This window comes from Anomalospiza imberbis, unplaced genomic scaffold (genome assembly GCF_031753505.1).
Source record: "Anomalospiza imberbis isolate Cuckoo-Finch-1a 21T00152 unplaced genomic scaffold, ASM3175350v1 scaffold_77, whole genome shotgun sequence".
Classification (NCBI taxonomy): domain Eukaryota; kingdom Metazoa; phylum Chordata; class Aves; order Passeriformes; family Viduidae; genus Anomalospiza; species Anomalospiza imberbis.
This window is the reverse complement of record NW_027100387.1, coordinates 405,461-528,000: the sequence shown is the minus strand read 5'-3', so window position 1 is coordinate 528,000 and position 122,540 is coordinate 405,461. Positions and strand designations below refer to the sequence as shown.

At 49.0% G+C, this 122,540-nt stretch overlaps 1 protein-coding gene across 1 annotated transcript; it reads right to left on the bottom strand.

Moving 5' to 3' along the window:
* Positions 1-1,097: 1,097 nt before the first annotated feature.
* Positions 1,098-100,826, bottom strand: LOC137467731 (transcription factor 4-like; the record flags this gene model as incomplete). The annotated part of the gene is made up of 10 exons (XM_068179152.1): positions 100,137-100,826; positions 98,587-98,678; positions 96,906-96,978; positions 63,144-63,205; positions 61,179-61,275; positions 40,202-40,266; positions 35,416-35,463; positions 30,934-31,060; positions 28,334-28,383; positions 1,098-1,206 (listed from the first exon to the last, which is right to left on the bottom strand). Coding segments are annotated over exons 2-10 (703 nt in total), but the record flags the coding sequence as incomplete, so codon positions are not given.
* Positions 100,827-122,540: the final 21,714 nt, after the last annotated feature.

Below are 122,540 nucleotides of genomic sequence, written 5' to 3'. Positions count from 1 at the left end.
GATTTTTTTAGTCAATTTTCACCCCAAAATTCTGAATTTTTTGGCAATTTTGACCCCAAAATTCCGAATTTTTTAGCGAATTTTGAGCCCAAAATTCCGATTTTTTCATGGACTTTTTTCCCAAATCTCCCGGATTTTGCCGCCGCCGTTTCCCGGGTTTTGGGGTTTTGGGGTTTTGGGGTTTTGGGGTTTTGGGCTTTGCCGACCTTGCACGAAGAAGGAGCTGGGGAAGGCGCCGGCGGCAAAATTCCGAATTTTTTAGTGAATTTTCACCCCAAAAACTTGTGAAATTTTTTAGGGAATTTTCACCCCAAAATTTGGAATATTTCAGGGCATTTTGACACCAAAATTCAGAAATTTTTAGGGAATTTTTCAGGGAAATTTGACCTCAAAATTCCAAATTTTAAGGGAGCTTTCACCCCAAAATTCCGAATTTTTTTGGAATTTTGACCCAAAAATTCAGAATTTTTTTGGGAATTCTGGCCCCAAAATTCCGATTTTTTTGGGAATTTTGATGCCAAAATTCCGAATTTTTTTAGGGAATTTTCACCACAAAATTCCGATTTTTTTAGGCAATTTTAACCCCAAAATTCTGATTTTTTTTGGGCAATTTTCACTCAAAAATCAGAATTTTTTAAGGGAATTTTGACCCAAATCTCACGAATTTTGCCGCCGCCGTTTCCCGGGTTTTGGGGTTTTGGGGTTTTGGGGTTTTGGGGTTTTGGGGTTTTGGGGTTTTGGGCTTTGCCGACCTTGCACGAAGAAGGAGCTGGGGAAGGCGCCGGCGGCAAAATTCCGAATTTTTCAGGGAATTTTTCAGGGAAATTTGACCCCAAAATTCCGATTTTTTTGGGACTTTTCTCCCCAAAATTCCGAATTTTTCAGGGAATTTTCACCCCAAAATTCAGAATTTTTAGGCAATTTTGACCCCAAAATTCCGAATTTTTTAGCGAATTTTGAGCCCAAAATTCCGATTTTTTCATGGAATTTTTTCCCAAATGTCCCGGATTTTGCCGCCGCCGTTTCCCGTGTTTTGGGGTTTTGGGGTTTTGGGGTTTTGGGGTTTTGGGGGTTTTGGGGTTTTGGGCTTTGCCGACCTTGCACGAAGAAGGAGCTGGGGAAGGCGGCGGCGGCGGCGGCGCCCTTGGCGGGGAATCCGGGCGAGTCGCGGTTGAAGTCGGCCGTGGAGGCCGAGGGAGCGTAGACCTGCGGGGAGGAGAGGCGGAAAAACATCCCCATTTCTGCCCCGAAAATTCCACATTTCACCCCAAAAAAATCCACATTTTATCCCCAAAAATTCCCGATTTTATCCCCAAAAATTCCCAATTTTAACCCCAAAAATTCCACATTTTATCCCCAAAAATTCAACGTTTTAGCCCCGAAAATTCCCGATTTTATCCCAAAAATTCAACATTTTATCCCCGAAAATTCCCGATTTTATCCCCAAAAAATCCCAATTTTATCCCCAAAAATTCCACATTTTAACCCCAAAAATTCAACGTTTTATCCCCGAAAATTCCCAATTTTATCCTCAAAAATTCCACATTTTATACTCAAAAATTCAACGTTTTAGCCCCCAAAATCCAGCGTTGGCACCCAAAAAACATCCCCATTTCTGCCCCGAAAATCCCCAATTTTATCCCAAAAATTCAACGTTTTAACCCCAAAAATTCCCAATTTTATCCCCAAAAATTCCCAATTTTATCCCCAAAAATTCCACATTTTAACCCCAAAAAATCCTAATTTTAACCCCAAAAATCCAGCGTTGGCACCCAAAAAACATCCCCATTTCTGCCCCGAAAATTCCACATTTCACCCCAAAAAATCCACATTTTATCCACAAAAAATCCTAATTTCATCCCCAAAAATTCCACGTTTTATCCCCAAAAAATCCTAATTTTAACCCCAAAAATCCAGCGTTGGCACCCAAAAACCATCCCCATTTCCGCCCCGAAAATTCCACATTTCACCCCAAAAATTCCCAATTGTAACCCCAAAAATTCCCAATTTTATCCACAAAAATTCCACATTTTAACCCCAAAAAATCCTAATTTTAACCCCGAAAATTCCCAATTTTATCCACAAAAATTCCCAATTTTATCCCCAAAAATTCCCAATTTTATCCACAAAAAATCCCAATTTTATCCCCAAAAAATCCTAATTTTAACCCCAAAAATCCAGCGTTGGCACCCAAAAAACATCCCCATTTCTGCCCCGAAAATTCCACATTTTACCCCAAAAATTCAACGTTTTATCCCCGAAAATTCCCGATTTTATCCCCAAAAAAATCCCAATTTTATCCCCAAAAATTCCACATTTTAACCCCAAAAATTCCACATTTTAACCAAAAAAATCCCAGATTTTATCCCCCAAAATTCCCAATTTTATCCTCAAAAATTCCCAATTTTATCCCCAAAAATCCTAATTTTAACCCCAAAAATCCCGATTTTATTCCAATTTTATTTCATTAATTCCTCATTAATTCCTCATGAATTCCTCATTAATTCTTAATTAATTCCTCATTCATTTCCCTTTAATTCCTCATTAATTTCCCTTTAATTTCTCATCAATTTCCATTTAATTCCTCATTAATTTCCCTTTAATTCGTCATTGATTCCTCATTAATCCCAAATTGATTCCTCATTAATTTCTCATTAATCTCTAATTGATTCCTCATTAATTTCTCCTTAATCTCTAATTGACTCCTCATTAATTCCTCATTAATTTCCCTTTAATTCCTCATTAGTTCCTCTTTAATATCTCATTAATTCCTCATTAATTTCCATTTAATTTCCTCATTAATTCCTCATTAATTTCCCTTTAATTCCCATTTAATTTCCCATTTATTTCCTCATTAATTTCCTCATTAATTCCTCATTAATTTCCATTTAATTTCCTCATTAATTCCTCATTAATTTCCCTTTAATTCCCATTTAATTTCCCATTTATTTCCTCATTAATTTCCATTTAATTCCTCATTAATTCCTCATTAATTTCCATTTAATTTCCTCATTAATTTCCATTTAATTTCCTCATTAATTCCTCATTAATTTCCCTTTAATTCCCATTTAATTTCCCAATTATTTCCTCATTAATTCCTCATTAATTCCTCATTAAATCCTCATTAATTTCCCTTTAATTCCCATTTAATTTCCCATTTATTTCCTCATTAATTCCTCATTAATTTCAATTAAATCCCTCATTAATTCCTCATTAATTTCCCTTTAATTCCCATTTAATTTCCCATTTATTTCCTCATTAATTTCCATTTAATTCCTCATTAATTCCTCATTAATTTCCATTTAATTTCCTCATTAATTTCCATTTAATTTCCTCATTAATTCCTCATTAATTTCCCTTTAATTCCCATTTAATTTCCCATTTATTTCCTCATTAATTTCCATTTAATTCTTCATTAATTCCTCATTAATTTCCATTTAATTTCCTCATTAACTTCCATTTAATTTCCTCATTAATTCCTCATTAATTTCCCTTTAATTCCCATTTAATTTCCCATTTATTTCCTCATTAATTTCCTCATTAATTCCTCATTAATTTCCCTTTAATTCCCATTTAATTTCCCATTAATTTCTCATTAATTTCCTCATTAATTCCTCATTAATTTCCATTTAATTCCCATTTAATTTCCCATTTATTTCCTCATTATTTTCCATTTAATTAATTCCTCATTAATTTCCCTTTAATTCCTCATTAATTCCTCATTAATCTCCATTTAATTTCCTCATTAATTCCTCATTAATTTCAATTAAATCCCTCATTAATTCCTCATTAATTTCCCTTTAATTCCCATTTAATTTCCCATTTATTTCCTCATTAATTCCTCATTAATTCCTCATTAATTTCCTCATTAATTCCTCATTAATTTTCCTTTCCCATTTAATTTCCTCATTAATTTCTCATTAATTTCCATTTAATTCCTCATTAATTCCTCATTAATTTCCATTTAATTCCTCATTAATTTCCCTTTAATTCCCATTTAATTTCCTCATTAATTCCTCATTAATTTCAATTTAATTCCTCATTAATTTCCATTTAATTTCCTCATTAATTCCTCATTAATTTTCCTTTCCCATTTAATTTCCTCATTAATTTCTCATTAATTTCCATTTAATTCCTCATTAATTCCTCATTAATTTCCATTTAATTCCTCATTAATTTCCATTTAATTCCCATTTAATTTCCTCATTAATTCCTCATTAATTTCAATTTAATTCCTCATTAATTTCCATTTAATTTCCTCATTAATTCCTCATTAATTTCCCTTTAATTCCCATTTAATTTCCTCATTAATTTCTCATTAATTTCCATTTAATTCCTCATTAATTCCTCATTAATTTCCATTTAATTCCTCATTAATTTCCATTTAAATTCCTCATTAATTCCTCATTAATTTCAATTAAATTCCTCATTAATTCCTCATTAATTTCCCTTTAATTCCCATTTAATTTCCCATTTATTTCCTCATTAATTTCCTCATTAATTCCTCATTAATTTCCATTTAATTTCCTCATTAATTCCTCATTAATTTCCCTTTAATTCCCATTTAATTTCCCATTTATTTCCTCATTAATTTCCATTTAATTCCTCATTAATTCCTCATTAATTTCCATTTAATTTCCTCATTAATTTCCATTTAATTTCCTCATTAATTCCTCATTAATTTCCCTTTAATTCCCATTTAATTTCCCAATTATTTCCTCATTAATTCCTCATTAATTCCTCATTAAATCCTCATTAATTTCCCTTTAATTCCCATTTAATTTCCCATTTATTTCCTCATTAATTCCTCATTAATTTCAATTAAATCCCTCATTAATTCCTCATTAATTTCCCTTTAATTCCCATTTAATTTCCCATTTATTTCCTCATTAATTTCCATTTAATTCCTCATTAATTCCTCATTAATTTCCATTTAATTTCCTCATTAATTTCCATTTAATTTCCTCATTAATTCCTCATTAATTTCCCTTTAATTCCCATTTAATTTCCCATTTATTTCCTCATTAATTTCCATTTAATTCTTCATTAATTCCTCATTAATTTCCATTTAATTTCCTCATTAACTTCCATTTAATTTCCTCATTAATTCCTCATTAATTTCCCTTTAATTCCCATTTAATTTCCCATTTATTTCCTCATTAATTTCCTCATTAATTCCTCATTAATTTCCCTTTAATTCCCATTTAATTTCCCATTAATTTCTCATTAATTTCCTCATTAATTCCTCATTAATTTCCATTTAATTCCCATTTAATTTCCCATTTATTTCCTCATTATTTTCCATTTAATTAATTCCTCATTAATTTCCCTTTAATTCCTCATTAATTCCTCATTAATCTCCATTTAATTTCCTCATTAATTCCTCATTAATTTCAATTAAATCCCTCATTAATTCCTCATTAATTTCCCTTTAATTCCCATTTAATTTCCCATTTATTTCCTCATTAATTCCTCATTAATTCCTCATTAATTTCCTCATTAATTCCTCATTAATTTTCCTTTCCCATTTAATTTCCTCATTAATTTCTCATTAATTTCCATTTAATTCCTCATTAATTCCTCATTAATTTCCATTTAATTCCTCATTAATTTCCCTTTAATTCCCATTTAATTTCCTCATTAATTCCTCATTAATTTCAATTTAATTCCTCATTAATTTCCATTTAATTTCCTCATTAATTCCTCATTAATTTTCCTTTCCCATTTAATTTCCTCATTAATTTCTCATTAATTTCCATTTAATTCCTCATTAATTCCTCATTAATTTCCATTTAATTCCTCATTAATTTCCATTTAATTCCCATTTAATTTCCTCATTAATTCCTCATTAATTTCAATTTAATTCCTCATTAATTTCCATTTAATTTCCTCATTAATTCCTCATTAATTTCCCTTTAATTCCCATTTAATTTCCTCATTAATTTCTCATTAATTTCCATTTAATTCCTCATTAATTCCTCATTAATTTCCATTTAATTCCTCATTAATTTCCATTTAAATTCCTCATTAATTCCTCATTAATTTCAATTAAATTCCTCATTAATTCCTCATTAATTTCCCTTTTATTCCCATTTAATTTCCCATTCATTTCCTCATTATTCCTAATTAGCCCCCGCCTATTTTAATTGCATTTTCCTAATTATTATTAATAATTTACCATTCCTAATGCTTTTAATTAAATTTCCCTTAATTATTTTTAATTAATTTTTATTTATTGCAATTAATTTTCCTGATTATTTCCCTAATTTTTCCTAATTATTCCTAATTTTATTTCATTAATTCCTCATTAATTCCTCATTAACTCCTCAATGATTCCTCATTAATTTCCCTTTAATTTGTCTTTAATTTCCATTTAATTTCTATTAATTTCCCTTAAATTCCTCATTAATTTCTAATTAATTTCTCATTAATTCCTCATTAATTTCCATTTAATTCTTCAATAATTTCTAATTAATTTCCCTTTAATTCCTCATTAATTTCCATTTAATTCCTTATTAATTCCTCATTAATTGCCATTTAATTTCTAATTAATTCCCATTTAATCCCTCATTAATCGCTAATTAATTTCTCATTATTTCCTCATTAATTTCCATTTAATTTCTCATCAATTTCCATTTAATTCCTCATTAATTCTTCATTAATTCCTCATTAATTCCTCATTAATTGCCATTTAATTTCTAATTAATTTCCAATTAATTCCTCATTAATTTCCATAAAATTCCTCATTAATTTCCATTTAATTTCTGATTAATTTCTCATCAATTCCTCATTAATTTCCAATTTAATTCCTCATTAATTTCCATTTAATTCCTCATTATTCCTCATTAATTTCTCATTCATTTCCATTTAATTCCTCATTAATTCCTCATTAATTTCCATTTATTTCCTCATTAATTCCTCATTGATTCCTCATTAATTTCCCTTTAATTTCTCAATAATTTCCATTTAATTCCTCATTAATTTCTCATTAATTCCTCAATGATTCCTCATTAGTTTCCCTTTAATTCCTCATTAATTCATCATTAATTTCCCTTTAATTTCTCATTTATTCCTCATTAATTCCTCATTAATCCCTAATTGATTCCTCATTAATTCCTCATTTGTTTCCATTTAATTTCTCATTAATTCTTCATTAATTCATCATTAATTTCCCTTTAATTTCTCATTAATTCCTCATTAATTCCTCATTAATCCCTAATTGATTCCTCATTAATTCCTCATTTGTTTCCATTTAATTTCTCATTAATTCTTCATTAATTCCTCATTAATTTCCATGTAATTTCTCATTAATTCCCCATTAATTCCTCATTAATTTCCATTTAATATCTCATTAATTCCTCGTTAATTTCCATTTAATTCCTCATTAATTTCCATTTAATTCCTCATTAATTTCCAATTAATATCTCATTAATTCCTCGTTAATTTCCATTAATTCCTCATTAATTTCCATTTATTTCCTCATTAATTCCTCATTAATTTCCATTTAATATCTCATTATTCCTCATTAATTTCCAATTAATATCTCATTAATTCCTCGTTAATTTCCATTAATTCCTCATTAATTTCCATTTATTTCCTCATTAATTCCTCATTAATTTCCATTTAATATCTCATTATTCCTCATTAATTTCCATTTAATTTCTGATTAATTCCACATGAATTTCCATTTAATAGCTCATTAATTCCTCATTAATTTCCATTTAATATCTCATTAATTCCTCAGAATTTCCTCATTAATTCCTAATTAATTCCTCATTAATTTCCCTTTAACTTCTCATTAATTCCCCTTTAATTCCTCATTATTTTCTCATTAATTCCTCGTTAATTTCAATTAAATTCCTCATTAATTTCCATTTAATTTCTGATTAATTTCTCGTCAATTCCTCATTAATTTCCCTTTAATTTCTCATTAATTCCGCATTAATTTCTCATCAATTCCTCATTAATTTCCCTTTTATTTTCTCATTAATTCCTCATTAATTTCTCAATAATTCCTCAACGATTCCTCATTAATTCCTCATTAATTTCAATTTAATTTCTAATTAATTCCTCATTAATTTCAATTTAATTCTTCATTAATTCCTCATTAATTACATTTAATTTTTCATTAATTTCCATTTAATTCCTCATTAATTCCTCATTAATTTCCCTTTAATTCCTCATTAATTTCTCATCAATTCCTCATTAATTTCCATTAAATTCCTCATTAATTTCCATTTAATTTCTCATTAATTCCTCAATGATTCCTCATTAATTTCCATTTAATTTCTCATTAATTCCTCATTAATTTCCATTTATTGCCTCATTAATTTCCATTTAGTATCTCATTAATTCCTCATTAATTTCCATTTAATAGCTCATTAATTCCTCATTAATTTCCAAGTAATTTCTCATTAATTGCTCCGTATTTCCTCATTAATTCCTAATTAAGTCCTCATTAATTTCCCTTTAACTTCTCATTAATCCCCCTTTAATTTCTCATTAATTTCTCATTAATTCCTCATAAATTTCAATTAAATTCCTCAATAATTTCCATTTAATTTCTGATTAAATTCTCATCAATTCTTCATTAATTTCCCTTTAATTTCTCATTAATTCCGCATTAATTTCTCATTAAGTTCTCATTGATTCCTCATTAATTCCTCATTAATTCCTCATTAATTTCTCATTAATTTCTCATTAATTCCTCATTAATTTCAATTTAATTTCTAATTAATTCCTCATTAATTCCCATTTAATTCCTCATTAATTACATTTAAACTTTCATTAATTTCTATTTATTTCCTCATTATCTCCTCATCATTTTCCATTTAAGTCTTCATTAACTCCTCATTAATTACATTTAATTTTTTCATTAATTTCCATTTAATTTCTCATTAATTCCTCATTAATTTCCCTTTAATTTCCAATTAATTTTTCATTATTCCTCATCAATTCCTCATTATTTCCTCATTAATTGCCATTTAATTCCTCATTAATTTCAATTGAATTCCTCATTAATTTCCATTTAATTTCTGATTAATTTCTCATCAATTCCTCATTAATTTCAATTTAATTCCTCATTAATTTATCATTATTTGCCATTGATTCTTAATTAATTTCCATTTAATCCCTCATTAATTCCTCATTAATCCCATTTAATTCCTCATTAATTTCTCATTAATTTCCATTTAATTCCTCATTAATTTCCATTTAATTCCTCATTAATTCCTCATTAATTTCCATTTAATTTCCTCATTAATTCCTCATTAATTTCCATTTAATTCCTCATTAATTCCTCATTAATTTCCATTTAATTTCTCATTAATTCCTCATTAATTTCCATTTAATTTCCTCATTAATTTCTCATTAATTTCCATTTAATTCCTCATTAATTTCCATTTAATTCCTCATTAATTTCCATTTAATTCCTCATTAATTCCTCATTAATTTCAATTTAATTCCTCATTAATTTCTCATTAATTTCCATTTAATTCCTCATTAATTCCTCATTAATTTCCATTTATTTCCTCATTAATTCCTCATTAATTTCCATTTAATTTCCTCATTAATTCCTCATTAATTTCCATTTATTTCCTCATTAATTCCTCATTAATTTCCATTTAATTCCTCATTAATTCCTCATTAATTTCCATTTAATTTCTCATTAATTCCTCATTAATTTCCATTTAATTTCTCATTAATTCCTCATTAATTTCCATTTAATTCCTCATTAATTTCCATTTAATATCTCATTAATTCCTCATTAATTTCCATTTAATTTCCTCATTAATTCCTCATTAATTTCCATTTAATTCCTCATTAATTCCTCATTAATTTCCATTTAATTTCTCATTAATGCCTCATTAATTTTCATTTAATTCCTCATTAATTTCCATTTAATATCTCATTAATTCCTCATTAATTTCCATTTAATATCTCATTAATTCCTCATTAATTTCCATTTATTTCCTCATTAATTCCTCATTAATTTCCATTTAATTTCCTCATTAATTCCTCATTAATTTCCATTTAATTCCTCATTAATTCCTCTTTAATTTCTCATTGATTTCTCATTAATTACTGATTAATTCATCATTATTTTCCATTTAATTAATTCCTCATTAATTTACCTTTAATTCCTCATTAATTTCCATTTAATTCCTCACTAATTCCTCAGTAATTCCTAATTAATTCCTCATTAATTTCCCTTAAATTTCTCATTAATTCCTCATTAATTTCCATTTAATTCCTCATTAATTCCTCATTAATTTCCATTTAATTTCTCATTAATTTCCATTTTACTCCTCATTAATTCCTCATTAATTTCCAGTTATTACCTCATCAATTCTTTATTAATTCCTCATTAATTTCCTCATTAATTACTAATTAATTCCTCATTAATTTCCATTTAATTCCTTATTAATTTCCATTTAATTCCTTATTAATTTCCATTTAATTCCTCATTAATTTCCGATTAATTTCTGATTAATTTCTCATCAAATCCTCATTAATTTCTATTTAATTCCTCATTAATTTCTCATTAATTTCCATTTAATTTCCTCATTAATTTCCATTTAATTGCCTCATTATTTCCTCATTAATTCCTCATTAATTTCCTCATTAATATTTAATATTGATAGCGGATTAATGACGTTAATTGCGATAATTAATGCCATTAATATGCAAATATTGATATCAGATTAATGACGTAGTATTAAGTAGATGAGCTGTAATTAATATTAATTATAAATTACTTTAATACCATATATGCTTATTATTAATTAATTGATTCTATTAATTAGCTCATTAATATTCTATTTTTAGTTGATTAATTTTAATATGTTTATTAATGAACCGGTTTTGCCTAATTAATGGTTCCAGATTAATTAACACTTTGTTTAATCAACTCAGCTCTTAATTATTAATTAAATTCACTTATTAATCATATTAATAATTGTAATTAACGCCCGTAATTAACTCACATTAATTAGCTTCATTAACTAGCCCACGTGTTAATTGGCAATTAATGTAATTAATCGATAAAAGCAATTGGTCATTACTAATGAATTGTGGAATTAATAATTAATAGCGGTGTTAATTAATATCGATATTCCATCGGGATTAATTTAATATTCATCTCATTAATAATTACTAATTAATAGCAGTGTTAATTAATTTCAATATTCCACTGGCATTAATTGAATATTCATCTCATTAATAATTACTAATTACTAATTAATGGCAGTGTTAATTAATTTCAATATTCCATCGGGATTAATGGAATATTCATCTCATTAATAATAATTACTAATTAATAGCAGTGTTAATTAATTTCAATATTCCATCGGGATTGATTTAATATTCATCTCATTAATAATTACTAATTAATAGCGGTGTTAATTAATTTCAATATTCCATCGGGATTAATTGAATCTTCATCTCATTAATAATTAATCATTACTAATTAATAGCGGTGTTAATTAATTTCAGTATTCCATCGGGATTAATTGAATATTCATCTCATTAATGGAGATCGTTCATAAATCATTAATTAATAACTTGGATGTTTCATGGATAATTAATTAATGATCAGTATTTACTTCGTTAATTAGCCCTTCATTAATCTTAATCCATAATTAATATCTGCCTTTAATCGCTGTAATTAATATCTTTATCAGCTAATTAATGCCTTTGACGCAGTAATTGATTAGCTAATTAATTAAATTAATTAATTTAATTAACATTTAAATACACTAATTAATCCCCACGTGCTTAATTAACGCTAATTATGACTTCATTTACATTGACTTGGCGCGCTAATAAATCTCCTATCAATTAATATTTCACATTAATTATTAATTAATATTAGCTAATATTTAATTTAATATTTAATTAACATTTCCTGTATCGCTCCTTATGAATTTTAATTAATCCATGAATATGCAAATTACCCCCAGCTCTATTTATTTCCGCGTTAATTTTAATTAATAGAAGTATTAGGGATTAATTAATTATTAATTAATTAAACCAGAATTGATTAATCAAATATTAATACCCATGATGATTAATTTATTCGTCTGTTAATTTATTCAGGAATTAACGAGTTTATTAATTAATTCCTGTCCTAATTAATGAACGGAGCCCAATTAAAATTGATTAATTTCAGGCGGGCATCGATGATTGATCGATCATCAATTAATTATTAATGGCAGTCGGGAATCGATTAATTAATTCCTGGATTAATTGATTCCTGGATTAATTGATTCTTGGATTAATTGATTCCTGGATTAATTGATTCCTGGGTTAATTGATTCCTGGATTAATTCATTCCTGGATTAATTGATTCCCGGATTAATTGATTCCTGGGTTAATTGATTCCTGGGTTAATTGATACTGGGATTAATTGATTCCTGGATTAATTAATTCCTGGATTAATTGATTCCTGGATTAATTAATTCCGGGATTAATTAATTCCTGGGTTAATTGATTCCTGGATTAATTAATTCCTGGATTAATTGATTCCTGGGTTAATTAATTCCTGGATTAATCGATTCCTGGATTAATTAATTCCCGGATTAATTGAATTCCTGGATTAATTGATTCCTGGATTAATTGATTCCTGGATTAATTAATTCCTAGCTTAATTAATTACTGGATTAATTAATTCCTGGATTAATTGATTCCTGGATTAATTGATTCCTGTGTTAATTAATTCCCGGATTAATTGATTCCTGGATTAATTAATTCCGGGATTAATTAATTCCTGGGTTAATTGATTCCTGTATTAATTAATTCCTGGATTAATTGATTCCCGGGTTAATTAATTCCTGGATTAATTGATTCCTGGATTAATTGATTCCTGGATTAATTGATTCTCGGGTTAATTAATTCCTAGTTTAATTAATTCCTGCATTATTTGATTCCTGTATTAATTAATTCCTGGGTTAATTGATTCCTGTATTAATTAATTCCTGGATTAATTGATTCCTGGATTAATTGATTCCTGTGTTAATTGATTCCCGGATTAATTGATTCCTGGATTAATTGATTCCTGGGTTAATTAATTCCGGGATTAATTGATTCCTGGGTTAATTAATTCCTCGATTAATTGATTCCTGGATTAATTGATTCCTGGGTTAATTGATTCCTGGGTTAATTGATTCCTGTGTTAATTAATTCCTGGATTAATTGATTCCTGGATTAATTGATTCCTGGATTAATTAATTCCTGGATTAATTGATTCCTGGATTAATTGATTCCTGGGTTAATTAATTCCTGGATTAATTGATTCCTGGGTTAATTGATTCCTGAAATAATTAATTCCTGGATTAATTGATTCCTGGATTAATTGATTCCCGGGTTAATTAATTCCTGGATTAATTGATTCCTGGATTAATTGATTCCTGGATTAATTAATTCCTGGATTAATTAATTCCTGGGTTAATTGATTCCCGGATTAATTGATTCCTGGGTTAATTGATTCCTGGATTAATTGATTCCCGGATTAATTGATTCCTGGATTAATTAATTCCTGGATTAATTGATTCCTGGGTTAATTGTTTCTCGGGTTAATTAATTCCTGGATTAATTATTTCCTGGATTAATTAATTCCTGGGTTAATTGATTCCTGGGTTAATTGATTCCCGGGTTAATTAATTCCTGGATTAATTAATTCCTGGATTAATTGATTCCCAGATTAATTGATTCCTGGATTAATTGATTCCTGGATTAATTGATTCCTGGATTAATTAATTCCTGGATTAATTAATTCCTGGGTTAATTGATTCCCGGATTAATTGATTCCTGGATTAATTGATTCCTGGATTAATTGATTCCTGGATTAATTGATTCCCGGATTAATTGATTCCTGGATTAATTAATTCCTGGGTTAATTAATTCCTGGATTAATTGATTCCTGGGTTAATTGATTCCCGGATTAATTGATTCCTGGGTTAATTAATTCCTGGATTAATTGATTCCTGGGTTAATTGATTCCTGGATTAATTAATTCCTGGATTAATTGATTCCTGGATTAATTGATTCCTGGATTAATTGATTCCTGGGTTAATTAATTCCTGGATTAATTGATTCCTGGGTTAATTAAATCCTGGATTAATTGATTCCTGGGTTAATTGATTCCTGGATTAATTGATCCCCGGGTTAATTAATTCCTGGGTTAATTGATTCCTGGATTAATTGATTCCTGGATTAATTGATTCCTGGGTTATTTGATTCCCAGATTAATTGATTCCTGGATTAATTGATTCCTGGGTTAATTAATTCCTGGGTTAATTGATTCCTGGATTAATTGATTCCTGGATTAATTAATTCCTGGATTAATTGATTCCTGGATTAATTTATTCCTGGGTTAATTAATTCCTGGATTAATTGATTCCTGGATTAATTGATTCCTGGATTAATTGATTCCTGTGTTAATTTATTCCGGGATTAATTGATTCCTGGGTTAATGAATTCCTGGATTAATTGATTCCTGGATTAATTGATTCCTGTGTTAATTAATTCCGGGATTAATTGATTCCTGTATTAATTCCGGGATTAATTGATTCCTGGGTTAATTGATTCCCGGATTAATTGATTCCTGGATTAATTGATTCCTGGGTTAATTAATTCCGGGATTAATTGATTCCTGGATTAATTGATTCCCAGATTAATTGATTCCCAGATTAATTGATTCCTGGATTAATTGATTCCTGGATTAATTGATTCCTGGGTTAATTGATTCCTGGGTTAATTGATTCCTGGATTAATTGATTCCCGGATTAATTGATTCCTGGGTTAATTAATTCCTAGTTTAATTAATTCCTGGATTAATTAATTCCTGGGTTAATTGATTCCTGGATTAATTGATTCCTGGGTTAATTGATTCCTGGATTAATTGATTCCCGGGTTAATTAATTCCTGTATTAATTAATTCCTGGATTAATTGATTCCTGGATTAATTGATTCCCGGATTAATTAATTCCTGGATTAATTGATTCCCGGGTTAATTAATTCCTGTATTAATTAATTCCTGGATAATTTAATTCCTGGATTAATTGATTCCCGGATTAATTGATTCTCGGGTTAATTAATTCCTGGATTAATTGATTCCTGGATTAATTGATTCCTGGGTTAATTAATTCCTGGATTAATTGATTCCTGGGTTAATTAAATCCTGGATTAATTAATTCCTGGGTTAATTGATCCCTGGGTTAATTGATTCCTGGGTTAATTGATTCCTGGGTTAATTAATTCCTGGATTAATTGATTCCTGGATTAATTGATTCCTGGGTTAATTAATTCCTGGATTAATTGATTCCTGGGTTAATTAATTCCTGGATTAATTAATTCCTGGATTAATTAATTCCTGGATTAATTGATTCCTGGGTTAATTGATTCCTGGATTAATTGATTCCTGGATTAATTGATTCCTGGATTAATTGATTCCTGGATTAATTGATTCCTGGGTTAATTGATTCCTGGATTAATTGATTCCTGGATTAATTAATTCCTGGGTTAATTGATTCCTGGATTAATTGATTCCTGGATTAATTGATTCCTGGGTTAATTGATTCCTGGGTTAATTAAATCCTGGATTAATTAATTCTCATCCAGCAATCCCGCTGGATTCCAGGCATTGATTGATTGATTGATTGATCGATTGACTGATTTATTGATTTCCAATATCGGCGATTGATTGATTGATTGATTGATTTCAATATCGGCAATTGATTGATTGATTGATCGATTGATTGAGTTCCAATATCGGCAATTGATTGATTGATTGATTGATTGATTGATTTCCAATATCGGCAATTGATTGATTGATTGATTGATTGATTTCCAATATCGGCAATTGATTGATTGATTGATTGATTGATTAAGTTCCAATATTGGCAATCGAGTGATTGATTGATTGATTGATTCCATATTACCAATATTGATGGATTGATTGATTGATTGTTCTCTTATTGATTCCTTATTACCAATATTGATTGATTGATCCCTGTATTGATTGATTGATTCCTTATTACCAATATTGATTGATTGATCCCTGTATTTATTGATTGATTCCTTATTACCAATATTGATTGATTGATCCCTGTATTGATTGATTGATTCCTTATTACCAATATTGATTGATTGATCCCTGTATTTATTAATTGATTCCTTATTACCAATATTGATTGATTGATCCCTGTATTTATTGATTGATTCCTTATTACCAATATTGATTGATTGTTCTCTTATTGATTCCTTATTACCAATATTGATTGATTGATCCCTGTATTTATTGATTGATTCCTTATTACCAATATTGATTGATCCCTGTATTTATTAATTGATTCCTTATTACTAATATTGATTGATTGTTCTCTTATTGATTCCTTATTATCAGTATTGATTGATTGATCCCTGTATTTATTGATTGATTCCTTATTACCAATATTGATTGATTGATCCCTGTATTGATTGATTCCTTATTACCAATATTGATTGATTGTTCTCTTATTGATTCCTTATTACCAATATTGATTGATTGATCCCTGTATTTATTGATTGATTCCCTTATTACCAATATTGATTGATTGATCCCTGTATTTATTAATTGATTCCTTATTACCAATATTGATTGATTGTTCTCTTATTGATTCCTTATTATCAATATTGATTGATTGATCCCTGTATTGATTGATTGATTCCTTATTATCAATATTGATTGATTGATCCCTGTATTTATTGATTGATTCCTTATTACCAATATTGATTGATTGATCCCTGTATTTATTGATTGATTCCTTATTACCAATATTGATTGATTGATCCCTGTATTTATTGATTCCTTATTACCAATATTGATTGATTGATCCCTGTATTTATTGATTGATTCCTTATTACCAATATTGATTGATTGATCCCTGTATTTATTAATTGATTCCTTATTACCAATATTGATTGATTGATCCCTGTATTTATTGATTGATTCCTTATTACCAATATTGATTGATTGATCCCTGTATTGATTGATTGATTCCTTATTACCAATATTGATTGATTGATCCCTGTATTTATTGATTGATTCCTTATTACCAATATTGATTGATTGTTCTCTTATTGATTCCTTATTACCAATATTGATTGATTGATCCCTGTATTGATTGATTGATTCCTTATTACCAATATTGATTGATTGATCCCTGTATTTATTGATTGATTGATTCCTTATTACCAATATTGATTGATTGATCCCTTATTATCAATATTGATTGATTGATCCCTGTATTGATTGATTGATTTCTTATTACCAATATTGATTGATTGATCCCTGTATTGATTGATTGATTCCTTATTACCAATATTGATTGATTGATCCCTGTATTTATTGATTGATTCCTTATTACCAATATTGATTGATTGATCCCTGTATTGATTGATTGATTCCTTATTACCAATATTGATTGATTGATCCCTGTATTTATTGATTGATTCCCTTATTATCAATATTGATTGATTGATCCCTGTATTTATTGATTGATTGATTCCTTATTACCAATATTGATTGATTGATCCCTTATTATCAATATTGATTGATTGATCCCTGTATTGATTGATTGATTTCTTATTACCAATATTGATTGATTGATCCCTGTATTTATTGATTCCTTATTACCAATATTGATTGATTGATCCCTGTATTTATTGATTGATTCCCTTATTATCAATATTGATTGATTGATCCCTGTATTGATTGATTGATTCCATTATTACCAATATTGATTGATTGATCCCTGTATTGATTGATTGATTCCCTTATTACCAATATTGATTGATTGATCCCTGTATTGATTGATTGATTCCTTATTACCAATATTGATTGATTGATCCCTGTATTTATTGATTGATTCCTTATTACCAATATTGATTGATTGATCCCTGTATTTATTGATTGATTCCTTATTACCAATATTGATTGATTGTTCTCTTATTGATTCCTTATTACCAATATTGATTGATTGATCCCTGTATTGATTGATTGATTCCTTATTATCAATATTGATTGATTGATCCCTGTATTTATTGATTGATTCCCTTATTATCAGTATTGATTGATTGATCCCTGTATTTATTGATTCCTTATTACCAATATTGATTGATTGATTGATTGATTGTTCTCTTATTGATTCCCTTATTACCAATATTACCTGACAAATTGATTATTGATTGATTATTTATTTATTTCCTTATGACCGATACCGATTCACCGATTGATTTATTGATTTCTTTTTTTTCCAATACCCAACTCTGATCGATCGATCGATCGATTGATTATTGATCCCCAGTCCCGCAGCGATTCCCGCTGGAAAAATCCCCAAATCCCGAGCCTCGGAGCCCCCTGGAATCCCAGGGATTTATTGATCGATTGATCGATCGATTGATTGATTGATTGAGCCAAATGAAAAAGGTCATTCCCAGGAAATCCCGAGGAGGGGAAAAATGGGGGAAAATGGGGAAAAATTAGGAAAAAATGGGGAAAAAATGGGGAAATTGGGGAAAAAATGGGAAAAAATGGGGGAAAATTGGGGAAAAATGGGAAAAATTGGGGGAAAATGGGAAAAATTGGGAAAAAAATGGGGAAAAAATGGGGAAAAATGGGAAAAATTGGGGGAAAATGGGAAAAATTGGAAAAAAATGGGGGAAAATTGGGGGAAAATGGGAAAAATTGGGGGAAAATTGGGGGAAAAATGGGGGGAAATGGGAAAAATGGGGAAAAATTGGGAAAATTGGGGGAAAAATGGGGGAAAATTGGGAAAAATTGGGGGGAAATTGGGGAGAAATTGGGGGGAAAATGGGGAAAAATGGGAAAATTGGGGGGAAATTGGGGAAAAATTGGGGAAATTGGGGGAAAATTGGGGGAAAATTGGGGAGAAATTGGGGAAAAAATGGGGGGAAAATTGGGGGGGAATTGGGGGAAAATTGAGAAAAAATTGGGAAAAATTTGGGGGGGAAATTGGGGAAAAAATTAGGGAAAATTGGGGGGAAATTGGGGAAAAATTGGGGGAAAATTTAGGGATAATTGGGGAAAATTTGGGAAAAAATTTGGGGGGAAACTGGGGGAAAATTTAGGAAAAATTGGGAAAAAAGGGGAGGGGGAATGGGAAGAGATGGGGGAAAAACCTGGGCTAAAAAGTGGGAAAAAATGGGGGAAAAAAGGGAAATAATGGGAAAAAATGGGGAATGGAGGGGAAAATGGGAATAAAGGAGAAAAATCCCAGGAAAAATCAACTCGCGGCTGGAATTGTGGCCTCGTTTTCCGCTGGCTGGGATTTTCGGGAATGACTCCAGCTTTGTTGTTTGTGCTTTTGATTTCTTCCAGATGCCAAAAAATAAAAAATTAAAAAATAAAAAAAGTGGGGAAAAAGAAAGGCGGAACCGCAGCGGGATTTGGGAATTGCGGCCGCAGAATTCCCGAAAATCCTTGTGCCGTTTCAAGCCCGGCCTCAGGAGCGCCTGAGAATCCCAGCCAAGGGGAAAACCCAAATTTGGGAACGGAGCTCGGGGGAATTTGGGGATTTATTTTTTATTTTTCCCTTTTTATTTTTTTTTTTCTCCCCACATCCTGCCGCGCCTTCTTCCCAAAATATCCCGACCGACCAACTCCAGCTTTTCCCTTCTTGCACCGCTCCTAAATTTGATTTTTTTTTTAATAATTTTCTTTTTTTTCCCCCCCCGCTCCCTCCGCGGGAATAATTCCCGTTTTCCCGCCTCCCTCCAGATGGCGAGCGGACCCTTCCCGTGCGGTTTTATCCCGAAAAAATCCCAAAAAATCAACAAAAAAACCCGAAAAAAAAGCAGGAATCCGCCGCTTCCCTTTCCTCGGACTTCGCTCCTCGCCAACTTTTCCCGCGCGCCGCGGAGCGCGGGAACGAAGCGCGGGAACAGAGCGCGGGAAAAAAAAGCGCGGGAGAAGCAGCGCTTACCGCCTTGCAGCACAGCAGGGAGCCCGCGCCCGCGGGGGACGCGCGGAACATCGCGCACCCGGCCCCGGAGCAGAGAGACCCCGGCCCCGGAGCAGAGAGACCTCGGCCCCGGAGCAGAGAGACCCCGGCCCCGGAGCAGAGAGACCTCGGCCCCGGAGCAGAGAGACCGGCCCCGGAGCAGAGAGACCGGCCCCGGCCCCGGCCCCGGCCCCGGCCCCGGCCCCGGCTCCGCCCCCGCGGAGCGCGGCGGGAAGCGCGCAAAGCCTCTCCGCGCTCTCCGCCGCTCTGTGCGCGCTCGCCGCTGTCCCTTGTGACCCTTTGTGGTCACGCCTTGGCCGGTTCCTGCGCTTCTCCTCGCTCTTTTTTCCGCCTTTCCTCCAACTTTCTCCCCTCTTGCCCTTCATTTTCCCTTGCTGCTTTCTGCATTTCCCCTTCTTTTCCCTCCCCTATCCTCCTCTCTCCCCCCTCTTTTCTTTTTCTTGAATTTTCCCTCTTTTTCTCCCTTTCGCCCCCTTTTCATTCCGCTTTTTCTTTTTTTTCCCTGTTTCGGGGGGCTGACCCCGATTTTCAGGGCTGGGAAAAGGAAAGAGAGAGAGAAGGAGAAAAGGGGGAAGAGAAAAGGGAGAAGGGGAAGGGGAAAAGGGCAAGGGGAAAAGAAGGGGGAGGAGAAAAGGGAAAAAGAGATGGGGAAAGGAGAAGGGAAAAAGAGGAAAGGGAGAAGGGAAAGGAAAGAGGGAAAAGGGAGAAGGAGAAGGGAAAGAGAAAAGGGAGAAGGGAAAAAGAAGAAAAGGGAGAAGAAAAATGAAAGGGAGAAGGGAAAGAGAAAAGGGAGAAGGGAAAGGAAGGAGAGAAAAGGGAGAAGGGGAAGGGGAAAAGAAGGGGGAGGAGAAAAGGAAAAAGGAAAGGGAGAAGGAGAAGGGAAAAAGGAAAGGGAGAAGGGAAAGGAAAGAGGGAAAAGGGAGAAGGGAAAAAGAAGAAAAGGGAGAAGGAGAATGAAAGAGGGAAAAGGGAGAAGGAGAAGGGAAAGAGAAATGGGAGAAGGGAAAGGAAAGAGGGAAAAAGGAAAGAGGGAAAAGGAAGAAGGGAAAAAGAAGAAAAGGGAGAAGGAAAATGAAAGGGAGAAGGGAAAGAGAAAAGGGAGAAGGAAAATGAGAAGGAAGAAATGAAGGAGAGAAAAGGGAGAGGGAACAGGGAGAAAGGAGACGGGAAAAGGGAGAAGGGAAAGAGAAAAGGGAGAAGGAAAAGAGAAAAGGGAGAGGGGAAAGAGAAAAGGGAGAAGGGAAAAGAAAGAGGGAAAAGGGAGAAGGAGAAGGAAAAGAGAAAAGGGAGAAGGAAAAGGAGAAAAGGAGAAGAGAGAAACAAAAGGGGAATGGGAAAGGGGAGAAGGAAAAGGAGAAGAAGAAGGAACGGGGAGAAATAAAAGGGAGAAGGGAAATGGAAAAGGAGAAGAGAAGGAAAAGAGAAAAGGGAGAGGGAGAAGGAAAAGGGAAAGAGAAAAGGGAGAAGAGAAATGGAAAAGGAGAAGGAAAAGAGAAAAGGGAGAAAAGGAAAAGGGAAAGAGAAAAGGGAGAAGGGAAATGGAAAAGGAGAAGGAAAAGAGAAAAGGGAGAAAAGGAAAAGGGAGAGGGAAAAGGGAAAGAGAAAAGGGAGAAGGGAAATGGAAAAGGAGAAGGAAAAGAGAAAAGGGAGAGGGAAAAGGGAGAAAAGGAAAAGGGAAAGAGAAAAGGGAGAAGAGAAATGGAAAAGGAGAAGGAAAATGGAAAAGGAGAAGGAAAAGAGAAAAGGGAGAAAAGGAAAAGGGAGAGGGAAAAGGGAAAGAGAAAAGGGAGAAGAGAAATGGAAAAGGAGAAGGAAAAGAGAAAAGGGAGCAGGAAAAGGAAAGTGGGAGAAGGAAAAGGAAAGGGAGAAAGGAGAAGGGAAAGGGCAATGGGAAATAACCCTAAAAATAACCCTAAAAATAAATAACCCTAAAACTGCCCCAAAAACTGCCCCAAAACAACCCTAAAACTGCCCCCAAAACTGCCCCCAAAACTGCCCTAAAAACCCAGATTTTAACTGAGATAAACCAGCCCTAAGTGATCCCAAAATTATCCTGTAAAATCCTTCAGGCTGTCCCTAAACCCAGGACTGCAATCCCAAAAAAATCCCAAAAATCGGGATGGGATTGAGATCCCAAAACCATCCTGAAAATCGGGATTGTGACCCTAAAACCATCCCGAAAATCGGGATTGAGATCCCAAAACCATCCCGAAAATCGGGACTGAGATCCCAAAACCATCCCGAAAATCGGGACTGAGATCTCAAAACCATCCTGAAAATCGGGATAGGGCTGCAATCCTAAAACCATCCTTTGTAGGGATCCCATTTCCCCTGGAATATTTTAGGGATCCCATTTCCCTGGAATGTTTTAGGGATCCCATTTTTCCCCTGGGATGTTTTTGGGATCTCATTTCCCTGGAATATTTTTGGGATCCCATTTCCCAGGAATGTTTTAGGGATCCCATTTCCCTGGGATATTTTTGGGATCCCATTTCCCTGGGATATTTTTGGGATCCCATTTTTCCTGGAATATTTTAGGGATCCCATTTTTCCTGGAATATTTTTGGGATCCCATTTTTCCCCTGGAATATTTTTGGGATCCCATTTTTCCTGGGATATTTTTGGGATCCCATTTTTCCCCTGGAATATTTTTGGGATCCCATTTCCCTGGAATATTTTAGGGATCCCATTTTTCCCCTGGGATATTTTTGGGATCCCATTTTTCCTGGAATATTTTTGGGATCCCATTTTCCCCCTGGGATGTTTTCGGGATCCCGTTTTCCCCCTGGAACGTTTTTGGGATCGTTTCCGTCAGGGCCCAGAGCCCCGGATCCCCAGCGGGGGGAGGAGGAGCGCGGGCCGAGCGGGCAGGAAGGGGTTAACAGCCATATGCCGCCTAATTAGCAGCTCCGTTAATGAACCCGGGGAGGGAGAGGGGCAGGAACCCCAGGAAAAAAGGGAATTCGGGGTTTTTTTTGGGGGGGGATTGGGGAGAATTCCCGCTCCGAGGATCCCTGGACCTGGGATTCTTCCTCCTCCATCCATCAAAGGAGGTTCTGACAAACGCCAGGCACGGTGAGGAGGCAATTATGGATGCATGATTTCATCTGCAACTCATTAATATGCAAATGCATTCATATGTTAGTTACTAAATTAAAAATGCAAAGCAGCCCTTCTGGTGAGTCTCCAAATTTCTGGGGTTTTTTTTTGTTTTTTTTCCACGAACGTTTGGGAACGGGGGGGAAAAAAAGGGGGAAGTTTTGGGGGAAAACCTTTTTTGGGGAACCTGTTGCACGGGGAAAACCCCAAAGGAATCCCCTAAAATTCCCCCAGATCCCCTAAAATTCCCCTAAAAACGGGGAAAGGGAGCAGAAGGGGGAGGGAGGGAGGGAGGGAAACTCGGGAATTCTGATTATCCGGCCCAGCCTGGGCGGGGTTTTTATGGGATCGGGATCCTTTTGGGATCGGGCCTTGCCAGGCGTGGGGAGCCCTCGGGGACGAGGGGCTGGGATTCCCACCCCAAACAGTTCCAGGGTTCTGGGATTCCCAAAATTCCAGGGTTCTGGGATCCCAAAATTCCAGGGTTCTGGGATTCCAAAAATTCCAGGGTTCTGGGATTCCCATCCCTATAATTCCAGGGTTCTGGGATCCCAAAATTCCAGGATTCTGGGATTCCCATCCCTATAATTCCAGGATTCTGGGATCCCAAAATTCCAGGCTTCTGGGATTCCCATCCCTATAATTCCAGGGTTCTGGGATCCCAAAATTCCAGGATTCTGGGATTCCCATCCCTATAATTCCAGGGTTCTGGGATCCCAAAATTCCAGGCTTCTGGGATTCCCATCCCTATAATTCCAGGGTTCTGGGATCCCAAAATTCCAGGCTTCTGGAATCCCAAAATTCCAGGATTCTGGGATTCCCATCCCTATAATTCCAGGGTTCTGGGATCCCAAAAATTCCAGGCTTCTGGGATTCCCATCCCTATAATTCCAGGACTCTGTGATCCTAATAATTCAAGGAATTTGGGATTCCAACCCCAGTAATTCCAGGTTCTGGGATTCCAACCCCAAGGATGCCGTACCTCGCCGGTGCCCAGGCGGGGCTGAGAGAAATCCCCTGAAGGGAGGCTGCGGGGTCAGCGAGGGACGGGCGTGCTTCCCAAAAACACGCCTCTGCGGGATCCCAAAGGACGAGCCGGGATCCCAAATAACGAACCGGGATCCCAAAGGACAAACCAGGATCCCAAATAATGAACCGGGATCCCAAATAACAAACTGGGATCCCAAATAACAAACTGGGATCCCAAAGAACAAACCGGGATCCCAAAGAACGAACCGGGATCCCAAAGGACAAACCAGGATCCCAAATAATGAACCGGGATCCCAAATAACAAACCGGGATCCCAAAGGACAAACCAGGATCCCAAATAAGGAACCGGAATCCCAAATAACGAACCAAGATCCCAAATAAAAAACCGGGATCCCAAATAAGGAACTGGGATCCCAAAGGAACCGGGATCCCATAGGAACCAGGTTCTGATCCTAATCCTGCTCCTATTCCCAGTCCTGATCCTAATCCTGCTCCTAGTCCTGGGTCAAATCCCGGTTTTGCTCCTAATCCTGCTTCAAATCCCACTTCTGCTCCTGCTCCTAATCCTGATTCTGCTCCTGTTCCTACTCCTGCTCCTAATCCTGGTCCTGCTCCTAATCCTGGTCCTGTTCCTAATCCTGGTCCTGCTCCTAATCCTGGTCCTGTTCCTAATCCTGGTCCTGTTCCTAATCCTGGTTCTGTTCCTAATCCTGGTCCTGTTCCTAATCCTGATTCTATTCCTGGTCCTGTTCCTAATCCTGGTCCTGTTCCTAATCCTGGTCCTGTTCCTAATCCTGCTCCTGCTCCTAATCCTGGTTCTGTTTCTACTCCTGGTTCTGTTCCTAATCCTGGTCCTGCTCCTACTCCTGGTCCTGTTCCTAATCCTGGTTCTGTTCCTAATCCTGGCCCTGTTCCTAATCCTGGTCCTGTTCCTAATCCTGATTCTATTCCTGGTCCTGTTGCTAATCGTGGTCCTGCTCCTAATCCTGATTCTATTCCTGGTCCTGTTGCTAATCGTGGTCCTGCTCCTAATCCTGATTCTATTCCTGCTCCTGCTCCTGCTCCTATTCCTGCTCCTGCTCCTGCTCCTGCTCCTAATCCTGCTCCTGCTCCTGCTCCTGCTCCTAATCCTGATTCTATTCCTGCTCCTAATCCTGCTCCTGTTCCTGCTCCTGCTCCTAATCCTGATTCTATTCCTGCTCCTGCTCCTGCTCCTATTCCTGCTCCTGCTCCTGCTCCTATTCCTGCTCCTGCTCCTGCTCCTGTTCCTGCTCCTGCTCCTAATCCTGATTCTATTCCTGCTCCTGTTCCTGCTCCTAATCCTGATTCTATCCCTGCTCCTGTTCCTGCTCCTGCTCCTGTTCCTGCTCCTGCTCCTAATCCTGATTCAATCCCTGCTCCTGCTCCTGCTCCTGCTCCTGCCCCAGAAGTGGAGGCAAACCCCGCGGGATGAAGGCCGGGCTCCGGCACCGGGCATTCATTGCTGCATTCATTCCCGAAGAATTCCTCGGCGCGGAATTCCCTTCCCGAGGCGGGAGTTCCCCGTCTCGGCGGGCGGGGCCCGTGCACTTCCCGCAGCGCGCTCAAGAGGGAGCCCCGGCCCGGCCCGGCCCGGCCCGGCCCGGCCCGAGCGCAGAGCAGAGCCCGGCGGCGGGGCGCGGCTCGCCCGGGCAGCCCCGGCACGCCGCGCTCCCGGCGCAGCGGGACTCTGCCAGCCCTGGAGCGCCCCGGGCGCTTCCCGGGGGCCCTTCCGCCCGTCGAGTCCCAGACTGCCTTGGAATGCGGATTTCCCGGCCTTTGGGTCATCACTGGCAGCGGCCTGCCCACAGCTCCCTCCCGACATTTCATTCCGAAACCGCCCCTCCGAAATTTCCATCCCGAAATTCCCATCCCGAATTTCCCCTCTGAAATTTCCATCCCGAATTTCCCATCCCGAATTTCCCCTCTGAAATCTCCCCTCTGAAATTTCCATCCCGAAATTCCATCCCGAATTTCCCCTCTGAAATTTCCATCCCGAAATTCCCATCCCGAATTTCCCATCCCGAATTTCCCCTCCAAAATTTCCCCTCCAAATTTTCCATCCCGAAATTTCCATCCCGAAATTTCCATCCCGAATTTTCCATCCCGAATTTCCTGTCCCGAATTTCCCGTCCCGAATTTCCCCTCCAAATTTTCCATCCCAAAATTTCCATCCCGAAATTTCCATCCCGAATTTCCCCTCTGAAATTCCCATCCCGAATTTCCCATCTCGAAATTTCCATCCCGAATTTCCCCTCTGAAATTCCCATCCCGAATTTCCCATCCCGAATTTCCCCTCCAAAATTTCCCCTCCAAATTTTCCATCCCGAAATTTCCATCCCGAATTTCCCCTCTGAAATTTCCATCCCGAAATTTCCATCCCGAATTTCCCCTCTGAAATTCCCATCCCGAATTTCCCATCCCGAATTTCCCCTCCAAAATTTCCCCTCCAAACTTTCCATCCCGAAATTTCCATCCCGAAACTTCCATCCCGAATTTCCATCCCAAAATTTCCATCCCGAAATTCCCATCCCAAATTTCCCGTCCCGAATTTCCCGTCCCGCCTTGGAATGCAGAATTTCCCAGGGAGCGATGGGATACCCACAGCAGAACCATATGCAAATGAGGCACTATCGATACAATAATGATATGCAGATGAGGCTCTATCAATACCAGAATGATATGCAAATGAGGCGCTGTCGATGTCAGAATGATATGGAAATGAGAACGTATCAATACCACAATGATATTCAAATGAGGCTGTACCAATAGCAGAATGTTATGCAAATGCGGCTGTATCAATACTGGAGTGATATGCAAATGAGGTGCATCGACATCACAATTATATGCAAACAAGGCTGTATCAATACTAGAGTGATATGCAAATGAGGCTCTGTCGATATCAGAATGATATGCAAATTAGGCTGTATCAATACCTGAATTCTATGCAAATGAGGTGCACCAACACCAGAATTATATGCAAATGAGGTTATCTCGATATCAGAGTGATATGCAAATGAGACCATATCAATATCAGAATGATATGCAAATGAGACCATATCAATATCAGAATGATATGCAAATGAGGATATATCGATATCAGAATGATATGCAAATGAGACTGTATCAATACCTGAATTGTATGCAAATGAGGTGTACCAACATCAGAATTATATGCAAATGAGGCTATCTCGATATCAGAATGATATGCAAATGAGACCATATCAATATCAGAGTTATATGCAAATGAGGTTCTGTCGATATCAGAGTGATATGCAAATGAGACTGTATCAATACCAGAGTGATATGCAAATGAGGCTGTATCGATATCAGAATGATATGCAAATGAGGTGTACCAACATCAGAATTATATTCAAATGAGGCTGTGTCTATATCAGAATGATATGCAAATGAGACCGTATCAATACCAGAGTTGTATGCAAATGAGGCTCTATCGATATCAGAATTCTATGCAAAGGAGACTATCGATATTAGAATGCTATGCAAATGAGACAGTATCCATACCAGAATGCTATGCAAATGAGGCTGTATCCATACCAGAGTGATAAGCAAATGAAGCACAATCGATAAGTGAATGATATGCAAACGTGGCATTGTCGATATCAATGCGATATGCACATGAGGCATTGTCGATATCAATGTGATATGCAAATGAGGCATTATCGATATCAATGTGATATGCACATGAGGCATTATCGATATCAATGTGATATGCAAATGAGGCAGTATCGATATCAATGTGATATGCAAATGAGGCTGTATCCATACCAGAGTGATAAGCAAATGAAGCACAATCGATAAGTGAATGATATGCAAACGTGGCAATGTCGATATCAATGCGATATGCACATGAGGCAGTATTGATATCAATGTGATATGCACATGAGGCAGTATCGATATCAATGCGATATGCAAATGAGGCAGTATTGATATCAATGCGATATGCAAATGAGGCTGAATCCATTCCCAGTCCCTTTGTGCCCCTGTGGGGTTTATAGGATTTCCCCCAGGCCCCGCTGATCCGCAGTCGGGGAATCCACGGGCTCACGGGAGCGAAGCGAAGCAGCGATTCCTGACGGGACCGAAACCCCACCAAAACCCCAAAAAATGTGGGGAAATTCCCCAAATGTGCCGAGCTTTCCCCCAAAAATCCCAAAATCCCGAAGAGCAGAGCGGGGACTTACGGAGGACGGCAAACCCGGAGGCACCTTCCGAACTTTCTTTGTCTGAACTTCTGGAAAAAAGGGATGAAAAGGGGGATTAGGAACGGGGTTTTGGGATTTTGGGTTTTTGGGGATATATGGGGTTTTTGGGATTTGGGGATTTTAGGGATTTTGGGGTTTTCAGGCGCTGCAGAAAAAGAATGGGAGGGAAGGAGGGGGAATTGTGAGGATAAAGGTTTGGGATGGGATTTTTGGGGGGAAAATGTGGGGGATTTTGGGATGGGATTTATGGGATCACTCACTCATGGAGGGGCTCTGGGTCACTGGGATCACTGGGATCAGGGTGTGATTTCTGGGGTCTCTGGGATTTTGGGGTCACTCAGCCATGGAGGAGCCGTGCAGGGGTCTCTGGGTTACTGGGATCACTGGGATCAGGGTGTGATTTCTGGGGTCTCTGGGATTTTGGGGTCACTCAGCCATGGAGGAGCCGTGCAGGGGTCTCTGGGTTACTGGGATCACTGGGATCAGTGGGATCAGGGTGTGATTTCTGGGGTCTCTGGGATTTTGGGGTCACTCAGCCATGGAGGAGCCGTGCAGGGGTCTCTGGGTTACTGGGATCAGTGGGATCAGGGTGTGATTTCTGGGGTCTCTGGGATTTTGGGGTCACTCAGCCATGGAGGAGCCGTGCAGGGGTCTCTGGGTTACTGGGATCACTGGGATCAGGGTGTGATTTCTGGGGTCTCTGGGATTTTGGGGTCACTCAGCCATGGAGGAGCCGTGCAGGGGTCTCTGGGTTACTGGGATCACTGGGATCAGTGGGATCAGGGTGTGATTTCTGGGGTCTCTGGGATTTTGGGGTCACTCACCCATGGAGGAGCCGTGCAGGGGTCTCTGGGTTACTGGGATCAGTGGGATCAGGGTGTGATTTCTGGGGTCTCTGGGATTTTGGGGTCACTCAGCCATGGAGGAGCCGTGCAGGGGTCTCTGGGTTACTGGGATCAGTGGGATCAGGGTGTGATTTCTGGGGTCTCTGGGATTTTGGGGTCACTCACCCATGGAGGAGCCGTGCAGGGGTCTCTGGGTTACTGGGATCACTGGGATCAGTGGGATCAGGGTGTGATTTCTGGGGTCTCTGGGATTTTGGGGTCACTCAGCCATGGAGGAGCCGTGCAGGGGTCTCTGGGTTACTGGGATCACTGGGATCAGGGTGTGATTTCTGGGGTCTCTGGGATTTTGGGGTCACTCAGCCATGGAGGAGCCGTGCAGGGGTCTCTGGGTTACTGGGATCACTGGGATCACTGGGATCAGGGTGTGATTTCTGGGGTCTCTGGGATTTTGGGGTCACTCAGCCATGGAGGAGCCGTGCAGGGGTCTCTGGGTTACTGGGATCACTGGGATCAGTGGGATCAGGGTGTGATTTCTGGGGTCTCTGGGATTTTGGGGTCACTCAGCCATGGAGGAGCCGTGCAGGGGTCTCTGGGTTACTGGGATCACTGGGATCAGGGTGTGATTTCTGGGGTCTCTGGGATTTTGGGGTCACTCAGCCATGGAGGAGCCGTGCAGGGGTCTCTGGGTTACTGGGATCAGTGGGATCAGTGGGATCAGGGTGTGATTTCTGGGGTCTCTGGGATTTTGGGGTCACTCAGCCATGGAGGAGCCGTGCAGGGGTCTCTGGGTTACTGGGATCACTGGGATCAGTGGGATCAGGGTGTGATTTCTGGGGTCTCTGGGATTTTGGGGTCACTCAGCCATGGAGGAGCCGTGCAGGGGTCTCTGGGTTACTGGGATCACTGGGATCAGGGTGTGATTTCTGGGGTCTCTGGGATTTTGGGGTCACTCAGCCATGGAGGAGCCGTGCAGGGGTCTCTGGGTTACTGGGATCAGTGGGATCAGTGGGATCAGGGTGTGATTTCTGGGGTCTCTGGGATTTTGGGGTCACTCAGCCATGGAGGAGCCGTGCAGGGGTCTCTGGGTTACTGGGATCACTGGGATCAGGGTGTGATTTCTGGGGTCTCTGGGATTTTGGGGTCACTCAGCCATGGAGGAGCCGTGCAGGGGTCTCTGGGTTACTGGGATCACTGGGATCAGTGGGATCAGGGTGTGATTTCTGGGGTCTCTGGGATTTTGGGGTCACTCACCCATGGAGGAGCCGTGCAGGGGTCTCTGGGTTACTGGGATCACTGGGATCAGGGTGTGATTTCTGGGGTCTCTGGGATTTTGGGGTCACTCAGCCATGGAGGAGCCATGCAGGGGTCTCTGGGTTACTGGGATCACTGGGATCAGGGTGTGATTTCTGGGGTCTCTGGGATTTTGGGGTCACTCAGCCATGGAGGAGCCGTGCAGGGGTCTCTGGGTTACTGGGATCACTGGGATCAGTGGGATCAGGGTGTGATTTCTGGGGTCTCTGGGATTTTGGGGTCACTCAGCCATGGAGGAGCCGTGCAGGGGTCTCTGGGTTACTGGGATCACTGGGATCAGGGTGTGATTTCTGGGGTCTCTGGGATTTTGGGGTCACTCAGCCATGGAGGAGCCGTGCAGGGGTCTCTGGGTTACTGGGATCACTGGGATCAGTGGGATCAGGGTGTGATTTCTGGGGTCTCTGGGATTTTGGGGTCACTCACCCATGGAGGAGCCGTGCAGGGGTCTCCGGCGCGCGCTGCCCCCGTACTGGTAGAACTGGGAGCCCGGCTTGCTGGGGGACAGCGCCCCGGGCGTGGCCAGCTCCATGTCCCCTCCGAGCAGGCTCTGCTGCGGGGACACACAGCTCTGGGACCTGACCCCGACCCCGACCCCAATCCCAATCCCGACCCCGATCCCAATCCCGACCCCGATCCCAATCCCAACCCCGATCCCAATCCCGACCCTGATCCCAACCCCAACCCCAACCCTGATCCCAACCCCAATCCTGACTCTGACCCCGATCTCGACCCCGATGCCGACCCCGGTGCCGACCCTTTTGTTGGGATTTGGGGAGGGTAGAATTCGGATTATCCCGTTAAACCCTCTCAGGGACGAGGCGGCTCCGTTGTTGGGGGAAAACGTTTGGGGTGAAATGTCCTGGGGTTTGTATAGGGTAAAACGACTGAAATGTACAGGATAGAACACGTCCTGGGGTTTGTATAGGGTAAAACGACTGAAATGTACAGGATAGAACACGTCCTGGGGTCTGTATAGGGTAAAACGACTGAAATGTACAGGATAGAACACGTCCTGGGGTCTGTATAGGGTAAAACGACTGAAATGTACAGGATAGAACACGTCCTGGGGTCTGTATAGGGTAAAACGACTGAAATGTACAGGATAGAACACGTCCTGGGGTTTGTATAGGGTAAAACGACTGAAATGTACAGGATAGAACACGTCCTGGGGTCTGTATAGGGTAAAACGACTGAAATGTACAGGATAGAACACGTCCTGGGGTTTGTATAGGGTAAAACAACGTGGAACGGTGGGGACCTGTATTTTATATAGCGTGTATCAAATATAGAATGTGTTCATATATGCACTCATACATCACACCTTGGGCAGATAGTGTATTTTATAGGTGTGAAATCTATAGGGTTCACTCGGTATCTAAAGTGTGTTCAGTATGATTTATGATATATTCCATGAATTATTACATCACCTATAGGTGAATAAAGGCTCTGAGTGACCCGTTCCATTGATCACCTATAGGTGAATAAAGGCTCCGAGTGACCCGTTCCATTGATCACCTATAGGTGAATAAAGGCTCCGAGTGACCCGTTCCATACATCACCTATAGGTGAATAAAGGCTCTGAGTGACCCGTTCCATTGATCACCTATAGGTGAATAAAGGCTCCGAGTGACCCGTTCCATTGATCACCTATAGGTGAATAAAGGCTCTGAGTGACCCGTTCCATTGATCACCTATAGGTGAATAAAGGCTCCGAGTGACCCGTTCCATTGATCACCTATAGGTGAATAAAGGCTCCGAGTGACCCGTTCCATTGATCACCTATAGGTGAATAAAGGCTCTGAGTGACCCGTTCCATTGATCACCTATAGGTGAATAAAGGCTCTGAGTGACCCGTTCCATACATCACCTATAGGTGAATAAAGGCTCTGAGTGACCCGTTCCATTGATCACCTATAGGTGAATAAAGGCTCTGAGTGACCCGTTCCATACATCACCTATAGGTGAATAAAGGCTCCGAGTGACCCGTTCCATTGATCACCTATAGGTGACTAAAGGCTCCGAGTGACCCGTTCCATTGATCACCTATAGGTGAATAAAGGCTCTGAGTGACCCGTTCCATTGATCACCTATAGGTGAATAAAGGCTCTGAGTGACCCGTTCCATTGATCACCTATAGGTGAATAAAGGCTCCGAGTGACCCGTTCCATTGATCACCTATAGGTGAATAAAGGCTCCGAGTGACCCGTTCCATTGATCACCTATAGGTGAATAAAGGCTCTGAGTGACCCGTTCCATTGATCACCTATAGGTGAATAAAGGCTCTGAGTGACCCGTTCCATACATCACCTATAGGTGAATAAAGGCTCCGAGTGACCCGTTCCATTGATCACCTATAGGTGACTAAAGGCTCCGAGTGACCCGTTCCATTGATCACCTATAGGTGAATAAAGGCTCTGAGTGACCCGTTCCATTGATCACCTATAGGTGACTAAAGGCTCCGAGTGACCCGTTCCATTGATCACCTATAGGTGAATAAAGGCTCCGAGTGACCCGTTCCATTGATCACCTATAGGTGAATAAAGGCTCCGAGTGACCCGTTCCATTGATCACCTATAGGTGACTAAAGGCTCCGAGTGACCCGTTCCATACATCACCTATAGGTGAAGCCCAGCAGCCCCGGGGATATTCCCGACACCCCAGGCAGTCCCGGCCCCGGGGCTCCGCGGCAAGGGCGCCCCGAGTCCCGGCCCCGGGGCTCCGCGGCAAGGGCGCCCCGAGTCCCGGCCCCGGGGCTCCGCGGGAAGGGCGCCCCGAGTCCCGGCCCCGGAGCTCCGAGGCCGGCGCGACCCGCGCAGCTCCGCGGGAAGGGCGCCCCGAGTCCCGGCCCCGGAGCTCCGCGGGAAGGGCGCCCCGAGTCCCGGCCCCGGAGCTCCGCGGGAAGGGCGCCCCGAGTCCCGGCCCAACTTGGATCCCCCAAACTCCGGTTTCGGGGCGCCGCTAATCAAGCGGCGGCGGGCAATTAGCGCCGCGGCGAAGTGGGGAATGTGTTTGCCCTAATCGAAATTCTAATCACCGTGTCACTCACAACAGACTTAGCGCTGCTTCGCTAGCGCGCCATTCACATGCAAATGAGCCCTAAATAGGCCAATTATGGCTGGGCCCCGCTCGGCTTAACCCGCTGAGCACCGGCCTCAGCACCTGCACAAAGCGCTGCTCGGGCGGCCGCGAGCCGGGAAATGCCCGCTGCGAGCGCGGCAGCGGGCTGGACGCGGCTCGGGGATCCGTCCGTCCGTCCGTCCGTCCGTCCGTCCGCCCGGCATCCCTTCCCCGCCCGGGCAGCCCCCGCTCGGCACCCGCGCCGGCTCGGCCCCGCTCGCTCGGGCCGCCTCGGTTCGCTCACTCGCGGCTCGGACATCCCCGCTCCAGTGGCTGAATCCCGTCCCGTGGAAGAATTCCCGCTGGCCCGCCCCGACCTCTCCATCCTCCCGAAAATCCTCTCTCCACACCCCCAAAAATCCTCTCTCCGTTCTGACATAAATCCCCTCTCCAGCCTCTCTATCCTCCAAAAATTCCCTCTCTATCATCCCAAAAATCCTCTCGACATTCTGAAAAAAATTCCCTCTCCAACCCCCCAAAAACCCCTTCTCCATCCTCCCGATAAATCCCTCTCTATCCTCCAAAAATTCCCTATCATCCCGAAATTCCTCTCTCCATTCTGACGAACATTCCTTCTCCATCCTCCCAAAAATCCTCTCTACATCCTCCCAAAAATCCTCTCTCCATCCTCCCAAAATCCCCTCTCCATCCTCCTAAAACTTCCTTCTTGTCCTCCCAAAAATCCTCTCTCCATTCTCCCAGAAAATTCCTTCTTGTCCTCCCAAAAATCCTCTCTCCATCCTCCCAAAAAATTCCTTCTCATCCTCCCAAAAATCCTCTCTCCATTCTCCCAGAAAATTCCTTCTCGTCCTCCCAAAAATCCTCTCTCCATCCTCCCAAAAACTCCCTCTCCATCCTCCCAAAAAATTCCTTCTCATCCTCCCAAAAATTCCCTTTCCATTCTCACAAAAATTCCCTTTCCATCCTCTCAAAAATCCTCTCTCCATCCTCCCAAAAATTCCCTTTCCATCCTCCCAAAATTCCTTCTCCATCCTCCCAAAAATCCTCCCTCCATCCTCCCAAAAATCCCCTCTCCATCCTCCCAAACTCCCAGCCGCCGTTTTCCCGGGATCTGAGGTTCCAGGGATAAAATCCCGTGGAAAATTCCTGCTCCCAAACATCCTCCCAGGAATCCCATCCCGCCCTTTCCCCGTGTCTGACTTTTTTGGGATCATTTCCACCTGGCAAAGCGGGAGAAACCTTGGGAATTCTGGGGGTAATGGAACCAGGGAGGGACGGAGGCCGCAGCTCCAGGGCTGTTGGGGATATCTCGGAGCAAAGCAGAATCTTAGGGAATGTCTCCGAGCATTTCCCAGCTAAGAGCGGTGAGAAGCCCTGGGAAACCCGGGGGGGTTTCTGCATTTCCCAAGGGAATTTTTGCCAAGGTTTAAAATCCTGGGAAAGAAATGGGATTTTAGGGAAGAATACAGGGGGACAGAAAGAAGGGGGATTTAGGCAGCTTGGGAATATTGGTGCCTGGGAATCCCGGGAACACATGGAATTTAGGGAATTCTTTGCATGCTTCCAGAAGGAATGCCCCTCTGTGGTGACCAGGATTTGGGGAATGTCTGCAAGCTTTTCCAGAGGGAACATTCAGGGAACGCCGGAGCTCGGGAATGCTCCGCAGCCACAGCCGTGGGTTTTTCTCCCGTAAAGCCAGACCTAAATCCGGGCCAGGCTTTTCCGTCTCAGGATGAATCCCTAAATCCAGCGCCTGCCTCATCCCCCTCCGAGCACCCAAAACTCCGCATTTTGAGGCTTCCCAGAAAAAGGAAAACATCCACGTACCCTATGGAGCTTTGGCTTCCTCATCCCAACTTTTTCCTCTGGAAAAAGCTACGGGGAAAAAAAAAAACCCCAAATTCCGATTATTACACGAGAAGGGATCGGGGGCGGGGGTTATTTCAGAAATTCCGCACCCGGGGAAGTGGGATAAAAATGCATCCGTGGAAAATTTACCCCAGATTTTCCCAGAGCGGCCTCCCAGCTCAGCGAGGATCGGGAAAAGGAGGAGGATCCCAAATTTTCCGGGCCACGGAGAGGAAAATGGTTTGGAATCGGAGCTAAAACCCAATCCCAAAATGTAACACCCAAGCCCTAAAATGTCGGCGCTTTCACGCCGCTGGAATTTTTGGCGGTGCCAATCTTTTGGGCTTTTTTCCTCCTGTTTTCCTGCAGCCTCCGGAAGGGGAATAACGGGACAAAGAATGAGAGCTGGAGAGGGAGCAGATCCACAGCATCCATCCAGATGGGAACGAAACCATCCCTCCCCGAAAAACCCAAATGTTGTTTCTGCCGCTTTGTGGCTTTTTCCAGGAAGATGACGGGCACCGCACTTCCGGATTTGTCTGGCTGGAAAGGAGCCCTACAAAAAGCGGAATATTTTCCCTTTCTGATGGCAACAGGTGGTGGCAACGTGTTGGATTTTCCTGCTGAAAGCTGGGATGAAAGGGCCCGGGAGCTGAAATCCAGAGGCGCGCATCAGGGGCAATTCCCCGGGGAAATTGGGGTTTTTCTGGGGATGAGCTGGGAAGGGACGGAGCTCTTTCCCGAAGGAGCTTTGGGGTCGGAGCATCCCTGGGATGTGGGACCGGGGATGTCCCAAATCCCGGGCAAGGAGCACCTGGTTTTCCTTCTCCTGCCCAATCCTGGTTTTCCCTCACCTGCCCAATCCTGGTTTTCCTTCTCCTCAATCCTGGTTTTCCTTCTCCTGCCCAATCCTGGTTTTCCTTCTCCTGCCCAATCCCGGTTTTCCTTCTCCTCAATCCTGGTTTTCCTTCTTCTCCTCAATCCTGGTTTTCCCTCACCTGCCCAATCCTGGTTTTCCTTCTCCTCAATCCTGGTTTTCCTTCTCCTGCCCAATCCTGGTTTTCCTTCTCCTGCCCAATCCCGGTTTTCCTTCTCCTCAATCCTGGTTTTCCTTCTTCTGCCCAATCCTGGTTTTCCCTCACCTGCCCAATCCTGGTTTTCCTTCTCCTGTCCAATCCTGGTTTTCCTTCTCCTGTCCAATCCTGGTTTTCCTTCTCCTGCCCAATCCTGGTTTTCCTTCTCCTCAATCCTGGTTTTCCTTCTCCTGCCCAATCCTGGTTTTCCCTCACCTGCCCAATCCTGGTTTTCCTCCTCACTCAATCCTGGTTTTCCTTCTCCTCAGTCCCAGTTTTCCCTTACCTCAATCCCATTTTTCCCCCACCTCAATCCCACTTTTCCCCCACCTCAATCCCATTTTTCCTCCACCTGCTCAACTCCTCCACCTCAATCCCTGGTTTTCCTTTACCTGCTCAATTCCTCCGCCTCAATCCCATTTTTCCTCCACCTCAATCCCAGTTTCCCCCCACCTCAATCCCAATTTTCCTCCACCTGCTCAACTGCCCCGCCTCAACCCCATTTTCCCCGCTTTTGGGGACTCCTCGGGAGCTCACCCCAAAGGAAGCCGTTCCCCCAGGCGTTCCCTTATTTCTCCTGCTCTGGGATCTGCCCCTTTCCCGCTGGTCCCCAATTAAAATTCCTGCCATTCGGCGGGATCAAAGCTCCGGTTGCCGGGATGATTGCCGGTGCTTCCCAGCTTTGTGGCACCCTTGGGATCCCACTGACCCGGCTGCTCCCGCTCTCCCTAATTGGGGCTTTTCCCAGGAAAAAAAAGCCCCTGCAGGTGCCCACCTGAATGAGGGAGCAGCTCCAGCCTCCCATTCCCTGCTCCCAGTGCTCCCGAGCAAATTCCCAAATTACAGTGGAATCGCAGCTAAAAAACCCCAAATAATTAAAAAAAACCCTAATAATTTTAATTAATGTTCTAATAAACCCCACACGAATGAGAGGGACTTCTAACTCCAATTCCCTTTTTTCCTCTGTCCTGTTTCCCGCTCCTTCAGGATCCGGGATTTTCCCTCCTCACCCAAATTCACCTCGATTTGGGAATTTTCCGCACAAAATCCATTCCTTGGATATTTCCCTCTGCTTTAAAATTCTCACCCCAGATTTCCAGCTCTTCCCAACACGTGCATTCCTACGACTCCTTTGCATTTTTGGGAATTCGGCAGTTCCCTCTTCAAACCTCCCGTGTCATTTCCAAGATTTGTCCCTACATTCCAACCCAGGAATTCTTTTCCTATTTTCCACGTGGATTTCCTTTTCCAGCATTCTTAAAATCATTGCAGAAAAACAGGAGCTTTTGAGGAAAAATGGAATTTCCTCCCTGAGATTGAATTTGCCATTGAAATTCCTATTTTTGGGAATGATTCCACGGAGGAAAAGGGACAAATCATGCCCTGGCCCTAGCCCAGATTATTCAGGGATAATTCCCAAATATCCTCCCAAAAACCCCAGCCTGCCGTTTCCCTGATGTCTGAGTTTTTAGGGATCATTTCCACCTGGATTAGGGATAATTTTAGGGATCATTTCCACCTCATTTCCGCTGCAGCACCTGGGAATTGCCGGATTGGGAATTACTGGGTACTGCGGGATAATGGGAATGAGGAGCAGCTCCGGGGCTGTTGGCAATATCTTGGAGAAAAGCAGAATTTTAGGGAATATCTCCCAGCATTTCCCAGCTAAGAGCCGGTTAACCCCCTGGAAAATCCGATTTCAGCATTTCCCAAGGTTTTCTGGGAACATCCTGGGAAATAAATGGCATTTCTGAGGGATGGGGCAGGCCCAGCTCCTCGGTGCCAGGAATTCCTGGAGGGTCCCTGTCCCTGTCCCGTCCCATCGCAGCCTGGGATGTGGGACGTGCCCGTAAAACCCGGCAGGAGGAGAAATCCCATCTGCGCTCCGGGACGCGGCTGCGGCGGCTCCGTCTGCACGCGGCGTTTGTGACAACTTTTCCCCAAAGCTGGGCTGGGAATCAATCATTTCTCAGAGCCCGGCCAAGAGCGGTCGGCGAGGAACCGGCTCCCACCAGTGATTGATTTCCACTGGCCGTGGGCAACGGCTGGGATTCAGGGAAAATTCCCACTTTTCCAGCCCTTCCAAGCTTTTCAAAGCGGCAGCAGGGAGCCAGGATGGGACAGGAACCGCTTGAGCAGCCCGGGCTGCTCCAGCCCTGCTTGGGAGGCACCTAAATCCCCTTCTTTGGTCCCTTCTGGGGGGTTTTCGGGGGGATGGCGGGGAAACGCAGCAGGAACGATGATCCCTACAGGAATTTTGCCAAAAAAGGGGAAGGGAAGGGAAGGGAAGGGAAGGGAAGGGAAGGGAAGGGAAGGGAAGGGAAGGGAAGGGAAGGGAAGGGAAGGGAAGGGAAGGGAAGGGAAGGGAAGGGAAGGGAAGGGAAGGGAAGGGAAGGGAAGGGAAGGGAAGGGAAGGGAAGGGAAGGGAAGGGAAAGGAAGGGAAAGGAAGGGAAAGGAAGGGAAAGGAAGGGAAAGGAAGGGAAAGGAAGGGAAGGGAAGGGTTTGTGGGATCACAGGAGGGGTTTGTGGGATCACAGGAGGGGTTTGTGGGATCACAGGAGGGGTTTGTGGGATCACGGACAGGGAATGAATAACTGTCTCTGGCCAATCCCAAGGACACGGATCCCTTGTCCTGGTGCTGCTGCCAGCATTCTCTCCATCCCTGAAGTGCTCCAGGCCAGGCTGCACGGGCTGGGATTGTGGGAGGTGGCGCTGCCCATGGGGGACTCTTGCAGAGTTCCAGGGCTGGGAAGAAGATGGCCCAGAAATGGTCTCCCCTTGCCCAGGAGCAGCTTTTCCCCCAGGGAATGCCAGCTGTGGAATCATGGAGAGCTTCCACTTGGAAAAGCTCCCCCGTGTCCCCAGGTGCCACTTGCACAGGTCTGGGGAGCAGTTCTGGGATTCTGCCCAGCCTGCTCTGGAGGGAAGGGTCACACCCACAGCGCCACTGCCTCCTGCAACTCCCGACAAACTGCCCTGGTTCTCCACGGGATGGTTCAAATCCCTGCACCACACACGCTCCCAATTCCAGCCTTTCCCTTTCCTGGGGGAATCAGCTGCACTCTGCCTCTGCTTTGGAATTTCTCCTGGACATTTGGAAGAGGAAGGAAGCCATGAGGTTCCTGGGAAAGGCTCGGGAAGAACAGGAGGAATTAAGGGCCGTGATTAACATTGTTCTTGGAATGAGAAAGGAAAAGTGTCTCTCTAAAAACTCAATTGTCTGCGAACAAAGCGTGGAATTTGGCCACGGATGGTGCTTTTAGGCTCCCAATTCCTCCGGAGACTTCCCAAGATGCAAATTCCGAGTGCGAGGCAGAGGCACAAGCGCTCCACCTTTGTATTCCGTTGGCATTTTATTATTTAATTCAAGTCCTCCTCTCCTCCGAGCCGCCGCGCTCCCCTCGGGAAGGCTTTGCCGTTAGCCTGCTGGCCTTGACTTCCAGCCAAAACCAATTCCCAAACAAAAAGGGACAACAAATCATATTTCCACAGACATTCTTATCCCTCAATGCAACCTTCCTTTCACACCACAGCCCGTGAAAAGTCGCGTTTGGGCCGGGAGAGCCCCGTGCTCGGGTCGTCCCCCGGGCCGGGATTGTGGGCCACGACGGGCAGCACCCCCAGCGTGGGATGAGGCACCGGGAGCGTCCAGGAGCAGGACAAGCTCTGAGTTCCGCGGGGTTTCACTCACCTGGTGGCAGCCCTGGAGGTTGGAATCTCGGCCATATGATGAGTACGAGCCTCGTTCTGTTTTACCTGGCAAGAGAGGAAAAATCCCAGTAAACACACGGAAAGCGGGCACGGAGCTGATCCAAGCCTGCTCCACCCCACGTTCCCGGCGGCGACTCCACGCACGAGCCTGGGACACAGAAAGGGGTTAACGGGGGAATAAACCTCCTCATGCTGCCTGTGCCGCTGGAAAAACGGGAATTTCCCCATGGAATTCTGCGGTGGCAGCTCCACGTCCCACCTTCAGCCTCAGCAGGACTGCTGGCAGCGGCCTCCCTGACCGGGGCCGGGAGCCCAGTGCCAGCCTGCAGCCCTGCCCTGCCCCTCTCCCGTTCCCAGCCCAGAGCCGGGCTGGCAGCACGGGCAGCGGGCGGCTTTGGGCACGGAAGGGCCCGGATCCAGGAGGGAAGAGGAGGTTTGAGCCGAGCATGAAGTCATGGCTGAGCAGCACCGCCCCACGTGCTCCCAGACAAAGAGCAGCGCAGAGGGCTGCTCCCAAACCTCTTCCAGGGGCAGAGCATCCTTCTGGAGAGGGCAGAAAACATCCCGGGGCACGGCGGCGGCGCCGAAATTCCCGGCTCTCCGCGGGCTGAGGCGCAGCTGCTGCCCGAGCCGGGCAGTGCCAGGGCGCTCCGCAGCCGCTGCCAGCTCGGTGTGCCCGGTGCCATCCCCATGCCACGGTGAGGCGGCTCCTCAGACAAAGGATGCGGAGCTGCTTTCATCGCCCCCGAGTACCCATCTCCCAGCTTGGAGCTGGCTCATTCCCAGTGGTTCGGAACTGAAAATTCCTTCCCCCCGTCCCGATTTAAGCCCCCTCATTTAAGCTTTTGTGTCTCGATTGTTTTCCACGTGAACCTGCACAATTCGTGGGCTGCTACGATAACGTCGGATCCGCTGATCCAAAACCCATGGACGAGCCTCGGGTTGGGACCGCTGGAAATAATTCCAGCTCGAAACCGCAGTGACGTTTTCATTGGGAACCGACGACTCCCAGGGCCTGGAAGCCCATGTGCTGCTCCCATCACCCCAGGAGGGTTGGGAAGAAGGAGCGGGGAGATGGGGGGAACAAATCCCCCAGGAAAAGCGGGATGAGGGCAGGCACCGGGTGCCCCGAGCAGCCCCGCGTTCCCGCCCGCGCTCCGGAAGCTCCTTTGCCATCGGCTCAGGCTCGGCTTAATTTCAGTTGTGAAAAAATATTTATCCCGATACAAAAATAAACCCCCTGCAAATTACAAGTTGTCAGGGATCAGATCCACTCCTATTTGTGTGGGGGAGGAATCGGGAACAGCGGAGACATGAATCATTCCCAGTAATTTGAGTGTTTCCATGACATCAATGGGCACTCGGCCAGCACTCTGTCGAAGTCTGTGAGGTACCAAAGCGGCTCCGCAGCCAGCGGGAGATTGACTTTTTTTTTTAGGATTATGCTCCTTGGAAAAGATTGCATCTCCAGCATCCACTTTTCCCACCGAGCCCGTGGCTCCGTGGCTCCCGAGCGAGTTTCGCCTCGGCCGCTTCGTGTGCCCCGGAGTCCCTTTGGGGACAAAGCCCCGGATTTGGGGAGAACTCAAGGAACCGTTCGACCCCAGCCCCGGGGAGAGTGTCGCTGATAAAATCATGACCCTCGTTCCCAGCCGGCCAGGAGGGGGGAACCCTTTCTCCCCAAATGATCTTTCCCTAAATTTGGGATGAGCGGTGGCCAGCCTCCCGTTCCCTGGCACGTGCCGAGCGTCGGATCCGCAGGATCTCTGTGCTGCCAAAGAAAAGCTTCTCCCCCATTGCCCTGGATTCGGCGGCTTAACAATGCCATGCCTGGCATTTTCCAGGGCTAGGGAAAGCTCAAGATTCTCCCTCCTTGAGATTTTGATTTGGAAGGGTTCAAAAAAAAAAAAAAAACAAAACAAACCCAAGGAGAGAGCGAGCACGGCTCCGGCGCCGTCGCTTCCCGCCGCATCCACTGCGGAATTTTCGAGCCAAGCCTCCGGTCGGAGAATGCGGCAGCCGCTGCGGATATTTTTTGGCACAAAGACAACGGTGCCAGTGCCAAGCCCCATGGCTACAACTCCTCAAAAGAGGCAGGAGGAGAGCGTTGGGCACTCTTCCCGCGTGGCCGTGGCTTCCAGGAGAAAAGTCCCCGCTGGAATATCGCGCTGGGGGAAGCGGGGAGACGGGAGGGGGAAATAAGGGGACCAGAGGATGAGCTGGAGGGCTGGGGAAAGGTTCTGCTCCCTCCCGGCCCCGGGCAGGTTTCGGGGACAAAGCCGGAGGTGCCCGGCACCGGGGCTCTGCGTAGGGCAGGGAAAGCTCGGCGAGAGCACGCGGGGAAATGTCGGGATGCTCAAGGAGCGGCCACAATGCCAGTCACGGCAGAGACAAAGGAACTCTTGTTTTCCTGGCAAACGTGGGATTCCAGCTCCCTGCTCCCTGCACACCTCCAGGAAAAAATGCCCCTCTCTCCCAAAACATCCCCTCTGTGTTCTGTTGAAGGGGCAGAAATCCTCCCGGAAAGAAGCCATGGAGGAGTTGGGAAAATTAATTAGGAAATCGCGGCGACTTCCGAAGGATAAATGCGACTCGTGCCATCCTCCCCTGCCCTGGAGAAAGGGCACCCTGGTGCTTTTGGGGAGCAGAGGAGAGGAAGTGAAATTATTTCTGCAAATTCTTTGAACTCAGTATTTCCTTGCAGTTCATATTGAAACATTTTTCTGAAGGGATTCATCCGACCGGAATATTTGAATTCCTGATATTTGGGTTTGCTTAGACTGAGGAAAACTTGGCTGGGGAGAGCAGAAATTCTTGGGAATTGGAATTTTAATAGCTCCACATTTCCAGCTGTAATTTTGCTTCCATCTATTATTTTATTCCTGGATATTTTTTTTTTTTAGGAATTAAGGAGCCCGATGCACTCCCCTTTAAGGACAAATTAAATGGCAAAATAAATGACAAAAAAAAGATAAATTTCATGCCAAATTAAAGGAGAATTCCCAAATCACACCAGGAATGGGGAACACGAAGCCGGAGCATATTTGGGATCAGCTTCCGAGCGAGGGAACGGGCTGAAATTCCCAAATCCCAATTAATGAGCACGCAGGAATTTCTGCTGCTGGGGGATGCACCAGCCACCTGAACTCGGCCCCAGTCCTGAATTTCGGCATCCCAAATTCTCTTCCACTTGGGCTGCAGGAGAAAGGGAGGATGGAAGGGAGTGAACGGCCCCGAACGCGGATCGATTATCCTTTAAAAAATGGGCCTTTTTTCCCCTTAGAGATCCCAAATTGCCTTGTTTCAGCTGAGAAATCCAGCTACAATTTGTGGGGAATTCTCAATTATCTAAGGAAAACCTCATGGACATAAATGAGGATTTTCTCCTGTCTATGCAATGCCTGCGAGAACCTCACCGGTGCAAAAAGAAATCTATAAAAATATAAAATATTTATTTATGTCTGTCCTGTTTTCGCTGTGGACACCTTCCCGAGGTTTTCCTAGAAAAAATGGGATTAAAAATCTCCTGCCCACCTAATTATCAGAGGAGCCAGCAGAGCGCTCCTGAATTTTTGCAGAACTTTGGAATAATCTGTTCTTTAGAGGAGGAATTTTTAAAAAGGAGGGGAAATTTACAACAAGAGGGAACAAAAAACGGGGGCTGAAGGGGAATTTTCCTGGTTGCAGGAGCAGATCCCTGGCACCAGGAACAGCTGGCGGGAGCTCATCCCTTTGTGCTGCGCTCGCCGTTGCCGGCGCTCCGGCTGCTCCGGGCGCTCCCGCGGGCACGGAGCTGGCACGGGCACAAGGAGCCGCGGGCATTGTCCCCGCGGAGCCCAGGTGCGCCTGCCGCGCCAGCTCCGCCTGAGCCGGGCTCAGGCAAGCCGGGCTCAAGCCCTGCCGCTCTGGAGGCACCCCGACATCCCAGTTTCTCTCCGTGAGCTTGGGAACATTTGCCAGCACAAAGGAGCTCGTCCCTGGAAATGGAAGGCTGTTTTGTGCTCCGTGGCAAGGCCAGACAACAAAAGCAGGAGAAATCGGGGGTTTTAGGTCGGGGAAAATATCAATCCCAATAATTGGAAGGGAAAGCGAGGCCAACAGGAAATGTTTTAGCCAGGAGTGAGGCAGGCAACGGGGACGGGAACGGAAGGATCGGGAGGGACCGGCTCCCAGCAAATCCAGGAACCATCGGAAACAAAGCTCCGGAGCTCGACCGGCGGAGCCGGGGAAATTTGGGGTGCAAATTCCCGGGGCTTCCCGGGGCTGAAATTCCCAAACGTCCCCAAAAGTCCCTGCCGGCACCCGCGGCAGCCCACGGGAAGGGGACCCCCGGCGGGGCTGGCCCCACATCCCCGTCGGGTCGGGGGATCCATGGGTGACCCCATCCCGAGCCCGTGCGGGCACATTCCCCGCTCGGCTCCGGGGAAAGGCCCCGGGGATGTCTGACACCCCAAGCGGAGGATCCAAAGGGAAGGATGAAGGGAAGCTGCCCCGTGTGTCACCGCTCCGTAGGCAGCAGCACAATCCCTAACGTCGCAGGGATTAATAAGCTGGATATCGAATCCACGCGCTAATTGCGAGCGGAATAATAAACTTCCCTAATTAAATTAGGGATTTATTGAAACAAAACGCCCGTTTCTTCCCAGGCTGGCGGGAGAATATGGATATTTAACGAGGAGAGGAAGCTGAAAATTCCTTGGAGCCGTGGGATGCTCCCGGGGCCCGAGGCCACACGGAGACGCCGCGATGGGGAGAACAATTCTGGGAGACAATCCCTGGTTTGGGATTTTTCCATCAGCACCTTTTCCTCTGGGATGTTGTGGAATTTCAGGCTCGGGGAGATAATGAGTGAACAAGCTGAACACCTGGAAATATTGGGAGAGCAGCAAAAACTCCAAGGAAAAACGTCGCTCGTGTGTCACCCGTGCTGTCCTTGGAATGTAACAGGGAAAAGGGGCTGGGGAGGGGAAAGGGGCATTGGGAAGCAGAATCCAAGGAAAACCCGAGGCGTTAGTGACAAAACAAAACACGGGAACGGGATTCCCACGAACATCTGAGCTAGGGAGACGCGGCAATCGCGCTCCAGCCCGAAGGAACAGTGAGGGATCGACCGCAGGGATACGGGTTTATCGGAGGGGGATTGGGACGGGATCACCCCACAGCGGTCCCTCCTCGTTCGTGCAGATTTTACCCCGCCAATTCACCGGGATCGCTCCGAAGAGAGGGAGAGGAGGATCCAAAGGCAGGAGGAAGCTCCAGACAGTGCCCAAACCCCACGCCGGACACGCACAAAGAGATTCGGGATCAACGGAGACCCGGAATGCTCTTTCCTGAAGGGACGCCCATGGGGCACTCGGAGGAATTTGGGACGGGAAAAAGGAGCAGAGAGCTCAGGGACCCTTTCTCATGGAAGGTTCCGAGCCCAAGGCAGGAGGGTGGAATGAGGGGTCCTTAGGGTCCCTTCCCACCCAACCATCCCCAGATTCCAGGATTCTGGGGCACCTGGAATGGCCACCGCTCCTTGGAATGCACAGCACCATCCATATCCTGAATATCTGTTATATCCCTGGTGTTAATTAATGGCCACCACTCCTTGGAATGCACAGCATCATTCCTATAATATCCCTAAATATATATATATATATATATATATATATATATATAATATCCCTATTATTAATTAATGGCCACCGCTCCTTGGAATGCACAGCACCATCCATATCCTGAATATCTGTTATATCCCTGGTGTTAATTAATGGCCACCGCTCCTTGGAATGCACAGCATCGTTCCTATAATATCCCTAAATATATATATAATATCCCTATTATTAATTAATGGCCACCAATCCTTGGAATGCACAGCACCATCCATATCCTGAATATCTATAATATCTCTATTATTTATTAATGCCATCAGTTCCTTGGAATGCGCAGGATAACCCATATTATATCCCTCAATATATTGATGTATAATATCTACATTATTAATTAATGCCATCAGTTCCTTGGAATGCGCAGGATAACCCATATTATATCCTCAATATATTGATGTATAATATCCCTATTATTAATTAATGCCATCAATTCCTTGGAATGCGCAGGATAACCCATATTATATCCCTCAATATATTGATGTATAATATCCCTATTATTAATTAAGGCCATCAATTCCTTGGAATGCACAGGATAACCCATATTATATCCCTCAATATATTTATATATAATATCTACATTATTAATTAATGGCCACCACGCCTTGGAATGCACGGCGCCATCCCTGAGGTATTCCTATAAAACCACAGCCCCTCCTTCCGTGGAGATTCGGGGCTCCGCTCCTAATTCCTACCCAAGTTCTGTCCATCCCACGTATTCCCCTTCCCGACATGGCTTGTGCTTCTCACTTTGTTAAAAACCCCGCTGGGATTTCTGGATCTTCTAAGGGGACACAACAAACCCCGAGGTTCCCAGAGGACGGGCAACCAGCAGCTGCCCCAGAAGACGGAATTCCCTCTTACCCCATCAGCAATTCCCTAACACGGGGAGAACCGACACGTCCCAGATCGTCGGGGGTTTTCTGGGCTCAGGATCCACACAAACTCCCAGCGGCGGCACACGCGGTCTCCAGTGGAACCAGGAGAGGGACGGGGGACACGGCATGGAGGGACAGCACCCAGGCGTGGGATGGATGGGATACTGGGAATTAGGAATTCCCAGAGAAGCTGTGGCTGCCCCAGATCCCTGGGAGTGTCCAGCGCCAGGCTGGAATAAGCTGGGACAGTGGGAGGTGTCCTGGCCATGGCACGGGGTGGCACTGGGTGATCCTTCCAGCCCAAAGCATTCCACGATCTCCTGAGGGGCAGACACATCCAGTGCCGCTCCCAAGAACCCCACAGCGACGGGAGCTCCTCATGCTGCCCCATCCATGGAAACTTCTCCCTGCACAGTGCCAGCTCCAGAACATCCAGACTTTTGGAAGTTCTGCTGTCCCTGAGTTCCCAAAATGCTCCATGCCCAAAGCATTCCATGGTTCCCTGAAGCCCCAAGGAACTGGAGTGTCTCTCCCAACAACCCCACACCGATGGGAGTTCCTCATCCATGGAAACTTCTCCCTCACATCCCATTCCTACTGCACAGCTCCAGAACATCCCCAATTTTGGAGCTCCATACCCCTGAATTCCCAAAATGCTGACTGCCCAAATATCCCGATTTTGAAGCTCCGTACCCCTGAATTCCCAAAATGCTGACTGCCCAAAGATCCCGATTTTGAAGCTCTGTACCCCTGAGTTCCCAAAATGCTGACTGCCCAAAGATCCCGATTTTGAAGCTCCGTATCCCTGAGTTCCCAAAATGCTGACTGCCCAAAGATCCCGATTTTGAAGCTCCCTATCCCTGAGTTCCCAAAATGCTGACTGCCCAAAGATCCCGATTTTGAAGCTCCGTATCCCTGAGTTCCCAAAATGCTGACTGCCCAAAGATCCCGATTTTGAAGCTCTGTACCCCTGAGTTCCCGCTCCCCATCCCTCAGCCGGAGCGGGAAGGCCGAGCCGCTCTTCTTCCCTGGCACAATCTGTTGGGAGCGGGCCGATTTAAACGGATCTGACGTGCAGCCTGCCGGGGTCAGTGCCAGGGATAATGCCCGGGAAAATTCCGTGCCATATAGGTCACTCTCTCCGGGGGAAGCGCCTGTGCCTCCTCTCGCCGTCTCCGCCGCGATCCCTCATGCCGCAGCCCGCGGCTCGGAGCGCGACGCGAGCGCGGAGCCGAGCGCTCGGAGCACAAATCTGCTTCCAGGCCGATCCATTATATCTGACAAGTTAAATGTTCCATGGGAGACCATATGGCACCGGAGCAGGGCCGGCGCTGCGGCGGCAACTCGGCAAATGCATCACAATTAAGGGCTCTGACTGCACGCCGCACTTCCAGCCGCAGCCCTGCCGCGCCTTCCGCGGCCTCGTCCTGCTCCGCCAGGTGGGCGGCTGGCTCCTGGATGGCTGGCCCCAAAACTGGGGGTCCCGTGGCCAGAAATCCGCCGAAGATGGGGCATCCCTGGTGCTAACGAGCAGAAAAACAAGGAAACGAGGCTAACGGGATCCTGGAGCGACCTGGGATGGTGGAACGTGTGTCCCTTGGCGTGGCGTGGGATCGGAACGGGATGTTCCTCAGGAGACCTTCCGACCCAAACCATTCCGTGGCTCCACTCTTAGAGAGCACAGAGAAAGGCAAGGCGATGGAAAATACGGGAACGGCTCCAAATCCCCATTCCCAAATCCCCATTCCCAAAGCCACCAAGAACGCCCCATTCCCAAATCTGCATTCCCAAAGCCACCAGGAACACACCATTCCCAAAGCCACTAGGAATGTCACCAAATGCCCATTCCCAAAGCCACCAGGAATGTCACCAAATGCCCATTCCCAAAGCCACCAGGAACGTCACCCCATTCCCAAATCCCAAATTCCCAAATTCTGTAGGTTTCACCAGACAATTCCCACACGGAAACAGAGCGGCGCTGCCGATCCCAAAGATCTCCCAAACAATTCCCACATGGAATGAGAGCGGCGCTGCCGATTCCAAAGATCTCCCAAACAATTCCCACACGGAAACAGAGTGGCGCTGCCGATCCCAAAGACCTCCCAAACAATTCCCACATGGAAATAGGATTTTTTCCTCATGGTCATCCGTGGTTCTCCCACGGGAAAACCTCATGGAAAACCTTCCTTGGGATGGTGCAAATGGAAGTTTATTTTCTTTTTTACCCCTCCCTACTCCCAGTTTTGGGGTTTTTTAGAATAAAACCCTCCCGACGTTTCAGTTGACGCTGTTTCCACACTTTTTGCATCCCAGATTTTCAGGCTGAGCCCAAACCCAGGGATTTCGGGGGAAAAGCCCCAGTCCCAGTTGTTGTGTGGAGAAGGGAATCGCAAAGCTCCCAGAAGCGCCGGGATGAGCGGATCCATTCCGATTGCTTACAGGTGCCATTCCACCATCTGCCTGGGCATCCTGCCCACCCCAAAGGAAATGATCCCAAAAACCAAACCCCATCAACGCTTTTCCACCAAAACAGAAATTCCCTTTGGAAGTGCGAGCTACTGAACGCCCCAGCTCCTTGGGAAGAACCGTTCTGCTGGGCAGGGAAAAGAGGGAAAGACTGTGGAATTGTGGAGTTGCCCCGAATCAGCCCCATCCCTCCCCATTCCTGGGGCTCCTCGCATTCAGAACTCAGGAGTCAAGGCTGGGAGAGAGCTCAGCTCGGGATCAAAGGGAATGGAAACAGGAGGAAAAGTTTTCCCCAAATTCCTGCGGCCCTACGGAAATCAGGCTTGTTTTTCTTGCCTGCGTTTTTTTTTTGGTTTTTTTTTTTTTTGGGAGGGGGCCAGGGCTGGAAGGAGTTAACGGCTCCCTCCCCTTCATTTGCATCTGGTGCTTTTAGTGTGTGTGTGTGTTTTTTTCTTCCCTGAAAAAGTTGGCAGAGCCGCCGATTTTCCATAATGCAAGCATTTGGGAATTGTGAGCGGAATGAAACCGATCCAATCTCCTGACTGCGACATGAATTTTCATTAATTACAACCTTGTCAGCAAAAGCATTATCAAAGCTGAATATGAAAATGCTAATGAGTTCTCATTTGCATATTTTTCTTTGTTGGAATGTCATTAATTATTACATTTTATGATGATGAATGCAGCTGTCGAAGCTCTCCGATGCATAATTAGCCATCAGAATGCCAGGAGCCGATCAGCAGTTTTGGGGGAAAAGGAAAAAAAACAGGGAAAAGGGAAATAATCCCCCAAATTTCCCGACGGCTGGCGCCCAATCCCCCTCAACTTTCCGCGGCCGACGCTCCTCCCGTTCCCAGTTCCCAGCCCGCTCCGGGAGCGGGAGCACGGGGATGCATTTCTCCCGGGTTCATCTCCAATTATTTGGGATTTTTTTTTTTTTTTTTTTTTTTTTGCCGCTTCCACAATCGGAGCAGCTCTTAATAAAAAAAAAAATCGTTATTCCAGCTTAATTAATGCCACGCTTAATTATAACACCATGATGTCAGCGGTTTTAATTAAGTATTGGCTCGGGTACAAGAAAACTCCTCGCCGCAGTAAGAGTCGCTCCCCGCGGGTTCCGCGGGCGGCGGCGGCACCGGCACCGAACCCGGGCGGGCCCGCGGCTCCGGAGCGGCCGCCGCCCGCTGCCCTCGGCCCGCGCCGCTCTCCGCGGGCTCCGGGCGCGGCCGCGGCTGCGAGCGGGCGGACCCGTGCCGCGGCAGCCGCTGGGAAGGAAGGCAGGCAGGCAGGAAGGAAGGAAGGGCTGCGGCTGGAACAAACAGGAGGAGCGGGAGCAGATGGGCCCATTCCACATGACCAAGCCAATCAATCACAGCTGAAGGGCCCAGGTGCGGCGCAGCCGCGCAGCAACGCCCCATTTCACAGTCTGTCACACACAGCCCTCGGCCGCCAGCGCTGACCCCGCTGCCAGCCCGGCCCGGCCCGGCCCGGCCCGTCCCGCCGGACCCCGCTGCACGCAGCTGCCTTCCCTTCCCTGTCCGTGATCCCACAGACCCTGTCCTCCCTGGGGAGCACGTCCCTTCCCTGTCCGTGAGCCCACAGACCCTGTCCACCCTGGGGAGCACGTCCCTTCCCTGTCCGTGATCCCACAGACCCTGTCCGTGATCCCACTGACCCTGTCCGTGAGCCCACAAACCCTGTCCGTGATCCCACTGACCCTGTCCGTGATCCCACAAACCCTGTCCACCCTGGGGAGCACGTCCCTTCCCTGTCCGTGAGCCCACAAACCCTGTCCACCCTTCCCTTCCCTTCCCTTCCCTTCCCTTCCCTTCCCTTCCCTTCCCTTCCCTTCCCTTCCCTTCCCTTCCCTTCCCTTCCCTTCCCTTCCCTCCCCGGGGCACAGGCACCTTTTCCCTGTGCCAGGCTCCTGCCAGCCTGGCCCTGGGCAGTGCCAGGGGTGTCCCGTGGAATCCCACACAGAGCTTTGGGGTGGCTTTTAGGGATTTCATCTCACTCCAAGCCTTGCCGCGGCAGGGCCGCTTTTCCGTATCCCAGGTTATTCCGACCCAGCCCCAGCTGCTCTGTGCCGCCGGTGCCAGGGCCTGCCCACCCTGCCAGGCAGCAATTCCATCCCCAAGTCCCCTCTGGCAGTGGCAGCCGTTGCCTGTGTGCTGTCCCCAGTCCCTCTGCAGCTCTGCCAGGATATTCCCCAGCACTGCAGAGGGCAGGAGGTCAGGAGGGAGCCCCAGGAGCAGGGACGAGGAGTTTGGATATGATGGATAAACGAGGAATGATGGATAAACCTGCCCGTTCTCACCTGGAGGAACGGCAATGGACCCAGCACGGGCTGAGTGTCACCTGCCACCCGCCCCACTGCCCCCCCTAAAAACCCCGGGAAGAGCCGCAGGAACGCCAGCCACATCATCCAGGTGCCATCCTCCAGGAGAGGGGAGAGCCAGGAGAAAGGCTTTTGGGACTTCAGGAATCCAGAGACGAGGGATCAGATCCCCTACGGAGCCTCGGGAACGCCCCCACATCCCAGAATATTCCGGGGGTACCTGCTCCCCGTGCAGCTGCTGCAGAGAGCAGAACTGAAGCTTCCCAAGTTGAAAGAAGTCCCCGTTTCCCCCCCGAATTTGCCGGTCCTTTGGAAGCTGCCTGAACTGCAACAGCTGCTGCATTAATAATATAAAGAAAAAATGGAATTTCTGAGAGGATGCAAGGAAGACATACAGGCGCTGAGATGAGAATTCCAGCTCTTCCAGGCAGGCTCATTATGAACCACCTGGTTTTCCCGGGAAAGGCTGGGAGTTGGTTTTGTCCCCCTCACCTGGCCAGAGGTGTTGCCCCGGATTGATTTTCCACACGTTTGCGTGGATAAACTCCCCCCTTTTTTTTGCCTCCAAAGGAATGGCGGCACAAAAAGCAGATGTGAGCGCCGGGTCCTTTCAAAGGAAATTTCCCAAAGCCCGGCCGATTCCAGCTCCAGATCAAAGGCACTGAAACATCCATCTCCTCCCCCTTCCCGGGCAATTACCGGGATTTCAAGTCCTTTGTACGAGGTTGGAAATGGGATAAATAAGGCTGCTGGGTGCTGTGCTCACCTTCCCAGGGGTGGGAATGATCTCCCTGCCAAAGCTGCCGAGGAGCAGCCGAGGGGGTTGGCCAGGGCTGGAGGAGCCGGGCAGGGAGAAGCCCGGTGAATGCCACGGCCAGAGGAGGGCCGGGGAGGCCACAGGCGGTCCTCAAGTTGGGAAAACTCCACGGGCCTCCAAAAGGAGAAGCTCAAAACCACGTGGGAGAGATCCAAAGGAGCCAGGCTGGGAGTCCAACCCTGGGACAGTGGGAGGTGTCCCTGCCCGTGGCACGGGTGGCACTGGGACGATCCTTAAGGTCCTTCCCAGGCAGAGCGTTCCACGGTGCCGTGGCTCGTCTCTCAGGAGGAAGGAGTTCTCCAAGCCCGTATTGGTGTGTGATCCCACAGGAGCCACGCTCAAAGCTCCCCGAGTTAACGAGCAGTGAATCACCAGAGCAGCCGGGAGCCCAGTTTTGGAGCTGCCATTTCCAGCTGCACCCATCCCACACATCCCTGAGGAGCACCGACGGAGCCCTGGCCAGTTCTGCCCCGGTTCTCCTGCTGACCTTGACGAGTCACAGCTTTACAATCGTCCCTCTAGGAAAATGCCACTGCGGGGATCCCATGGAGACAGTGCCGGGATTTCCTTTGAAAAGGACCCAAAGCATGAAAGGAAACGAAAGGAAACGAAAGGATATGTCCTGGAAGGAGGAAGCAGGAGCGGAGGAATGTGCTCCATATTCCTTTGTCTTTTCTGCCTAGCTCCCGCCATCCCGAGTTTTCTCCTTTCCTGACTCCTCTGTCCTTCATTATCCTCTTTCCTGGTGTTGTGCTCCGAACTGGCAAAAATTCCCGACTGCACAGGCGTGAAAACTGGCCCGAATTCCAAATATAAGCCCCGATGTAGGCCAGGGTATATTTGGCAAACACAAATCCTTGCCAGATTTACACAGCTCTAATAATAAGGTGACAAGGACCGCGGCAGGATTACGGATGCGGCCTCCCTCATCCCCACCAAGTGCCAAAAGACTTTGCTTTGACTTTGACTCAACCTCTCCGCACGGATCTCACCTCGTTAACTCCGGGGGGTGGCAAGGGCAGGAACAGGAAAGCCCCAAAAGAGCAAGCAAAGCTGTTCCAGGCTTGGGGCGTGCTGGTTCCCATCAGCCCCCGGATCCGGCCTCTCCCTTCAGCAGGAGCAGAGCCCCGGCGCACGGGAGGCGCTTCCAGGATTCCCTGGGGGTTTGCAGCCCCAGCAGAGTCCGGGTTCCCGTCCTTCCTGCCGCCCTCTTTCCCTCCCTATCCACGGGAGAAGTCCTTTGGACGTGCTGAAAGCTTCCCAAGTGCCACATCCGCCTGACTCCCACCTCGATGCGTGTCTGGCTCTCTGCTGCTGCAGGCAGGAGCAGAGGGGCATCCTCTGCGCTGCCGCGCCACGGCCGTGGGTGTCCCATCCCTGCCAGTGCTGGAGCAGCCTGGCATAGTGGAAGGTGTCCCTGCTCACTGAATGGCATGATCCTTAAAATCCCTTCCAATCCAGGCCATTTTAGGATTCTGCAGTTCACCTGGCATGATCTCCTGGCCTCTCCCTGAACCAGCAGCTCTCCACTGCAGCAGTTCTTTCACTCTGCACCCGAACACGCAGTGGATGGTTGCGACCTTAAAGCCCTTTGCCAATCTCAACGATTGCACGATTCCATTTTGAAAGCACTACCAACAATCTCGTGGGAGTGAAACTGATGATCTTTAGGATCCCTTCCATCCCACATTCTACAAAAATTAAAATCTAGCAGTAGCAGATTTTTAGAGCTGGACAGAGCCATGGCCAAGGCAAGTCCCGTGTCAAGGGCATCTCTTGCCCAGCTCCACCAAAGCTGGATTTGATATTCCCTCTTTTTTTGTTCCCCTCATTCTGTCTCCTCAGCAAATCCCATGACACGATGGAGGAAGAATGTGGCCCCGAGGAGGGAGGGAGGGAAGGCGGCGTTTCAAAGGCCGCTCCTTGCCGGGCCTCTCCAGGTGCGCGCCACATGAGCCGGCCCCGGCACCGCAAGGGCCGCGGGGCGATGACAGCTCTGCGCGGCCGATCCAAACCATCCCACATGGGGCACGATATCAAAGGCAGCCCAGGCAGCCTCTGCCAGGCGAGGAGGGGGAGCAAACCCAGCCGTCCCAGTGGGAAGGGCGGGATGCTGAAGTGGGAGAGGCAGCTGGGGCCGCCGCGCACCGCTAACGTTGGTGGGGCTGCAGAGCGCGCCCCGAAGCCCGGCTTCCCTCCGGGATGAGGGCACCGAGGAGCTCCCGGCCTGACCCAAACCCAGCCACGCTCGGGGCTGGAAGCCGGGAGCTCGGCACAAAGCACTCCACGCTCAGTTCCAGGGGCATTTGAAAGCCCCCAGATCCAGTCTCCCACCCACGAGACTGAATTCCCTGTTTCTGGAAAACAGATTTGACATGAGTCACCAGCCAAGCCCGTGAAATCCTTCAGGAACAAAAGCTGCCCACGGGGTTATCCCTGTGGAAGCTGAGGGCACTGAGGTGGATGCTTGGATGTTTTTCCCTGTAAACATGACATAGACCTTTCTTTCTTTATTTAACGATTCTGGGATGTCTCCTCTCTGCTTTAATCCATCCACTGATGTTCTCACCCACCGTGTGATCACCCAGTCTGGAATAATCCCTATTTCCTTCAATATTTCTTGCCTCTCTCCTGGGAAATTTAGAGCCGATTCTGGCATCTGTTCCCCGTCCTCTTTTGTGAACACTGAGGCGAAAAATCCATTTATTTTTTAGCAGTGTCTACATCATCTGTCAATAAATTCCCCTTTCCAGCTCTAAGAGGTCCTAAAATTCCCTGTCCTGGCCTCCTCCTCTTTCCGCGTCGCGATAAATCCGTCGTGATTGTTTAGCTTCGCCTTGGGCCCGCTGCAGCTTTTGCCTTTGCTTTCCTTCCCAAATCCAGCGGTTTACATCTTTTATTCCCCATTTCCTTCCTTGCTTTTCATTTTCAATCCAACCCCTTTTTCCCGGGTAATTCCCACAAATACAGTGAGAAATACAAACACGTACAATCGGGATATTCTGTCAGCCTCGTTTCTTTCTCCCCGCATTTAATCACCACGGTTCCTTCCCAGACTGTCCCTCTTTTTCAGGACTAGGGAACGTTCAGCCCGCAGCTGCACAGGAAAAGTTTGCAGGATAAATGGGAATACTCTGATTTCAGTTAGAAAGGAATATAATCTAATTAAAGTCCCGCTGGTTCCTGTTAACTCCGTGCTCCGGAGCTTTTTATTTCACATGGTCCCGGGATCAAAGCCCGGCCCCAGTCCCGGCTGCCTCGTCTGGTGTGAGAACTGGTGCTGCCCTTAATTCCGACCATATGGCCGGAGGGATCTGTTGGCACGAGGCTGGGGAGAATTCCCGTGCCCTCACCCTCCGAGCCGGAGGATCCCAGCTCCTCGGAGCCGACGCGCCGCAGCCGCTTCCCGAGAAACTCAAACCTGGCCTCCAAAAGCCAAAGGATTTTCTGCGTCTTCCTAGGGAAGGGAAGGCTCACCTTTTGTCCTGGCTGGAGAGGGAAAAGCCTGGAGGGAATGCAGCGAGTTTGAAGCAGGCCTAAAGCGTGAGGCTCAGCCCCCACCCGGCCTGGCACCGGCAGCTCCGGCTCTTTTTGCAGCACAATCCAGCCAAAGCTCCCCCAAAAAGTTGATTTTATTTATCTAACTCCTCCTTTAATTCCCCATCTCTCCACGCTGGGAAGTTCAGACTTCAGGGCCGGGCTGCGAATGCTTATTAATTAAACTCGGCTTTGTTGGACACTCTGGGCTTTAACTAAGAGCATAACAAACCCTTTGTTTTTCCCTGCTTAACGGAGCGTGACTGCCTATGGAAATGACCCACTAATTCACCAAATTTGTTTTGTTTCCCAGATTTTCCCACATGTCCATTTTCCAGCTGTAATGCAAATCTCCGCCCGCAGCCGGTCGTGTCCCCCCGAAGAGCGTCGGGACCTTGGGGTGATGCAGTCGTTAAGGGGCTGCAGCCACTTCAGCCAGACAACTTCAGCCAGAAAGCCCCAAAAAGCAGCAATTCATTCTTAAACCCTTTTTTTGGGAGTGGTTTCAATTTGATTTGCATTTCTTTGTGTTGTTGGGGGTTTTTTAACAATTATTTTGAAGCATGGAATGGCTTTCTGTTGGAAGGGGTTTTAAAATTCATCTTATTCCAATTCCTCATTCCACCTCCCACTTCCCAAATCCAATATATCTACAAACTGAGCTCTCCCCTCTCCACGAATATTTTCAGCAAGTCACTTCCAGGTTTCTCTAAACACCCAAACAGCTGGGAGCTCAAAATTCCCTCTGCCCCCAACCTGAGCTCAGCTGGAGAACAGCAACAAAAGCTGCTTGGAATGCCAGGCTCCAAGAGTCCGTGGAAGGGGCAGGAGTTTTCAGCCACTGGATTTTACTGGCAAAGCTGCTTCTCTGTGCAGGAGGTAGAAACTGGAGACTGGAGAGAGCACTGGAGCCTGGAAATGGGAGCCTGGATTGCTGAGAAGGGACTGCAGGCAGGAGCCTGGGACTGCAGGCAGGAGTGTGGAATTACGGGCAGGAGCCTGACATTATGGGCAAGAATCTGGGATTAAAGACAGGAGCCCAGAATTATGGACAGGAGCCCAGAATTATCGACAAGACTCTGGAATTACGGGCAGGAGGCTGACATTATGGGCAAGAATCTGGGATTAAAGACAGGAGCCCAGAATTATGGACAGGAGCCCAGAATTATGGACAGGACTCTGGAATTACGGGCAGGAGGCTGACATTATGGGCAAGAATCTGGGATTAAGGACAGGAGCCCAGAATTATGGACAGGAGCCCAGAATTGCGGACAGGAGTCTGGGATTAGGGACAGGAGGTGCTCCTCTGCCTCCAGAGATGACGACTCCAGGTTGTCACACAAAATAACTCCTTCAAAATGCTCGGGGCTGTTTAAGTACAAATGGCAAGGAATGTAAACTTCCCTGCAAAGTCTGTAGGACAAACTCATATTTCAAGGCTCCGCTCCTGCACATGAATTGCCACAGTCGACAGTTTCTATTTATACATCTGCTGCTGCTTCCCAAAGAAATGGAGATGTCCTTGTCATTTCTTTTCTCCGGGACTGCAGTTGAATGCTGAGCTCGGAATCCTGACTGGCAGCACTTACAAATCCATTAACTCTTGATTGGGAACGGGAATTTTTACATCTCTGCCTTTGTGGCTGTTTTCAAGCACCTTTCAAGGCTCTGCTTGACAGGAAGCCATGCGGGCTTTGGGTTTGGGATATCTCCGAGGATGGAGAGTCCCTGCAAGGGTCCACAGCCAGCTTGGGTGGGGCTTGGAGCAGCCTGGGATAGAGGGAGGTGTCCTGTGGCAGGAATGGGATGATCCTTAAAATCCCCCCCATCCCAAACCATTCCCTGACTCCATGACTCGGAAGGCAGCACAAGGTTGCTCCAAGCCCCATCCCTGAAATTCCTGGACAGTTTTGGCCGTTTCCCTCCCGGTTCCCCGTGTTGTCCCTTTCGCAGCTGCCATAACAGAGGTGGTGTGAAAAGGAATTAATGTTCCCACCGTGCCAGACACTGAGGGAGAAAATCCCAAATCTGCCAGGCTGAAATGTAATCCCATTTGAGGAAATGTTGAAATCATTCCTGCAGAAGGTTAAAAAAATACAGAGCGGGCTGAGTCAGATGCACAGCATGGAAAATTTCATCCCAAATGTTTACAGTTTAGCAATTGAAAGCGAGGCCTTTTAATGCTGTGTTGGGTAAACTTCACTAATCTGCAAAAAATTCCAGTTCTCCTCATAATAACAGGAACGGAATCAAAGCTGCCGGGATGAAAAGCATCGGCCCTGGCGATGTTCCGCCCGAGACGGGGAAAATCCCATTAAAAACGGGCACGGGCACCCAGCAGCCAAGGAACACCGGGTGAAACTCGGGGTCTTTGGAGCACCGGGAAGCACGAACCGAAATATTCCTGCTTGGCAAAGCGAGGGAGGGATGGAATTGTGAAGAACTGGCACAAGAGGATATTCCCAGAGGAGCTCCAGAGGTCAGCACATGGATCAGTGGCACCCAGAAGCAGCATGGCATCACAGATCCATGGAATCTGCGGCCTTGGAAGGGATCCACAGGGGTGGATCATCCAGGGCAACCCCTGGTCCTGCACAGGCCGATCCCCACAATCCCAGCCCGTTGTCCCAAAGCTCCTGGAGCTCTTCCTGGCAGGAAAAGGCTCCACCAAGTTCCACAGGGTTATAAAGCGAGTTTCTCCGTGTTGGAAGGGGATTAACCGGGATAAAATCGTTCCCCGAGAGGACACCTGGGAGCGGGAGTGGCAGGGACAAGCACCGCATGCTGGACCTGGGGACAGCATTAGTGGTGGCCTTGGCTGGAGTCAGCGTTCTCTTTTCCAGCCTTAACAGTCCCATGACCCTGAATCCATCCCGTTGTCATTGTCATTGCCACTGCCATTAACATTCCATTGCCATTGCCACTGCCATTCCATTGCCATTCCATTGCCATTGCCATTCCATTGCCATTGCCATTCCATTGCCATTGTCACTGCCATTGTCATTGTCACTGCCATTGCCATAAACATTCCATTGCCATTGTCACTGCCCTTGTCACTGCCATTGTCACTGCCATTGCCATTCCATTGGCATTGTCACTGCAATTCCCATTCCCACTGCCATTCCATTGCCATTGCCACTGTTACTGCCATTGTCACTGCCATTCCCATGCCCATTGCCATGGCCATTCCCATTCCCATTCCCATTGCCATTGCCATTCCCATTGCCACTGCCATTCCATTACCATTGCCATTAACATTCCATTCCCACTGTTATTGCCATTCCATTGCCATTGCCATTCCATTGCCATTCCCATTGCCATTGCCATTCCATTGCCATTCCCATTCCCATTGCCATTGCCATTCCCATTCCCATTGCCATTGCCATTGCCATTCCCACTGCCATTCCCACTGTTATTGCCATTGTCACTGCCATTGCCATTGCCATGGCCATTCCCATGGCAATTGCCATTGCCATTCCCATTGCCATTACTATTGCCACTGCCATTCCCACTGTTATTGCCATTGTCACTGCCATTGCCATTGCCATGGCCATTCCCATGGCAATTGCCATTGCCATTCCCATTGCCATTACTATTGCCACTGCCATTCCCACTGTTATTGCCATTGTCACTGCCATTGCCATTGCCATGGCCATTCCCATGGCAATTGCCATTGCCATTCCCATTGCCATTAACATTGCCATTGCCATTGCCATTGCCATTGCCATTCCCATTGCCATTCCCATTGCCATTGCCATTGCCATTGCCATTGCCATTGCCATTTCCATTGCCATTCCCATTGCCATTCCCATTGCCACTGCCATTGCCACTGTTATTGCCATCCCCATCCCCATTCCCATTGCCATCCCCATCCCCATTGCCATTGCCATCCCCATTGCCATTGCCATTGCCATTTCCATGCCCATTGCCGTTGTCACTGCCATTGCCATTGCCACCGCCATTCCCATTGCCGTTCCCATTGCCATTCCCACACGGCCCCACGTGTCACCTCCCAGCCCAGGCCCTGGGTGGTGCTGCACCCATTCCGCTTCCACAGGGAGCCACAGCTGGGACGAGCCCTCCGAGGGCATGCAGTGGGACCTTGGAGAAACATCAGGGGCTTCCCAAATTCCTTCTCAGGAACTTTGGAATCCTGGTTTCTTACTGCCTTGCCCAGGTGCCTCCAGCTGTGTTTTTACAAAGCAATTATTTCTCAAAGCTAGGGAGAAGAGTGTTTTCCTCCAAAGAGATTTTCCAGGAGCGCAGCGGCAGGCAGAGACGCCGGCAGGGCCCCCAGGCTGACCCAGGGAGCAGCCGTGGTGTTCCCTGGCTCCCCGTGCGCCCGCTCAGCCCCGTGGCGTGAGTGCAGGAGGGAGTGTTGAAATTCCCCTGCTTTCCTTGGCTTCTCCCGAGCTTTCCCAAACTGTGGTAACCACGCTTTGGCCGGGAACCCGGACGGACGGCTACAAGCTCCAACAGTGTCCAACAGCTCCCAGCTATTTCCCAACACCCAGGGATGAGGGATGTACATGAGAGCTGTGGAATGATATATGGCAGCCACAGCTCCGTGTTTTGCTTGGAGCGGGCTCAAGGCTTTAAAGGGAGGTGTTTGCTCCGCTCGTGGATGGAGCACGGGCGGGATCCTGGCCCAGCCCGAGCAAGACCAATATTCTGACATCATTTATTTGCTTTAATCAAACTCATTAATCAGCCTTAATTAAAGAACAGAGCAATGGCTCCCTCATAAAGCTCTAGCACAGAATCCCAGGATCATTCCAGTTGGAAAAGATCTCCAGGACCATCGATGTGGCCGCCGGCTGACCGCCAGCGTGTCACCCAGCCCTGAGTTCCTGGGACACCTCCCTCCCACTCCAAACAACGTTCCCAGTGTCCCCCACCTTCTATTTCTCCACTCCCTTCGGAATTTATTTATTAGGATTTCAAAAAGCTTGTCCTGCTTTAAAAATCCCATTCCAAGTGTGTCCAAGGAAAGAGCCAAACCGAATTTTGCATCACAAATCCAGTGTGAAAACACAGTTATAGATACAAAACATAGGTAAAATATGGGTAAAATGGATGTAAAATGCTAAATATCATCACAGCGCATTTTTCACACCGTAAAAAAATGGAGAATTTAAACAAATCCCTGTTCCCACCCTCATGCCAAGCCCAAAAAATGATGATGAGGGCTTGAAGGCCCCTGGATTTTATTTCTAGTCCACTGATCCCACTTCCCCACCCCAATCAGGGAGGAAATTCCATGTTCTTACTTTGTATTCTGGAATTGACAAAGGGAGGAGAGAGATTGTCATGTGAGCCGAGGTCTCTGCTCGCCATGTGGTCATAGTGAGTCCCATCTCCATAGTTCTGGCAAGAAATCGGGAAAAAACACAATTTTACACCTCGGAACAGCCTGGTCCCATCCAAAAGTCCAGAATTCCCTACTCAGTTTGAAGGCTGCCCTAAGCAACATCGTTCCCTTGTTTTTTTTCCCCTGCTGACTGGCTGGAACGACACATTCCAGAGTCTTTAGTGCCGTTTCCAACGCTCAGTTCATTAGAAAGAGAATCCTGACTGGAGGCCTGGGATGATGTTCCTGAAATTCTGTGTGGGGCACAGCAGCACAAAACCCTCTCCGAAGAGTCCTCCTGCTTAAAGCATGGCAGAAAGGCTCTGGAGGAACCAGGTCTCCCGCTGTGGAAATTCCATTCCAGCAGGGAAAAGCGAGGTCAGGCTGTTTGCGGAATAATTCCGCGACTTAATGCCCAGCCTCGATTCAAATTCCCGAATCCTTCCCAGGCTCGTGCTCCTTTTCTTTCTATCTCCCCACTTCATTCAGGGGTTTGGAGGCAGAAATAATCGGTGTGTGCCAATTCCCAATTTCCTTTTCAAAACATTTTTCCCTCGGAAGCAATACAAGTGTCAAGGGGAAAAAAAAGGGCAGGAAAATCAAACTGACAGATGGAAGCGGGAATGACGTCAGGGATGCAAAGCAGGACGCAAGAAGAAAAGGTGCTGGGATTCCTTCCTCGCAGGCAGGCATGGGGAAATGAGGGCTCCCCTTGGGCTGCCCCGAGGGAAAGGACATGGATTGAGGGTGAGGAGGGGATGAAGAGCCTGCTCTTCCTCGCTGTTCCAGGGCCTGGAGCTGCCAGAGTCCCGATCCTTCAAGTTAATTGGGAAACAATTAAGAAGCAATTGAAACAAATTTAAATAAGGGCACGAGGAAGGCACTTCTTGCTCCGTGTGTTTGTAGGGAATAAAAACCGGGGAATAACCAGTGGTGCTGCTGCACGAGCCATGCCCAGCCTGGAGGGAGGGCAGAGCTGGGATGCTCCAGTTGGGAACGGGGCTGCTCCAGGCTGCCAGCGGCTCGGGAGGATCCAGCTGTGCTGCTGGAAAAGCTGCTCTTCCCACCAAGGCATCCCCATCCCGAGGTGTCAGAAAAATGTGGATAACTGTCCACAGGCACAATTGAACTGACTGGGCCCAGCTGTCTCCCAAATCCCAGCGAACGCCGAGCCAGAGAGCGGCTCCGGAGCCGCATTCCCCCAGGGAATTCTGCTCCTGTGCGGGAGGAGCGTGGGACACGGCCCTGCCCCATTCCAGCCTGGAGCAGAGGTGGGCTGGCCTGGATGCTCCAGCGCTCGGGACATGTGCCAAAATTCCCCAGGTTCCAGCCACGGGCAAGGAGAAGGGCTTGAACCCCATGCTGCAGTGGATGAGGTGGGAAGGGCAGGGTGGCTGCTCCGGTGACAATCTTGGTGTCCCCTCTCCAGCTTGGTCATGGAATGGCATGGGGTGGGCAGGGAATGCAAGCCCCAGCACAGGGATGGGTGCTGGCCCTCACCTCCAATCCCCAAAAATCCCTGAAAATCCAACGGCAGAGAGTGAAACACTGGGAAGCAGCCTCTGCTCCACCTGTGCTTTGGGCTGGGGGGCTGACAGACCCCATCAGTAATTGGTTAATTAATATTCACAGAAATCATGGAACGCTTTGGGTTGGAAGGGACCTCATGGATCATGTCATTCCACCCCCCTCGCTCAGCTTCTCACGGAGCCAAACCGTCGCAGGCCCAGGTTTGAAAATGAAAACATTCAAAGGAGCCATTTTAATGAGAATCCGAGTTCCCAGGCCGGCTTTTCCGCACGCTCCGAGGCCGCCTCAGCCCGAGGATTGCACATCTCCATCTGCAGGAAGCGTGGCTGGGGGATAAAGATTAGATTCTACTTACCCGGGATGGACTCGGATGTCCTGCATTCCCCCAGGACCCTGAGCTAGTTCTGTCTTCTACATCTGGGGACAAAAAAGTTCTTTAGGCTTCGTGGAAATCATTCCCGCCTTTTGTGAGGGCACTGGGAAATTAACGCTTCAAATTAATCTCCCGGTGCCTTTAATTAAGCAGCAGGCACGAGGAGCCGAGGCCAGGAAGTGGCTCCTGACCCCCGGCTCAAAGGGACTCATTGAAATTCACGGCGGGAAGGAGCCGGACCCTCAGCAAGGCTGAGCTCTGAGCAGCAGAATTCCTGCCTGCCTGCCTCCAGAGTGACTGGGGTGCAGCAGCTCCCATCCTTCCCCGGTGCCCGGCAGGGAGCAGGGACCCACAGACACTGAGGCAGGACAGAGCTGCCGGTGAAGTACACCATGCGGTTGTTACCCGAGGAATGCAGCTGGGCTGGGCCACTCCCAGAACGTCTCCTCCAGTTTTCACTGGATGCTTTGGGATGGAAGGGATTTTAAGGGTCAAGCCATGGCCAGGGACACCGTCAACTGTCCCAGGTCGCTCCAAGCCCTGTCCCACCTGACCCTGCTTAAATCCATTCGCTATTTAGGTTAAGCCCATCCAGGTTCTAGGATCAGAGGGAATCTCAGCTGGAGGAACGGAGAAGGTCGTGAGCAGGTGCTGAGACTGAATCCGGGGCATTTCCAGGATTCCAAACCTGACACATTCACGGAGTTTAATTCTTTCCCCCAGTCAGGATTTCTATTCTCTCCATAACAGATGAACACGTTAATAGCACGAGACACTCGGAGGTAAATATTTAATTAAGCTCCAGGAAAAAAAAAAGGGAAAGAAACTGTGGATCATTTACCTGACAGATCCGATCAACCATTCCATTAGGTTAATTAGGCAGATTTTTAAAAACCAGTTGTGTTATGTAACAGGCAGTTAACTCTGGGGAGCCCCGATCCGTCTCCTGCTCAAAACCACGGGATCTCATCCCGTGGGTCCTGATGGGCAGTGCCCTGCCCCGGAGCAGAGCTCCCAAACCCCAGCAGGGAGCAGAAGGTTGCAGCCCCTAGTGTCCACTTGGAGTGATCCTGGAAGGAAACACATCGCAGACGGCGGGCTGGAAGGGATTTTAGGGGTTATCCAGCGCAGTCTGCGCAGGCGCGGGCACTTCGCGGAGCCCGGAGCGGGGTGCTCCGAGCGGGAGCACAGCCAGGGATGGGGCAGCTTCCCTGAGGAGCTGTGCCAGTGCCACCCCCTCAGAGGGAGGGATTCCCTCCCCGTGCCCCACAGATCCCTGGCCTCCTTTGGAAAGGCTCAGGCCAGGACTTGAGCTGCATCTCCAGCAGTTTTCCTCCCAGGTTTCCTGGGATTTCACCCAAATAGTGCCAACCGCTGCCAACATTCTGCGAAGCATCAGTGAGGAGCCCTAATGAAGTAACCCTGACGGATAAATCCATTTCTTTCTCCCTAATCAAATCCAAGCAGGTTGACATAACCCAGGAACTTAATCCAGTTATTGCCTGGTAATTGGAAAAAGGCCCTTTAGTTCTCATTAAAACAATCTTTGGGGATCGGCAGGGAAGGCGGCTCCGGCTGTAACGCTGCCCGAGAAAAGCCCCGAGATCCACCCCTTAAGGAGCCCGGCCGGACTCTCCAGTTCCTGCATCGCAGCCCAGCGTGGAGCTCCTGCTTCCAAGCGCTCCAGCTTGAGCTGAGCTCCAGAGGGAAAGGAGGAGAAAACACGGATCCAGAACAAAGCAGGCTCCAGCTGGAGGAAAAAGCGGGATTTTTGCAACACCCTCAGTTTTCAGCTGGGATATGGAGAGCTTCACAAGGTCATGGAATCGCTGTCAAGGTTGGGAGAGACCTGGTCATGGGCAGATTTGGGACTTCTCTTCAGGAAATCTGGGATAAAGAAGGTGGGACTTACAGGATCACCAGTGATGGGTTAGGAGGGACTTAAGGATCCTCTCACTGCACACCTCCCACTGCCCCAGGCTGCTCCAAGCCCCATCCAGCCCGCACCACTTCCAGTGGCCAGTGGCCAGTGGCCAATGGCCAGTGACAGGGCAGCCGCAGCTTCTCGGGGCAGCCTGGAGCGAGACGATCCCGGAGTCACCACGGGATTTGCAGGAATTGTGTCAAAACCGAGGAGGGTGGGGCAGATCCAAGACTGCTGATCATTATCCTATTGCAGCAGGATAAACAGGCACTTTGGGATTGCTGCTTCCCAAAACACCTTAAACTGGGCCTGCTAATCCCAATTAATTTCAACACGCCTGGTTGGTGGATTGAGACCTTTCCTGCTGTTTTGCTCTTCAAAAGAACTTGGATTTATCCGAGTATTAGGTTGAAAAACTACATGAAAAAACCAAGCTCAACAAAATACAGAAGAAGGATTAAAGAGGAAGATCAAGGGAAGAAGAAACCTGGATATTTGATAAGCTAAAGGACTGGAAAATTTAAAATGCACATCCATTGATCCAATCTTTTTTTGAAGGTTTTGCTCTAAATATCATCAGGACATGAGAAGAAAAGCCCAAAACAACAGGCAGGGAGGTGATGTGGAAGAAGGATGGGATGAAGGCCTCAAATACTTGGAAAATTCACTTCTGCAATTAAACAGGCATTTCATTTTCTGCCTGAATTTCCAAAGCTTCCACAAATACCCATGGAGAGCTGGAGACACCGCTCTGAAGCAGCAGCAGTGTAAACAAACCTGAACTGTTCCCAACAAAGAATTCCACTGTGCTGCTGGGGCTGAGCTCACAATTCCCCACATTGTCCCGGGAGCAAACACTGCTATTTCCAGGCCACGGACTTTGTGTGGCACGGACCCAGCTCTCCCAGTGCTGCTGCACCCCGGAATTCCAGCCTCGATCCCGCTTTTCCCGAGGTCCTTCTCGCTCCCTGCTGTGGCTGAGGCTGCTCCTGGCAGGGCCGAGGCCACGCTGGATGGGCTTGGAGCAGTAGAGGGAGGTGTCCCTGCTCCTTCAGACCCTTCCAGCCCAAAGCATGCTGTGATTGCTGCTGTGCGACACTGGGTGGCTGAGAGGGCTCCTGACCCCAGGAGTCAAAGGGGTCGTTCTTATTTTAGCCTTTGCTTTGTTCCCTTGCTGGGAGAAATGTGCACTGAGCTGGAGAGTAAATAAATTCCCAAATTTCTGCTGTCTGGGGAGCCTGTGAAAACGGGAGCTGTACAGGAACATCAGGATGTTCTGGGAGATAAAACACTGGGGTGATGCTACAAGCAAAACACTCCTGGATGTGAAACAGAAAATCATTTCACTGCAGAATTCCAGCTTGGAATAATGTCACCTGTCTCTCTCCCAGTTATTCCCTTGCTCCCTGACGGGAGGAACCAGGGGGGGACTGGGCTCTGCTCCCAGGGAGCAGGGACAGGAGCAGAGGGAACAGCCCCAGGCTGGACGTTAGGGAACATTTCCTCATGGAAAGGGCTGTCCAGCCCTGGCCCAGCTGCCCAGGGCAGTGCTGCACGCCCCATTCCTGGAGGGATTTAAAGCCCTGTGCATGTGGCACCTGGGGACACGGGGCAGGGCTGGCCTTGGCAGGGCTGGTGCCACTCCACGGCCTCGAGGGCTTTTCCCTTTGGCCACCGGTACAGCTGGGGCTGTACCAAGTGGAAAGCGCCTGCTGCCCCCCAGGCCTGCCCAGAGCGGGAACACAAGAGTGGAATGGGAACATCCAGCCACAGGAGCGGGTGACATCCGACTGCCACGTGGAACGCTCCAAGTGTCTCCCAACTAATTGTGCTTTGTAACAGAAAGGCTGAAATGAGGATAAAAAAAGCCTGACGTGCCCGTGAATGCCAAATGAATTCATCCCGCTCGCACGGATTAATTCATCACCGTGGGACACACAAAGCGCTCCCAGCCTCCAGCCGGGACACGAGGCTTCCTCTCCTGGGCACACGGAGCTCAGGGCTGGCCAGAGCCCTGCTCCCTGGGCACCCAGCCTCCAACAGCCTAAAGGAATCACCCAGGGAAGCTCCCAGGCCGCGGAGCTGGTTAGGATTTCATTCCTCTCCTCTTCTCACAGACAGTGCTGAACACCGAACGGAATCACCAGTCCCACAAGGGTTTGGGTTGGCAGGGATCTTAGGGTGATCCCATTGCACACCTTGGCCAGAGCAGGTGACTCCAAGCCCTGCCCAGCCCGGCCTCGGACACTGCCAGGGGTGGAAGGACATCCAGAGCCTGTCCCAAGGTTACATCCAAAGGAACCTGCAAAAGCTCTTCCAGCCTCCGCACCTGCACAGCTGCTCCTTGCCCTTCCCTGGGCCCAGACTCTTGGGCCCTTTTCCCCAGTCTCCTTTAGGCACCTCAGCTCCCCTGCACTGCCTCGAACGGAAGCATGAGGAGTGCTCTGGCACTTTGGAAAAGTTCCCCTCTCCCGAGAACAGCTGAGCCACGAGTGCAGCCCTTGAAGCCTCTGCCAGGGATGGCTTCCGGAGCGCCGGCGTTTGATTTGGTGCGGAAAACTCACGGAGCGAGGGGCCCTTGAAGGCTTCTTCATCTCCTACCTCGGAGCTCTGCCCTTTGCTCCGGCAGCATCTGCTCCCTTTCAACCTGCCCATATGCTCCGCAGAAACTTCCAGAGCTCCAGCCTGTTCCCAGAAGGCAACAGCTCCTTGCTGAGGGGACTCATTAAAACTGGAGATCCTAAGAAACCACCTGGAAGGGGAAGATGGAAATGCTTCTGTGGCTCACCCCCCTGGCTGGACACAGGACAGGCTTGGGCGCTTCACTGCCTTTAGATCATCCCTCAGGTCATCTCCTAATCAGAGAGCACCTCTGCAATTCCAGCTGGGAAAGAGGCCCCGGCTTTCTCCAAGGTGTTTGGAGCACACTCTGTACTTTCTCAGCCGACGGGTCATTAAGAACTAAATTATCCTTACAAGTGTCTTCTGAAAGGAATAAATGACATCCCTGCACCACGGAAGAATAAATTCAGCCACATCTCCCTGGAATGTGTTGTAGGACCCTGCTGGAGTACTCATCCCTGTCACTCACCTCGGCAGCCCAAGCCCGGGAGGTGGAAACAGAGGTGGAAACTCTCCACCCACCCTGTCTGCAGGCAGCTCCTCCGCAGCCCGCGGGGGCCAGCTCTGAGTCAGAGGGGCTTTCCTGCACAGCCTGGGGAAAGTCTCAGCCCTCCTCCCCTCGCAGCACGCCCCCAGCCCCGAGCTCTAAGGGCAGCTCGGCTCAGGGCTGCCCAGGACCCGGGCATTTGTCCCGGCACCGCCCTGAGGGAGCTGCCGAGCTCCACCCAGAGCAGAGCTGCGAGGGCAGCTCGGCTCGGCTAGGCTCGGCTCGGCTCGGCTCGGCTCGGCTCGGCTCAGGGCTGCCCAGGACCCGGGCATTTGTCCCGGCACCGCCCTGAGGGAGCTGCGGAGCTCCACCCAGAGCGGAGCTGCGAGGGCGGCTCGGCTCGGCTCGGCTCGGCTCGGCTCGGCTCGGCTCAGGGCTGCCCAGGACCCGGGCATTTGTCCCGGCACTGCCCTGAGGGAGCTGCCGAGCTCCCTGCGTGCCTGGGGCCCGGCACATCCTGTTTACAGCCCGAGCTGCTTCCCAAGGCATCCAAGCGTGGCAATTGTTGTCCTTCGGAATATGGTAATTGGGATATTTTTACCCAGCTCCAGAACATATTTACAGCCCACAGCAGACTTTCAACAACAATGCAACTTGGAAAGCTGTAAATATGGGACAATCATCCCCAAACACCCAGCTATCCTTCAACACGTCTTGGCATTTGGGACAGCAGCTCCGCTCCAAACATATGGCAGGCAAAGCCGTGCCATTGCAAGGAGTGAGGGCTTGGCTCCCTCCTGCCTGCGCTTTCGGGGTGCTCGAAGGGCTCTGTCCCCCATCTCCACTGCTCCCTGGCCGGCTGGGACAGGAGAGGGCAGCTTTCCATGAGGAAAAGCGTCGGGATGGCCAGGAGTGTGGACACCACGCCTCTCCCAAGCTGGGCAGGAGCTTACAGCCGTCACTCCATTTCCCTGCGGAGAATCCTAAAATCCTGCAGCAGTTTCGATTGGAAGGGATTTTAAGGACTGCATCACTCCACCCCCACTGGCCCAGGCTGCTCCGAGCACTGGCCTGGGCACTGCCAGGGATGCAGGGGCAGCCACAGCTGTGCCAGGGCCCGCCCACCCTCTGCCCTGTATCCCACCTGGCCCTGCCCCGTGCCAGTGGAAACCATTCCCCGCTGCTGTGCCTCCAGGCCCCCGTGGGAAGGGCAGGTCCCTCTCCCACCAAGGCGTTGGCAGCGTTGGAGGGGATTTCCACAAATCCAGGATGGAGCTGGAGCCTCGGCGAGGCCCAATTGATTTAATTATCCGTGTTTAGAAGTGAGTAAACAAAGAGAGATGGCTTTAATGAAAAGGGACAAACAGCTTGGAAGCAGCTGGAAGGGGTTTTTTCTATCCCAACTGCTATTTTATTCCAGTCTCGAGTCACTTCTATTCCCAAATAAAGCAATTTTAATTTAGGCCAGAAATCTAAGACCAGTTTTTATTCACATGGGCAGCTAAAGCTGTGGACTGTCCATCCCTGGAAGTGTTTGGAAAGGCTTGGAGCAACCTGGGCTTGTGGAAGGTGTCCGTGTCCTTGGCAGGGGTGGAATGGGATTTTCCTTAGGGTCCTTCCGACCAAACCATCCCAGAGCCCTACAGTGCAGCTGCAGGAATGTCAGTATTAATTGGGAGCTATTTCAAATCACACCATTTACTCAAGGTTTGTCTTTAAAAATCAAACCCCACCATAAAATTGTGGCTCTTGTGGCTTCTTTATGCTTCATGAACGGCTTTTTATATCACCCTGCGCTTGTTCCTCCGAGAAACAAAGGGCAGGATGGGTTTGGAGTGACCTGAAGGAACAAATCCCAGCAGAGCCAAAGAAACCCAGGAAAGGCAGGGTTTTCCTTGGAGGAGAACCCAGGAAAGGCAGGGTTTTCCTTGGAGGAGAACCCAGGAAAGGCAGGGTTTTCCTTGGAGGAGAACCCAGGAAAGGCAGGGTTTTCCTTGGAGGAGAACCCAGGAAAGGCAGGGTTTTCCTTGGAGGAGAACCCAGGAAAGGCAGGGTTTCCTTGGAGGAGAACCCAGGAAAGGCAGGGTTTTCCTTGGAAGAGAACCCAGGAAAGGCAGGGTTTTCCTTGGAGGAGAACCCAGGAAAGGCAGGATTTCCTTGGAGAAGAACCCTGGAAAGGCAGGGTTTTCCTTGGAGGAGAACCCAGGAAAGGCAGGGTTTCCTTGGAGGAGAACCCAGGAAAGGCAGGGTTTTCCTTGGAGGAGAACCCAGGAAAGGCAGGGTTTTCCTTGGAGGAGAACCCAGGAAAGGCAGGGTTTTCCTTGGAGGAGAACCCAGGAAAGGCAGGATTTCCTTGGAGTGCTTGCTACCTTTCCCATGGGAGTCTGGTGGAGCACACTCCGCACCTCACAACTCCTGGGGCACTGCCAGGGATCCAGGGGCAGCCACAGCTGCTCTGGGCACCCTGTGCCAGGGCCTGACCGCTCCCAGCCAGCAATTCCTGGTTCCCAGTATCCCATCCGGCAGTGGAAGCCATTCCCTGTGTGCTGTGCCTCCATCCTGTGTCCCAAGTCCTCTCCAGCTCTCCTGGAGCCCCTTCAAGCACTCCCTGTGACCCTAAACATGATGAAATAAGCCAGGATCCTGGAAATGTATATGCAGATCTTCAAAACTGTGCACACAAAGCTTCCAATAAATCCAGCAGACACCAAACCCGGCTTTGCGCACGCTGCGTGAGGAGGCTCCTTTATGAGCCCGGAGTTTTCCTGCTCTCCCGGAAGAAGCAGCAATTAGGGAGGTGAGGAAAGGTAATGGCTTTCAAACACCCTGCTAATCCCAATATTAGTGCCTTGCAAAGGGAGGACTGCCAGGAATTTGGAGGAGTGCCCAGCGATCTGTCTTACCTTCAGTAATAAAACTGTGCTATAAACATGAGCGAGAGACTTTGGATACACTTTAACCTTCCCTTTTTTTTTTTCCCAGGCTATTCTTTAGCACCAGTGCTAATCCAGTGGCTTTAAAACCTGCTGGAGAGATCCATCAACGTGCCAACGGGAAGCCTTTTATTTAGGATACAGATCTTTAAAGTCGACTTTAGTTCAGCGCCATGAAGGACTGTTTAATCCTGGATCCCTTCGGCTACTGGAAGAAAAAAGCACGGCAGAGAACACAAAGCAGCGCTGGGGATGGGAAGAGCTGAGTCACTGCTCCCTGGCTCTGGGATGTGTCTGGGGCGACTTTAGGCTCAGTTTCTGCAGCCACAGACCCCCCTGGCGTGGCTAACGCGGTGCAGGGTGTGGCTGCCCCCTTCCCTCGGCTGTCTGGAAGGAGACCCTGCTGTCCCAGGAGCTGGATATACCCCCCGGCAAGGTGCTTCAACTCCAGATCCCTGGCCGGGCTGCACGGGACTTGGAGCAGCCTGGCATGGTGGGACGTGCCCCTGCCACGGCTCTTGAGGCTGAGCTTGAAGATCCTCCCATGCCAAAGCATCCCACGATCCCACCCAACTGCACGGAGCAGAATTCCCTGGTACAGCCACGTTTTCCTGCTGGTGCCGGTGCCTCAGCCTTGGCTGTTCTGTTCCCACATTCTGGGCTGCTTTAGGGGCTGGCTCTGGGCTCCACATCAGGGGATGCTGGGCTCTGCACAGAGCAGGGAAATGATCCTGCTCCAGCTGGGCACCGAGGACAAATGATCCAAACCTCAGGCCCAGGAGCACAAACAACGTGGGCTGGAGAGAGAAACAAGCAGGTTGGGGCTGCATGGGCTAAAGCTGGAATGGGACAATGAACTCCAATGTGCCCATGGAGCAGAGCTGATCACAGGGAGAGCCCCTGGGAGCGCTCGTGCATTTTGGGACCATTTGGGTTCACCTGGGGTGCAGCCCTGGCTGGGCTCTGGTGCTGCCCAAGGTGGATCCATGAGGAGACCCTTTTGATAAATCCCTGCTCTGTTCCTTGGCTCTGTCTGGTCTCTGTCCTAGGGCAGCCTGCACAGGGCAGCAGTGCTGCGGAGGGAATGCCAGCAGTGTTTACAAGCCGACTGGGACACCCCCAAGGCCAGCCTAAAGAAAAGCTGGGTCCAGCCCTGCTGTGGCAGGCCCGGGCCCCAGGACGGGCTGGCTGTGTCCCCCGGGATCAGGCTCTGAGCACAACAGCAGCAGGACGTGCCTCATTTCCGAGGCTTTGGGGACTTCCTTCCTCTGAGCACTCGTGGTATCCTGTTATGTGTGCACAAAGCCCTCTGTGCACACGGGCACCAGCTGGGAAGGACAGTGCAGCAGCAGAGCTCCCTGGGGCAGCAGGGTCTCACAGAACCAGGGAATGCTTTGGGTTGGAAGGGCCTTCAGCTCGCCCGTGCCACCCTGCCATGGCAGGGACACCTCCCCCTGCGCCAGGAATTTCCTGCGGGGGAAATCGCACCCATCCACGCTCGGTGCTCAGTGCCGCTGCTTCACCTCCAGGGTGCTCAGGAAGGAGCTGGTTCCTCCCTCAGCAGCTTCAGAAGCTCGGGATTTGCAGTGCCAGAGGAACTCCTCTGGCATGGGTAAACAAACCCCGAGTCCCCGAGGGCGCTGGGAGGTTTTACAGCTCCGGCTGAATCCAAGCTGGGAACGGGAGCTTGGAAGGAAGTTCACACGCAGCACAACTGGGAGCCAAACAAAAGCCATTGTGTGGAGAGGAGAATTAACAAGAATTAATATGTTTTAGATTAATTGTTAAAACATACCGGGACAAAACTTGAGGGATTTGGATAAAACCCCCCCAAATTTACTGGAAAATGAAATTGATAGGACCAGCTGACCCCTCAGTTTCAGGAACTTACGACCTCCTCGCTCCAAGCCCCATCCCAAATGTAAGGGATAATCTTTGTGAATCTGCTCTTGATTAATTCCGGTGTAAATAAAATCCAAATCAGCCCCAATTTCCCCAAGAGAAGGGAATCAAAACAATGTGGACCCGCTTGCTCAATCACTCCCCAAAGTCTGTGTTCCAGCTTTTCCCCATGGAATTAGCATCCCCAGAAATGTCAACATCCTCACGCTACATGGCTCCACGGCTGCTCTACAGGCACGCCATAAATCCCTGGCCGTGCTGGGGTCCGACCTGAGGCGTTGCAGGCTCCCCTGGCCCGTGTCAGCAGGGCCTTTCAGCCCCTCAGTCATGCTCGTTTGGAGCAGAGGGATGATGCTGGAGCTGGCTGAAACTCGGGGAGACCAGAGCCCAAACGCTCTGCCCCAAAGTGGGCAGTGCCTCCTCACAGACTCTCTCCTAGATGCCGTCAATTCACAGTTCCTGTGGGGCTTCCCTATTTCACGTTCTATAAAAACCAGGAGCTGGGCAAAGTAAATCAGCGACTCAGCCCAAACTGAAGCCCAGCCCAATCCAGGAAGACGGGGTTTTGCTGCAGAAGCAGCAAAGGCAGCCCCGAGATGGCTGCGTATTTATTTTTTATAGGAAATCTGGGTAATGGAAACCACATACAACCTCTTGGATTTTTCCTATAAATATCTCAGCAGTCCCAAATCTCTGAGCACAATGCAAATCCACTCGGCTTTGACTCCTTTCAGGAAATTCTCAATGACTTCCTGTCACAAAGTCCAATAATCACTGTCTCTTCTCCAACCACTCCTAATGGCTCTGCTTCCAAAGCGAATCCCAACTTTCTCTCCAGGATTAAGCCCAAAGTCTCATCTTTGCATCCCCGTCTCCTCCTCGGGAGCCAGGCTCGCATTTGCCGTGCTCCCGGGGGATTTGCTGCTCTCTCACTTTACCGTCAGGAAAGTAAACTGCAGTTTAGGCTCCCGCAAGGAGCTCTAGCCAGGTACCCTGTTGCCATTTTTCCTGGAAGCAAATCCAGGGCTGTGTGTGTGAAAAGCTCAGGAGTTACTCCTGAGAGCAAAGCATCCTCCTTCCTCACCTCATTCTGTGCCTGTGCCGTGGGCAGGGACATCTTCCACTATCCCAGATTGCTCCAGCCCCACCCAGCCTGGCCTGGGACACTTCCAGGGGTGGGCTATCCACAGCTTCTCTGGGCAATCTCCCCTTCATCCCAGACTGCCCTCCCTCTAGGTCCGTGTTGGTGACAGCTCCAGTTCTCAGAAATTCTGCCCCAAAAATTAAAAAAACCCAACTGAAATACTTGTGGCCACCCTTGCAAACAAGTCCAGGGACATCCACATTGTTTGGGCCATGGGAAAATCAAGGGCTCCAGTGTGGGAAGTTGACCCGTTGGGTTCTGGAGCCAGGGGTTTGCTCCAAGGATCCCACTCAGGGTTTACTACACGTGGCTAGAAATAAACAGATTCATTCCCACTTCCACGGAGATAAAATTACATCAGATCCAGAGTACGGCGGCGCAGGGATCCACCACAGCTTCCAGGGAGCTCCAATTCCCTGTTAATTACCCCTGGAAAATAATTGGGTGCCAAATCTGGGCACACTCCTCACTTTGGCAGCTCATGACAGATTTGCCTATAAAGTGCTGGGAAAATAAAGACAATTTTGGAGCAAATTGATCAGAGTGCAACTATTGATCCTTTTGGCCTTCTTGGCGTTCCATAGGTTTCCTTGGAGTTCATTAATTAGGGAGCCTCCCCCTTGTAGAAAGGCAAACTCTTCCCAGGCTCCGTGTGAAGCGGCATTAAACCCCTGCTTGCGCTAATGACTCCTCTAATCCGGAATTAGCGCAGCCCTGCGCTGACGGGAGCCTCTCCTTGCTGGGGACGGCATGCGCAGCGATGGCTCGGGAACTGGGCTGCCCGCAAAGCCTGAGCTCAGCTTTGAGCTCAGCTTTGAGCTCAGCCCAGCTCAGCTGGCTTGTCTGGAGAAGCTCAGGCTGCCCCATCCCTGGCAGTGCCCAAGGTCGGGTTGGACGGGGCTTGGAGCAGCCTGGGATAGTGGAAGGTGTCCTTGTCCGTGGAACCGATGATCCTTCAAACCCCAAACTATTCTGCAATTCCACAAAGCCGGGGAATCGGACTGCAAATCCAGCAAATAACCTGGAATGTCGGAAATAACCCCGCCTGATAGCTCCAGCTCCTTTTCCTGTGACCTTTGTCCAGGAGGATTTGATAGCAAACTCCTAATAAAGGAGTTGGCAAACACGTCGGGAGGCAGCCGCAGCTTTCCTGCTCTCAGTGGGAAGTTTATAGCCTGGATTCTGTTCCAATGGCTGTGCATACCATTAGCATATTTAAATAGGCTGCTTCCCAAATTAAAGTGGAAGCAGCTATAAAATGCTGTTGGCTGTGCTCAGTGTCTCCTTCTGAATCAAAATTCAGCCTTCCCAAAGATGTTTTTTTCCTTGACTTTCGACAAAGAGGGAAGACTTTGCAGGGAAAATAAGCGAGGAAAAAAGGCAGTTGAAGTACTCAGTGTTTACTACTGAGATACTCCTGACTGCATTTACCAGGAGCACCGGGGAGAAAAGGAATTTGAATTCTGGTCCGAATTTAGATACAGAAGACCAAACTGTGCATCAGGCCAGTTTTCAGTACTACTTCTCCCTGCTGCTGCATTCCCTGCCTTTCCTTGGTATGGACCCCCCAGGTCTCCCAGAGCAGAGGGGCTCCAGCCCTCGCAGCACCTCTGTGGTCACACTGGATGGGCTTGGAACAACCCGGGCTAGTGGAAGGTGTCCCTTGCCATGAGAAGACCCTTCAAATCCCTTCAGACCAAACCGTTCCGTGATTGCCTAAGAGTGCCGGGAAAGCTGGGACCTCGTTCTGTCCTACGTACAAGGTGCTGGTGCTTATTGCACCCTTGGCTCTCCCTCCCCGTGGAGACCACAGCCTGGAGCTCCATCCCCACCGGGAGCCCATGCCAGCACTCCCAGGCAGCACATGATGCAAACCAGGAGGGAACCGCTCCTCTTTTCCTGCTGAATCGTGGCACGAAAGCAAAAGGAAACACATTCTCCTAGTCCAGCAGAAATATTCAAGGGGGTGAGTCAGGAGTTCCAAAAATACATTTCCTGAGCTGCAAAACAGAGCTGGATGTTGCCATGGCACTTTGGGAAAATTCACAAGTCTCCAGCTTGTTTCAGAGATGAATCAAATGCGAGCGAGCCGAGTTTTCGGCTCCCCTCGCCTGCGTTCGGTCACTTTTGCCACTGATTTCATTTGTTGTTTTTCCCCTGGTTTCAGGTTTAAAGCCAAACCTCTAAGAGGGATTTAAAGGGGCAGGTCAGTGTCTAGCAGGATTTCCACAAGTGGATTCCCAGTGATGGCAGAATCCTGGGATGCTTTGGGTTGGAAGGGGCCTTTTTAAAGCCCATCCAGTGCTTCCCCTGCCACGGGCAGGGACACCTCCCACTGTTCCAGGATGTTCCAGACACCACCCAACACATCCACAACAGACGAGCTCTGTGCTTCCCAAAATCCTATTAGATCCCCGTCTGCGAAGCCAGGCCCCAGTGCCTGCGGAAATCCGGCTGTTAGAGCTGGATCCTGCGCCGTGAGCTGGAGCAGGATGGAGCCAGCCCAGCACGAAAGCCTTGATTAAATCAGCTCTTGCACACAGACAGCAAGGTGCACTTAGGTGGCTGTTCCCAAAAAGGAAAAAGAGGGAAAAACCAAAACCACATTCCTAGTCCAGGCTCTTATTCACATCTGTTTAAGTTTGGAACATCTCCAACCAGTCTGACGTTCCCGCAGGAGGAAAAGCAGGATTGGAATGGAAAGGGAGCCGGGTCCAAGACAAGCCTGCCTGTGCCAAGGACTGTGGATCCTCTCTGTCGCCACGAGGCTCCAGAGCGAGTCCTGTGAGGAGGGAATTCAGGGTGACCTCCCTGACCCAGCAGCGTGGGGACAGCGATGTCACCTCGCCCGACCTCATCCTGTGGCTGCTGCCAGCGCAGCCGGAGGCATTCACAGGAAGGATTGAGGGAATGTCACCTTTGCATTCCAGGGGCAGCCACAGCTGCTCTGGGCACCCTGTGCCAGGGCCTGCCCACCCTCCCAGCCAGCAATTCCTGGTTCCCAATATCCCATCTGTGCCTGCCCTCTGGCAGTGGCAGCCACTGCCTGTGTGCTGTCCCTGCATGCCTTGTCCCCAGTCCCTCTGCAGCTCTCCTGGAGCCCCTCGAGGCCCTGGCAGGGGCTCTGAGCTCTCCCTGGATCCCTCCCTTGTGCAGGTGAACACCCCCAGCATGTCCAGCCTGCCTCCAGAGTGCCCAGGAGCAGGTGTGGCACACTCCTGCTCCCCAGTGCTGGTGCCTGGAAGCAATTCCAAAGGAATCAGGTGGACAGGATCCATCCCCACCCCATTCCCTTAGAGTAAAACCTGCTGAGATCCTGGCTCGTGCTCTTCCCAAAGTAGGGCTGCAAGCTGAACCCTTGAGAAGCCCCTTCTCAATTCCAAAGGAAAGCAGGGAACAGGAGGGATGGATTGGATTTTGTTGGCAAATTCTAAATGCAAAGTCCCCAGTTCCTGTGAGATGCAAATCAGCTCTCAGCCATTTGCTGGCTTTGGAGCCGGGTGGCACCAGAAATCAAAATTAGGTGAGAAAATCAATACATTAGCAATTTCCCGGGATTTAACAATCCTGCCCTGATCGTTCCCTCCAGCGGATCGCCCCGGTTTACATTTCCAGCCTTCCTGTCAAAAATAGACTTAACGCTATTCTAACATTTCGTGCTTCCAGGGTTTTTTCAAGGATAACAAGAAACAACTCATCAGTCAGAGTGGAGAAGGAGGAGGGAAAAAGTCAAGGAAAAGGAATAGCAAAGTCCTGTCCTGCAAGTGTCCGAGGCCAGCTTGGATGGGGCTTGGAGCAACCTGGAAGGTGTCCCTGTTCTTGGCAGGGATTGCAGTGGGATGATCAGAAAATCCCTTCCATCCCAAACCATTCCACGGCTCCTGGCACAACCAGGGCACTGCCCAAAGCAGGAATGTGTCTGTTAGGGCACTCCTGAGCTGCACAACTCGTGCCTTCCTTTGGCCACCGCAGCCCCTGGGAGCACACCGGGAGCACATTCCCGGGGAAGCCAGGCCTGTTCCGCAGGGTCCCGAGGCATAAAGCCTTCCTTGTTGGGTTCGGTGTGCTCCAGCCCCAGCAGCACAGCTGCTGCTCCCAGTGACCAAAGCATTTCTTGTTTAAATCCTCTCCTCCAGCCCCACTCCAGCGCCCGGGCGGAAAATCGTGTGGAAAAGCAAAAGTGCTGGAGCACTTGGAGTGGTTTCATCCGGAGTTTACCGGTGAGCGCTGTGAATCCCAGGCTATTCAGCATTCCACCAGCGGCATCAGCAGCTGCAGCAGCCCGAGCCTCAAACACCGCCCTCCCATTCCAGCTCATTTTATCCATTGTCCCTGCCGAGAGGAGCCAGAGGAACATTTGCAGGGTTCCATAGGAAGTGGCAATGCAGGCTGATGAGAGCCATTGGGGATTTCAATGGGAATGGGGACTGGGAGGAGAGCGGCAATCACAGCCCACCTAACACAGCTCCACTCCAGGAACCTCAGCAGGGCCGGGGGGAGGATTCGCAATGCCACCAAAATTCCCGAGGGACGGAACCCGCGCTGGCGGGAGAAAAACTCGCGTATAGGACCTGAGCATGAAATGAGAACCCCCGGAGCAGCACTTCCCATTCCTGCGGGAACCCCAGAGTCACGCCTTGGCTTGGCGTCCCAGCAATGCCATCCACTCTCCTCGTGTCCCATGTGCCACCCCTGCCCCAAAGCTCCGTGGTCTCTCCAGCCTCTCCCAGTTCCAAAGCCAGCGGGAACGCTGGTGCCCGCGCTCCCTCTCTGCATGCCGGTGTTCCAGAGCCGGGATCAGTGCTTTTCCCCATTCAGGTGAGCCGTGCCCGTGTTCCAGAGCCGGGATCAGTGCTTTTCCCCATTCAGGTGAGCCGTGCCCGTGTTCCAGAGCCGGGATCAGTGCTTTTCCCCATTCAGGTGAGCCGTGCCCGTGTTCCAGAGCCGGGATCAGTGCTTTTCCCCACTCAGGTGAGCCGTGCCCGTGTTCCAGAGCCGGGATCAGTGCTTTTCCCCATTCAGGTGAGCCGTGCCCGTGTTCCAGAGCCGGGATCAGTGCTTTTCCCCACTCAGGTGAGCCGTGCCCGTGTTCCAGAGCCGGGATCAGTGCTTTTCCCCATTCAGGTGAGCCGTGCCCGTGTTCCAGAGCCGGGATCAGTGCTTTTCCCCACTCAGGTGAGCCGTGCCCGTGTTCCAGAGCCGGGATCAGTGCTTTTCCCCATTCAGGTGAGCCGTGCCCGTGTTCCAGAGCCGGGATCAGTGCTTTTCCCCATTCAGGTGAGCCGTGCCCGTGTTCCAGAGCCGGGATCAGTGCTTTTCCCCACTCAGGTGAGCCGTGCCCGTGTTCCAGAGCCGGGATCAGTGCTTTTCCCCATTCAGGTGAGCCGTGCCCGTGTTCCAGAGCCGGGATCAGTGCTTTTCCCCATTCAGGTGAGCCGTGCCCGTGTTCCAGAGCCGGGATCAGTGCTTTTCCCCATTCAGGTGAGCCGTGCCCGTGTTCCAGAGCCGGGATCAGTGCTTTTCCCCATTCAGGTGAGCCGTGCCCGTGTTCCAGAGCCGGGATCAGTGCTTTTCCCCATTCAGGTGAGCCGTGCCCGTGTTCCAGAGCCGGGGTACTGCCAGCCCCGGTTTGGGTGAGCTGCCGGGATGAGCCGAGCGCAGCGATTCCTGACCAACAATACCGGCTCTTTGTTTTCCCGGGCTCCCCAATCTGTCCATCCATCTGTTCTCCCTTGCTTTAGATTCCCGTTTTAAGCTCCTGGGGAAGGATTCTCCTCTTTGTTTCGGCTCTGCTCCCTCACAAGGAGGTTGGAGTTCAGACCCAGCCTACCCTGGCACCGATTTTCCAAATAAATAAATCAAGGCCCCTGTTTTACTGGGATCCAACTTGTTTTCTCCGGAATATGTGCCTCAACCTATGGTAAAAAAGAGCCACCATGGATTCCCGGGAAATGGTTAAAAAAGGGAAGCAAACAAGATGACTTTTCTTGGGCAACGATGGAAAAACAAGATTTTGCTTCCTGCTTTCAGTTCTTGGACTCCCAAACTTTGGAAGCAAATGGCACAAAGACAAAGCACCGGTTTCCAGCATTGTTTTGAGAAACAAGGATTTCCTTTTTGCTCCTTGCCCCACTCCTCCATGTGACTGGAGCAGAGTTTGGAGCCAGCCAGGCAGCCATGGAAAGCACAGGTTTCCTTTGCCCTGCTGCACACTGGGAATATCCCCAAATCCACCCGGATCATCCACAAAGGAAGCAGTGCTCCAGGGAAAGGAGACCTGACCCCTGAGGTAAAAGCCCTCACAAACACACCCGTTCCTTGATTTCCTCTTGGAATGACAGAGGGAAAAAAAAAATCCCTCTTCAGAGGTCTATTCGTTTTGCAGGTTTTGTTGGATTTCTTTTCCCCAGTTTGTTTTCCTTCTTTGCCTCATCAAGCCAATCATAAACCACAAAAATAGCATTCCATGGATATGGTAAAGCCATCAAATATGGCAAGAATGGGGAAGGATTAATTAATAGTTAATTAATTTCCCGAATGTGTCTCTTGCACTCTGAATCAACAAGAGCTTTCCATGGAAGAGGAAATCTTCGGCATCTTCCTGGCTGGAGCCTGAGGGGAAGCCAGGGGTCTCTCAGTGTGGCCAGAAAGGTTTGAGGGCTCCACGTGGATCTGTGTAATCCCACACACACCAAAGGGGTTTTCCCTGTAAGCTAAAAGCTCCTCCTGCACGAGGAACTTTCCCACTGCAAACACATTTATTATCCCAGTGTTTTGTGCAGGAAGCATGGAATAAGGAGGCCCTGCTCATACAGCACAGCCTTGTCGCACTAATCCCTAAGAGACAAAACCTACCAAACCCAGGATTTTATCCTTAAAACCATCAGATTCCAGCAAGTGAGTTGAAATCCACCCGAAGGTTTGGAATTGATGCATCAGGAATTGAAACACAGGGAGTGGCTGTCCAGTGGGTCACCTCTGCTCCTTGGAGTGGTGGACCGTCCTTGTCACATCCCTTCCACTGTTCTTTGGGGAAAACCAAGAAGGTAAAGGCCAAATCTTTCTGAAATACAGCTTCAAAATTAATTCCGAATCCCTGCTTCTTGTTTGCTCTCAGGAGACTCGGAGCAGGGAAAAGGAAGCAAAATTCTGCCTGATTCATTATTGCCATGACATGAATTGCGTGGAAAAGGCAAAATCCAAGCAGGACCGTGTCCCAGAGATGTTTTAATTGCTGATATAAAACTGTGACAGGGAGAGCAGCATTTTCCTTTCTTTTAAGGAAGTCTTTTCCTTGATAGGATCTCATTAAACATTGCTGGAAAAGAAAAACATCCCATTTACAGGATAACATCTCCTCATGATTAAGGTCCTTCCAGGCTTGAAACATGAGCCACTATCCAAGAAAATATGGATATTTATCTCCTTCCTGCCATAAAAGAGTCCTGCAAGATTGCTGTAAACAGCAGGAAACGTCCATGGAATGGGATCTGCAGCCCAGGATGGAGAAATTCCTCCTGATATCCGACCTGACCCTCCCCTGGCACGGCTGGAGGCTGTTCCCTCTTGTCCTGTAGCTTCCACCTGAGTGAAGATTCCCAGCCCTCACTGGCTCCACCCTCCTGCCCAGGAGCTGTGGGGTGGAGGAAGGTCTGAACCAGCTGGGATCATCCTCCCAGTTTGTTCCAGCCACTCTGGAATCTCTTCCTCGTTGGCCACAGGTTGGACTCGGTGACCTCGGAGGTCTCTTCCAAGCTCAGCGATTCTGGGATTCTGTGATTCTCCAGACCAGGTCCCACCGCATTAAATGAAAATGGAATTTAATCTCCTACATGGATATGAAAAAAGACCAGTGGAAAAAACCCTCCTGGTGCTTTTAGTCCCTTTTCAAGAAGTTCTATCAAATAAATGTCTTTGGCCAACTCCATTAGGGAGCAATTAGACCTTAATGGCCGTCTAAATCCATTATCAGTGGACATTTAACCTTGCAATATTTAAAGATAATATTTAATTTGAGCAAATTAATGGGCTGCCTGTGAGACCAAAGAGATCTACTTAGGCTCTCTGGTTTTCCGTCGGGGATATTTCCCTTTGGATAGTGTGACAAGAAACTGGGAAAGTTGGTCCTCACCTTTGGAGCTCAAATAAACAGTAGGAGCTATCACCAGAGCACAATCTCAAATAAGCACCTGCTTTATCCTTCTTACTGCTCCTGTTATTTCCATATCCATCCACAGCTGGTTTTGATCCAGTCCAGGGACACCTTCCACCGTCCCAGGCTGCTCCAAGCCCCAGTGTCCAGCCCGGCCTGGGCACTGCCAGGGATCCAGGGGCAGCCCCAGCTGCTCTGAGCACTCTGTGCCAGGCCTGCCCACCCTGCCAGCCAGCAATTCCTGGTTCCCAATGTCCCATCTGTGCCTGCCCTCCGATAGAAGGAAGCCATTCCCCCTTGTCCTGGCACTCCAAACCCTTGTCCAAAGCTCCTCTCCAGCTCCCTCCAAGCTCCCCAGCCCTGGAACTGTATCCCAAGGAAAGTGTGACTTGAACACAGATCTAGAAATTCCAGCTTAAGGAGGACATTTCCCTCTTCACTCCAAGGATCTTGGCACTTAATTCCCAGAAGGAGAGGAATAGGAGCAGGGAGCACCTTAAATCCATGCCTCTCGTGTAACTGCGTGTGATGCTCTAAGATGTCATCGCCGGCGTCTCTTTGAAGCAAAGTGACAACATCCAACGTCTGCACTATTTCAGTCCCCGGAGAACTTCCCTGATGGAAGCAAAGCCGTGCTCATGGAAAAACCTGGGGAAGCTCCAGAAGTAGGTTGCCATCTCATTCCCACATTGGAAGGTTAGAGGTGTTTCCTCTGCGAACCGAGTGCTTTAAATAGCGCTGACTTTGCACATCGGGCGCACTCGGTGCCGCGACAACAGCACACAGGAGCTGGAGCTGCACGAGCGCGAGCCTGGCGCGGATCCACGGAATCTCGGGAAGTCACAGCCAATTCCTAGCGCTGTACACGCGTGGAATTCAGCGTGTCAGGGACGCATGGCATCCTTCCTCTGGCACAGCCGGTGGAACTCGTCTTTAGTGGGAGTCATGGAGTCATGGAATGGTTTGGGTTGGAAGGACCTTAAAGCCCATCCAGTGCCACGCGTGCCACGGGCAGGGACACCTCCCATTATCCCAGGGCGCTTCCAAGCCCCATCCAGCCTGGGCACTGCCAGGGACCCAGGGGCAGCCACAGCTTCTCTGGGCACCCTGTGCCAGGGCCTGCCCACCCTCGCAGGGAAGAATCCAACATCACTGAGGAGGCGCTCTGATGGTGGAAGGGAGCAATGGATTGGCACCAAACTTTTGGAAGATCAGTTTCCACCAAGAAACCACCAAAATGCAGGAGCAAAACTGAAACGAGTATAGCTGTGCCTTCACAAACCTTATTAATTTCAGGAATTCCAACCCTGGAAACTAACACCAGCAATTAGGGAATGGCGCTTGGCCTTTGGTTCACCTCAGAAAGGCTCCTGAGGACCCTCCCTCTCTCCATACTGGGAGAAGGTAACTGGGAGCCGTTCCCCAGATTTGCCTTACAGCCCCTCACGTTTTCCACCCTGGCCTGGGTCAGGACGATCCTGCCCCACGGCGGCCCTCCCGGAGCAGGGGGAACCGGGGTGTAATTACACGCCGCTCCTGTCAGAGTGGAATCTGTAGTACATCGCTAATGTGTAAATGACTAAATAACTTAATTAGGTGAAATGAAGTGCACTTACAACCACAGATGCTTACGCCGGATCGGGATAATGTGGTGTGTGGGAATATATCCCTGGTTTTTTAAAGATGTTTATATTTAACAGTAGGCCAAGGAAATGAGGAACATGCACTGGTGAGAAGGATGGCAGGGAATTTTTTTTAAAAGGGAAGAATGTTTACCACATCCTTACAGACTGATGGAGAAAACCATTTTTAAATCGCTTCAAAATGCTGGAAGGAACCAACTTTTCAATCCCTGCAAATATCAGATCCCAGTGAAATCCTAAGGGGCGTAGGAGAAAAAGTGGTTCTTCTGGGCAAGCTTAAATAAATGAACGAGCAGAGCCCTTCTTTTCCAGGCTCACCTATTCCTGAGTGGATCACTGAGGTTGGAAAAGCCCCCCAGGATCATGGAGTCCAACCGTGGAGAGCAGAGTGCCACATCCAGGCATTCCTTGGACACCTCCAGGAATGGGGACTCCAAACCTCCCTGGGCAGCCCCTGCCAATGCCTGAGCCTTCCCAGGAAAAGCTGCTCTTAGGGAAGTCACCAGGAAAATTCCCTGTGTGGGGAAGAGCACCTCGAGTGCACTCAGTGATTCAAACCACGGGACCGAGCTCGCCAGCTTTCCATGGGAGCCTGACAAACGGAGCGGGAGAAGCGCTGAAATCGCTCCCAGCCCTTCTACTCATCCATTCATCCATATTCATCCTTCCCCTCTCCCCGAATCCGTGCTGGAGGTGAATGGAACACAACCACCAGCACGAGGAGGAGCTGAATAAGCCAAATTATGGCATGTGTGCTTCAAGGAGGCTTCAGCCAACGAAGCAACCAGGAAATGGGAGCTTTAATTTTCCATTGAGGGATAAAAGGGAAGGATTCGAGGAAGTGCCTGCACAAGTACCTATGGCGCTGGAGCACATCTTACTCCCAAAAAACAGCCTGGAGTAGTGGAAGGTTCCCTGCAGGGTTGGAGCAAGGTGAGTGGTCAAGTCCCTCCCAACCCAAACCATTCCAGGGCTCAAGGAAAAGAAAGTCAAGGTTCCCAAGCTGCAGTGCCCAGATAGCATCTTCCATGTTATCTTTCCCTTATTTATTAATTACCTCTCTCTAATGAAAAAGAGAAGTAGTTGTTTGTCAGAATTCCAAGTGAGACGGACACCAAAAAATTCCTAAATCCAGGATTAGGCAGAGAGCTGCCCAAATTTTTGATGATTCCGTGTGGAACCACCACGAAATGAGAAGTTTTTCCTGAAAGTCCTCTCAGGAAACTCTAAAGATCCCTTTTCAAGCTGGAAAAAGAAGTTGTCACAATGATTTTGGGAGAGCGTGGATGGAAGGCAAATTTGGGACTGAGTCAAAAGTGTCGGAATAACGAGTTGGAATCTGTTGCCATTAGTCACTGCCTTGGAAGCAAATCCAAAGCTGCTAATGCTGGGGATGTTGAGCAGTGCAGAGACTCCCTGCCTCCTGGAAGGAATCTTCTGGGATGAGATGAAACGGTGAGGCGGCAAATGCTGCCTCTCTTTAGGTGCAAAGGAGAATTGTACCTCGCAGGAAGGGGAGAGGAGGTGTTTGCCTCTCCCGGGAAGTGTCACCCTCAGAAGAGCCTCCATTTCACATCTCCTCCTTGGGAGCCAAGCGAAATCAATTAACTCTGCAACTGGAACCAATTAACCCTCGCAAAAGCACAACACCAAGCACAGTGGCAGTCTTTAATAAATGGGATAAATGTAATAAATCCATAAATAAGGACGGAAAACGCCACAGGCTGGGGCTGCCAGGCTATGTCAGGTGGGCTCCCGATTCTTCAGAGACAGCACAAGTGTTTGAGGGTCTAAAACAAACGCGGACTTCCACAAAATGGGGATTTCAGCAGCCCCGGGGGACAGCTGGGGTGGGATTGATCCCGTTTAGCTCCAGCCACCTCAAAGCAGGGCTGCACTCCCCGAGCCGGCTGTACAAGTGGGATGAAGAGAGATCCCTTGAAAGAGGCACCTTAAACCCTTATCTTAAAGGGAGATAAAGCTGCCTTATCTCCAGGGAGGCACCTCGATGCTTCCGCTCGATTCAGATGCCGCCGTTTGATCCAAGTCGCAGTGGGGAGATGGGTGCCATCTGTGACACGAGCCAGCAGCCCGGCCTCCCTTCCCTTCCTTTCCCTTCCCTTCCCTGGCTCCCGGCACGGTGGCCAGGAGCGGGAACAATGCTCTGCCTCCAGTCCCTGCCTTGCCTGGCAGCTCGCAGCTTTGAATCCACTCCTGGCCTCATTCAGCTTTTTTTTGCCCTTTTCCCATCGAATTCTGAGCAAATGGGAGTCTGCTCGGCAGATTATCCCGGTTTGCTCACAATTCCCTCCTGAGCCACGTCCGACAGCAACGGGCAAGGCAAGGGGCTTAAACCAGCAAAACATCTTTGTAAATATGATTAATAAAATTCCACAGTGATTCCAGAGAACGCACAGCACTGGTGACCCTTCAGCATTCCCCGTGAGGGCTCCATCCCACCCCTCTGGACACCATCACGGCTTGATTTTTCCAGAGCTGAGCTGAATAAGAGGAAACAACTTTCTCTTCTAAAAAATAAAAAGGAATAAAGCTGCTTCTTTTATAATCCTGCACTTTCTATTTAAGCTCCTGCTCTTTTGGATTAAGGAAAGAACAACTCGCCATTAGGGCCTGCCCTGTTTATCAACATCACAATTGTGCCCGAGAGCCACGGGAATTATTTTACACTTCAAAAGATGCTAGAAACCAGTTTTATCTCTAGTTAAAGTTTCAATATAATATTTAAGAGAACTCATCCTCCCCTTCCAGTCAGATACTGTGGTTTGATGTCTACAAGCACTTGCAGGGAGGGGGATTCCAGGAGCGGAAAAATGCAAATAAAAATGACTTTATCTGCTCATTTTTGGCTTACAGGAGTTTCACTTCCTTCCTCCGCTCCTAACTGTTAAAAAAAGAACTTTTTCTGCACCTTAGACAAGACAAAAGAAGGTTGAAATTAAAGGGGCTGGAGCTGCTGCCTAAGTCACATCCAGGCAAGCCCACGGGCTGGACACAGGAGTATCCTTGGTTTTGGAATGTGTTTCACCAGTGCCCTATGCCACACTCATAAAGAAATGGCAGAGCTTTCAACTCTGGCTTTATGCTGCAAAAAAACCTCTATTTTGTCCCCAGTTTTGCCCCCAGAAGCCTGAATCTTGCCTCGCAGTGCTCAGATAATGAAGGGCTTTTCCCGTCCTAAGTGAGTCACTTCGTATACATTATCTATAAATTTATTTTCAGTTTGACAATATTCTGGCGCTTCAGCTAAATTGGGTGCGTGGCTAAAAGGAAAAGGACAATTTAATGCCAATAATTCTCTGGTTAACGCTTCCTGCCAGGGAAGCAGCACCTGTGCAAGGAGCGGCGTGCGACAGAGCCGGCAAGCGGATAAAAGCCAAGCTCTGGCTTTCTGCTCTGATCCTGGGGACCCTTCCAGGTGAACTTCCTAATTGGACAGCAGCACATTCCCAGGGTTTGCTGCGCACTCCAGCCACGGGCAGCATCGCTGCTCCACGCTGACCAAAGCTCTCAATCAAAGCTCCACGCGAGCGCGGAGCGAACACTCGGCGCCGCGCCGCTGCTAATTACCAGCGCTTCCATAAGGCAGACTTTCCAGGATGGAAAAATGAATCTATGGAGTAAAAATGGGGAAAGTCTATGGAATAGAAACAAAAAACATGTGGCATATAAATAAGACAAAAAAATGTATGGAATAGAAATGAGGACCTTAGGAGCGGGAAAAGCCCGATGTCCATTCGGTAATGTGCTGGTTCAGAAATTAATGCTCTAATTTGTGGTGTTTACAAAAGAGCTAATTTTAGGAATGGGAATTTTCCTCTGTTTATCCAACAAGACCCAGGATTTCCTAAGTAAGTGGATGTTTCCAAAGAGTATAAAATCAACAAAGGGATTAGGGACAGAAAACCCCAGTGAAGCGACGCTTGCTGACAACTCCGACCCCGCTGAATAAAGAATGGTCCGGGCTCTGCTCGGGCCCCAACACATCACTTTGTGCACAATCCAAGGAAACAGCTAATCCGGGAAAAGCAGGAGGCAAGGAACTCGGATACTCCAGTGGATGAGCCCAGGACATGCTGCTGTAGTCTCAGGCTCTAGGCCACTTCCATCTCTGATGCTGGAACTGCCTTATCAGGAAGGCAGTAGCCTCGTCCCTGCTCCTCTCCCAGAATACCTGCTGTCACTTCTCCCTCAAAAACATGAGGAAAACTAGGCCATGCCCTATGGAAGTCTCAGCAGAGACGGACTGTGCTCACAGGCATTCCCAGAGTCCACCCAAACAGCCCCGTGCCACTGGAGTTACAGCGCCTGACGCTGCCCCAGCCTCTTCCCTGCCTGTCTTTGTTCCTGAAATCCCAAAGAAACGAGTCTGTTCTGTGTAATTTCATTAGATCCCAATATTTCAGCTTCTCCTCCGCCAGAGCCCGTGGTCACCTCAAGCAGGGACGCACCCAAGGAGCAGCGTGGGAGCCCCACTGAGGGAAGAGGAGAGTAGAGGGAATTGATTTGGCTTTGCCAGCTTTGCTCCCTGGCTGGAAGTTTGTATTCCAGCCACAAACTTCCCGCCGAGGTTTGTCCTGGAAACGCTGCCGGACTCTTCAGCGCAGTGGCCCTGGCAGGTGCTCCCGCAGTCCAAGGCCATAATTCAATCAAGCCTTGGGCTGACGTCAGGAACAAAAACAACTCAAAGGCTGTTTGTGAACGGGCCCAGAACCCCTGAGATTCAATTAGAGCCTTGATATTCCATGGGGAATCTTATTTAGCTGGATTTAATATTGCCAAAGCTTGGGAGCAGTTATTTATCAAATAGGTTGAACGCATTTAAATGTACAGGCAATGGAACAGCACGCTAACCCCACAATCCCAAATTTTCAGGAGCAGCACAGGCAGGAAAGCAGCACCAGGAGCCAGTCTGATTTTTAGATTCTCCAGCACAAAAAGAACCAAATCCCTGTTTTCTTAGGGACTACATCCATGCCTAAGGTGAACCCAGGGATTTCTGTGTTTTGCCATTTGTGGATCCCTACGATTCCCCTGGGGGAAATGCTGATCTCTACATCCGTGATGTCCCAGAGGGTTTTGGTTTGGGTTTTTAACATACACTTTGCTGGGATCACAGGGTCACACACACACACACATACAGGGTGGAGGATACACACACGTAGGATGGAGGATACACGCACGTAGGATGGAGGATACACACACACACACACACACATAGGATGGAGGATACACACACACACACACGTAGGATGGAGGATGCACACATACACACACACGTAGGATGGAGGATACACACACACACACACACATAGGATGGAGGATACACATACACACACACGTAGGATGGAGGATACACATACACACACACACGTAGGATGGAGGATGCACACACACACACACGTAGGATGGAGGATGCACACACACACACACACATAGGATGGAGGATACACACACACACACACGTAGGATGGAGGATGCACACACACACACACACATAGGATGGAGCACATACACACACACACACACATAGGATGGAGCACACACACACACACACACACATAAAGGATGGAGCACACATACACACACACACGTAGGATGGAGGATGCACACACACACACACACATAGGATGGAGCACATACACACACACACACACATAGGATGGAGCACACACACACACACACACACATAGGATGGAGGATACACATACACACACACGTAGGATGGAGGATGCACACACACACACACACATAGGATGGAGCACATACACACACATGGGGTGGAGCGGGTAACACACATGGGATGAAGAGGGAACCATGCACACACATGACAAAGGGACATATGTGTGTGACAAAGCAGGGTGTCTATACGGACACATCCATGCGACTAGGGGGACCATACACACACACGCACACACACATGACAAAGCAGAATCCACACACACGCACACACACACACACACACAGGATAAAGCAGAAGCCATACACACACACGCACACACACACACAGGATAAAGCAGAAGCCACACACACGTGTGACACAGCAGACTGCCACACGCATACACACGACGAAGCGGGCTGTCACACACATACGTGACAAAGAAGGAGCCTGTCCCTTCCCACCCGTTCACCGGCCCAGGGTGCCGCACGCACGCAGCGCTGCCCTGCCATTGGGAAGCTGGGCACAGGGCAGGAAGGCCGGAGCTGCCGGGAATCCTGCCAGGAATGCCGCCTGCATCCTGCATGGCACCTGCCGTCGCTGCGAGCCCGGAGCCGGAGCCGCTTCCCCTCTCCCGGGAGCCTGGCTCCTCTGCTCCTGCTGCGGCCCCGTGCCAGGGTCACCGCCGTGCCACAGAGCCGGCACAGCCGGAGCAAACCCCGAGTAAAGGCCACGGCGCCCACGGAGAGGAGCCGGCCGTGCCCGGGCCTGAGAGCCAAGGCTGAGAGCATCGGCCCGATCCCACGGTCCGGCAGCGCTGGTTCCAAACTGGATGCGCACCAGCACAGACAACAATGGGACGCAGCTACTACTGTCATTACTACCAGGAGTAGTCTTGAAAGGTGTGGTGACTGCCACAAAGCTCTCACACCAACAGTGCACCCAAAATCCACCCAAATGAACCCATTTTCCCTTCCCCATGGCTGATTGAAGCTCCACTGCCTAGCATTTACCTTGGAGGAAGGAATAAACACTCCAGCCTCTCTCCAGGCTTTTCCTAATAGACTTTGCTAGGAAAAGAAATTCTACGACAGGCTTTAAAACAAGATTTAAAAATTAATTAAGAATTTGGGCATTCCAACCCTCTGCTTTGCCAGGAAGTTTTTCCTGCAAACAGCTCTGAGATGAAAATTTAGCAGGTGAGTGTTACCAGCCCAGGAATTTGTGCCCAAATTTCCAGGCTGGAAACCTCCAAAAGACACAGAGGTGAATTTTGGGCACAGGACACCTCCCAGACAACCAAAAATCAGTGGAGGCCCCTCCACATCTCATTGCCACCAACCGAGGGGCGGCATCAGCTGCGGGAGGAAATTTGGCGACGACTTTTCCCAACAAATAACGGCAAATTCAATTATTCCAGGGAGCGGGATGAAGCGCTGTCATCCCTCCTGGCTGCCGAGGTGCAGCAGGAGCTCCACGGAGTAGCCACTGGCAGATGGCACATCCTATTACATGTATATTCATTTTCTGTGCTGCATCATACTAAACATTCCCAGGTTATTCCAGCTTTTCTCCCTGACATCCACCACCCTGGTATCTGGGAACATTTTGGGAAAAGACCTTTAAGCCATAACTGCTCCTTATAAGACTGCAGAGCTCTTGGTGGCTGATTTAAATCTCAGCAGGATCAGCCCCTGAAAACCACAGGTCACCGGGGCCCTCCCTTTTTCCTGGGCTTTGCAGAGCCCCACATTTCCAGCTACAAGAAGTTTACCATGAGGAGTAAATGTTTGAGCTGTAAAGCTTCCAAAATGACTCTGTTTATCAGAGCAGATGAAGGAAAAAAAAAGCTAAAGGAATCATTTGAAGCTCAAAGCAAAACTGTTTATAGGACAGCTTTTAGTGCTCCAAGATTCCAGAGAGATTTCAGCAATTAACAGCATAAACTTCCATAACTTAATTCCATTCGATATGTTTAGTTGTTCCTGTGCTATTTCAGTTATTCCCTGTTACAATACTACAAGAGATTTGCTGATCTCTTTGCTGATTTAAAAAAAAAAAAAAAAAAATTCAAGCAGCTTCTTCACAATATCCCTGGGATCCGAAAGAAGGAGCTTAAATCCTTTGACTTCCTACATAAGGAAAATATCCAAATAATGCCCAAAATCTCTTTAAATAATGGAGGGGAGATTAAAAAAAAATTAAATCACTTTATTTCTGCATTAGCAAAAAAATAAGCGGTGAAAGATGAAAATTTGGTGTTCCCAGGATTATTTGTGCCTATTTCACGTTCCTTGGGAATTCAGGCCACAGAAGCCACTTTTGCCTGTGACAACAATCCATATGAATTTGGGAGTGGCACAAGTACAAATGCAATGGGAAGAAGCCAAATTGTACCTCACATGTTTTTTTTTCCCTGAGCAAGCCTTGTACTCCCACTGAACTCCGAGCCAGGCCTAAGTTCCCTGGTTTAACAGATGCACTTTGTTCCCAGATCCCTCAGATCCAGGCAATAATGTGAACCATCATTCCTGTTCCTGCTAAACTTGGCAAGGGCAGGCACAGTGTCCCCACACCAAGTGACATTTGGCTGCACGTGGGCCCGGAAGGCTTCAGTCGCTCCGACAGGGAATTCTGAATTATTAAATATGTTCCGGAGCCCTGACAAGGTAGCACGGAAAGAGGATGGCAAAAAGCACCTAAAAATGCCCATCTCCATTATCCAGGGGAATGACCGAGCTGGGTTTATCCGTTCCGCTACCACGACAGGCCCACAGCTCCCAGACTGACATATCTGAGGGACTGAAGGCGGCTGCGGAGCGTCCTTTGCAGGCCACGCTCCGTTTGCTCCTGCGGGTAAGAGCCAGGATTTCTGCTCTGGAACTCAGTATCCCGCTCCTCCTGCAAGTGTGCTCCGGGCTGGCTCGGGCCACTTCTAAATCCCAGAGCGTGGCTCTTTCGCTGCCCCCACGGAAGCGCCTGGGATCGGGCTGGCAGGGGAGGAGGATCCCGAGTAAACATAGCTGCGAGGATGGGAGGTAACAGCATTCCTCTTCTCCTTAATCATAATTACGAAACATTAGCCACGGAAAATAGGGAAGGAGCCGCTTTTGCGGAGCTGCAGAGATTTCAGCAGCGAAAAGCCAGGAGGAATATGACCCAGGCAGGCTCCAGAGCCCTGGAATGCTGCCTGGCGAAGGTGGCAACGCGGGGCCACGCAGGCCCAGCCAACACCCAAACTCCAGCATCGTTCTCCCTCTTTTCTGGCATATCCCTTGAAAAATGGGGACTGCCCTTCGGAGCCACCCATGGGAGCGCAGCAGCTCCGGACCTGCTGCGCCGCTTCCTTTTTAAAAGCAGGTTTTTACTCCAAAATCTCCCTTACAGGTTTTGTTCCCTCTCTTTTTTATTCCTTTGAGTGGCGTTTCTGCACGATAAGCCCCAAACACATCCCTGGCTTCCCAAATCCCCCCTGGCACACACGCTGTTCCTACTGAGAGCAGCGGGATCCGTGCAGGCATCCCAGGTGTGCCTCACCTGAGCAGCTCCAAAACATCTTCCCGAGAAAGCCTCGATTTAATTCCATTTTTTTGATGATCAAATAACAATAACAAAATCCTGCAGCTTTCCCACCAGGCCACACTCCAAAACCAGACTGTACTTAAAAAAAACCCACAATATTCGATATAATTTCCTCACTGAACATCCCGAATAAAAAAACAAGGAATTTAAACTGTGCTGGCTTTGTGATTCCCTCGTTAGAGATGTATTAATTTGTTGCTCTAATGCAGGCCAAGCCCTAATCAAACTAATGGCAAAATGAAAAGCGAGGATTTAAATCCTTTAAAGGGACTTTGCTTGATTTGGTCAGGCAAAGATTGGAGATTTTTCCCTTTTTTCTGGGCCACGGGAATGGCCAATGATAAAAATTCCACTTTTCTCTGATTCTGCTCCCACCCACACGCTATTCAAACAGCTACAGAGTGGGCAATCCAGAACAGATGCTCCCAAATGGAGGTAAAATTCCAGCCTTTAAATAGAAGGAGCAGAAATTGAACAGAACCAGGAAGATGTGGGCTTTGATTAACAGATAAAAAACTGAAATATGTCAAATGTGACAGACCCAGGGAATTCTTGGGGGAAAAGCTGCTTCAAAATCCGATCCTCAGCCATCATCTCTTCATTTTATAGTGCCTCACCCTTAAATGAGGATAAATTTCAGATAAATTTACTATGGAAGCAATTGCAAACTCCTCCCAAAATTTTAGTAGATGTGAGAAAATGAATTTTTTTTTTTGGCAACTGTCCTAAAAAAGGGCAAACAAAGCAGGAAAAATAAAAAGCAACCCCCCACTTCAGCCCGATGAATGTGCATTGTTCAATTGAAGTAACAGCTATTAAATCACTTTCCAAATACGATCTAAATTGGAGGGAACTCCAGGGGAGTTTGCTTCCCAATCCCTCCAGTCTCCCCCAGTTCTCCCAGTGCAGGTCAGAGGCTCCAGCCTTGGTTCAGTGCCCTGTGCCGAACACCTGCAAACATCAAACAGAAACTCCTGGTCCTTTCCTGGGCTGACAAAAGCCTTTCATGTGAAAAATGCTCCCTGGGAATGTCACGGCTGGAGCTCAGGTTACATTCCTTTCTCCCTCGCAGCCCTCCCCGCTTTGGAACATGGGGAGAAGCCATGTTTGTGGAATTCAAGATTCAAAGGGAACGGGGCTTTACTTTCTTTTCCCTCGCACGTCGCAAATCACAACACGGCATCATGGATTAGCTGAGGAAAAAGCCACGGGGATGACTTTAAGCGGGAATTATTCCCACACTTCCTAAAGTCCACTTAGTTTCACTTCCCTGCTTGGGATTACTTTGAGATGCCTGGTTTTTATTTTAATCTCTGTTTTCTCCCCTCTGTAAGGGAAGTTTGGGGTTAATGCAGAGAATCTCAATAAATCCGTTTTTAAAGAGGAATATTTAAAGGTCAGCTCAAACTTCAGAGGGAGAACTTCCAGGAGGAAAACCAGGACCCAGCCCGCTCCCTGCAATTCCCTGTTGGCAATCTGCACAATTAGAATAACAGACTATGTCCACTGTTATTCATGGAGCTGCCTTTAATCCTGCCACAGAAAGCATCTCTTGGAGCAGCATCCAGGTATTCTCAGATCCAATCCCAGTTTCCCAAGCTCCTCACATGCCTGCCCGGGCAAACAATAGCCACCAACTCCGTCCTCAGGCCACACATCCACCCTCTCTCTGCCCGGGGGCAGCGGGGGGAATTAGCCCCCAACTTTTTGGGAAGCACCATGCACTCGCTGCAGAATTCCCTGTCTGATAAGCAAGCCATAGATATTGCAAGTGGAAAATCGCCTTGATTTTCCCTTCCAGAGACCCCCTTTGCTGCCATTGTGCACACAACCGCCAATGCACGGTGCCCACCGCTCCACCAAGCTTTTCCTTCCTCCTCAGCACCAGACACCCGTGCGCCAGGGAACTCTCTTGGAATTCTGTCCATGCAGACTTCAGGTGTTGTTTTAAGTGGTCTTTAGCTCCTTATTCCTAACTTCCTGCAGCTCATTAAATCATCCTCCTGGCTACGCGAGGATGCGTCAAAATTCCTCCGATTCCTTCAGCTTGCAGGACAACAAAACGCAATTTAATCACCCCCTGCTCCGATTTGTCCTGCTGATCCAAATGACTCTGGAGATGAGGTTGAGGAGGAATTATTAAATATAACTCTGGAGTTATTTGCTGTCAGCCCAAGTGGTGGTTGCTGCATGGACTGGGCTCTGAGCATGACAAATTGATTTGTCTGGCACAACCACTCCGCGCTCCTCTCCAGTGAAAACAAATAGAGTGGAGATTCTAGATCCGGCCCCATCACTTCAAAAATTGTGTCAGAAAAGGACAAAAACTGGGATTCAAACCTATAGCTCATATTTGGAAAGTTATCCCAGCCCTACAGCAAATTTCTCCAAGTTGCTATCTCACAATATAAGCAAGTTTGTGAAGATAAAGCAAACCCAGGCTGTTATTTTGAAAGTCTAAATAGAATAAAAGGCACAAAATTAATGTTTAGGTGGAGACTGATCTGAAAAAAAACAGACCAAACTTCCAAGCCGAAATCCCGCTCTGGAAATTAAAAGCTAAATGATGTCCCAGTGCATTTAATAAAATACTGAATAAAGAAGAGAGAAACTGAACTGAGAAAACCTGCAAATATCAGGTAGGAAACTCTCTGCAAGGAGGGGCGTCTCCGTGGGCTGCCAGGGAAGCCTTGCCCAAATTGCCCATACAGAGCAGGAGCCGGGTAGACTACGCTGGCCCGTGGTGTGCCGGCATGTGGAATTGCCTGGGAGCTGAAAACACCGCAACTGCCTACCTGTACATCGAGGCGCTGAAAAGCAACTGCATCCCAGAGCAAGGAAATGTGCAGTAGGGATCTTTGGGAGCCCTCATCTGTCAGGCACATAAAAGCCTCTCTATAAACTTGAGTTGCCAGACAATTATTGTCCACACATGGTCTACTGCAGAGAGCTCCGAGACTGCTTTTGTCATCCCACTCCTGTTTTTAGGGAGCGCGGGAGATGCCCATCAGCCCTACCACAGCCAAAGGAACAAACCATCCACCTAAATTTCAGGAAAGTCTTCCAGAACACTCTCATGTTTGAAAACAAAATGCCCTGGCTGAAGCAGCAAGAGAAAGTCACTTGAATATTTTAATTCCCAAAAAATATGCCATCAGCAAACAGCCCTCTCTAATCCTAAAGACTTTTTTTCCTGGCGTTTATTCTCGGATACTTGTTTTATTTATTTAACTGCAACAGCCTCGATTCTGCTTCAATTCTAATGCACAAAATTAATTTGCACACAAGAGGTTTTGACTATCGTCCCCGACAGACAAAGAGAGGCTTTGGAATTGGAAATAAAAAATTCTCCAGGGCTCAAATCACTAAAAGGAAAAGATAAATCTACTGTAAAACTAGAACAATTTTAAGCAATGATTAAACAGAGGAGAAGTCCAGGGGTTTTTAAAAAATCAGAAATGTGTGGCAATGCTCTAAAAACCTCCCAGGCTTGTGGAAATAACAATAATAATAATAACAAAAATCAGAATAAGAATAACCAGTGCTTAGGAATAATTCCGCTGCAATCTGAACGAATCTGCTCCCCACAAGAGATTAAAGCACCACAACAAAGGTAATGCCTATGGATAAATAAATCCCAACGTTTTCACTACGGATGGAACAAAAAACGGTACATACTTGAGCCAGTAAAATGTCCACTTGCCAAGGAAGTTGGTCCATTTTTCCCGCTGCTCACAGGAGGTGAAAACATCTAAAAAAAACAAAGAGGCATTACTAGTGCAAAACAAGCAATTCCCGAGTCCACTGGCAGTCCAAAGTTCCTTGCACATTCCTTAGGAGTTTCTCTCCCCCGAACCGTCAGCCCCCACAGCCCTGCAAAGGCGTCCAGATTCCTTCCAGCCCCCAGCGCCCCTCGCCACCAGCATCCCGCTTTTATCAGGCTCATTAGCTTCCCAAACAATCTGCCCTCGCCGAAGCCTTTGAGCCACGCCGGTGCCCAGCAGCGTTCTCCAGGCTGGGAAGCGGGGCTCGCTCCCCTCTCCCCGCCGACAAAGGCGGAAAAAGTTGGGATGGGTCGCAACCTTGGTCATCAACGTAGCAACGTCCATTTCCATCCCGCTCCAGGATTTGCCTGGCATGTGGGAACCCAAATAATAATAATGCAAAGTGCCACCTGCCCTAAATTCTCATTCCGTCTCTCCCACCGAGCAATTGGAAGCCAGGCTCGCTCCTCGCCCCCTCTCCCTCCCTCTCGCACTCCTCTCTCTCTTCCCAGCATTTATTTCGACCCTAATTGGTTTCTCCCTTCTCCGACGTGTCTAGTGGATAATACGCACCTTCCCTGAGTCAGAGCCTGCAAAAAGCCAAGGAACAAATGGGAAAAGTGCACCAACAAGCAGAGAGGGGGCTGCGAAGCTGCCGCAGGCTACGATTCCTGGCCAAACTTCCCCAAGCCATCCCTCAGAAGCCGAGGCTGGAGCAGCAGCACCAGCCTGGAGCACACAGGGGAAAGGGGGGGGCTTGCTGGGCTTTAGGAGCAGACCTGCCTCTCCCAGCAAAAGCTCTTCCCCAAAATAAATAACTAAGTGGATAGAGAGATATTCCTGACATATTGGGGGGAAGGGAGGGGATGGGGAGAGGAAGGAAGGGGCTGGAGGGGGAGGGGGAGCCTGACAAAACTAGACAAGTGCACGCGTCCGGCGCAACGTTCGGCCTCCAAACCAGCCCAGGGGGACAAAAATCCCTCTTTCCTTCGAAAATCACTCCCAGATCCTGGCTAGGGCGGGTAGGAGAAGGTTGGTGCAGTTTTAATGCCAGCAGAAGCCGTAGGAGATTTCAGGGAAAACTTTAAACTGAGACAGTCGTGGATTTCTTTGCACTTTCCATGTGCCAAAATCGAAACAAGGGAAGAACCGAAAGGAGAATATCAGCGAGTCATTAGCAATTAATTAGTTCGTGTGCCAACAACGCTTGAAAATCGAAAGCACAATAAAAGTGCAATATTTGTATGATGGAATGATGAGAAATGGTCAGTTTTTGGGCCGTTTCTTTTGGCAGGAATTATTTGAGCCGTCCGAGACATGAAACCAAGCTGCGAACGCGCCTGCATCTCCCATCACACACAATCAGAAAGACTAAAAATACTCAGTTTGGATTTTTTTTTTTTTAAGCGAAAAAAATATTTACCATGCTTCTAGCTGCTGATTAAAAATTGCCCAATGTACTTAGAGCACAGTTTGGGGTTGGTTTTGTTGCTTTAGGGTTTTTTTTGGCTGGATTTTTTTTTTTTTTTTGTTAACAGAGCAGCTAGAATTTTTTTTTTTTACAGCTGTTGCTAATTTCCACCGTTGTTTCTTACCGCACTGAAATCCAGTAAATCACTCAGTTCTTTGTCCGTCCCTAAGGCAGCCATTCGCTGTTGGTGATGCATTTTAGCAAAATCACACAAACCTAGAAACATGGAAATAACCGCAATCAGAAATCCCGAGCCTTGCAGGAAACACAGTCGGATTTTGCTTTTTCAAGGGGGGTCGGGGAGTGGGTGGTTGAGAAGAAGAAGGGAGGGAAAAAAAGATGGAGGGGCAGCAAAAAAAAAAAAAAAAAAAAAAACCAAAAACACAACAACAAGAGAGAAAAAAAAAAAAAAAGAGCGATATTGTATTTCCAAAGAGGCGAGCCAAACCCGGGAACATCCACTCTTAAACCCAAATCCGGAGGAGAAAAAAAAAGGCAAAGCCTCGCTCCCGGAGCATCATTTATGCAACAGGAGGTTCAGCGAGGAATGAATGAGGATCCCAGAGAAGAAACTACAGCCATCCGCTCCCAACTTTTTCCCTTCTCCTTCTTCCACGCAAAGTAGCGTTTGGAGGCAGAAACGGCAAAGAGCGAGGAGGAAAAAAAGCCACGGCGAGACGCGAAGTGCAGGTTCCGGGGGCGGGGGGGCAGCGGGGGACAATTAGCCCCGATTCCTAATTTGCGGAGAGGAGGGGGGGATGAGGCCGACAACAACCCGGGAGCGGCTCGGGCCTGTGCGGCGGCAGCGCCCGGGGGGAGGGGAGCCGAGGAAGGGAAGGGAAGAGGGAAGGGGCGCGGAGCCCAGCCCAGCGCAGCGGCCCCGACCCCGCCGAGCCCCGGCGCCGCCTCCGTACCCGCCGCCGCCGCTCATGGAGCTCCGCGCTCGGCTCCCGCCCGCTCCCGCCGCACTTTTCCAAGGATTCCACGTTGGATTCGCCCAGCTCGCGCACACACATGGCGAAGCGCGTTTATACGGGGCCGCGGACGCACGTGACGCGGGCACTTGGCCGAAAGGAACAATATTTTTTTCCCCCTTGGATTACCCGTTCCCTTCGTCTTTTTATTTTTTATATTTTTTATCTGTAATCCTGCTTTGTTTTGGTTGCTTCACTCCCGCCTCCCGGCTCAATCCCAACGCCCAGCTTGCCCATTTTCCCAGAGCATCGGTGCAAACTTTGCAAAGCAGCCCCTTGGATTTACGCGCAAGTTTTCGGGGATGCTGCCAGCCCCCCGCTTCCCCTCCCCTCGCCCTTCCTTCTTCCCTCATCCCCTCTGCCACTTTTATTCCGTATTTTCCTCTCGCAGGCCGGACACCACTAAAAAGAACTCCTTGGAGCTCATTTTCCGGTAGGAAATAAAGCAGCGAGTCCCCGCGTCTGCACCTTGGTGTATCTCCCACACGTGTAGCTATATCGTATCTATGCAATGTATATACAATGTATAGATTTACACAGCCCGGAACTTGCACTTTCTTTTCTTTCCTTTTTTTTTTTTTTTTTTTCTTTAAATAACACATCGGGATCGACAATTTCAATCAAAAAATAAAAATGAAAGGAAAAAAAAAAAAAAGAAAAAACACAGACAAGTTAGTCTAACAGCAAATTGGAACTTTACCTTAAATGGCCACAAATATGTTCACAATATTCCAAAGGGGGGGAAAAAAAGGAAAAAAAGAAGGAATAAAAATAATCAAAATAAAAAGAGAGGAATCTTCTGCCAAAGTGCTTTATTGTCTCACACGTGTGTGACCCTCCAAAACCACCAAAAAGTAGGGAAAGTGTCAGTCCTGCTCCGGGTTATTCCACAGCTTTACAGGCACACTACACCTGGCTTTGTTGGGATTTGGGGGGCCCGGCCACCGGCCACAAAAATAATATAAATTAGATTTTTAAAAAATTAAAAAATTAAAAACCAAGGAAAAAAAAAAAAAAAAAAAGGAAAAAAAGAAGGTCCGACAACTTTTGCCCTATTGTTTTTACAGACACATGGTGACGGGCTCGCAGCGCCGCGGCTCTCGGGGACTTGCCCCCTCCTTGTCCTTCCTTAAAAAAAACCAAAAAACCAAAAAACCCAAATCCCGAAAAAAACAGGCGACTCCCCCCTCGGGGGAGCGCGGGGCCGCCCGTTCCCCAACTTGGTCCAAGTTTAGAGCAGCGCCCGCCGCCTCCTCCGGCTCAGCAGCGCGGCCTCCCCCGCCGAGCCGCGGCCGATCGCATCCCGCCCGGGCAGCCGCATCGCCCGCCGCTCACATCCGGGCAATGCCCGCCGCCTTATAAGCGCCGCCGCCGCCGCTCGCAGACAATGACGAGGAGGAGGAGGAGGAGGAGGAGGAGGAGGAGGAGGAGGAGGGCGGGAGGAAGCGGGCGGGACGGCGCGGCGGGGCTCACAAGATGGAGGGACCCACCGCGCCTGGCGCCGCGCTGCGCCCCTCGCGCGTTCCGCGCAGGCCCGGGCCACCGGTGCCCGCCGCGCGGCCGGCGCTCGGCCCTGAGCGGCACCGGAGCGGCTCCGTGCCGCCGGCCCTAGCACACCCGGCAGGGGCTCCAGCACCCTCAGCACACCCGGGAGGGGCTCCAGCACCGTCAGAACACCCGGGAGAGGCTCCAGCATCCTCAGCACACCCGGGAGAGGCTCCAGCACCCTCAGCACACCCGGGAGGGGCTCCAGCATCCACAGCACACCCGGGAGAGGCTCCAGCATCCTCAGCACACCCGGGAGGGGCTCCAGCACCGTCAGAACACCCGGGAGGGGCTCCAGCACCGTCAGAACACCCGGGAGAGGCTCCAGCACCCTCAGCACACCCGGGAGAGGCTCCAGCACCCTCAGCACACCCATGAGGGTTCTCAGCACACCCGGGAGGGGCTCCAGCACCCTCAGCACACCCATGAGGGTTCTCAGCACACCCGGGAGAGGCTCCAGCATCCTCAGCACACCCGGGAGGGGCTCCAGCACCCTCAGCACACCCATGAGGGTTCTCAGCACACCCGGGTGGGCTCCAGCACCCTCAGCACACCCGGGAGGGGCTCCAGCATCCTCAGCACACCCATGAGGGGCTCCAGCACCCTCAGCACACCCGGGTGGGTTCTCAGCACACCCATGAGGGGCTCCAGCATCCTCAGCACACCCGGGAGGGGCTCCAGCACCCTCAGCACACCCATGAGGGTTCTCAGCACGCCCATGAGGGTTCTCAGCACGCCCATGAGGGTTCTCAGCATGCCCATGAGGTGTTCCAGCACCCTCAGCACACCATGTGGGGTTCCAGCACCCTCAGCACACCCATGAGGGATTTCAGCACCTTCAGCACACCCATGAGGGTTCTCAGCACACCCATGAGGGTTCTCAGCACCCTCAGCACACCATGAGGTGTTCCAGCACCTTCAGCACACCCATGAGGGTTCTCAGCACGCCCATGAGGGTTCTCAACACCCTCAGCACACCCGGGAGAGGCTCCAGCACCCTCAGCACACCCATGAGGGTTCTCAGCACACCCATGAGGGTTCTCAGCACACCCATGAGAGGTTTCAGAAAACTCAGCACACCCATGAGGGTTCTCAGCACCCTCAGCACACCCGGGAGAGGCTCCAGCACCTTCAGCACACCCATGAGGGTTCTCAGCACGCCCATGAGGGATTTCAGTACCTTCAGCACACCCATGAGGGTTCTCAGCACACCCATGAGGGTTCTCAGCACACCCATGAGGGTTCTCAGCACACCTGGGAGAGGCTCCAGCACCCTCAGCACACCCATGAGGGTTCTCCGCACACCCATGAGGTGTTCCAGCACCCTCAGCACACCCATGAGCGTTCTCAGCACACCCATGTGGGTTCTCAGCACCCTCAGCACACCCATGAGGGATTTCAGCACGCCCATGAGGGTTCTCAGCACCCTCAGCACACCCGGGAGAGGCTCCAGCACCCTCAGCACACCCATGAGGGTTCTCAGCACACCCATGAGGGTTCTCAGCACACCCATGAGGGTTCTCAGCACCCTCAGCACACCCATGAGGTGTTCCAGCACCCTCAGCAAGCCCTAGGAGGGCTGCCAGCTCTTCAGCAGACCTGTGAAGTGCTTTAGAGCCCTCTGCAAACCCCGTGAGAGGTTTGAGACCCCTCAGCAGAACCGTGGGGGCGTTCAGGCCCCTCATCCCACCCAGCACTCAGCAAACCCTGCGAGGGGTTTCACTTGCCCTCAAGCCATCATCAGCCACCGCAACTTGTTCCAGCCGCCTCAGCAGTTACCTGGAGGGCTTCAGGTCCTGCAGACTCTCTATGGGCTTTGCGACCCTCCACCGCGAGCAGACTCCCTGAGGGAGTTTCGGCTTCCCGGGATCCTCCAGGGGCTTCTCACACTCCCGGCCCTCAGCCGATCCCGGGCGGGGTCTGAGGGGGCCCGCGCCTCGTCCCCATGAGGGGGCCCGCGCCTCTTTCCCGTGAGGGAGCACGCGCCTCTTTCCCGTGAGGGAGCACGCGCCGCTCCATCCTGAGGGGGCTCGCGCCACTCCATCGTGAGGGGGCTCGCGCCACTCCATCCTGAGGGGGCACGCGCCACTCCGGCCTGAGGGGGCTCGCGCCGCTCCGGCCTGAGGGAGCACGCGCCACTCCGGCCTGAGGGAGCACGCGCCACTCCGGCCTGAGGGAGCACGCGCCACTCCGGCCTGAGGGAGCACGCGCCGCTCCATCCTGAGGAGGCACGCGCCTCTTTCCCGTGAGGGAGCACGCGCCGCTCCGCCCTGAGGGGGCACGCGCCACTCTGGCCTGAGGGGGCTCGCGCCGCTCCATCCTGAGGGAGCACGCGCCGCTCCGCCCTGAGGGAGCACGCGCCGCTCCGCCCTGAGGGGATTCCCGCCACTCCATCACGAGGGGATTCCCGCCACTCCGCCCTGAGGGGATTCCCGCCACTCCATACTGAGGGGGCACGCGCCACTCCGCCCTGAGGAGATTCCCGCCACTCCATACTGAGGGGGCTCGCGCCGCTCCGCCGTGAGGGAGCTCACACCGCCCCGGCCGGAGGGAGATCACACCGCTCCATCCTGAGGGAGCTCACACCGCTCCGGCCCGAGGGAGCTCACACCGCTCCGGCCCGAGGGAGATCACACCGCTCCATCCTGAGGGAGATCACACCGCTCCATCCTGAGGGAGATCACACCGCTCCGGCCCGAGGGAGCTCACACCGCCCCGGCCCGAGGGAGATCACACCGCTCCATCCTGAGGGAGCTCACACCGCTCCGGCCCGAGGGAGATCACACCGCTCCGGCCCGAGGGAGATCACACCGCCCCGGCCCGAGGGAGATCACACCGCCCCGGCCCGAGGGAGATCACACCGCTCCGGCCCGAGGGAGATCACACCGCCCCGGCCCGAGGGAGCTCACACCGCTCCGGCCCGAGGGAGCTCACACCGCTCCGGCCCGAGGGAGATCACACCGCCCCGGCCCGAGGGAGCTCACACCGCTCCGGCCCGAGGGAGATCACACCGCCCCGGCCCGAGGGAGATCACACCGCCCCGGCCCGAGGGAGATCACACCGCTCCGGCCCGAGGGAGATCACACCGCCCCGGCCCGAGGGAGCTCACACCGCTCCGGCCCGAGGGAGCTCACACCGCTCCGGCCCGAGGGAGCTCACACCGCTCCGGCCCGAGGGAGATCACACCGCTCCGGCCCGAGGGAGCTCACACCGCTCCGGCCCGAGGGAGATCACACCGCTCCCCCGTGAGGGGCTGGCTCCTCGGGCAGGCCGCCCTGGCGCTCCGGCCCAGCCCTGGCCCCTCAGAGGCCCGGCCAAGTTTCCCGCCTTGGCGCCTCTGCTGAGGCGCCGTGAGGGGCTCCAGCCCCCTCAGCATCAGCGAACCCTGCGAGGGGTTTCAGCGCCTCAGCCGTGACCCGACCCTTGAAGACTTTCAGCCTGCTCAGCCCTCGGCATCCCGCGAAAAGAGGTAGGTTGGAATTATTCCTTTTTCAATGTTTTTTTTGGTTTTTTTTGGGTGCTGAGCCCGCAATGGGGCTGGTGCACGAGCAAGTGGTGGAAATGAAAATAAAGACGGGAATGAGGAAGGGCGGGGCGGGGGCGGGGACGGAAATGATATAAAACCATGGAATGGTTCGGCTTGGAAGGGTCTGTCACTGGACCGGAATGCTCCGAGCCCCATCCAGCCTAGCTTTGAACACTTCCAGGGATTCTGCCTTCAAAGTAATGATGGATTTGGTTAATAACGGGCTGTGAGGTTTTATTTGGAAATTAAGTAGGAAAAGGGCTAACCCAACAGCCACCCTGGCCCCGGTATTATTCGTTTCCCAGTTTTAATCCTCTGGATTTTCTACTGTCCCCATATGTCCTGTTTTCAGCATGCCCCAGGAATTCCATGTGGACAATCAGCTGAGCAGGGGTGCCTTTGGCCACCTCAGAATTCACGGGAAGCAGACTCGGGACATTTTATCAGACTCCCCTTCCCTGGAAGTGTCCAAGGCTGGTTAGGACAGGGCATGGACGAGTGGTCAAGGGGGATGGAACTGGGCAATCCTTAAAACCCCAAACCATTCCCTGAGTCTGTGGTGACTGTGAAAATAAGTTGATTAATGTTATGGGCCTGCAGTAGCCGATGCCATGAATGAACCCATGCGATCCAGAGCTGCCGCACTGGGTCTTGTGATAAAACAGGAGTGGAACATAGCTGGACTTATTAAATTTTATGGGATAAGTCCCCCAGTCACCAAAGCGTTTGTTTCTCCACTTCCCGAAAATAAACAAGTGGGAAAATGGAGCAAGAAAAACCTTGTAATTTCCATGCAGTTTCTCCCTTTGTGCTTCCTTGTTGTGGTGTCAACATGAGGCTAGTTTGGCTTAGAGGGGAATGTAAACTTGCTAATTTCAGTACAGCTTTGCAAAGAATATGTTTCATTCATTGCCTCAGAAATACTGCAGATTTCCATGGAAAGGTACTTCTGGAGGTGGGAAAATATTCCTCTGTATTTGCCTGAATTCCGATTAAAATTTGGTTTGTTTTCTAATTCTCTAATGAAACAGGATGTTTGATTTCAATTAAAGTGAAATGTCATCATTTTCGGTTGTACTAATGGATATGGAATACTGGAGTGCATTAGGGAGAAAACAGTGGATTTGGGAAAAGGCCAAGAGGTGCAGGGGATGTAAAGAGATTTTCCATGTATTTTCAATTTTTGTAATGGGCATATGTAGGTCATTATGGAAATCCACGGGTGGTGATGACAGGAATACAGAAAATACAATAAGGCATTCTCTTACCAAGATTTCAGCAGGAATTGTTCATGTTTTGTAAATCTGGAAAAATGCTTGGACGGGGCTTGGAGTAACCTGGGCTAGTGGAAGGTCCCAGGTGGCCAAGGCAGGGGGATGATCCTTCAAATCCCTTGCTCCAAGCTTCTTCCAGCCCAGCCTTCAACAATTCCAGGGCTGGGGCATCCACAGCTTCTCTGGGAATATCATTTGGAGTGACCCTCCGGGACAGCTGATGAGATTTAACAGTTTATTCCCCCGTATGGTATTCTTTACATTTTTGAGTGTTCTTTGAAGTCTCTCCACTGTTGGCAAAAATGTGTTGTTGTTGTTGTTGTTGTTGTTGTTGTTGTTGTTGTTGTTATAAATCCTTTTATATCTGATCTCCTATCTCATTTCTATTATTGCTGTTTGCTGTTGAGCCTGGACCCTTTGGTGGCGGGCGACCCTCGGGCTGAGTCCTGTCCTTATAATTCATTTAAAAGCTGCTGTAAAAAATACATGGGAATAAGAATAGGAGAGGGATGAAGAAGGAAATAATTGGGGGAATACGTGGCTGGATTAGTTATTGTCCCAATTAGCTGCCTGAATTAGCTCCTTGACAAGGAACTCGGAGGGAAGAATAAAGGGCTATCGGTGACAAGGCCGGTTTTAGGGAAGCTGCTCCTCTAAGTGTATTATGATTGCAATATAAAAAGCTGCAGGTTTCAGTTAAATGGATTTTGATTCTGCTTATTTTTCTAACAGTAGATTGGTTTCACTTCCATATTAATCTCGTTCTATTAAACCATAGAAATGCCAACCTTTGTTTTCCTGGGAGCAGCCTAGGACATAATCTAACTTTACAAAAAAATACAAGTATTTGTGTTTAGTGAAGAGATTGAGGTTGGATTTAAATCCTGTGAACTGGGCACACAATTCCATCATTTCCAGGTCTAGGAGAAGTTGATTATTTGGAACGAACATGAGGACTTGAGCTATTTTTCATGGAAACTGGTTTTAATGTTTTGGAGGGAAACAAATTCCTTTTCAAAGTAATGGCTTTAAGCTGTGCCGGGGGAGGCTCAGGCTGGACACCAGGAGGAATTTCTGCATGGAAGGGGCTGCCCAGGGAGTGCTGGAGTCCCCATGCCTGGGGGTGTCCAAGGGACAGGGAACACCCCCAGGATGTGGCACAGAGCGCTCTGGCTGGTGACAAGGGGGGCTCGGCACAGCCTGGGCCCCGTGATCCTGGAGCTCTTTTCCAGCCTGACTGACTCCGGTTTGATACATTTGGAGTCAGATGTTGCTCTGCCCACTCAGGGAGAGGACAGGTGACATTAAGTGCCACGAGTGTCCGCCGTGCCTCGGGGGTGGGTGTGAAGCGAGTGACCCGGAGCAGCCGGGGCTGCCCCGCCCTCGGAGCGCTCGGGGCCGGGCTGGGCCGGGGCGGAGCAGCCGGGGCCGGTGGCGCTCCCCAGCAGAGGCCTGGCTGGAGCTTCCAGACATTCCAGGTGGAGCAGGGGAGACACAGACGCGTTTCTGCAGTGTCTCTGGGCCGCCTCCCACGCAGGCAGGGACACAGCATCCCCTCCCTTAGGAAGAGCGGCAAACGCAGCCTCAGAACCTCCGGCTGCAATGCTCTCCCGCTCCTTATCGGGCACTAAATGCAATAAGCAAATATCCAGTCATGGTTTACAAGCAGCCGTGGAAATGTGTGGAGTTCTCCCCAAAAGCTCCTGTTCCCAGCAGGAGCTCCAGGGCCTTGCTCAGCTCCACTGATTATGTTGTCTGGAGAGAGGGAGCTGAAAAGGTTGCAAAGAAATGAGGGATTAGGGAAAAAGAAGTCAGGGATTTGCACCAGCTGAGTATCCAATAAATGAGATCATTTATGAGAACACTCAGCTCTCACGGAGCTGCCCTCCTGTCCTGTCCCCACCTGGGAGGGACACGGCCCCACGCCCGTCACTGGGTGCTGCGTGGCCATTGGGAAAGGTGCAGCAGCCAGGAGATCCGTAGGATGGGCCTTTCCAGGTCTGGTCTGAGGCTCCAGGGGAAACATCTGATATTCCCGAGCTTAACCCGAGTCCATCCACAGCTAAGCTGCCTCCAGCTGGCATCTCCGGGCACTCAGGCTGGTTCTTGCTTGCAGTCACCGCCTGAGGAGGCCTCTCCCTGCTGGGTACTCCACGATCCGGCAGATCGGCAGGAGTGCCTGCCGTCGGCTCAGGTCTCTCCTTGTGCCGCGGCTCCGGCATCCACAAAGCAGACAGGCCGCAGTGTCCCATGCCTCGAGCTGGCGGTGGCTGGGCGACCTCTGGCTGGCTCGTGGGACCCGGAGCCGCTCTGGCCGTCCCTGCAGCCCTGGCAGTGTCCCAGGCCGGGCTGGACAGGGCTCGGAGCAGTCTGGTGCAGTGGAAGGTGTCCCTGCCCACGGCACGGGCGCAACGAGAGGAGCTTTAAGGTCCTTCCAACCCAAACCGTTCTGGGATTCTGAGACTACTTCCATCAGCAGGAAGCACGAGGAAGCTGAGGGGTGGGGGGGAAGAGGAGTGAGGCAGAGGGGGGGAAGTAAAGGCGTGATTCCCGCATGGATAACTCCCCAACAATCCGCTGGAGGAGGGATTTGGTCCTCTCCTGAAACCCCAAACCAGCCTCATTTGGATCTGCCAAGCACCTGTGAAAGAATGCAGCTGCAAGGCCCTGGGAAAACAATGGGAACTGTGACAGTTCATTAATATAAGGCAGCCCCGAGATTTATTTGGGAAAGCCATTGATACAGGATTCCACTGGAGGACTCAGTGGCATTCCCGAGGTATGCCAGGGAGCAGCTAGCTAAGGCTGTGGATGTGTGTATGTCATGTAAACCCCAGTTTGGGAACTGGGACAACTTACTGGGTCTGTCAGCAAGACAAATGGAGGAGCACTGATTGCTTCAGCACTTCCTTCCCTTATTTTTTATTCCATATTCATTTCATAGGTTGGGATTTTTCCTTGTTTCTATTTTTTTATAGTTTGCTCTGGCTATTTTTTTCTGGTGAAGCAAGGGTTTGGAAAGTGCAGGCAGCATTTCAAACTGTGATCTGCACAGATGGGAATGAAGGAACATTCTCCAGGCGAAAATTGTTCTCAGAGACATTTGGATTGAGCAGGATTTGTCTGTGTGCGGGGTGGAACATCCTGATTTCCAACAGGAGGGGGCTTGGGCAGCCCAGGGGCGCTGGGCACAGAGCGGGGGACACCTCCCACCAGGCAGTGGGTCCAGCCCAATGGGTCCAACCCGTTCTCCCATGGCAGAGGCATGGTGCGAGGCACAGTAACCCATGGGAAGGGCTGTCCCGTGGAAAACACTCGGGATCAGGCCGCTGAGGCGGTTTGGTGGTGCTGTGTCCTCACAAACCTTGCTGCTTTTAATGAGTTTGAGGTGTGCGTGTAGCCCGGCGCTTGATGAAGAGTTTCTGTCACCACAGGCAGCAGTTACAAATGACAGGGTGGGCAGGGATGGGCTGGGCAAATCCAAAACAATTTGCTTTGCATAGATTAGCAGCTCCTAAAGAGATCCCACATTCATCTGGGAGAGGTTTTCAGGGTGCAGTGTCAGAGAGAGGCTTTGCTGCCCACGTCTTGTGTTTTTCCCCACTTCCCTCCTCTCTTCCCTCCTCCCCCTTTTCGTTTCCAAACTGAATTTCCCGATTTCCAGATGCAACTGCAATATAACGTGGAAATAAAAGCAGGCAGTTAAATTATCAGAGCCCATAATCTCTCCCAAAGAAAAAGGGGGGATGATCCAACTCCATTTTCCTGCTTATGGGTCCCTGTTGCTGTACTAGTGGTAAATACACGAGGAGCTCGGCTCATCAAATTTTTAAGCACAGGAAGCACAAAGGAAGCTCCAGAGTGTCTGGAAAAGCTCGTGGCATCGGTCAAAGGCAGCTCTTGGGGCTGAGGCGTTGCCAGCTCCCCATTCATCATCACTTCCCTTCCATGCCTGCGTTCCTTTTGTTCTCTAAACCCTAAATTTCCACGGTTTAATTTTCCTCCTCTCCTGGAATGGCTTTGCAAATGCTTAGCCTTAAGTAATAGTCAGTAAAGGCGAATTACCTTAAATCAAGCAAGGGTTATCTAATTTAGAAAATAGGAAATAGAGAGAAAATCAAACTAAATGAAATGTAAACAGGATAATTCATATCTAATCCATGGGCTTGCTCAACAGGAGGGGTATTTTAGTTGTGCTCCTGTTCTTAGCACCACTCACAGGTCTTTGAGCCCAAACCAGCAGTCTCTTTAGGCCCTGCACTCCCAAAATCCTAAGGGAATGGGATTTCTCATGTCCATTTTTGCTTTCATCGTAGCACCTCCAGCTGAGCTGCTCCTTCCTCAGTTTCCCTCAGTGCTTTCATTGGCACACACTCACTTACCTGTACTTTTTGTAAGCACATGGGGGTGGGACAGCACCAGGGCAGAGTTTCCCATGACAGCTAGGCAAGACACTCCATAGAATCCCACACTGGCTTGGGTTGGGGAGGACTTAAAGATCACCTCCTTCCACCCAGGGCCACCTCCCACCACCCCAGGTTGCTCCAAGCCCTGTCCAAGCTGGCCTTGGACACTGCCAGGGATGCCACAGCTTCTGTGGGCACCCTGTGCCGGGGCCTCCCCACCCTCCCAGGGAGGACTTCCTTCCCAGTATCCCACCCAAAGCTCCCCAGTTTCCCCAGCCCCTGGTTCTCTCCCCAGCCTTTTTATTAATATGCAGCGCACCGCCGTCCCCCGGACTAATGAAGCTTATTACAGGATCCTGCCAGAAAGCTTTCCAACTTCCTTCCAATTAGCACTCGGTGCTTCAGAGGAATCCTCGCAGTACGGGGAGCTGTTTGGCAATTGCACAGCACCTTTTTTTCAGCAACTTCACTTAAGATGTCCTTGTTAGATTAAAGACTCCTCAGATGCTGATTACCCCCTCCGGGTGGGTTCTTCATTGTTCTCCACACTCAGGAGTTGTTTTATGTGTTTTATTTAGGTTACAGCTTACAGGGATCATCTTGGTTTATCATGGAGTCGTGGAATGGTTTGGCTTGGAAGGGATTTTAAGGATCATCCCATTCCACCCCCTGCCATGGGCAGGGACACCTTCCACTAGCCCAGGTTGCTCCAAGCCCAGTCCAAGCTGGCCTGGGACACTTCCAGGGAAGGGGAGTCCACTCAGAGAAGGGAATTTTAGATTGGCACTTGAGAAAATGCTCTGGGAGCTCGCCCTGCCACCCTGCAGGATGGATCCTGGCAGGGCCTGGTTCCCAAACAAAGGAGAGCATTCCCAGCCATGCAGCAGCACCATCTCACCTGCTGCTGAGCTGCTCCTGTGTGTGCTCCAGGGAGCTTTCCCTGAGACTTCCAGTGGGAAATGCAGGAAAGGCATCCCTGGGATCCGCTCCGGTGACGGCGTTTCCTGCGCCTCATTCCTGCTTAGCGATCCAAGGGCAGCTTGGAGCAACCTGGCATAGTGAAAGGCGTCCCTGCCCATGGCAGAGGGTGCAATGGGATGATCCTTAAAATCCCTTCCAAGCCAAACCATTCCAGAATTCATTCTAGGATTCCAGAACCTTCTCTGCCCCAAAGCCTGTAGCCAGGATTTTTGGTCCTGTTTCCATGCAAGTGATTCCCAAGTGGCACTTTGTCCTTGGTGGTAAAATGAGGACAGTGCTGGGGTATGCTTTCCATGCCTGAGCTCCCCAGTGCAAGGTGGGAGCACAGCCCTGCTCCCAGGAGGCGCAGGGAAACCTGGTCCCGCCCAGGGTCCGTTCCCCTTCTCCCGGTTTTCCCTCAGATTCTGAAGAATTCCCAGTGATTGCTTTTCCAGCGAAACCCTAACAATGAGGATCTTTCGAGGTTAGCAGCACAATTTGGGCAAACGAGCAAACTATTGGGGAGGCTTCATTCCACGGTGGCAATTAAGGACAAGGAATATCAGCAGGTCACATCTTGCTTCCGGTGCATCGGGAATTGTTTTGCCGTGGAGTTTGGAGGAAGCAGGACTGGGGCTGTACTTGGTATTTAAAGCAAACAAACCTATCTATTAAATGAGACTGTGGAATGGGGCTCGGAAGTAAAACCGAGACCGTTAAATTACAGATAACGGGGGAAGAGTCCAAATTTTCCCAAATGTTCTCGGTTTTCGTTTTTTCCTAACGACCGTCGTTATATTTTGATGTGGTTAATAATACAGCAGAGGTTAAATGAAACATGAAAAAGGGCTGTACATTAAAATTGAGATAACTCTTCCTTCAGTGAAGTGGAACCCAGCAGATGTAGCTGCACACTGTAATTGCTGCCTGTTTCCTGTCACTCTGATTAAGTTGCATTGTCCCTGCTCCAAGTGTAGGAATCAGTGGCTTCCCATAGGGCACAGCATGGGACAACTGGCTTCGGCAGGCAAATGACTCTGCGCACCTCCTGCTTGTCCTGGTAATGGTATAGACACACAATATCCATTGATGACTCCTAAAATCAATTGGCTGTGCAGTGGGAGAGGCTCCAGGGCTTCCATGGGAGAGGCACTCCAGTCAAGGGCTGGGATTTTGGAAACGGTTCCATTCCCCAGTTCAGGAGGCCAAATAAGCCCAGGGCCTGGCTGCTGTGCTAATTCTGCTTCTCAGGAGTCCCTCTGCGCCTCCCAGTGTTGCTGTTCTCCTTGTTCCAAAGCCACAGGGTCCCAGGATCATGGGATGGGGCAGCCTGGAAGGGAACATGCGCCTCTGCGGGGCCACCTTCCGCTAGACCAGGCTGCTTCCAGCCCTGTCCAGCCTGGCACCCCTTGGGCACCCCTTTCCCTTTGCAAGCCTGAACCCCAGTGTAGAGGAGTATTTGGAGTTTCCGGGCAGTGTGGGCTGATGCCAGAGGGATCTGGAGCGCCCTGGTGTCATTCCAAACCCAGGGAATACTTCCCTTCCTGACAGTTTTTAGGTGGCTGAGGAACTGGAATGTCTTGCATCCTGAGTCATCAAACGAGCATCTGCTGGGCAGGTGGGCTGTGGATTTGGGATTTAGGCATGTCTCCTCTCCAAGGCTGTGGCTATCCCTGGCAGTGTCCAAGGCCTGGCTGGTGCTTGGAGCACCCTGGGATAGTGGGAGGTGTCCCTGCCCAGGGCAGGCAGTGGGATGAGATGGCTTTGAGGTCCCTCCCAGCCCAAGCCATTCTGGGATACCAGGATTCTATAAAATCCCGTTTTGGCTGCTTAATCCCCAGCTGGATCTGGGGCCTAGCTTTCTGAAAAAGGAAATTAATATTAAAAGTCATTCCTTAACACATGTTTATTTTCTAATTTATAGAATGTACCTATTACACTCTCCAGACACATGTGCTTGATTATAATGATTATCATATGTATTTTCCAAGGCACTCATCACCATAATATCAAATGTCATTAGAGAAATTAGGGAAGAGCAGCAGCATTTCTTCCAAGGAAAAGCCAGTTTCCTCCTTTCCCACCACAGCAGTGAGAGCGCAGAAGCTCAGCTGATTTTCTGCCACTTTTGTTTCAGCTCGACACAAAACAACCAAATCCCCAGGGAAATGTGCAGCGTGCACCTGAAGCCAAAAGCTCTGTGAAATCCCATGTAAAAATGTCCTGGAACAGCGTAGGGAAGCACTCTCCAAAATGGGGGCTGCTTTTCCTCCCCGTGCCCGGCCAGCACAGGCACTCCCAGCACACCCTGGGTATGGGCAGGAGCCGAGCGAGGAGGAAAACACAAGGACCAGCAGATCCTGAGCTCAGGCTTGGGGTCGCAAACCCTGACTTGAATCCTGCTTGCTGCTCCCAGGGGCGCCTTTTTCCTAATTTAAAGACTTCCTGATGAAAATTCCGATTTCTAGAGCAAAACCCGATTTCAAGCCTTCGGAGGAGATAAGCGAGGTGCCAGGGGATTTACATGATGCTCCATGTGTCTTCCCAGAGGTGGGAGAAACGGATCTGGATTGGTTTAGGAGAGCCCAGGGGTTTTTATTTCAATATTTACTTCTTTAAGCTCCAGCAGAGGAGGGAAACAGCTGGAGATGACACAGACATCCCACTATTCCAGACCTAGCTGGTTTGTCTGGAAGACACGTGTTGGGTTTCAAGGCTGTGTGTGTCCAAGAGCAGGAAGGGGGGCTGCTCCGGGGGGAGGCTCCCAGCTCCTCCAGAAGGGGCCAGGAAGAGCAGGGCATGGAGTGATCCGTGGAGTCGGAGCACAGGAAGGTGCAGCTGGAGGTGTCATTCCCTCCCTTTATTCTAATTAATTAAAAATAAGCATTGCTCTCCCGCAACGGCGTCATCTTAGCGCATCCCAAGGTTTTCAACCCGGCTTCCTGCAGTTCCCAGGGATTTCAGGTCTTGGCTTTGGCCGCTGCTCAGCAGAAGAGTCCCTTAAATCCAGTCTGTGTCGTGGGGGTGAGGCAGCAGCAGCAGGGAGCTGCCTTTGGATTGCTGACTCCGACTAAATCCTTGGGTTTTTTCTTCCTTTGCGTCATTTCTGTGATTATTTTTGTGCTTCATATGCTCAAAAATCCCTGGGGAATAGGAAAAAAAAAATCTCTCCTTTTTTAAATATTTTTGCTTTGCAAGTCACTTTGTAAAGAAGCACTTTGGTGTCTTCAGAAGGTTTGAAACCCACCTGTTTCCTGGGAGGAGAGGCAGAGCCCGGTGGATCCCGGTGGGAACTTTAGGGGAAATGAAATATATTGGCCCCACACCTGGGAAGAGGGATTTAGAGCAGCATTTTCAGTCTCAAAGCAAAGATTTATTTTGCTTGTAGAAAGAGAGCTGGGAGAACAGAGTGTTCCTCCTGCTCTGGCAGGGATTCCGCTCTGCCTCCGTGCATCCCGGGCATGCCAGCAGCGCTCCCGGGAAGGACTTACCTTGGAAAAGAAGGACCAGAGCAGGGGCAAAGGGACTGGTGGGGCTTGGGAGGACACTTGAACACTTCTAAGGTCACTTGGATAATCTAATCCTACTCAGGATGATATCTAGCTCCGGCAGGAACTCTTGGAAGGCTTTAAACAACATCCATCTTCATTATTTCCCACCCTCGTGTCTGTATGATTGATTCCTGCTAAATTTGGTTTAATTGCTCAGAAGGTCTTAAGGAATGACATTTGGAGAGAGCCAAATGGGATGTCTGAGCTCCCCCTGCTGCTCTGCCGCACGCAGCCACCCAGCACCCAGCACCCGCCGGTGCCGCGGGCCGGAAGCTCCGCAAGGAGCACCGGCAGCTCTTCCCTGCCCGGGGAGCGGCGGGGCTGAGCTCAGCTGGGGCTGTCCGGGCGCTGCTGTGTGTGTGGACGCTGGGGAGCGTCCCAGATCCCAGCTCTTCTGGGGCCAGCCTTTCCGTCCATGTGCGCGCACGGGGCTGGTCGGAGAGGCCTGAGGCTGCAGCTGCTTCCCAGCGGATCCATCGCCCGGCCCCGTGCGGCTGAGCTCCCTGGGGGCAGCCGGGGCAGGAGGGCTCAGGGGGCGCGGCCCCGCTGTGGTGGCTTCCCCTCCTCAGGGCTCTGACCAGCTCTCCCTGCTGACCGAATTAGCAAAGCAGGGCTCGTCCTTAGGGCAGGAATCGTGCAGTCCCACACCGGTTTGGCTTGGAAGGGACCTTAGAGCTCGTCTCATTCCACTCCCTGCCACCTTCCGCTATCCCAGGGCGCTCCAAACCCCGTCCAAGCTGGCCTTGGACACTGCCAGGGATCCACAGCTTCTCTGGGCACCCTGTGCCAGGGCCTCCCCACCCTCACAGGGAGGAATCTCCTCCCAAAATCCCGTGTAACCCCGCTGTCCTGGACGGAGGTGAGGGGCGAGGGAAGGGAAAGCTGGAAGTAAAGCCATTTTTGTGCCCTAAAGATCAATAACCAGGGAGAAAGCCCCGGCAGCCAGAGGATGGTGGAGCAAATCCGACATTAACTACTCGTTATTTACACTCTGCCATCGCCACGAGCCGGTGCGTGGCCACAAAAGCTGCGGCAAGATCCCCATTTCCAAGCAGAGTTTTAATTATTTGTAAAAGCCTTCAATTGTTCACCAGATAATGTCATGGATTGGTCCTCCCAGTGTGAAGTGCAACCGTCCAGAACCCCCACAGTATTATAAATAGGCTTCGGAGCCGGGATTGATTGATGTTTGGCATAAAATCTATTCCTCGGAGCATGTGTATTCCTTCTGTTCACCAGTTTCATACAAATATACTTGGGCTGATTTTTTATTCAAATCTCCAATTTATGTCGGGTTTCAACTGTTAAATATTTAAAGGCTTTTTCATCTTTTTTTCCGTATCCCTCTTTTCCGCGCGAGGTAGGGAAATCTTGTGCTGAACGCAAACAAGACTCGGAGATTTAGCGCGTTCCTGGGGGGGAGAGAAAAGCTTTATTAATTATATTGAGACTCAAATAATAGTCTTCCCTGACACTAATGTTCCATCAGTTCCAACCACAAGGATCCTGTGGGATAGCTTTAGAGCCCTTTTCAGGATCGAGATTACGGCATTTACGGCTCCATAGAAGGAGCAATTTAATGAACGGCGCTCGGAGTTTGCAGAGAGGGTCGGAGCGGGGGCGACGGCGAGGGAGGAGAGCTGCAGCCACGAGGAGTTATTCCATGGGAGTCCCTGGCACTCCGGCAGGAAGCATCAAATCCCACTGAGTCTGGAGCGCTTTTTCAAGAATCCCCACACGCATTCCAGTTCCTGGCTGAAGGATTCGTCCTTGCTCCACCTGGGCTGCCTCTGACAGCCGCACTCTCCGAGGAGCCGTGTCTTTGGCGCGTCTCTCTTCCCAAGTCTTATTTAAGTTTTCACTTATCAAATCAATACTCGGAAATAACTTTGTTGTGGAATTTTTCTGACATCGGGACTTTTATTCCATCCGCCCTTTTTTCCCCTTGGAATTCACTCTCCTCACCCTGGTGGCTGAGATTAATTCATTTATTCATGCCTTTGCAAGAGTGGGAGTCAGGAGGCCAGACCCAATTATGTCTTATTTATTATTTTGTGTATTAGAGTAAAATCTGGAGACATGGATGAAACAATGGATGTGTATTCCTCCTCCCACTGGAAATTCTAATTCCGGGTAAAAAACCCACGGCTTACCTGTTGCTCGAGCACCCAAATGGCCCTAAATTGATGTGGGGGTGCCTGAGGGGTTGGTGAGGGAAGGGAATAAAGAGATCACAGGGCAGGAATGAGCAGGAATATTAGGGAGGAAATCAGGCTGCAGGATCTCAAAGTCTCACCTAAAACCTACTTTACATTCAGAAAATTCACCTGTATTTTAGAAGTGCTGTGAATTCCACCAGAGCTGGGCAAGGTTCCCTTTTGATGGATACCAGATTGGCAATAGGTTTCTGGCTCCCAGTTTGTTACCCTGGCTAAACTGGTGCCCCATTTCCGACTTGGTGCCCCAATCACCGATACAATTTAATTGTACCTGTCGTGATTTCCCAGGATCTGTTTGTCTCTGGGTGTGAAACCTGCACATGGTCAGGCACCAAAACCAGGGGAAAGGGATGTTCCAGTGCTCAGTGGAAGCTTAAACTAGGAATTAATTTATCTCTGGTAGCACTTGACAAAGCTCAGCTCCTGATGCCTCAGCCTTTATAGTCACATCTGTTAGTTTAGAGCATTTATTGGAGGAGCCTTGACAAAGACAAAAACAGATGATGGAAATCTCATCTGTCAAAACTGTTATTAAAGCTGGGAACAGTGTGAGGTTTGGTTTAAATTGAAAGCATCATTTATATTTTATCCAACGTTTTGCAAACAATAACACTGGGGAAGGATTTGGGGGGCCCTCAGCGAAGCACAGCTCCTTAGGGTGCCCTGCTGAATGTGCTGAGCAGGGGACGCTGCCCGGCACCTCCGTGGGGCCGGGAGCTGGGAAATCACCTCTGCACAGAGGCACGGACATCTGTCACCAGGGAGCGGGGAATGGGAAACTGGAAATGGGAAATGGGAATGGGAAACGGGGAATGGGAAAGGCAGGCTCTCAGCTGCCCCTGTGGGAGCTTCTTGCAAGGAATCCCAAATGTTGTGGGATGGAGGAAGCCCTAAAGCCCATCTCATTCCAAGCAGGAACTTCCCGCTAGAGCAGGTTGCTCCAGGCCCCATCCAAGCTGGCCCTGGCACAGGGGGCACAGAGCAGCTGTGGCTGCCCCTGGATCCCTGGAAGTGTCCAAGGCCAGGCTGGACAGGGCTCGGAGCACCCTGGGACAGTGGGACAGATGCCGCTGGCACCCCAAATCCCACCTTCCCTGCAGGACTGCTAGGTGGGGTTTCAGTGAGTCAGAACAAGGTTCACAGAACAAGCTTTACACGGCAGAGAACGAAGCAGAGCCCATTTCCAAAGCCAGCAATTGACTCCGTGGAGCATCCGAATCCCTGGGCTGCCATTGCAAGCACTGATGGCTGAATTAAACTAATGATGGGGAGATCTCTGAGGAGTCAGCCTGGCAAGTGGGAATGGTGTTTTCCAAACATTCAGCGTTAACCTAACTCTGCTCCATTGAAGTAAAACCCTGGCTGAGTTCAGTGGGAGCAGAGTGCTTCCGTCCCTGCAGGAAGAGCTCAGATTCCCTGTGAGCCTTTCCCGAGTGTTGTGCTCTGTGCCCCAAGAGCCACCAGCAGCCCTCGGATATTCCAAAAACCTGACATCCAACTGTTCCTGGGGGGTTTCCTTGCTTTGTTTTCCATTAACTAGGCAAGGGCTTCCACTGGAATATTTTATCTAACCTTATTCCAAGCTTGGGAATTTATATTCAAAATACTTCCAGGTCCAAGATGCTCTGTTTGCAATTGGAAATTTGATTTTTTCCACAATTTAGGTCTTACAATTGTCTTTATTCCTCCCTGATCCAGTTATTTGGGGTTGTTACAGTAGCTCTTAATGGATTTGTAGGATCTGTGGGATTTGGGATAGCTGACATTTCCTGAGGATCCAGGTACATATGTATCCCATCCCTCTCCATCCCTGGAAGTGTTCTAGGCCAGGCTGGGCGGGGCCTGGGGCAGCCTGGGATTGTGGAAGGTGTCCCTGCCCATGGAATGAAAGGCTCCTGAAGTTCCCTTCCCACCCAAACCGTTCTGGGATCCTGTGATTTTGCAAAGGCGCGGTGGCCCCGGAAGCAGCTTGGAGGAGTCGCAGGGCCGCATTTCGCCTGGATTTGGGGTCCCAGGCAGGAAGAGGCAGCAGCATTTGCTCAGCTGCCTCCCTGAGCCGCTCCCGTGCCTGCAGGCAGATCCTGTGCCGTAGTCCCCCGGCTCGGAGCGCTGCAGCAGGCCCGGGAATGCCGGATCAGCTGGCTGCCTGCCGGCTCGGGGAGACAGGACTTTCCCTGGGGGCACGGCGAGGAGCGCATCTCTGCTGCTCTGGCACTTCCCGTGGGGTGAGCGCGTCCTGCGGCAGGGTGAGCTCCAATCGCTATTCCGGGAAGCAGGCTATCAGATCCCAGCCGCACATCCCTGCCTGCCAGGCACTACCTTGCCTGTCCATACCTCCCATCCAACTTCAGCGCTCAACTTCGGATTTCTTGGGATGGGCTCTGGCTGCCTCCTACTCGTGCCTTTCTATCCTTAGCAGGATTCACAGGCTTTCAGCTCCCTCACACTTCTCGCTCTCTAATCTTAGCGCCGCTGCCAGCTTTAGAGAGGCTTCGAGCTCCAGGGTCTCTCACTTGTGTGCAGGCTCTTTCTGGGACACAGCCAAGTAGGTGAAAAACTCGGGAAGGGGGAAGGGGAGAGCTGGGACTGCTCTCAGATGTTGCAGGCTGGAGCTAAACCTGCCTCAGGATCTGTTGTCATTTTCTGTGGTGCTTTCCTGAGGTGTTCAAAAGGGTTTGGTCAGGGGGAGATGGCAGCTCCTGCCTCGGTGGCCGCGGAACACCTGGACATTGTGCCCCTTGTTCTGGGGGGATTTTCAGCACACACTGGATAAAGATCCACTTGAGCACATTCCCTGTGTTTGGAGCTGGCTCCGTGCTGCTGGCTTGGCTGATTCCATAAGCCACAAGCTGCTCCTCTGTCAAGTGTCTCCTGCTTAGTCTCTATTTGCTCCCAAGGGCGTCTGTGGAGGTTGGATCAACTTTCCAGAGTGAAACAGCTCTTCCCCAAATAAAGCCTTCCAAGGTGGCTGCTGTGCCACATGTTCCCCACAGACCCACTGAGGGGGAAGCCATTCCTGCATCTATCCTGTTGCCCAGAGCAACTGTGGCTGCCCCGTTCCTGGAATGGTTCAAGGCCGGGTTGGGATAGTGGGAAGGTGTTCCTCTGATGGCAGGGGATGGAGCGAGAAGTTCCGTAAGGAACTGCCTGCCCGAGCCATTGGGAGCGGCCTAGCCCAGCTGCCCTCTGACTGCAGTTGGGAATCCCACCTGGAGACGGGCGCAGGAAGGGTGGCACCGTCACTGCCACCCGCACCAAAGGCCAGGGCAAGCTTCCCGGGATTTGGCAGAGCCGCTGCTCCTCTCTGAGCTCTGTGATGCAGTTGTTTGCTGTATTCTGAATTCCCACATATCCTTGTTCCCATGGCTGGGATGACGTTTGCCCAGCATGATTCATGCTGTCAATTCCTGCCCGGAGCTGCATCCAGGAGTTTATTTTGGGATGCGTACCTACCCGGAGGATGGAGATGCAGGGAAAACACTCCTGTGCCAACTGCAAAGGCAGGAGCGGTTTGGCTGTCCCAGAGTCAGGAGCCAAAGGAGTGGTCAGCCCTGGGGCAGGTGGAATTTCTGCTCAGGCTGAGCAGCCCACAGATACAGCCATGTTTTTACACCCACAGCAGGCTGGAAGTTGCAAAGTTGCAACTCTGACCAGATAAATGCTGTAAGAGCTCTGTCTCTCCAAAATAATCCCATGGTTTCCTTGGTGGATAGTCAGAGTCAACCCTCAGGAGCTTCCTGTGGTGCAGGCAAATATTATCCTGCTTTTCCGGAGAAGAAAACCAGGAGGTGGTCCCAGTTCTGAAATCCATGTCCTGCCTTTCAGTCTTTAACTGAAATGCTTAAAGATGGGATGATCCATTGGGATGGAAGCTCTGCTCCCTACTCAAACTCAGGATACATACAGGGTGGCGTGGCTGGAGACACCAGACACTCACGGGGAGCAGTGGACAGTATTTTATAATCATATTCCAAAGGATAAATCCCAGCAAACAGAAATAAAATATTTCATTGTTCATTTCCCCATCTTGTGTTTATGCAGGAGCTCAGCTGCTCCTAAACTCCATGGCCTGGGAGGAAATGCCTTGTTCAGCCTCATTTTCGGTGTATTTGACTCATGAAAACTCCATCTAACCTTGGTTTTGGAATAATAAAATCCCCCTGGAATATTTATTGATGTGAAATGTGCAGCTCCGTGCTTGCTGAAAGAGCCATTGTGAACTGGCGTTTGCAGAACAGTCTGAGCTCTGCAAGCAGAGCCGGAGCAAGTGGAATATTTGCCTGGATTTGGCAAGGAGGAATATTGTAAAGAATTCGGGGAGTGGAATTTGACTCCCGATTTTCCTGGGCTTGGTGGCACATGGCCCTTGTGGGGCTGTTTTCTTTGGGCTGGCTGCCTCTGTTATGTAATGGTTCTTTTTGCTAATTAAGCACCAAGGCCAGCCTGGAATTAGCAGGGAGGAAGTCGGGGTAATGGAAAAGAGGGAGCGCAGACCCTGCTGGGTTACGTCATCCCATTCCTGCCAAGAAACTGGGCTCTGCTGAGGGAGGAGAGCGAGGCAGGGGGAAGCCAGAGGGTCTCTTGCTGCTGACCCTTTTTGGGGACCCCTTCCTTGGGATGACGTGCATGCATGGAATCACAGAATCGTGGAATGCCTTGGCTTGGAGGGGACCCCAAAGCTCACCCAGTTCCATCCAGGCTCCAAGCCCTGGCCAGCCTGGCCTTGGACACTGCTTGGGAGCCAGGGGCAGCCACAGCTTCCCTGGGAACCTTTTCCACCCTCTCCATTAGAGCCCTCTTCCTTAAATCCAATGAAATCCGCCTTCCTGACCGTTCAAAGCCCTGTCCTGTCCTATCCCAACACCCTGCTCCCAGACCTGAGGCCCAGGGGAGGACGGATGCAGTGCTTGGGAGGGAAGGGCCAGCTCCCTTCCCCTGTACCTGTGTTTTTCCACGGGGAGCCCCTCAGGTGAGCAGGGGAGCCGAGTGTTACTGTTTATTAGGCACATACATTCCATAATTACTTGGCAAATAGGATCATTATATCTGGAGTTACGGAGCACTTCAAACATTAATTGCCACCTAACTTGCAGATTTCAGCTCTGATACACAAACCTAATCATCACTCATTAAGTATTAAAGAAGAGAGCACTGCAAATATATTAAATTACTGCAGATCACTGATTAAACCAAATCCTTGGGAATTCCTAAAAGCCTCCTGAGGCACTGGGATTCGCTTCCCAAGTGACCATTGGGAATTTAGGCTCCAAACACAACTGAATGGCTTAATGGAACTGCGGAGTCCCTGAATGATTTGGGTTTAAGGGACCCTAAATGTCATCCCGCTCCACTCTGTGCCGTGAGCAGGGCCATCTTCCACCAGCCCGGGTTGCTCCAAGCCCTGGCCCATCCCTGGCCCAGCCAGGCCACTGGAGCCACCCCAGCTCCTGTGTGCTGCTGCCAGTTTGGGTGAGTCCTGGCTCAGAGACAGCCTGGAATCTTCCTGCTTCCCTCCAAACTTCACAAGAGCTTCCCCTCCCGCCCCTCTCCCTGCTGTGCTCTGGTGGTAACTCTGCCATCCAGTGACACCGAGCAGCTTGCCCTGCCGGAGGAAATGCCAGAG